The sequence below is a fragment of the Lepidochelys kempii genome, chromosome 5 (genome assembly GCF_965140285.1).
Source record: "Lepidochelys kempii isolate rLepKem1 chromosome 5, rLepKem1.hap1, whole genome shotgun sequence".
Lineage (NCBI taxonomy): Eukaryota > Metazoa > Chordata > Testudines > Cheloniidae > Lepidochelys > Lepidochelys kempii.
The window spans coordinates 136,541,436-136,685,001 of NC_136384.1; the positions used below are offsets into that span (position 1 = coordinate 136,541,436).

The 143,566-nt window shown below is 49.2% G+C and overlaps 2 protein-coding genes across 13 annotated transcripts in view; one reads left to right on the forward strand and one right to left on the reverse strand.

Annotated features, from left to right (window-relative positions):
• LOC140911986 (uncharacterized) overlaps nt 1-6,909 on the forward strand; it is a 17,183-nt gene extending 10,274 nt beyond the window's left edge. For 3 of the 4 annotated variants that reach the window (XM_078852991.1, XM_078852992.1, XM_078852994.1), the window contains exon 2: nt 4,118-6,909. In XM_078852991.1, the coding sequence (XP_078709117.1) occupies nt 4,452-5,408 (957 nt within the window). In that variant the 5' untranslated portion in view covers nt 4,118-4,451 and the 3' untranslated portion in view covers nt 5,409-6,909. Of the gene's footprint in view, nt 1-2,730; nt 2,845-4,117 lie in introns of all 4 variants that reach the window. The other variant, XM_078852993.1, reaches the window with a different exon arrangement.
• A 7,327-nt stretch (nt 6,910-14,236) lies between these two features.
• On the reverse strand, nt 14,237-111,208 carry LOC140911914 (class I histocompatibility antigen, F10 alpha chain). 9 transcript variants are annotated; one of them, XM_073346072.2, is made up of 8 exons: nt 111,071-111,208; nt 96,303-96,566; nt 64,457-64,732; nt 62,324-62,599; nt 57,806-57,907; nt 57,363-57,395; nt 49,293-49,334; nt 46,755-48,747 (listed from the first exon to the last, which is right to left on the reverse strand). In XM_073346072.2, the coding sequence occupies exons 1-8, from the start codon at nt 111,132-111,134 to the stop codon at nt 48,743-48,745; spliced, it is 1,062 nt and encodes a 353-aa protein (XP_073202173.1). In that variant the 5' UTR covers nt 111,135-111,208; the 3' UTR covers nt 46,755-48,742. The 9 variants fall into 9 exon arrangements, with proteins under 9 accessions (XP_073202172.2, XP_073202170.2, XP_073202167.1 ...); XM_073346071.2 differs by lacking the exons at nt 46,755-48,747; nt 49,293-49,334 and adding an exon at nt 14,237-15,382; XM_073346069.2 differs by lacking the exons at nt 46,755-48,747; nt 49,293-49,334 and adding an exon at nt 14,237-15,385.
• Nucleotides 111,209-143,566: the final 32,358 nt, after the last annotated feature.

A 143,566-nucleotide genomic window follows, 5' to 3' on the forward strand; every position in this document is an offset into this window, starting at 1 on the left:
CTGAGGTTGGTGGTGGGATGGAAATTGTTGAAATCATGGTGGAATTCCTCAAGGGCTTCTTTTCCATGGGTCCAGATGATGAAGATGTCATCAATATAGCCCAAGTAGAGTAGGGGCATTAGGGGACGAGAGCTGAGGAAGCGTTGTTCTAAGTCAGCCATAAAAATGTTGGCATACTGTGGGGCCATGCGGGTACCCATAGCAGTGCCGCTGATTTGAAGGTATACATTGTCCCCAAATGTGAAATAGTTATGGGTGAGGACAAAGTCACAAAGTTCAACCACCAGGTTTGCCGTGACATTATTGGGGATAGTGTTCCTGATGGCTTGTAGTCCATCTGTGTGTGGAATGTTGGTGTAGAGGGCTTCTACATCCATAGTGGGCAGGATGGTGTTTTCAGGAAGGTCACCGATGGATTGTAGTTTCCCCAGGAAGTCAGTGGTGTCTCGAAGATAGCTGCGAGTGCTGGTAGCGTAGGGCCTGAGGAGGGAGTCTACATAGCCAGACAATCCTGCTGTCAGGGTGCCAATGTCTGAGATGATGGGGCGCCCAGGATTTCCAGGTTTATGGATCTTGGGTAGCAGATAGAATACCTCTGATCGGGGTTCTAGGAGTGTGTCTGTGCGGATTTGCTCCTGTGTTGCTTCAAGGTGTTTCTTGAGCAGATGGTGTAGTTTCTTTTGGTAACCCTCAGTGGGATCAGAGGGTAATGGCTTGTAGAAAGTGGTGTTGGAGAGCTGCTAAGCAGCCTCTTGTTCATATTCTGACCTATTCATGATGACAACAGCACCTCCTTTGTCAGTCTTTTTGATTATGATGTCAGAGTTGTTTCTGAGGCTGAGGATGGCATTGTGTTCTGCACGGCTGAGGTTATGGGGCAAGTGATGCTGCTTTTCCACAATTTCAGCCCGTACACGTCGGTGGAAGCACTCTTTGTAGAAGTCCAGTCTGCTGTTTCGACCTTCAGTAGGAGTCCACGCAGAATCCTTCTTTTTGTAGTGTTGGTAGGAAGGTCTCTGTGGATTAGTATGTTGTTCAGAGGTGTGTTGGAAATATTCCTTCAGCCCCCAACTAAAACCTCTCCAACGCATTATCAAGGATCTACAACCTATCCTGAAGGACGGTCCATCACTCTCACAAATCTTGGGAGACAGGCCAGTCCTTGCCTACAGACAGCCCCACAACCTGAAGCAAATACTCACCAGCAACCACACACCACACAACAGAACCACTAACCCAGGATCCTATCCTTGGAACAAAGCCTGTTGCCAACTGTGTCCACATATCTATTCAGGGGACACCAGGGCCTAATCACATCAGCCACACTATCAGAGGCTCGTTCACCTGCACATCCACCAATGTGATATATGCCATCATGTGCCAGCAATGCCCCCCTGCCATGTACATTGGACAAACTGGACAGTCTCTACTTAAAAGAATAAATGGACACAAATCAGATGTCAAAAATTATAACATTCATAAACTAGGTTTCAGAGTAGCAGCCGTGTTAGTCTGTATTCGCAAAAAGAAAAGGAGGACTTGTGGCACCTTGGAGACTAACCAATTTATTTGAGCATAAGCTTTCGTGAGCTACAGCTCACTTCATCGGATGCATAAAAGTTGAAAATGCAGTGAGGATGTTTTTATACCCACAGACCATAAAAAATGAGTGTCTATCACTTCAAAAGGTTTTCTCTCCCCCCACCCCACTCTCCTGCTGGTAATAGCTTATCTAAAGTGATCAGTCTCCTTACAATGTGTATGATAATCAAGGTGGGCCATTTCCAGCACAAATCCAGGGTTTAACAAGAACGTCTGAGGAACAAGGGGGGGGGCGGGACGGGACGGGGACGGTGTAGGAAAAAACAGGGGGAAATAGGTTACCTTGCATAATGACTTAGCCACTCCCAGTCTCTCAGAGAACACTTCAATCTCTCTGATCACTCGATTTCTGACCTCAAAGTGACTATCCTTCAACAAAAAAACTTTGAAAACAGACTCCAATGAGAGACTGCTGAATTGGAATTAACTTAGGCTTGAATAGAGACTGGGAGTGGTTGAGTCATTGAGTTCCTCAGATGTTCTTGTTAACTCCTGGAAATGTGCTGGAAATGGCCCACCTTGATTATCACTTCAAAAGGTTTTCTCTCCCTCCACCCCACTCTCCTGCTGGTCATAGCTCATCTTAAGTGATCACTCTCCTTACAATGTATATTTTTTCATGGTCTTTGTGTATATAAAATCTCCTCACTGTACTTTCCACTTTATGCATCCGATGAAGTGAGCTATAGCTTACGAAAGCTTATGCTCAAATAAATTGGTTAGTCTCTAAGGTGCCACAAGTACTCCTTTTCTTTTTGTTGACTTAGGATCTGATTTTGCCAAACACTTCCTTTCTTTAGCCATCTGAGTGGTCTCATTGACTTTATTAAATCAGTGTTTCTGGCCAGGTTCATAAATGTCTCACAGATTTATTCCTGGTGACGGGGCAGAGTCTGTTCTATAATCAAATGACCAAACCCTGGAACTTTAATTACAAGACCCTAAAAGTACATTCCTAAATCCATATTGAAGCAGCGGAATAAGTGGCCTGGTTATCGATAGCTCTGGACACTCGGAACCAAACCCCATTGTTGCAGGCTCAGCATTTTTGAAACTCAGGCCACTTACTGAGATAACTGAATGTTGGGCCCTAACTTGATGCTCATTTGTTTGCTTGACCCCAAGTAGGAGTTCCAATTTCCAGACCTGACATGATCTCCTGGCTCAAGTGAAGGGAGAAGCTGTGGGTCTCCAATCTCCAGGGAGAGGAGGAAACAGAGATACTGACAGATGCCCACAGAAGTAAGGAATTGGCAAAAGTGGCTCAGAAACCTTTTTACATTCTCATGACAAATGCCACTCCTGAGTTTTCACCGGTTCTGTGTGCCTATGTAGAAACAAAAAGAAAAGGAGTACTTGTGGCACCTTAGAGACTAACCAATTTATTTGACCATAAGCTTTTGTGAGCTAGAGCTCACTTCATCGGATGCATTCATTGGAAAATGCATCCGATGAAGTGAGCTGTAGCTCACGAAAGCTTATGCTCAAATAAATTGGTTAGTCTCTAAGATGCCACAAGTACTCCTTTTCTTTTTGCGAATACAGACTAACATGGCTGCTACTCTGAAACCTATGTAGAATCATAGAATATCAGGGTTGGAAGGGACCCCAGAAGGTCATCTAGTCCAACCCCCTGCTCGAAGCAGGACCAATTCCCAGTTAAATCATCCCAGCCAGGGCTTTGTCAAGCCTGACCTTAAAAACCTCTAAGGAAGGAGATTCTACCACCTCCCTAGGTAACGCATTCCAGTGTTTCACCACCCTCTTAGTGAAAAAGTTTCTCCTAATATCCAATCTAAACCTCCCCCACTGCAACTTGAGACCATTACTCCTCGTTCTGTCATCTGCTACCCCTGAGAACAGTCTAGATCCATCCTCTTTGGAACCCCCTTTCAGGTAGTTGAAAGCAGCTATCAAATCCCCCCTCATTCTTCTCTTCTGCAGGCTAAACAATCCCAGTTCCCTCAGCCTCTCCTCATAACTCATGTGTTCCAGTCCCCTAATCATTTTTGTTGCCCTTCACTGGACTCTCTCCAATTTATCCACATCCTTCTTGAAGTGTGGGGCCCAAAACTGGACACAGTATTCCAGATGAGGCCTCACCAATGTCGAATAGAGGGGAACGATCACGTCCCTCGATCTGCTGGCTATGCCCCTACTTATACATCCCAAAATGCCATTGGCCTTCTTGGCAACAAGGGCACACAGCTGACTCATATCCAGCTTCTCATCCACTGTCACCCCTAGGTCCTTTTCCGCAGAACTGCTGCCGAGCCATTCGGTCCCTAGTCTGTAGCGGTGCATTGGGTTCTTTCAAACACAGAAACAAACCCTCTCCTCCATATTCAGATGGGAATGAGGTGGCAGAATTGGTTCCCTTCTTTCTCTCCTCTGGGAAAGGATTTGGGGGCAGTTGTTTGGTTTGTTTCTCCTTTCCTACTCCCCTTTGTGATGTCCCCTTTTTTCTGCATCTCAGTGGGTGACTCCAAACGGGATTCTCTCTCTGTCCCCGCAGGTGATGGGACGGTGAGTGAGACCGAGGAGGAGACCCTCAGCTGGGAGTCCTGAGACGGTGGAACCACACAGGACAGTTTGGGAAGATCCAAGGTGAATATTTCCCAGTGACCACGGATGGGAAAAACATTAAGACTCAGCCCAGGCCACAGAGGCAACAGGGAAAAGAGCCAAGGCCGAGACAGGGTGAACCAGCTCACCGGAGCAGAGGAGTTGGAAAAATCAAAGAAACTGCTCAGCTGACAATCCCCACTGGAGACAGACCCAATAAGTTTGGTGACTCTGGGAAAAGCTTCCCTGGGAGTTCAGCCCATATTACTCCGCAGACAGTCCACATGGGGAAAAAACCCTACAGATGTGCTGAGTGCGGGAAAAGCTTCTCTCAGAGTACTACGCTCATTAACCATCAGAGAATCCACACCGGAGAAACACCCTATACATGTCTGATCTGTGGGAAAAGCTTCCGATACAGTTCAGTCCTTGCTACGCATCAGAGAAAACACACTGGAGAGAAACCTTATAAATGTCCTGAGTGTCAAAAAACATTCAGTGGCAGCGGAAACTTTAACAGGCATCGGAAGATGCACACAGGAGAGAAGCCCTTCAAATGCACCGAGTGCGGGAAAAGCTTCAGAGAGGGCTACCACCTTGTTTCACATCAGAGAATGCACATGGGAGAGAGACCCTATGGATGCCCTGACTGTGGGAAACACTTCTCTGACACTGCTGGACTCATTATCCATCAGAGAATCCACACAGGAGAGAAGCCCTATACATGCCCCAAGTGTGGGATCAGCTTTGTTCAGCCCTCACAACTTGTTAGACACCAGAGAATCCACACAGGAGAAAAGCCCTATAAATGCCTGACCTGTGGGAAAAGCTTCAGTGATAAATCACTTTTAAATCAACACCAGAGAATCCACACAGGAGAAAAACCCTATACATGTCTGACCTGTGGGAAAAGCTTCCGATACAGTTCAGCTTTTACCACACATCAGAGAAAACACACTGGAGAGAAACCTTATAAATGTCCTGAGTGCGGGAAAAGCTTCAGTAACATCACGACCTTTAACGGTCATCGGAAGATACACACAGGAGAGAAGCCCTTCAAATGCTGTGATTGTGGGAAAAGCTTCAGGAGGCGCCCAGACCTTAATACACATCAGAGAACTCACACAGGAGAGAAACCCTATAAATGCCTGACGTGTGGGAAAACATACCGGTGTAGCTCACACCTTTCTAAACATCAGAGAATCCACACAAACAAGAAATCTTTGAAGTGCCCTGACTAGGGAAGGGCCAAGTGAATAACGTCTTTGCCAATTCCCATGAACCTCAGAGCGTCCGGCGAGGCTGGAGTGGCTGTGTAATGGGGATATGCAATGGTTATAAAGCAGAGAATAAAATCACATTCCTGGAACAGAGTCGGCTAGAGCAAGAGGCTGGGATAAAGTTCCCATATTGTGATGGGATTTGATTATGATTTTTCAAGATGCTCTGAACATCGTCTGATCAACTCCTGCATTTAAGTTAATTCCCCACAATTTGTCAGTTCAGGCCATAGTCTAGGAGCAGGTTGGATTCCTCATTGATGCTAAGCTCTCACATAGCAGGATCTGCAATGGTCTCTATCATCTCCCCTTGGCTAGGAGATGCTGTTCCTTCCTGGCAGACAAAAATCCAGTTACTTACAGCTTTGTCACTCCTCAGTAGGGCTGCAGCAATGTGATCTGCCTGGCCATGAAACCATCGGTGTGGGGGGATCTTCAGCTAGTGCAGAATGCTGCAGTGCATCTTCTCTGCAACACAAGCTCCTGTGAGCATATCACGCCTGTCTTCCACTCCCTGCATGGCCTGCCCACCAAATACCAAATTGTGTTCAAGATCTTGGTCCTTATCTTCAAGGTGCTCCATGGCCTGGGCCTGGTTTATTTAAAACACTTCCTAAAGCTCTGTGAAGAAGACCATAGACAGCAACTTTGCATCTCTAGGACATTGAAACTGTCCAAAATAAGGGTAAAGTTTATTTGTGCGGAGACAAAACTGCCTTGATGGAAAGACTCAGACAGTGGAATGAACTCCCCCAGGAGCTAAAGACCATCACCAACCTGACCACCTTCTGCTCCTGATGTAAGCCACATTTCTTTGACTTTGCCTTCTGTAGTATAAATATATATCAACACATATACTTACTGCCACAAACAAAAGCTACCATAACAGAACTCTTCACTGTACAACTTCTCCCCCAGGAAATGATGAGAGAATGAACATATGACAGAAGGCTGCTTACTGCACTACTGAAAGGTGCTCACATACTGTGGGGATGAGCCTGGTGTAAGCATCCACACAGAACAGAATTCTGCTGCCATGCAGCTACAGTCTTATTCTCTGTAATTTAGCATCACACACTCATCGAGGCTTAGGGCTGAAGAGACCTCAGGAGGTATCTAGTCCAAGTTCCAGTGTTCCCTCTAATTTTCCGCACTCATGTGCAGAATGAATCTTGTTTTGTGACACCAACATGGAAGTGATGTGTGACAGATCACCTCCATATTGGTGCACACACAGGCGCCAACTTTCGTTGGCACTGGTGGGTGCTCACGCGCTCTGCCCCCTCCCTGCCCCTATTGGATCCCTCCCCAAATCCCTGTCCTGGCCTTGCCTCTTCCCCAAGCACACCACGTTCCTCCTCCTTCCTCCCAGCGCTTGCGCCGCGAAACAGCTGGTTCCCAGCGCAAGCACTGGGAGGGTGTGGGGAGAAGCAGGATGCGGTGGCCCTCTCAGGGGAGGAGGCGGAGGCTGGGGGGGGGCGGGGGGACTGGAGCTGGGGGAGGGGCAGGTTGGGGAGCTGCAGATGGGTGCTCTGCACCCACTAATTTTTCCCCGTGGGTGCTTCAGCCCCGGATCGCACAGAGAGTCGGCATCTATGGGTGCACTTTTCAAAATTAATGGGGTGGGCCTGAGGGGTTTATTTGGTGTGTGGGAAGGGACTCCAGGCTAGGGCAGAGGGTTGGAGTGTGGGGGTGAGGGCTCTGGCTGGGAGCGAGGGCTCTGGGGTAGGGCTGGGGATGAGGGATTCAGGGTGCAGGAGGGGGGCTCAGGGCTGGGGCAGAGGGTTGATGTGAGGTGAAGGCTCTGGCTATAACAAAAATATATAACTACACCAGCCAAATAAGATTTACCAGAAACTATAAACTGTTCAGCCCCAGTTTCAAAATGTGAGTTAAATTGTCTTGCTTTCAGACCCTATTTGTATAGAAATTGCATTAAAGCACAAGTGTACGTGAATTGAAAATTTATACGTTTTATATAGGATCAAAGAGACTGTTGTATTGGGACCAGTTGGCTTTTACCATTTACTTTCCCAACTTCTCTATCCCTTGCAGTCTGTCTTTCACCTACTCTTTCTGCTCAGGTTGCTTTCAACAAAAGGGAAGAGTAATTTTCTCTTAATTCGGTTGCCTTGAGTGATGTCACTTTCTCGTTTGAAAACACAAGGTAAAGAACAGTTCTTGGTTTTGTTTTGGTGTTTCTCCTACCTGTCCACATTTTCATCAGCACCCTTTGGGAGCTCCTCTTCTTAGGGTGGATAAAAATCACAACTTTAAAATTTTTATTTAAATTATGACATTTAAATGTAGGATTTTTTTGAAAATTTAAATCAAATTTCTTATTTACATATTGCTAGTTCTTCTCTTCCATTTTATGGTCTTAAATTGTCAAAGTGGATGTTTTCTACTTGTTTGTTTTTTTAGTTTCCTAAGTGTTAATAACCCCACCCCAGCCTCCTGCCCTGAGCCCCCTCCTGCATTCCAGCCCCCTCATCGCCAGCCGTATCCCAGCGCCCGCACCCCCAGTCAGCCCCCTCACCACCTGCAGCCCCCTCCTTCACTCTGAACCCTGTATTTTTCACCATACCCTGGAGCCTAGGAGGCCCACAAAATCTAATAGCTCTGGGACCCCAGAAGAGTTAATCTGGCCCTGGGTGCAGACAGGCTGCATTGGGGCTAAGGCCAGAGGACTCCCCCAAGCCCTCTCCCCGCCAGCAGCATGGTGCTCCAGGGGAAGAGGCCTCTCCGTCATCGCTGGCAGCAACGAGGTCTGAGGGAAGGGGCCTGTCTCTCCCTGCCAGGCGCTGGCAACATGGAGCTCTAGGGGAAGGGGCCTCTCTCCCTGCCAGGCGCTGGCAACATGGAGCTCCAGGGGAAGGGGCCTCTCTCCCTGCCAGGCGCTGGCAACATGGATCTCTGGGGGAAGGGGCCTCTCTCCCCCTGCCGGCAGCAGTGAGCTCTGGGGCCGGGAGAGAGGCCTGCAGCAGCCCTTCAAGCCCCAACTGGCTCCCCTCTCACCTCCCTCTCTCCAGGCCCCTGCTGCGTGTCCCTTTATAGCTGCTGCGTGACCATGCGGCTGAGAGGGAACTTAGACTCCAACCCTCTGCTCAAAGCAAGACCAACCCCAACTAAATCATCCCAGCCAGGGCTTTGTCAAGCCGGGCCTTAAGAACCTTAAAGGAAGGAGATTCCACCACCTCCCTAAGGAACCCATTCCAGTGCTTCACCACCCTCATGCTGAAATAGTGTTTCCTGATATCCAACCTAGACCTCCCACCACTGCAACTTGAGACCATTACTCCATGTTCTCTCATGTGCAGCCACTAAAAACAGCTGAGCTCCATCCTCTTCAGGTAGTTGAAGGCTACTATCAAATCCTCCCGCATTCTTCTCTGCAGACTAAATAAGCCCAGATCCCTCAGCCTCTCCTCATAAATCATGTGCCCCAGCCCCCTAATAATTTTTGTTGCCCTCCGTTGGACTCTCTCCAATTTGTCCAAATCCTTTCTGTAGTGGGGGGGACGGACCAAAATTGGACTCAATACTCCAGGTGTGGTCTCACCAGTGCCGAATAGAGAGGAATAATCACTTCCCTCGACCTGCTGGCAGTGCTCCTACTAATTCAGCCCAGTATGCTGGTAGCCTTTGTGGCAACAAGGACACGCTGTTGACTCAATTCCAGCTTCTCGTCCACTGTAATCCCCAGGTCCCTTTGTGCAGAACTGCTGCTTAGCCAGTCGGTCGCCAGCCTGTAGCAGTGCATGGGATTCTTTCGTCCTAAGTACAGGACTCTGCACTTGTTCTTGTTGAACCTCATCAGATTTCTTTTGGCCCAAACCTCCAATTTGTCTAGGTCACTCTGGACCCTATCCCTATCTTCCAGCATAGGGAGAGGGTCCAACTTTTCATTTCTACTTGATAGTACGTTATTTAAAAAAATGGATACATTCAGGAGCAATAATGGTCTCCGTGAGGTTTGAAATGCAATGTCCTGAGCTTGGCCTTGGGATGACTATTTATTTGTGACTTTCCTGCTGTGCAGGAGGAGGAATAACATGGGTCTGAGATTCTCAGATTCATTCATCTGCAAAGGAGAAGAATGTGAGAATGGGCCTTCATGGGGTGAGATAGGACCTTCAGGAAAGTCTCTTTACGTGTTTCTTTTAAACTATAGAGTCTAGCAGGGCTCTCCTGTTTATTCCCTGCAGGTACCATGAATTCACGGATTGAGAAGGTTTAGCTCAGTGGTTCTGAACCCATGGGCCACTTGCAGCCCAATCAGCCCACAGCTGTGACTCATGTGACATCCTGAGGGGCATTCAGGTAGTATAGATGTTGTGTGGATGCAGCCCACATAACACAGAGAAAGCTGCATTGTGGCCCACAATGGTAAATAGGTTGAGAACCACCAGTTTAGCTAGATGACTTTGCTTATGCAATGTTCCCTCTAATTTTTTACATCCATATGCGGAATAAATGTTATGTGCACCAATAAGGAGGTGATGTGTGGTAGGGGTGGGGCCGAGGTGTTCAGAGTATGGGGGGTTGAGGGCTGGGGCAGAGGGTTGGAGTGTTGGGGGTGAGAGCTCTAGCTGGGGGTGCGTTCTCTGGGTTGAGGTCGGGGCTGAAGGGTTTGGGGTGCAGGAGGGGCCTCAGGATTGGGGCAGAGGGTTGGAGTGCAGGGAGCGAGGGCTCCTCCTAGGGGTGCAGGCTTTGAGGTGGGGCCAGGGATGAGGGGGTACAGGCTGAAGCAGGGAGTGAGGAGTCCCCCCAGCCCTCTCTGTGCAGCAGCACGGGGCCAAGGGAGAGGCACCTCTCCCCACCTGCATGGCCTTGATAGCCTGCTGCACAGCTGCGCGGCTTAGAGGGAACTTAGATTGCTGCCAGGCACTATGAAGGAAACACCCCTGAATGGTGCGATCCCCACAATCATTGATACAAACAGGCTGCTCCACGTGTCATGGCAGTCACACAGCCAGACAGCTTTGGACGGGTTGGGAGACACCCACAGTGATGCCCTGCATGTATGGCTGGAGGAGGAGGAGGAAATTGGGCAGTTACCTCTGCATGACATTTTCCCGGAGTGGCTTCCCTGGGTGGAGTGCCATGTCTGGGCTTGGCCAACTAGCATGGGCTGGTGGGGCAGGAGAGTGCTGCAGAGCTGGGAGGAACGGCAGTGGGAACAGAACGTGGGGAGGTTGAAGTGTAGGTTCCTAGAGAACTGTGCAGCGATCACCCCAGAGCTGCAGGGGTGGAGTCGTGACACGAGAGTTCCCCTCGGCATGAAGAAGTATGTGGCCAGGGCCAGTCTTAGGGCAGGGCAGTGTGGTCCCCTGTCTAGAGTGCTGTAGCCAGGGGGCGCCGTGGTGCAGAGGCTGCCTGCGGGCTGCAGCCTGGCGTGCCAAGAGGGTCTGCTTCCCTGCTCCAGAGTAGAGCCCCCCTGCTCCCCACCCACAAGGTGTCCCTCCCAGCCTGGCCCCAAGTTCTGCCCCTGCACTCTGCCACTGCGAGCTGGGTCTCCCTGTGACGTTGCACTCCGTATTCTTTATGGAAATATGCTTCTGAATATGACATAACTGGAATATGCTTTATGCAAACTGTCTCTTGTAACACTGAAAAAGTTATAATCAACTGAATGTGCTCATCCTATTTGTATGCATGTATCATTTCTATGTCTGAAGTTAGAAATATTTGGTATAAACTTGTATTACTAATGTAGTCATAAGAAGGGAGGGCCATTAATGGTATTTCAGGAACTGGATGGCTCCATTTAACTAGAACTAGTTGTGAATGGTTTTGTTTTCCTGTAAGTCTTCCTGCGGATGTGTGGGCTAGCCCATAAAGTATGGAGACTGGGGTCTCACAGGGACATGTGACCATGTCACCTGTTACTGGAATCCATCGTAAACCAGGTACTTTTCCATAAGGAACTGGGACGGTCAAGCTGAAATAAAGGACTCCTGCCTTTTGCCAAATTTATATAAGGGGGTGAAACAGGAGAGAAGCTGCAGCCAGTCAGGAGAAAGTCCCTGCTCACCATTCAGGATGTCTGCTGGAACTAACATAAACTAAACAGGGGGAAGGATTGGGCCCAGACTAGAAATGAGTCTAGTCTGTGAAAAAAAGCTTATTGGAACATCTTTGAGGGTGAGATATGACATGTAACTAGTTTCTTAGTGTATTAAGCTTAGCCTTGCGTTTTGTTTTATTTTACTTAGTAACATACTTTGTTCTGTCTGTTATCTCTTATAATCACTGAAATCCTACCTTTTGTACTTAATAAAATCACTTTTGTTCATTAATAAAACCAGTGTAAGTAATTGTTCCCTGGGGGGAGAATAGTCTGTGCATATCTCTCTTTACAAGGAGAAAGAGGGCGAATGATATGAACTCTCACTATGTACAACTTATACAGGGTGAGACGAGTTTATCTGGGGTTCAGGCTCCCAGGAAGGCTGTGCACTGGGTGCTGGGGCAAGATCCTGTTAACTGAGCTGCCCCAGGGCTGAGGGAATCTCCGTGTGTGTATTCGGCAGAGGGTGTGGCCCTATCTCTGGGTCTGTGCTGGAGGGGGCCTGCAGGGTCTGGCTCAGCAAGGCAGAGTCAAGGGGTGCCCAGGCTGGCAGAAGGGTTAGGCTCCATGGTATCTCAGGACATCAAGTGACAGTCCCAAGGGGGGGCTCTACAAGTGAACCCGCCACACTCTCCTTCCCCTCCCCGCACCACCCCAGATTGTCCCAGCCCTGCTGCTCCTCTTTCCATGGGCCCAATGGAAGATGAATATGGACAGCCAATGGGAGCTGGAATTTGCCAGACTCTTCCAGGGTGGGAGGGGAGGGGAAGGGAAGGGACTGGGAATTAAAACTGCAGGGCAGAGAGCCAAGGAAGTGTTGGGGTCCCGATCCAGTTCCCCAGCTTCTAGTCGCCTCAGCTCCCAGGGGACTTTCCCTGTGCTCCCAGCTCACACACCTTCTGGGGCACTCCCTATGCCCAGAGCTCCCAGCCCCCCTCCATGTCGACACAGTTCCCAGGTGGCCCCCCACATCTGACCGTACAGGTCCCCAAGCCTCCCAGTTCCCAGCCCCCTGCTGCCATTCTCCCCAGCTCTCAGGAGCTCCCCCTTTTTCTTACTCAGCCCAAAGGGACAGGCTAGTGCAGGGGGTTGGGGAGATTTCAGGAGCAACCTTCCACCCTCACCACCCACCCTAGCTCCCTCCATTGCGCTGGAGCGTGTTACCGCCCCCTCCCCCAATCACCCCCTGCTCTGGGCCGGGGGAGGGGCACTTGAAGATTGGTGATGCTCAGTATTGGGGTGGGAGAAATCTGCCCTTCTGGAGCCCGCATGTCATTGCCCCCTCCCGGTATCCCCACACCAGTGTGAGTCTATCCAGCCACGTCCGGTTCCTTCCCCCCTGTTCTGGGGCTCTCAGGTCACCGTGCGCCCCGGCCACCACAGCCCTCTGGTGCCCTCCTGTCACAGCGCCCCCCTTGGGCTGCGACCCTCTGGGCTCTGGCAGAGGAGCTGGATGCGGGGCTGAGTGGGAGAGGTTGGGAGGTGCAGGAGAGGGACGCCAGCCCCAGAGCCCCCTCGCCCTGTCGGAGCGCGGCCGAACACCTGCTCCATCGTCTTGGCTGTCCTGCTCAGCGACCAGACGAGGGGTCCCTGGGGCACTGGCTGGGGGAGTCAACGTGACCGCTGTGGGGTTTCCATGGGGCCCGTCACCGTGGCATCCAGACGTGAGTCACTGCGGGGCAAGACCGGCCCTCCGGGTGGGTGCCATGGTCAGGGAGGTGCTGTGGTTAAGAGGCAAGAAGCAGGGTGGGCCTGGAGTGCGAGGTCATGGAAGGGAGTTGGGGGCAACGGGGGGGGGGGGGGTAGAGGCAGGGTGGGCTGGGGGGAGAAGGGGAGCCTTGGAAGGCATCTACGGACAGGGGTGCCAAAATACAGGTTTGCCCAGGGTGCTGTTTTCCCTAAGGATGGCCCTGCATGTGGCCAGCGCCAGGCGGGAGCTCCCCACATGCGAGAGGCTCAGGCATGTAGCTAACCAGTGCAGTGCAGCTGGATCAACGGCTGGGGACGCATGTGCTGCTCCAGTGGGGTGCTGCTCGGCGGGGGTGTGAAACTTGGCCATGCACAGGAAGTTCCTGATGGCTTTGCATATTTGAGGTTCCTGAGTGGAATTGTGGGACTCATGTGCCTAATCATTGCCCCCCGCACCAGCTCTTACAGCTTATCAAAGGCCTGGGCTATTTCTTCGTGGTGCAGCAAGGCCTGGTTGGTCGCCCTGGCAAGGTCACCGGTATTCATGTGGGCTGGGCTGGACAGGTCAGTGGTGACAGGAGCTTCTGCTTTGTTTTCTGCAATGAAGATGGGAACCTTTGCTCCCAAGGCGAGTGTGGACACTCAGGTGTTTGTGGTTCCTCCTGTGGTTCTGAGAGACCCACCTTACCCTCTGCTTCCCTGGCATAGGAACCTTTCACTGGAGAGGAGACAGCAGCTTTGGACTATATGCTGGGGAGCTGCAGATGGACAGCTCTGTGCTAGGTGCTTTGGGGGAGATCCGCACTGATGGGTGAATGGTGGACAGGGAGCGATTTTCTGGAATGTGTGGAACAGGCAAAGAAGATGCCACCGTGTAACACCCCGAAACAGTAAAGGAAATAGGGGCGTGAAGGTGCAGTGAATCTACCAAGGTGGAAGGGCAGGAAATGAATGTGATGTAAGCAAAGAAATGACTGAACTATGTTGCAGTTTTGATTTTATTAGGAATTGATGCTTGGGGAATGTTACATATTGACGGAAATATTGCAGACTGACTTTTTTTAGTAGAGTTGGACATTTGAAAAAAATAACACCAATTGATTAAAAAACGTTAACAAATAACATAGTGCAGCAAGAGCCAGATTAACTCTCCTGTGGGCTATTAGATTTTGTGGGGCTCCTGGAGGCTTGGAGTACAAGAGTGGCCTCAGGGCCAGGGCAGGGGATTGGGGTGTGGGAGGGGGTGCAGCTCCAGCTGGTGGGGTGGGCTCCGGGGTGGGGCCAGGCATGGGACGGGGGGTGAGGTTCAGCAGGAGATTTGGGGTGTGGTATCTGGGAGGGAGTTTGGGTGCAAGGGGGCTGTGGGCTGGAATGGGGGTTGGGGTGCAGGTTGGGGCTCTGGGCTCAGGTTGGGGTGCAGGAGGGGGTGCGGGGTGCAAGCTCTGGCTGGGAAGTGCTTACAGCTCTTGGTCAGCAGCACAGCAGGGCTAAGACAGGATCCCTGTCTGCACCGGCTCCGTACTTTTCTGCTCCATGATGTGGTTAGCTAATGGGAGCTGCGGAGCCAGTGCTGGGGACGGGGCCAGCATGCAGATATTCCTGAATGTCCCTCGCCTAGAGGCTGCAGGGGCACACTGGCGGGCCGGATGAAAAGAAGCAGTGGGCCCCAGGCCCTGGGCTGCAGCCCCTAAACCCTCTGCATTAATCCAGCCCTGAGTGCAAATGTAGGGCCAATGGAGCGCAGGTTGAACATAGTCAAAGTGCTGAATGAACCTCTGTTTGTGCCGATGGGCTCCCACTCTCGTGAAAGCTGGGTGCTAGGAGCTGGGCATAGAGTCATAGAGCTTAAGGCCAGAAGGGACCATCCGCTCACCCTTTGCTTTTCCTGGGGGTGGAATAGCGGGGGCAAAGCCCTGCTACTTGGGAGGGGGTGGTGTCAATGGAGACTGCACTATCCTGTATTCTCCCCTGGGTGCAGGACATGGCTCGATTGGGCGGCTGGTCATGATTTTGGCAACAGAATGTTCTCCCTCACAGCTGTTTGCATCTGCACCAGATGCATCATCTCACTTTCCTGGGCCAGGCGCTCCCTTTCCATCTCTTTCTGTTCACTTATGAGACTTTCACATCACTTCTGGAAACCTCTTCTCCTCACTTCTGCCTACAGGATCCTCTGCTGGGAGGAAACCACAATTTCAGCTATTAGTACCTGCTGGTAAATAGTAATACCTTTAGTTCTTTCTGCATATTTGATTCATTTATAGATATATGTTAATTATTCTATAGAATCTTTATCTTCAACACTGGTCTTGACCAACCAGTAACCCAGTCAGGAATGTATTCATTCTGCTGTATTTAATAACTCTAGGCTGCCTTCATGTCTGTAAAACTCTAGATATTCTTGATAACCATCTCCTTAACATATATATATAAAATGTTAACATAAGCATGTGTAGACAAGGGAAACTATAGGTTATAGAAGATGTTTTCTGTTCGGGAAATCAACATGGAAGCGTGATTGTGGAGTAAGAAAGACTGAGAGATATTAACTTCAAGAATTGTTAGTCCTCTCAGCTGTAAATAATCATGCCTTCACATAGAAGTCACGTAAACTGAGACTGTTTAAAAATGCCATCACAACATATGTTTCTGGGAGAATATTCTTGGCAACTAGGTTTCCTTTGTCTGAAACCCTGTATAATGATAGTGATATGAAAACTCTGGGAGAATGAAAACTGTGTGTCAGGACAGACACATATCCGACTCTTAGTCTGACAACAAAGGGTGGTAATGTATCTGTTTATTTCTGTATTCTGTATAGTGGTATGGTAATCTCCGATTAATAATCTCAGTTTAAATCATTTCAGTTGAGCCTGTTATTTTGATAATCTCAAATCATTAACTCAGACATGCAACACGTCTTTTCTCATCTTCTTTCCGTTCCCTTCAAGATTTGCCAGACATTCAGTGGCTGATAATGCCTCTCTATGCATGGACTGTTCATTGCAGGAGCTAGGAGAACTCAGAGCTATCAGAAATAGTTCTTGTCCCAGCACTCATCTCCATGGTAACCATGATAACATGTTGCTTTGGTTTCATTTTTTAAATCATAGAATCATAGAATATCAGGGTTGGAAGGGACCTCAGGAGGTCATCTAGTCCAACCCCCTGCTCAAAGCAGGACCAATCCCCAATTAAATCATCCCAGCCAGGGCTTTGTCAAGCCTTGTCCCATCTGCTTTTCCAGACTGGGCTGCTCTTGGAGATGGAAGGACATTTTCTACCTTACTTCACCCTTGAATAGGATGCCTGTACAACGGCTGGGAGGGGGTGGGGGGGGAAAGCAAGGGATAAGTTAATATTTGCAGGTGCACTTCTGCAGCCTGTTCTTATATTGGAGGATTTTACCTTGAGGTGTGTTCCAGAGAGGCAGCGAAGGGTCTTGTTCAAAAAGGCAATGGGTAAACCAGGAAGATTTGTAGCGTTGCTATTTAGTAAGATGGTGCCCCCAGAGCTGGTGCAGGAGTGGAGGGGAAACACCCACTGTCCTGCCAGCCCTTGTAGTGTGTGTCGTGCCAAAATACAGTACTGTCCGCCCCTTAGAGAAGAGAATTTAACACCCAAAGCACAAACAGCAGCGCAAAATTAATGGATTTTTGCAATATTTGGTCTGAACCCAAGAGGTTAACGATGTAGCCACAAATGCCTTATCTCTATGCATCATGAAATGTCTCTGTAGCCTCCCCTGGGCTATTTGCCTCCCATTAGAGTGATTGCTTGAAGCTGTAAAGGGAGCTAAAGGCTCAGGGCATAGATCACCCTGTGAGCCAAAGAACTTTCTCTGTTGCTTTTCCTCTTTCCCTATCTGCTGTTAACGCTATGTGTTGAATGTTTAACCAGCAAGGTGCTGCCCCCTTGCCCAGCGGAAGGATGTCTGTTGTTCATGGGAGACGGCAGATCTGTGTCCAACTTTCTTCTTTGTCAAGCTGATCCAGCTAATTCCTCCATTCAGTCCAGCAACACTGAACACAGTTAATGGCAGCTGGAGGCCCTGCAGATCTTTGTGGACTTGAAATCTATGGCACCCCATCTCTTAGTCCCACCGTGTGTCTGTGTATTATGGCACCCAGTGGCTATTGCCAGACAGGAGATGGACAAAGGTGACGGGCAGTAACTTGTGACAGGCAGACTCCGCTCTGTGAGAATTTGCTATCTGAAGTCCAGGAGCTGGGGACGGGTGGGTGGGATGTAGCAAATGCTGACAGCATAGCAAACGGGAGGATCTAGGTGCCAGTGTCTGCTACTGGCAGCAAATTGTGCCAGGGAGCAGTCTTGGGACGAGCCTCGTAGGAGCCCATCCCTAGTGCTGCTCAGCAGATCAGAGATTGAACTTCCTGGGTCAGACGCCACCCCTGCTGCCTTTATTGCCCTGGTTTTCAACCTATTTGTCATTGTGAGCCGTATACAGTATTACCTGTATGGCCCGGGGATGTCACATGGGTCGCCGTCGTGTGTAGACTGGGCCACAAGCAGCCCACAGGCTGCAGGTTGAGAACTTGTGATCCAGGAACCGGGCTGAGCTGCTGCTGCTCCCCAGTGGGGTGTGTGCGGGGGGCACCCTTCCCTAGCTCTCCTCTGTGCCCAGCTGGGGGGGAGGGGGACGTTCTCCGGGTGGGGGCTGGAACCAGCCCCCCGGGCAGCCCCAGGCTCTGCCAACACCAGCTCCTGAGCTGCAGACTCCAGGTGAGGGGAGAGACGTTTGGGAAAGAGCTGGGGCTGGGCAGGAAAGTGACTCTGCACCAATGGCCCCTCCTCACCTCAGCTCCACTCCCAGGCAGGGGTCTGCCAGTCCCAAAGCTGCTGCCCTCCCTGACACCCCCAGACTCTTACCCAACCCTCCTTCCTGGACAGGAGAGTGACTGCTGCTCCAGATTTTTAATCAGGGATGTGGGGAACCCAGGATATCTGCAGCGTGACAAGGTGAAGGAGAGAGGATGCGGGAGGGATGGCCCTGAGTTGGGGAGCTGTGGGGTTATGGGAGAGCCAGGAAGTAACAAAGGAGGTGATGTCGTCATCATGAAGAGATCGGATTATGAACAGGAGGCCACTAGACAACTCTCCCAACAACACATTTTACAGGCCACTATCCTCTGATCCAGTACCAAAAGAAACTACACCATCTGCTCAAGAAACTCCCTAAAGATACACAGGAACAAATCCGCACAGACACACCCCTAGAGCTCAGACCAGGGGTATACCATCTGCTTCCCAAGATCCATAAACCTGGGAATACTGGATGCCCCATCATCTCAGGCATTGGCACCCTGACAGCAGGATTGTCTGGCTATGTATGTCTGTCCCTCCTCAGGCCCTATGCGACCAGCACTCCTCGCTATCTTCGAGACACCACTGACTTCTTGAGGAAACTACAGTCCATCAGTGATCTTCCTGAAAATACCATCCTGGCCACTATGGATGCAGAAGCCCTCTACACCAACATTCCACACAAAGATCGACTACAAGCTGCCAGGAACAGTATCCCCGATAATGTCACGGCAAACCTGGTGGCTGACCTTTGTAACTTTGTCCTCACTCATAACCATTTCAGATTTGGGGATGATTTATACCTTCAAGTCAGTGGCACTGCTATGGACACCTGCATGGCCCCACAGGATGCCAACATTTTTATGGCTGACTTAGAACAACATTTCCTCAGCTCTTGTACCCACGTGCCCTCCTCTACTTGCGCTACATTGATGACATCATCATATGGACCCACGGGAAGGAGGCCCTTGAAGAATTCCACCGGGACTTCAACAATTTCCATCCCACCATTAACCTCAGCCTGGACCAGTCCACCCAAGAGATCCACTTCCTGGACACAACCAGGCAAATAAGTGATGGACACATAAACACCACTCTTCACCAGAAACCTACTGACTGCTATACTTACCTACGTGCCTCCAGCTTTCATCGAGAACACACCACACGATCCATTGTCTAAAATGAAACCCTAAGATACAACCACATTTGCTCCATTCCCTCAGACAGGGACAGACACCTTCAGGAGCTCTTTCAAGCATTCTTAAAACTACAATACCCACCTGGGGAAGTGAAGAAACAGATTGACAGAGCCAGACAGGTACACAGAAGTCACCTATTACGGGACAGGCCCTACAAGGAAAATAAGAGAATGCCACTGGCCATCACCTATAGCCCCCAGCTAAAACCTCTCCAGTGCATCATCAAGGATCTACAACCTATCCTGGAAGATGATCCCTCACTCTCAAAAACCTTGGGAGACAGGCCAGTCCTCGCTTACAGACAGCCCCCCAACCTGAGACAAATACTCACCAGCAACTACAACCACACCACAGAAACACTAATCCAGGAACCATTCCCTGCAACAAACCCTGTTGCCAACTCTGTCTGCATATCTACTCAAGTGACATCATCACAGGACCTAATCACATCAGCCACACCATCAGGGGCACATTGCACATCCACTAATGTCATATATGTCATCGTGTGCCAGCAATGCCCCTCTGCTATGTACATTGGCCAGACCGGACAGTCTCTATGCAAATGAATAAATGGAGACAAATCTGACATCAAGAATGGGAACATTCACAAACCAGTGGGAGAGCACGTCAACCTCCCTGGGGCCAGATGCGTTGCATCCGAGAGTACTAAAGGAGTTGGTGGATGTGATTACAGAGCCATTGGCCGTTATCTTTGAAAACTCATGGCGATCGGGGGAAATCCCAGACGACTGGAAAAAGGCTAATGTAGCACCCATCTTTAAAAAAGGGAAGGAGGAGGATCCTGGGAACTACAGGCCAGTCAGCCTCACCTCAGTCCCTGGAAAAATCATGGAGCAGGTCCTCAAGGAATCAATTCTGAAGCACTTAGAGGAGAGGAAAGTGATCAGAAACAGTCAGCGTGGATTCACCAAGGGCAAGTCATGCCTGACTAATCTAATTGCCTTCTATGATGCGATAACTGGCTGTGTGGATGAGGGGAAAGCAGAGGACGTGTTTTTCCTTGACTTTAGCAAAGCTTTTGACATGGTCTCCCACAGTATTCTTGCCAGCAAGTTAAAGAAGTATGGGCTGGATGAATGGACTATAAGGTGGATAGGAAGTTGGCTAGATTGTCGGGCTCAACGGGTAGTGATCAATGACTCCATGTCTAGTTGGCAGCCGGTATCAAGTGGAGTGCCCCAAGGGTCGGTCCTGGGGCCGGTTTTGTTCTATCTCTTCATAATTGATCTGGAGGATGGTGTGGATTGCACTCTCAGCAAGTTTGTGGATGACACTAAACTGGGAGGAGAGGTAGATATGCTGGAGGGTAGGGATAGGATACAGAGGGACCGAGACAAATTGGAGGATTGGGCTCAAAGAAATCTGATGAGGTTCAACAAGGACAAGTGCAGAGTCCTGCACTTAGGATGGAAGAATCCCATGCACCGCTACAGACTAGGGACCGAATGGCTCGGCAGCAGTTCTGCAGAAAAGGACGTAGGGGGTTACAGTGGATGAGAAGCTGGATATGAGTCAGCAGTGTGCCCTTGTTGCCAAGAAGGCCAATGGCATTTTGGGATGTATAAGTAGGGGTATTGCCAGCAGATCAAGGGACGTGATCGTTTCCCTCTATTCGACACTGGTGAGGCCTCATCTGGAGTACTGTGTCCCACACTACAAGAAGGATGTGGAAAAATTGGAGAGAGTCCAGCGGAGGGCAACAAAAATGATTAGGGGACTGGAACACATGACTTATGAGGAGAGGCTGAGGGAACTGGGGATGTTTAGTCTACGGAAGAGAAGAATGAGGGGGGATCTGATAGCTGCTTTCAGCTACCTGAAAGGGGGTTCCAAAGAGGATGGATCTAGACTGTTCTTAGTGGTAGCAGATGACAGAACGAGGAGTAATGGTCTCAAGTTGCAGTGGGGGAGATTTAGGTTGGATATTAGGAAAAACTTTTTCACTAGGAGGGTGGTGAAACACTGGACTGCGTTACCTGGGGAGGTGGTGGAATCTCCTTCCTTAGAAGTTTTTAAGGTCAGGCTTGACAAAGCCCTGGCTGGGATGATTTAATTGGGGATTGGTCCTGCTTTGAGCAGGGGGTTGGACTAGATGACCTACTGAGGTCCCTTCCAACCCTGATATTCTATGATTCTATGACACAGTGACAAACTTGAAAGTTGCCATACTTAAAAAAAACCCTTCAAAACCAGACTTCTGTGTGAAACTGCTGAACTGGAATACATTGGCAAGTTTGACTGTATCATACTCAGCCTGAATAAAGACTGGGAATGGCTCGTTCACTGCAAAAGATGTTCTCCCTCCTCTGGTATTCACAACTCCTCATCAACAGTTAGTAATGGGCCACATCCCCCCTGATTGTACTGACCTCATTAGCACTGGTCCTCTGCATAGTAATGCTTCACACCCATTTCTGTGAGCATATATTTATTCACCCGCCAAACTCCAGCTTGCACTTCTGCATCCAAAGAAGTGGGCTGAAGCCCATGAAAGCTTATGCTGTAATAAATGTGTTAGTCTTTAAGGTGCCACAAGAATCCTCGTTGTTTTTCCAGGAAGTAAAGTTATTATTTATATTATATATCTAATATTATATCATTAATATATAGAATCATAGAATCATAGCACTGGAAGGAACCTCGAGAGGTCATCAAGTCCAGCCCCCTGCACTCATGGCAGGTCCAGCGCCATCTATAACATCCCTGACAGGCGTTTGTCTAACCTGCTCTTAAAAATCTCCAATGATGGAGATTCCACAACCTCCCTAGGCAATTTATTCCAGTGCTTAACCACCCTGACAGTTAGGGAGTTTTTCCTAATGTCCAACCTAAACCGCCCTTGCTACAATTTAAGCCCCTGGCTTCTTGTCCTAACATCAGAGGTTAAGGAGAATAATTTTTCTCCCTCCTCCTTGTAACAACCTTTTAAGTACTTGAAAACTGTTATCATGTCCCCTCTCAGTCTTCTCTTTTTCAGACTAAACAAACCCAGTTCTTTCAATCTTCCCTCATAGCTCATGTTTTCTAGACCTTTAATAATTTTTGTCACTGTTCTCTGGACCATTTCCAATTTGTCCACATCTTTCCTGAAATGTGGTGCCCAGAACTGGACACTATGCTGCAGTTGAGGCCTAATCCACACAGAGTAGAGCGGAAGAATTACTTCCCATGTCTTGCTTATGACACTCCAGCTAATACATCCCAGAACGATGCTTACTTTTTGTTGCAACAGTGTCACACTGCTGACTCATATTTAGCTTGTGGTCCACTATGACTCCTAGATCCCTTTCCGCAGCATTCCTTCCTAGGCAGTCATTTCCCATTCTGTATGTGTGTGGCTGATTGTTCCTTCCTAAGTGGAGTACTTTGCATTTGTCCTTATTGAATTTCATCTTATTTACCTCAGACCATTTCTCCAGTTAGTCCAGATCATTTTAAATTTTCATCCTAGCCTCCAAATCATATAAATGATTAATATCACAGAATAAATGCCAACAGCCAGTGTTCCATACTGGGGATATGTGCTAATGTAAACCAGATTGATTGTGTAATGTTACACTCCATATTCTGTATGGAAATATGCTTATGATATGGATATGGCAGAAATGAGATGTACTTTATGCAGGATGGCTCATGGAAGATATAATTGAAAAGGTTACGATTTGTTGAATGTGATTATCCAATTTATGTGACTATATCATTTCTGTATCTGAAGTTAGAAATATTGACCATGTATCTGTATTTCAAATGGGTTACTTTGGGTGTCACTCACAACTAGACCTGCAGGTACAACAGTGACAAGCCAGACAGAAGACGGCCCATTCGCAAAGACAGTGGACTGTGAAAGGGCTTAGTCTTCCTGTGGATGCTCCAGACAGCTTGAGAGTAATGGCTGCCACAGTCCTGCAGAGACCTGGGTCTGAGTCATCTGATACTGGACCCTCCCCCCTTTCGAATGCCAGTGTTTTTCCACTGGAAGACAAAAGGTTCCCACTATACACAAGAGCTATATAAGGCAGGGGAGTGACATCCTTGTGGTTTTCCTCTGCCTCCCCACCCAAAGAGACACTGAAAAGCACCTCGAAGCAAGAACTGAACTGGGGGAAGAAGGGTTGAGCCCAGGCTGGAAGGGCATCTAGCTTGTGAGCAATAATACCGGAAATCTCAGGCTGCAGACAGATGTCACTGGCTTTCAAGACTTTGTATAATCTGCCTGTGACAATATTGACGGTGAAAAAATATTATTTGTAGCCAGTTTCTTTAGTGAATCAAGCTTAGTTAGTAACGTATTTTGTTTTATTTGCTTAGTAATCTGCTTTGTTCTGTTTGCTATCTCTTTAGCCACCAAAATTCTGCCTTTTATAGTTAATGCAATTTATTTTGTTTATTATTAAACCCAGTTTATGTAATTTCTAACTGGGGGGGGGGGCAAGAAATCGTCCACATCTCTCTTCACATTAAGGAATAGGGCGACATTTTATGAGCTTGTGCTATACAGATATTTCTATACAGTGCAAGAAAATATTATTTTGGGTTTATCCCCCAGCAGAGGTGGGCAGGTGAGTGCTGGGTGAATCCTCTCACACGGAGCTGACTTTAGTCTGTGGCTGCAGTGGGGTGTGGCCCTACCTGTGTGTGTTGTAAGAGACCGGAGAGCCGAATTCAGCAAAACAGGGAGACGGAATCTAGGTTGGTGGAACAGGAGGCACTTAGTGAAACCCCCAGTACATGGGGTGGGGGGGTCCAACCCATCACAGATTGATTGTAGACAGATGTTTGAAAAACCTGTGAGATAGCAAAATAATTGTATTTTCTGAGATCAATGCAAAGGAGTCATGAAATCTTTAATTTTTATAAAAGTTTATTGATTTTGCAGAACAAGCAGAACTAACATTGTCAGAATGAAGAACACTAGAATGAAGTAATAGAAGAGTAAAGCATGTGCTACATAACAAAACCAAAACTTATTAACATAGCATTACCATTTGTAGCATATAGCATAGTGTTAACATTCATATGCTACCCCTGAGGGGATTCTGTGCCCCCCAAAATAAAAATTCAGTGCACGATATTGTAAAATTCTGCATCTTTCATTTGTCAAAGCAGCACAATATAATCATACCATTTTTCAGTTGTTTTGGTAATTTATTTCAAAATAGCTGTCAACAATACAGACAACAAAACAGATTCAGGAAATGGGTTTTGATAAACAGATTGCTTACCAGGCACATCTCTAGGGCTCCACAGGGCAGATGGCAATATTAATATATTTCCATATATGTCAAGCACAGAAGGATATGTTTACCCAGCAAAGAAAACCCTGTGGCTGTGTGGTGTTTAGATGTTGCTTGTAATTATTAGAATTTGGAGCTCTGGCTGTTGGGAGTCTGAAAGGATAGGAAACAGGAAGGAGAGGGGAGGAGTTGAGAGGCTGGAAGAAAGCTACCGAGGGTGCAGCAGCAGCTTGGTAAAGAGGTTTCCACTTTGAAAATTAAGTCCTGTTGCTTGTTCGTACCTTGCCTGGTTTATACAACATTTTGGCAACGAGGATGGATCTTCTGCCTCTGAACCCACCTGCAGCCTTTCTGCAACGCTCAGGTGAGCCTCCAATTTATTTTACTACCTGGATCCATAGGTTTGAGATTTACCTGCTTGCAATCAGTGCTACAGAGATTTCTGAAGTAAGAAAGCTTGCTCTGCTAATCCACTGCCTTGGAGCAGAAGGGCAGTGTATATTTTACCCTTTTCCTCTTGCAGATGATAAATATGAGACTACACTCACTGCATTAAAGAATTTTTTTGTGCCAAAAGTGAAAGTAGTAGCTAATCACTACAGATTTCACCAGCATAAGCAGAAACCAGGAGAAACGATAATGCAGTATATTGCTTCCCTGAGGCGTCTGATTGTAATTTCTGACTTTAGGGATATGGCAGATGGGATAATTAGAGACCAGCTCATTGAGAAAACAACCATGCTTCATGTAGGAGAACGCTTACTTCTAGAACCACAACTGACACTAGAAAAAGCAATAACCATTGCTACTCAGATTGAGTCAGCTACAGCTGAAGCCAAAATAATGAGCATGGATACAGGAGGCACAGTCCAGGCTGTGACTCCTTTGCAGAAAAGTTCACTACCATCACAGACACACAATTGCAAAGAGGAAAACTAATGAAAAACCAATGAATCAACAAATTCAAAATAGAGTAAAAGCATGTTTTCGCTGTGAATCCCCAAAACACCTTGCAAGCTACACAGGATGTCTGGCAAAAGTAGCTCAGTGCAATCATTGCAAAAAGATTGGACATTTTGCTAAAGTATGTCACAGTAGCCAGTTCAATCAACAGGTGCATGCAGTTACAATACCAGATGTTACTGTGCTAAGCGTGGACAAAATCACTACTGCACATATTCCAGAACAGATCAAGTGCACTGTAAATGTTTCCGCCATACCCTCAGGCAAACCACACTCTATCCAGCTAATGTTGGACACTGGCTGAGCAGTATCTATACTACCTGATTCCATCTATCTGCATTACTTTAAAGATGTGCCTCTGACTGAACCCAAACTTCGCTTGGTGTGCTATTTGAAAAACCATGTTCCAGTACATGGCTGCCTGCCAGTAATAGTTACTTTTGGTCATTGCTGTGTAACTGCAGAGTTCTACATTCTCCACACAGGCACTCCTATCCTTGGCAGAGATGTATTGGCTGCTTTAAATCTCAGGGTAGTTAATGGATGAATTGATCTTCCTCAGCAAAGCACTCTTGCGGCACACACACCAGTTTCAGCTGGGACCCAGCACCAGGTTGAGGAGAAACTCAGCTGTGCTTATGGGTTTCTGCATAAAGTTAAAATGCAGAATAATGTGATGCCTGTACGACAGAAGTTACGGCACTTACCATTTTCAGTCAGGGAAGCTGTTTCAGAGGAACTTAGAAAACTTGTTCAAAAGGACATTATTGAAGAGATCAACTCCTCAGAATGGGTTTCACCGGTCGTAGTGACGCAGAAGAAGGGTGGAGGCATTTGCCTTTGTGTGGACTTAAGGGAGCCAAATAAAGCTATTGTAATTAACAGCCATCCTCTTCCTCACATAGAAGAAGTATTTGCAGAACTCCGTGGAGCAAAGATGTTTTCTACTCTTGATTTGCAGAGCATATACCACCAGGTTATGTTGCATGAATGTAGCAGAGACCTCACAGCATTTATTACACATGAGGGACTATTTCGTTTTAAACGTGTTCCATACAGTCTCTCATCTGCCCCAAGTGCCTTTCAAAAAATGATGTAATTGATTCTGAAGAATCAACATGGAGTTCAGTGCTATCTGGATGACATTATCGTGTTTGGAAATACTTCTGAGGAGCATGACAATAACCTGCAGTCTGTACTAAACTGTATCAGCAAAGCAGGCCTCCAGATCAGTAGGTCCAAATGCAAATTTAGACAAACTGAACTCTCCTTTCTGGGGCATTCAATTTCACAGGCTGGACTAAAACCTGATCCAGATCATATCCTGGCAATTTCAAATGCTGCTCCTCCAACAGATTTGCAAACCTTACGTTCCTTCTTGGGTCTTACCTCCTGGTATACAAAATTAGTTCCCAGTTATGCTTCTGTCATTGAACCGTTAGGGGAATTACTACGGAGAAGTTCAACCCTTAGTGTGGACGACGGATGCACAAGCTGGTTTCGAAACGGTGAAAGACTTGATTGTACATAGTCCAGTACTTGCACTATTCAGTCCTGTATTACCCACAATTGTAACTGCAGATGCTTCTGATTATGGACTTGGGGCTGTTCTCACACAACTGCATGAGGACAACACAGAGAGGACTGTTGCATTTGCTTCAAGGACACTAAGTAATGGTGAGAGAAATATTCTACAATTGAAAAAGAAGCACTTGCTTGTGTCTGGGCTACTGAAAAATGGAGAACTTACCTGTGGGGCCGCACGTTCAAGTTGCGCACAGACCACAGCCCTTTGACGACGTTGCTCACCACGAAAGGATTGGGAAGAGCAGGATACTGTACTGCTCGATGGTCTGCAGGACTACTCTCTTTCAATTATGAACTGGAATATAAGCCTGGAAACCAAAATGTGGTCGCTGATTGCCTTTCTCGCCTGCCTTTGCCTTCACCAGATGGTCCACCGGAGGATGAGGATGTCGTGGTTGCGCTTATTACAAGCGCTCTCACTGCAGTTACAAGAGAACAATTTCAAGCTGCTTGTTCAGCGTGTCCAATTCAACAAAAACTACGGGAATTTCTGACAAAGAGATGGCCCAGTCACCCTAAAAACCTTGATCCAGTTTTGCTGCCTTATTTTAGAGTTTGGGATGAACTTTCTTTGTTTGATGGCTGTGTGCTACGAGGTACACACCGGCTCCCTGTGCCAGAAGAATTACAGTCAAAACTCATACACTTGGCACACAATACTCATCCAGGAAGTGTCCGAACCAAACAACGACTACGGGATCTGTATTGGAGGCCAGGGATGGACTCTCAAACTGAAGCACTCATAAAATCCTGTGTCACTTGCCAAATGTATGATAAGACAGCAGTGACATGTACCCCTCCATTATAGCCTGTTCCTCTTCCTGCATCTGCATCGGAAAAAGTGGAGATTGACATTGTAGGTCCCTTTGATACTGCTCCAATTGACTGCCATTAAGCCATCACTTTAATAGACTATTTCAGTAAATGGCCTGAGGTAGCATTTACATCACAACTCTCTTCTGCTACAGTAATTAAGTTCCTCTCTTCAGTTTTTAGCAGGGAAGGTAACCCCAAAGAACTGGTTTCAGATAATGGTAGTCAATTTACTTTCAATTTACTTTGAAACTTTTCTAGCAGAGAGGAACATTTTACACAGAAGGTCATCCCTATATTACCCTCAAGCCAATGGGGAAATTGAATGGTTTAACAGAAGTTTGGAAGAGAGTTTGCAAACGGCTAAACTAGAAGGGTGATTGCGGATACCCTTCACTATTGATTTTCTTGCAAGCATAGCAGGCTACATGACATACCACCACGCAAAGATCACCCGCAGAGTTACTGCGTGGGAAACAGATGAATACTAAACTGAACATTGCCGGATTGTTAAAGGCACGACCTGATGCCCCAAAAGAGGATGATGTGAGAAAAACAGTTGAACAGAACCAAACAAAGTCTAAGGCTTTCATAGACAAGCGGCAGGGTGCTAAGGAACCAAAGTTTGAGTGTGGTTCCTTTGTTAGAATACGAAACCCTGGAATTTTACGCAAAGGGGACCATAAATTCACAGCTCCTCTTAAAATCATGGAGAAGAAGGGACCTTGCACCTATCAACTTTCTGATGGGCGGGTATGGAATGCTTCTTATCTGGCACCTGCCTATGCACCAAGAGGAGATTATGCCAACACCCAGTCTGCATGGGATGACTTCACCGTAGTACCAACAGAACAAGACATTGCACTGCACCCGGGGCTTGACGGACGGCCTGTCAGACCCAGACGACCACCTGTCTGGACCAGAGACTAGGTTATGTAGTATCTCCAGCGTTTTCAGTGTCATATTTCTGCCAACAGTATAGTGTCTTGTTTCATACTTGTTCCTGTGGTTAGAACAATAATGTTTATTTTAATTGGGAGAGTTTCTTAACAGAGGAGGGAATGTGGTGTTCAGATGTTGCTTGTGATTATTAGAATTGGGAGCACTGGCTGTTGGGAGTCTGAAAGGACAGGAAACAGGAAGGAGGGGGGAGGAGTTGCGAGGCTGGGAGAGAGCTACAGAGGGTGCAGCAGCAGCTTGGTAAAGAGGTTTCCACTTTGAAAATAAAGTCCAGTTGAAGCTTGTTCGTACCTTGCCTGGTTGATACAACAGGCTGGCCCATGCCAGCTGAGTTGACTTAGGCTTCTGGGGCTTGAGCTATGGGGCTGTTTCATTGCTGTGCAGACTTCTGGGCTCAGACTAGAGCCAGAGCTCTGAGACCCTCGCACCCTGTAAGGTCCTAGAGCCCGGGCTCCAGCCCCAATCCAGCAATCTGCACAGCAGTGAAACAGCACAAGGGCCAGGCCTGCCACAGAATCACCTTTGGACCCTGCCTGCCCCTCCAATGCACAGCTACAGACTAGGGACCGAACGGCTAGGCAGCAGTTCTGCGGAAAAGGACCTAGGAGTGACAGTGGACGAGAAGCTGGATATGAGTCAGCAATGTGCCCTTGTTGCCAAGAAGGCCAATGGCATTTTGGGATGTATAAGTAGGGGCATAGCCAGCAGATCGAGGGAGGTGATCGTTCCCCTCTATTCGACATTGGTGAGGCCTCATCTGGAGTACTGTGTCCAGTTTTGGGCCCCACACTACAAGAAGGATGTGGATAAACTGGAGAGAGTCCAGCTATGGGCAACAAAAATGATTAGGGGTCTGGAACACATGACTTATGAGGAGAGGCTGAGGGAACTGGGATTGTTTAGTCTGCAGAAGAGAAGAATGAGGGGGGATTTGATAGCTGCTTTCAACTACCTGAGAGGTGGTTCCAGAGAGGCTGGTTCTAGACTATTCTCAGTGGTAGAAGAGGACAGGACAAGGAGTAATGGTCTCAAGTGGCAGTGGGGGAGGTTTAGGTTGGATATTAGGAAAAACTTTTTCACTAGGAGGGTGGTGAAACACTGGAATGCGTTACCTAGGGAGGCGGTGGAATCTCCTTCCTTAGAGGTTTTTAAGGTCAGGCTTGACAAAGCCCTGGCTGGGATGATTTAATTGGGGACTGGTCCTGCTTTGAGCAGGGGGTTGGACTAGATGACCTCCTGAGGTCCCTTCCAACCCTGATATTCTATGATTCTATGATTCTATGATTCCATGCTGGGTGCACCGAGCTAGCAAATGAGAAGGACAGAGTCTCGCACACATGCCCAGTCCTGCCCCCAATCCAGGTGCGGGCAGGCAGGCTCAGTCTGGCAGGATCCAAGTGGGGAAGGGCTTAATATGGGGTGATGCAGATGTGCAGGGAGAAGGTTCTGTGTGGGGCACTGTGAGTGCAGTTGCCTCAGTGTGGGTGTGGGGGGCATCTGGGTGCAGGGGGAAGGGGACTCTGCAGGGAGCTCCGGGGAAGATGATTGGGGCTTGGCAGGCATGTCTGGGTACCGGGGACTCAGTGGACGGATCCGGGCACTGGGGGAGCTTGGCGGGGTGGTCCAGGTGCAGGGGGGTGGGTAGAACATTGCATCATGAGATACCTGCTCAGAATGCGGCAAAGTAATTTAACAACATCACAACACCAGACGCACTGGTTCAGAAGGGAAGTTGTTTGCTTGTGCCCTGTCTCTGGACTCATACAGGTGTGGTAGAAAAACATAGACAGGAAAACCTGTCCTGTGCAGACAAGGCCTAAGATCAGAGTTTCTTTCCTATTCTCCTTTAGATGAAACCACCTGGATTCCCTTCCTAGCGCAGGGGCTGTAAGTACACTGTGAAGTTCCTTTCACTCGACATTACCACGAGTTCATAAAAGCAGCCAGTTAACTGTCTAACAGACTCTCTAATTATCATTTTTGTTCCATTCTAGGTTGATCAGGTATTTTGAGATACCAGGGAATTAGATTCAATATCTTTTCTCTGTCATGACTCTGAAGTGAACATTTTGATATTTTTTCTGATAAGTGCCTTTATAAAAAAATGAAGTAGAAAGCTAATCAGAAAAGAAACATATTGTAGTTAATGCATCTGGATTCTAAATGTCTGCGGATTAATCCCCCAACCCTGCGGAGTAGGTACAAGAAATGTGGTCATGGATTTCACATTCTTAGTCCAGGGCTTTGTAGAGGAGACATGTATAATGAAGGAGAACTACAGACCCATGACAGTGGCAGTGTGTAACTCTAAAGGGAACAATCAGCACTTCAGTCATCTAGATAACCCGTCTAGATCTAGGAATGCATGGTACCTGTAGGGAATAAACAGCAGAGCCCTCCTAGGCTCTGTAATTTAAAAGAAACATGTCAAGAGTCTTTCCTGAAGGTCCCGTCTCACCCCATGAAGGCCCATTTTCGCATTATTCTCCTCTGGAGATGAATGATTCTGAGAAACTCAGACCCATGTTATTCCTCCTCGTGCAAAGCAAGAAAATCACAAATAAACCATCATCCCCACTAAGCCTTGGTCACGGCATTGCATTTCACACCTAGTGGACACCATTATTGCTCCTGAATGTATCCATTTTATTAAATAATTTACTGTCAAGCATAAATGAAAAGTCACAGAGAATAAGATAATAAGGTTGTAGCTGAGTGGCAGCAAAAGTCTCTTCTGTTCTCTATTGGTGCTCATACCATGTTCCTCCCCACAGTGTCTGAGCACCTTTCAGTAGTGTGATAAGCAACCTTCTGTCCCATGTTTTTTGTTCTTTCATCCTTTCTGGGGGAGAAGCGTGTGCAGTGGAAGAGTTCTGCTATGTTTGTTGCGATAAGTGAGCGTGTTGATAAGTATTTATACTAGAGAAAGCAAAGTCCAAGCACTAGGAGTAAATGATGGTCAGGTTGGTGACGATCCTTAGTTCCTGTGGGAGTTCATTCCACCACCTGAGACCGGCCACAAAGACAGTTCTCTCTCCCGCACAAATAAACATTACACTTATTGTGGCCTGTTGCATTGTGCTTGAGTAGCAATGAAAGTTGCTGTGTGTGGTCTTCATCACAGAGCTTTAGGAAGTTTTTATATAACCTCGGCTGAGGCCATGGAGCACCCAGAAGACAAGGCCCAAGATCTTGAACACAATTTGATATTCGGTGGGCAGGCCATGTAGGGAGTGGAGGACAGGCGTGATATGTTCACAGGAGCTTGTGTTGCAGAGAAGATGCACTGCAGCATTCTGCACTAGCTGAAGGTCCCCCAGCACTGATGGTTTCATGGCCACGCAGATCACATTGCTGCAGCCCCGCTGAGGGGTGACAAAGCTGTAAGTAACTGAGGCCAGATTTTTGTCTGCCAGGAAGGAACAGCATCTCCTAGCCAAGGGGAGATGATAGAGACCATTACTTGTGGATGCTGCTATGTCAGGGTTAGTGTTAGCAAGTGCTCCTCGACTATGGCCTGAACTGACAAATTGTGTTGATGGAGGAGCTGATCAGAGGACATTCAGAGCTTCTTGAAAAATCATAAACAAATCCCATCACAATGTGGGAATCTTATCTCAGCCTCTTGCCCTACACGACTCTGTTCCAGGAATGTGATTTATTCTCTGCCTTATAACCATTGCATATCCGCATTACATGGCCACTCCAGCCTGGCCTGATGCTCCGACGTTCATGGGAAATGGCAAAGATGATATTCACTTGGCGAATCCCTAGTCAGGGCACTTTTAGGATTTCTTGCCTGTGTGAATTCTCATCCCAATGTGCGGAAAGAATAGCAAATATCTCAGGCAACCCAATTGACTTAACAGGAAGGCCAAAGCAGAATTGGAGTTGCAACTAGCAAGGGATGTGAAGGGTAACAAGAAGGGCTTCTACAGGTATGTTAGCAACAAGAAGAAGGTCAGGGAAAGTGTGGGACCCTTACTGAATGGGGAGGCAACCTAGTGAGAGATGCTGTGGAAAAATCTAAAGCACTCAATGCTTTTTTTGCCTTGGCCTTCACAGACAAGGTCAGCTTCCAGAATGCTGCACTGGGCAGCACAGTGTGGGGAGGAGGTGACCAGCTGTCAGTGGAGAAAGAACAGGTTAAGGACTATTTAGAAAAGCTGGACATGCACAAGTCCATGGTGCCAGTTGCAATGCATCCGAGAGTGCTAAAGGAGTTGGTTGATGTGATTGCAGAGTCATTGGCCATTATCTTTGAAAACTCATGGCGATCGCGGGAGGTCCTGGACGATTGGAAAAAGGCAAATATAGTGCCCATCTTTTTAAAAGGGAAGAAGGTGAATCTGGGGAACTACAGACTGGTCAGCCTCACCTCAGTCCCTGGAAAAATCATGGAGCAGGGCCTCAAGGACTCCATTTTGAAGCACTTGGAGGATAGGAAGCTGATTAGGAATAGTCAACATGGATTTAGCAAGAGCAAATCATGCCTGACCAACCTGATTGTTTTCTAGGATGAGGTAACTGGCTCTGTGGATATGGGGAAAGCGGTGAAAATGATATACCTTGACTTTCGCAAAGCTTTTGATACGGTCTCCCACAGTATTCTTGCCAACAAATTGAAGAAATATGCTTTGGATGAATGGACTATAAGGTGGATAGAAAGCTGGCTAGATTGTCGGGCTCAACGGGTAGTGATCAACGGCTCCATGTCTAGTTGGCAGCTGGTATCAAGCAGAGTTCCCCAAGGGTTGGTCCTGAGGCTGGTTTTGTTCAACATTTTCATTAATGATCTGGATGCTGGGTTGCATTGCACCCTCAGCAAGTTTGTGGATGACACTGAACTGGGGGGAGAGGTAGATATGCTGGAGGGTACAGATAGGGTCCAGAGTGATCTAGGCACATTGGAGGATTGGGCTCAAAGAAATCTGATGAGGTTCAACACGGACAAATGCAGAGTTCTGCACTTAGGACGGAAGAATCCAATGCACCGCTACAGACTAGGGACCAAATGGCTCGGCAGCAGTTCTGCAGAAAAGGACCTAGGGGTGAGAAGTGGACAAGAAGCTGGATATGAGTCAACAGTGTGCCCTTGTTGCCAAGAAGGCCAACAGCATATTAGGCAGGCCTGGCTGTGTGGGGAGCTGGAGGGTCCCAGGCCAGCATGCAGCATTCCCCCGACAACTGGCCTCTAGGGACCTGACAGCAGATCCCTCCGCTGGGCTTTTCCCTCTCTACTGATGACTCCCAGTTTGTAGAATTTTTCTGGGAAACTTCCCCAGCCAGGCTGAGTTCACCCCCAGCTCCCTAGGGGAGACCAGTCACCACATGGCCAGCTCTGCTCTGGCTGCTAGTCCAGGGCTGGCCTGCAGGGAGTGTGTCTGGACGCTCGGCTAGGAGACGACATTTTGGAGTTTAGTCCAGTTCTGTAATCTGCACCTTGAGCCCTGCACCCCTGGGTGGTGAGGGGAAATCCCGGGACAAAGCCGCCTGACTCGGGCCTGAAGAGACCTTGCCAGCAGAGATCAGCCCCTGGGCCGTGACCGAGGAGTCCAGAGTCATCTCTGAATCCGAGGATCATTCATGGAGTTTGTGAATGCACCATCTTTTAGTTAGTCAGTCCGGGAATTTGTTTTGGGGACCCCCTACTCCTTGAACTGTGTCCTCAAGCCAGGGAGTACGGGTTTGGGGATTTTATCACCAGCTGCATATTAAACCTGTGGAGGGACTTACCACCTCCTCCCGCTTGTGAGTCCTTTGGGCTGTACTGAACCCAGTCAGCCACCCTGCTAAACAACTGCAGAGAAGATATCGTGGTCATAGGTCATCAAGGGCCCCAACAAAGTACGCATACCAACGGGACACTATTCTTACATTTCCTTCATCAGGTCACGTGACTGGGGAAAGTCACGGGTATTGTCAGCGTGGGCACGAAGAATAGTGTTTTACCCTGTTATGTTATATTTGTCTCCTGTTTAATATAATTACTGTGTTGAGTATATTCTATGTATTTGTGTTATTTCTTGGAAGTCTCCAACTTTCTGGCAAGTAAGTGGGGGTTACCCTGTGGTTGGCATTTTCCTCCCAAGCCACCTTGGGGACCCTGCCAGGAAGGAGTGAGAGTGCTGGAGCCACCGCCAAATACATTCATAGGGAAACATAAAGAAGATACACCCTGCTGGGTGGGTGGCGGGATCCAGAAGAACCCAGACCTGTCCATCAAAACTGTTCCCAGATTAGCATGAAAGAAGGTAACCGGGTGGAGAGGGGGCACGACACTAATTCAAGAAACAATAGATGGAGACAGACAGAGGAGCACAAGGAAGCAATGGGACAACACTGGTCAGCACGATCAGCTGTGATAACAGGACACCAGCAACTCACCATAGTCAGGTTTTTTGCAGACACCTTGGAGGGATTTGAAGGAGGCTAATAAGGTAGCCGTGCGGGTGTTGATGGGGGCTTCTGCCAAGTGTGGGGGGCAGCATGGGGGATGGGAGTTACAGCTGTCGTGGTGAGCTGAGAATTCTTAAAGACTCAGCAAGATTTCGACAGAACGTCAATGTGAGAACCTACAGAGAGGTCTGAGACCAAAATGACACCCAAGTTATGGGCCTGAGTGACAGGCAAGAGGCTGGTGGTGCCCATAGTGATTGAGAAAGGCGGTAGCAGGGAGAACTGGGGGCGGGAGGTGGGGGTAGATTAGGAGCTCTGTTTTTGCCACATTTATCTTGAGACAATGATGAGACATCCACAAGGAGACAGAGACATAGGCCGAGATTTTCATCTGGAGAGAAGGAGACAGGTCACGAGCAGAGGTAGATCTTTGAGTCATCAGCACAGTTGTGGAGTATATCAAGGGCCTCTGCCTTTTCAAAGAAACTCGGGTCACTGCTGGGACAGAGCTGGGCAATGCCTGGGCAAGGGGAGCAGCCCAGGGTATGATTGTTTTTAAGAACTACTGGGACTAAAGGCATGTCTACACCATTAGCAGCTACAGGTTTACAGGGTCTTTTTCTTTCATCCACCTAGGTGCCTTCAGTGGGGGTTAGGTCAGCCTATCTGTCACACAGGCCATGAATGCTTCAGAAGCTTAGGTTGATCTAAATTTTAGGTGTAGACGCGGTCTCAGAGCAGGTGACTTCCCCCAACTCTGCAGAGAAGCAAAGTGAAAAGGCTGCACCTGGAGCTAAAGGAAGGACAGGTGTGAGGAGACAAGTCTTAATGCGGCTGTTGCAGACACACAAAGAGAGTGAAGATGGAGCTGAGAACTGCCTGGTGTCTTGGGGCCTTGCTCCTACCCATATGGACTCTGCCTTGAGCGTCCCTTTGCCAAACTAACCTACAAACCTTCTCCTACTGGATTCCAGGGGATTAATAAATGCTCCTTTGTTCTCAAAGGCTGTTTTGCAGAATACTGACTGGGTTCCTAAGACAGTGGGGCCAGAACCTCAAAGGGATTTAAGTGCCTCGTTCCCATTGAAATAAACAGGAGCTGGGAGCTGAAACATCACTGCGGATCTGGGTGGTAAAGTCTGCACAAGAAGGTAAACAAAGGTGGATTCTCTGTAGGTGTAAACGGTGGGAAGCAGGAGGTGCTGGAGGCCAAAGGCCCAGTCCCAGAGTCATTCAGGCTACAGGGCCTGTCCTTGTGGGTCAGCATGAATCTTGGGGCCTGGTCACTCCCAGGAGCCTGTTTAAAGGCTGAGCAGAGCACAGAGCCTGTCAATCTGTGACGGACAAGCCGGTCAGCCCCCTCATCCATCCATGCCCCCGTTCATGTTCCCCTTCCCCCCACCCGCCATCAGAGCCTCCAGTGCCCTGTACTGGGGGAGCTCCTGGAGAGCTGTAGCTAGTTCCCTGTCTGGGGGAGCCAAGGGGGGGTGCAGAGCTGTTCACTGCTGCACCCACACAGCGTCAGCTGCATGACTTCCCCTCCCCCGATGTGTGGGGGAGGGGGAGCGTACGGAAACCTACATGGGGAGAGTAATTGCCGGCTGAGAGGTTCCCACAGCTTCCCCGCCAGGAAACCACCCAGATCACGGGTTCCTCTCACTGGCCTCAGACAGCTCCCCCTTCTCCCCATCTCACAGCCCATGGACCCCTGTGTCTCAGTTCCCCCTCCCACGGTGCTGAGCCTGCCTCCCTAGGGCCTTGTCTGTACCAGGAGAAGAGCTGTTTTCCTGCCATGTCTTACACCAAACGCAGTGACTAACAGGAGCTGACATCTGAGTGAAGATGAGGTAGGTGTCAGTTTAACACGAGTTAGCAGGTCAAGTTAAAGACAAGGCTCCCCGCTAGGCTGTCCCTTGACCTGTTAACGTGAGTGGAGATTACACATGGCCTTGTCTTCACTAGGATTTTAGCCCATGTTCCCTGACACACTGTGAGAAACACCTCTTGTCTAGTGTGGACACACCCTACACCAGCAGACTGGCTGTACTGAGCCAGGCTGAGAGCACCAGAAAATGGAAGTAGCCAGCCATGCGATACCTATTGTCTTCCCTTTGTGTAGAATAATGAATTACTGTCTTGGATCAATTTCCCACTAAATCATCCTAATCTTCCCCAAGACAAATCCCACAGGGCTGTAGCCTCCTTGCAGACTGAGCACCAGCCGTATCGATCTTCAGCTCAGTCCTGCAGATGGTTCCACAGGAAGTTCAGTCTATGTTCTTCGCTGGCGATCTTATCAGACCCCTGAAGCCTTTGGCCGCTCTGTGTAGTGCCAGGGGTCCTTTGTAAACATGCTTTGGGAATCATTGGTCCTCTCTCCTCATAGATCCCTACTAGAAAATGGCCGAAACCAAACCAGTGCTGATGGAAGAGATTGCTGGGGTCAGCTCTAAATATTCTCACTGCTGACCTTGATGGCCACTTAGGTGATGAATGCAGGTTGCCCCCTTCACACTATTTAGCGTCATATTAAAATAAATAAATAAATAAATACAGATCAATGTGGCCCAATTAGGGTTAGAATGAAGAAGTGGCTACTAACATTTCAAGTTTGCACCTTCCCCCAATTCCAAGATATTGAGGACAGAAGGCCCCATTCTGATCATCTCATCTGGCCTTTGAGAAAGGCTAGGTTAGGAAAGTGAGACACGAGGGGCCCTTTTAAGAAATGATTGGTTTTTAACCCTATATTTAGCTAATTTTCCCCCAGAAAATACAGCTTCCCTGTGAAGTGTTGTGCCGGAGCTGGAGTTTCTGTGTGAGGATCACACTGTGGTAGAGGCAGGTCAGTCCTGCTCTTTGTGCATTTTCCAGTACACGACTAATGACCCCGGAAATAGGAGCTGGAGTACAGGTCTGTCAGGAGGTTGTTGCTGCCCTCTGCTGGCTCCAGGACGCTTCACACCCCACTCCCAGCATTCAAGATCCCTCTGCCCACAGAACTGTCCTTTATCCTATGTTTACCATAGTGGCCATGGGCATGAACCAGGGTCCCATTGCGCTAGGCGCTGTACAAACAGAGAACAGACTATCCCTGGTTTCTTCATCAGGCTCTATTAAACTGTCTTAATTGCATTATAGTTTGACCAGCATTGGCTGTGATAATGAAAGTGAAAGCCTTGTTATAATGGGGGCTGGGAGGCAGGAATTATGGGGAGAGCTGGTCTAAACCTTGAATTTCTATTTTATGGGGAATTTTAACATGTTGAAATTTGCTTTTGATTCAATTCAGAATGAAAATAAATTTTTTTTAAACTGCCACTGAGAGAATTTTTTAAAAAAGAAAAAAAATCATTTTAGAAAATATAACAATTTTGAAATTTCATTTAGTTATTTTAGTAGATTATTTTTACATGATTTCTTGTATTTCACGGCTACTACTCGCATATCAGAATAGACTATGTAAAACATTCTCTTTTATAAAATCATTAAGGGCAGCTGCTACTTAGGTACCAGGGGCCCTAAAAGGGAGCCAGCCAGCCAGCGGCCCAGACAGCTGCAGCAGTCCAGGAGCCAGCAAGCAGAGCTGTAAACAGGGGAATCTGAGGGGGAGTTTGCAAGGGGAGTTTGTCTTGTGGTGCTTGTTGGGGGTTTGGCTTTGCTGTGGGGGGTGGGGTTTTGGGTGTGGTTTGTGTTTCCCAGATGAACAGGGTTTAGGTGGGAAGGGTATGACAGACACAGAGGCAGCAGTGGGAGTGACCCATGTCGTGGAAGACACAATGGAGATGACTGGATGTGGAAGCTGTGGTATGTCCATGATCCTGGAGGGGGCACCTGGTAAGAGTTTTGTCTGCATGTCCCTAGAGCTGATGTCCCTAGAGCTGATGGAGGAAAAGATCCGAGGTTTGGAGATGCAGGTGGAAAGTCTGGTTGAGTTTAGAAAGGGGTTTGAGCAGATTATGGAGCAAAGACATGAGGTATCTGAAGGGAAAAGCTCAGACTTGCAGATGGAAGCAGGACTGGGGAATTCTGAGGGGAGACTGGGTGAGGGAAGTGGTCAGTGGAAGCATGTGACTAAAAGAACCAGGCAGAGGAAAAGACGGGCTAGTGAAGGAGAAATAGAGCTCAAGTATAGGTTTGCAGAGTTGGAAAATGAAAAAGGGGCTCAGCAGGTAGTCACTGAAGGTGGAAGGGCAAGGAAGAAGAGAAGAGCAGCTAGTCCTATAGGAAAAGGGGAAGAGTCAATGGAGACTACACCAAATCTGAGCCCCAGGAGGATACAGGATGGGTTGAAGAGGATTACAAGGAAGAATAGGAATGGAAAATTCTTGCAGCCAGAGGGAACAGGGGATAGACTGGAGAATAGCACCGTCACCAGGAAAAGGCAGGTCTATGTGATTGGGGACTCTTTACTGAGAAGAATAGACAGGCCTGTAACCAGAGCTGATCCAGAGAACAGGAGGGTGTGCTGTCTTCCAGGTGCTAAGATACAGGATGTAGACCTGAGGTTGAAAAAAGCATCCTAAAGGGAGCGGGAAATAATCCCCTAATTATCCTTCATGTGGGAACAAATGATATGGCTAGATTCTCGCTGGAAAGTATTAAGGGAGACTATGCTAGGCTGGGGAAGACGCTTAAGGAAATTGAGGCTCAAGTGATCTTTAGGGGGATTCTGCCTGTTCCTAGAAAAGGGCAACAAAGGTGTGACAAGATTATGACTATCGAACAGATGGCTTAGGCAGTGGTGCTATAAGGAGGGCTTTGGGATCTATGGCCACTGGGAGGCATTCATGGACAGAGGACAGTTCTCTCGGGATGGACTTCATCTGAGTAGAGAAGGAAATAGACTTCTAAGATGGAGGCTGGCACAACTGATTAAGAGAGCTTTAAACTAGGAATTTGGGGGGAGATGGTTGGGAGATGCCCAGGTAATCTCCACGCCGGATTTTAGCATTGAGAGGGAAGAAAACGAAGTAAGAGAGGATATAGCCATGGGTGGGAGAATGTATATAAGGAGGAAGGGCAGTGTGGATACCCGTCTAATAGGTTCTACTGGCTGTAGAATGACCGTGCCTCATTGGGTACAGAACGTGAGCGAGGCCAAACAGCAAAAATGAAGATGTTTGTACACCAGTGCGAGGAGCCTAGGTAACAAAATGGAGGAACTAGAGCTACTGGTGCAGGACGTGAAACCAGATATTCTAGGGAGAACAGAAACAGGGTGGAATAGTCGTCATGACTGGAGTACGGGTATTGAGGGGTATGTGCTGTTTAGGAAAGACCGAAATAAAGGTAAAGGTGGTGGAGTAGCATTGTCTATCAATGAGGAGGTAGAATGTAAAGAAATAAGAAGCGATGGAATGGATAAGACAGAGTCCAGCTGGGCAAAAATTACATTGGGTAAGAAAACTACTAGAGCCTCCCCTGGGATAGTGCTTGGGGTGTGCTATAGACCGCCGGGATCTAATTTGGATATGGATAGAGCCCTCTTTAATGTTTTTAATGAAGTAAACACTAATGGAAACTGTGTGATCATGGGAGCCTTTAACTTCCCAGATATAGACTGGAGGACGAGTGCTAATAATAATAATAGGGCTCAGATGTTCCTAGATGCGATAGCTGATGGATTCCTTTATCGAGTAGTTGCTGAACCGACTAGAGGGGATGCCATTTTAGATTTGGTTTTGGTGAGTAGTGAGAACCTCATAGAAGAAATGGTTGTAGGGGACAATCTTGGCTCAAGTGATCATGAACTAATTCAGTTCAAACTGAACGGAAGGATTATCTGCAACTAGGGTTTTTGATTTCAAAAGGGCTGATTTTCAAAAATTAAGGAAATTAGTTAGGGAAGTGGATTGGACTGAAGAATTTATGGATCTAAAGGTAGAGGAGGCCTGGGATTATTTTAAATCAAAACTGCAGAAGCTATTGGAAGCCTGCATCCCAAGAAAGGTGAAAAAATTCATAGGCAGGAGTTGTAGACCAAGCTGGATAAGCAAGCATCTCTGAGAGGTGATTAAGAAAAAGCAGAAAGCATACAGTGAGTGGAAGAAGGGAGGGATCAGCAAGGAAAGCTACCTTACTGAAGTCAGAACATGTAGGGATAAAGTGAGACAGGCTAAAAGTCAAGTAGAGTTGGACCTTGCAAAGGGAATTAAAACCAATAGTAAAAGGTTCTATAGCTATATAAATAAGAAGAAAACAAAGAAAGAAAAGTGGGACCGCTAAACACTGAGGATGGAGTGGAGGTCAAGGATAATCTAGGCATGGCCCAATATCTAAACAAATACTTTGCCTCAGTCTTTAATAAGACTAAAGAGGATCTTCGGGATAATGGTAGCATGACAAATGGGAATGAGGATGTGGAGGTAGATATTACCATATCTGAGGTAGAAGCGAAACTCAAACAGCTTAATGGGACTAAATCGGGGGGCCCAGATAATCTTTATCCAAGAATGTTAAAGGAATTGGCACATGAAATTGCAAGCCCATTAGCAAGAATTTTTAATGAATCTAAACTCAGGGGTTCTACCATATGATTGGAGAATTGCTAACATAGTTCCTATTTTTAAGAAAGGGAAAAAAGTGATCCAGGTAACTATAGGCCTGTTAGTTTGACATCTGTAGTATGCTAGGTCTTGGAAAACATTTTGAAGGAGAAGGTAATTAAGGACTTGAAGTCAATGGTAAATGGGACAAAATACAACATGATTTTACAAAAGGTAGATTGTGCCAAACCAACCTGATGTCCTTCTTTGAGAAAGTAACAGAGTTTTTAGACAAAGGAAATGTAGTGGATCTAATTTGCCTAGATTTCAGTAAGGCGTTTGATCCCGTGCCACATGGGGAATTATTAGTTAAATTAGATGGGGATCAATAGGAAAATTGAAAGGTGGATAAGGAATTGGTTAAAGGGGAGACTACAACGGGTCCTACTGAAAGGTGAACTGTCAGGCTGGAGGGAGGTTACCAGTGGAGTTCCTCAAGGATCAGTTTTGGGACCAATCTTATTTAATCTTTTTATTACTGACCTTGGCACAAAAAGTGGGAGTGTGCTAATAAAGTTTGTGGATGATACAAAGCTGGGAGGTATTGCCAATTTAGAGAAGGACAGGGATATCCTACAGGAGGATCTGGATGACCTTGTAAACTGGAGTAATAGTAATAGGATGAAATTTAATAGTGAGAAGTGTAAGGTCATGCATTTAGGGATTAATAACAAGAATTTTAGTTATAAGCTGGGGACACATCAATTAGAAGTAACGGAGGAGGAGAAGGACCTTGGAGTATTGGTTGACCATAGGATGACTATGAGCCGCCAGTGCGATATGGCCATGAACAAAGCTAATGCAGTCTTGGGATGCATCAGGAGAGGTATTTCCAGTAGGGATAAGGAGGTTTTAGACCATTATACAAGGCACTGGTGAGACCTCCCCTGGAATACTGTGTGCAGTTCTGGTCTCCCATGTTTAAGAAGGATGAATTCAAACTGGAACAGGTACAGAGAAGGACTACTAGGATGATCCGAGGAATGGAAAACTTGTCTTATGAAAGGAGACTCAAGGAGCTTGGCTTGTTTAGCCTAACTAAAAGAAGGTTGAGGGGAGATATGATTGCTCTCTATAAATATATCAGAGGGATAAATACTGGAGAGGGAGAGGAATTATTTAAGCTCAGTACCAATGTGGACACAAGAACAAATGGATATAAACTGGCCACCAGGAAGTTTAGACTTGAAATTAGACGAAGGTTTCTAACCATCAGAGGAGTGAAGTTTTGGAATAGCCTTCCAAGGGAAGCAGTGGGGGCAAAAGATCTGTCTGGCTTTAAGATTAAACTCGATAAGTTTATGGAGGAGATGGTATGATGGGATAACATTGTTTTGGTAATTAAATATTCGTGGTAAATAGGCCCAATGGCCTGTGATGGGATATTAGATGTTCGGGTCTGAGTTACCCAGGAAAGAATTTTCTGTAGTATCTGGCTGGTGAATCTTGCCCATATGCTCAGGGTTTAGCTGATCGCCATATTTGAGGTTGGGAAGGAATGTTCCTCCAGGGCAGGTTGGAAGAGGCCCTGGAGGTTTTTCGCCTTCCTCTGTAGCATGGGGCACTGGTCACTTGGCTGGAGGATTGTCTGCTCCTTGAAGTCTTTAAACCACGATTTGAGGACTTCAATAGCTCAGACATAGGTTTTTCGCAGGAGTGGTGGGTGGAATTCTGTGGCCTGCGTTGTGCAGGAGGTCAGACTAAATGATCATAATGGTCCCTTCTGACCTAAATATCTATGAATCTATGAAACATTTTAACTTTCTAGATCAGTTGTTCTCAAACTGTGGGTCAGGACCCCAAAGTGGGCTGCAAACCCATTTTAATGGGGTCACCAGGCTCGCTTAGACTTGCTGAGGGCTTCAGCGCTAGGTAATGGGGCACAGGTTACAGTCCCCCCCCCCCCCCCCCGCCTGGGACTTAAGCCCTGGGGCTTCAACCCCACACCCAGAGCAGTGGGGCTCAGGTGGGCTTGGACTTCAGTCCCCCCTCCTGGGGACATGTAGTAATTTTTGATGTCAGAACGGGGTCATGGTGCAATGAAGTTTTAGAACTCCTGTTCTAGATCAAAACATCCCATGAGCCGCTCCTGCACAGAGCCACTGGGCTGCCTGAAACTGGCACAGTCATCATCACAGCCACAACAGAGTGAAACTACACCAGATCACAGCAGCTGCAACAGCCCTCCATCAAGAAGGGAACTCATCACACAGAGAGGAGGCAGCCCCAGCTCCTGGGAGACCGCAGGGGGGTATGGATGAGCCTGGAGTGAGCTCTGGGATGGGGGATATGCACAGGGAGCTCCACAACACTGAGCCCCCCCATTCCCACACCAACTAGTGCAAATCACTGTCGATGCAGTTTAGACACTATTAATATATTAATGTAAAGGAAGAGTTGAGGGGGATTTTGACTTTTGAACTCTGGAGAAATAGGGGTAGGTAAGGGTACAAGGCCCTGCTCAGAGTGAGCTGTTTGATGCCTGCTCACGCCCTGCAATGGGTCAGGGAATCATCTCCTTTTGGGGTGAAGGTGCTTGGTTTAGAGGCATCTTTAAGCCCAGCCACCCATGAGTGTAGGGGAAGGCTATAAAGTTTGCACTGTGAAGGGCCAAAATCCATGTGCTGTTTACATAAAAACCTGATATAGGCTGTCAGCTCTTTCTACAGGCTCAAAGTCCAGAGTTTGGTCAAGCAGCCGAGAGGCCCAGTAAAAAGTGAACTATATTGGCTAAGAGAAGCAGAACAAACAAAAGACAACCTTGCTTTTACTGAGATATGCATGGTCAGCAAAATGCCAGATGGGGAGCAGTAATTGGCACTCTTATCTGAAGATGCAGACAGACCAGAGGAATGAAAGAGGCCCTGTGTCTGGGTCTGTGTATACTCCTCTGCAATGGAGGTAACCATGCTCTCCCCACACACCAACCTTGAGTTTATGGAAGAGGTTCAAGTATGTCAGTATGAGATATGGCATCCTCCTCCCCTCCCCAGATACCAGTGTCTGCCTTTGGAAACGCAAATGAGCAACTTGAAACACAATTTCTATGGCCATGTACTTTTCAATGTTTTTCTGCTTTAATCTCCAGGTATATACCTGTTGGACAATCAGAGGAGCTACTTCATTCCTATGGACCCCAAATCAGAATTCAAGATATATTATATACTTTATATATTGTTTAAAGAAAAACACCTGTGTACTAATTGTATGTTACTTGTTAACCTGAAACCATGGGCGGAGACATTATGTAATCTTTCAGACTATTGGCTACTGTGCTTATCTTGTCTTGCTGCTAGACCTATCCAGGGGCTTGGGACCACCTACCCCGTCATTTCCCTCTGCCCATGGAAAATCCATATAATTCACGGTAATCAATTGTTTGGCAGTGTCTCTGAGCCTAATAAGCAAAGTGACACTCCGCCAGCACTGTGCGTAATAAACCCACGGGCTTGATTCTACACGGTGTCCATTTTGTTCCTTCACACTAGCTGCTCCAGTACTTTCTACCTCTGGGAAAGATGAACCCTGGGCACCAAGCACCCAAATTCCCCAGGGAGGAGCCACCAGCATGGCCCGGTTACACTGTGGTGTGATACAGAGTCACCCAGGAGGTTAGCGTTAACCCAGCAAGCCCTGCAGGCTCCATGGGACAGGCAGAGGGGCTTGGCTCAGTCTGCGGAAGCTGGTCAGGGAGGGGTCTCCAGACCATCTCTGTCTCTCAGCTGCAGCTTTCACCAGCCTGTGGTGGGTCCATGCAGCCCACCACGGGGGAAGGAATGAGGCAGCTCCCCTGCTGTGCTCCTGAGCACACTGGACAACTAGTGCCAGGTGCAGCTGCAGCATCACTCACAGGGACAGATCCAGGAACGTCACAGATTCACTGGAACAGAAGGGAGTATGGACACGCTAACCTGGAGTATCTGCAAGGTTCTTACTGGGCGCCCGTGTGAGTTTTAGTTAAAAGCTGCTTTTGCTGATAAGCGGAAATTAGAAGGTTTTGCTGTTGCTAGAGAAATTGTTATAGCCCATTAGGGGTTATGATTGGTCTGATGCAGGGTATAGTCATGATTTGAGTAAAACAAGTGGCGAAGGCATTATAAGAAGAATTCTCATTTTAACTATATGAGGATGAGAAAACAAGCTCATTGGAACGTAACTCGGGGATACGGCTCAAGACCAGAACTGCTAGGATTTTTAACTCTTGCATGACCAAACTGTGGAGAAGCCAGAGCCCCAGATGACACAACGCTGACTGGCCATAAGGAGATGTCTGTCTGCTTTAGTGGGAGTGGTGAGTGTTAGTAGTCTGCTGATTAGTTGTTGATTGCTAATAAATACATGTACATGTTTAAGAATATTCACTGTGTGATAAAGGCTCCTTCACTGGAAAAAGGTCCTGTTAACCCGTAGAGGGTCATTGCACCCCGAGGGGGAGGAGAGAGCTGTAAATTGTGAGGGCAAAAGAGGTGGTCTTAGTGGGGTTCCACAGGGATCTGTTCTGGGTCCAGTGTTTAACATCGTTATTAATGACCTGGATGTATGTACGGAGAGCAGACTGATCAGTGCTGCAGATGACACAAAGCTGCGGGGTGGGGGGAAGGAGGTTGCCAACACTTCAGAGGACAGAGCTAAAATTCAGAGGGATTTGGATAAATTGGAGAACTGGGCAATAGGCAACAAAATGAAATTCGACAAAGAAATGTGGGTGCACCACGTAGGGAAAGAAAACCAAATGCACAAATACAGAATGAGGCAAACTGGCTCGGCAGCAGCACTGCTGAGAAGGATCTGGGAGTGGTGGTGGGTGGGTGTTTGTTAGTGGAAAGGCTTGAATCATAAAAGATGAAGAGTTCAGGTGTACTAAGTGTTTCTTTCAAACTCTGATAATTATGGTAAATAAACCACAAAAGGCTGAAAAAGTTCTGAATCTGTTTCTCTCTCTCTATGCAGATATACCTACAATAACCGTATTTGACAAAACCCACACACAACTTAACTGTTGCCTGAAAGTATTTTTAATGCTAATATTTGCATCTATTTGACATTTTTCTAAATACTTTCTCAATGTTTCAGATAAATTGGAGACAAGTATCAGGGGGTAGCCGTGTTAGTCTGTATCCTAAAAAACAGCGAGGAGTCCGGTGGCACCTTAAAGACTAACAGATTTATTTGGGCATAAGCTTTCGTGGGCCCATGAAAGCTTATGCCCAATTAAACCGGTTAGTCTTTAAGGTGCCATGGGACTCCTCGTTATCTTTCCTGGACGTTATTTTCAGGCTATACAGTGGTTTGATTTTATTTTTCATTTAATGCACTAAGAATATAAACAACATAGGCCCTGGGTATATTTCACAGCATTGTTTGTGTTCGTTGAACAGGGGCACTTGTGGTGTGAGAAATGTTTCTCTTGAGTCTGGGCCGTGGATATATCTTGACCAAGAAATTTGGACCTTGAAAAAAATAATTAACTATCCCTGTATTAAGGGCTGCTCTGAAGAGGACGGTGATCAATTGCTCTCCAGTTGATAGTTGGAGAAGGGGGAATTTAGGTTACACATAAGGAAAAACTCTCTAGCTATAAGGACAGTTCACTGTGGAACAGGTTGTCACAGACTCACAGGCCAGTGCTCTCTTGGCTCCATATGCCCTTGGTAGGAACCGGCCTTTAGAGTATTGACCCTACATAAGGTCACGCTTTGCTCGGGGTTTAAGCTGTACGCTTCTCCTCCGCCTACCAGTACCACACATCTGAGCCTCCAGCATGCCTCTCTCTCTCTAGCCTGTAGCAATTCTCAGCCAGCGCAGCACAGAAGGGTTTATTGTATGTCTGGAACAGAGCACAAGATGTTCTCAGGGGTGTCCATCTGGGTCTGTCCCCGTCCAGGTAGGCTTAGACCGCTCTTTGTTCCCAGCCCAGAGGTGATTTTCTTTCTGCGGTCCACCCTATATCACCTCCAAGGCCCCGCCTCCATCTTTGACTTCTTTCACAGGCAAACAGATCTCCAGGTGACTCTCACTTCAGCTCTTTGTTCTCTCTGCTGCCCATAACTGACTGGCTCCAAGTTCGGATGGGCCTTCGGGTCATCAGTCGCTGGGTTAGAAAGTGTCCAGGCCATGGTCTGGGGTCCAGGCTGCTAGACTGGGTCACACCTGGTCCTCTGCAACAATAGCACTCCCCTCCCACCTGGGTTAGACATGCAGCGCATTGGGGAAATGGAGGCACGGTCTACGTATGCAATGTTAGGAAAATATCCCACTTCATCACACAGGTTTCCTAGAGAGGATGTAGAACCCCCGTCATTAGAAGTTTTCAACAACAGGTTGGACAAACACCTGTCCAGGATGGTCTAGGTTTACTTGGTGCTGCCTGAGATCAGGGGCTTGACTTGACGACCTCTTGACATTCCTAGTAGCCCGGCATTTCTATGGCTCTATCAATGGTGAAAAGGACATTTGAGGCACTTATAAATTAAATGCAGACACTTATTCCTGTCCAACAAAATGCCTCAGCCGATGAGAGCAACAGCGCTACCAGCTGAGAGTAGACCAGGCCATTTACCATGTTATAATCATGAAATTCTACAGAAAAGGAAGACGTCCCCCACCATAGACACACAAGCAGTTACTGCTCACAGATCTAGCGCACCGTCCAGGGTATGCAGACAGCACTGCGCAGCCAGAGCACTGAGTGCATCACTGAACACTAGCAAATACTAAACTCTGACTAACAGAGTTTTTATCCATTCAAATTTTGGAAATTATTTTGTGCAAATAAAACATTATTACAGAAAACTATTACATCTGAAAAGCAAAAAGTGGTTCAGTGAGCAGACAGATGAGGCCGGAAATCCCACACAGGACACTCCAAGTGCCAGAGAAAAGCTAGGGAGGGGTTGACTGGTTCTTGCAGGGAGACAGAGCAGAGCTCATCCGTCTTCCTCTCTGGGCTCCCCTCACGTCGTGGCACAGACTCCAACAGGCTCAGTTAAGCTGCAGAAGTTAAACACAGGCAACGTCTATTAAAGGGAACCTGCCAGAATGTTTTGCAATGACAGTGCACGCTGCTGTAGGACGGTCGCCCTAGTGGCTGCAGGGTTCAGTGGACAAAATCTCGAACCCCGCTGACAAAGCTTGTAGCTCCAGGGTCACAGACCCGGGTTCCTGGAGCCCCAAGTGCTGGGCTCTGTCCCTCCTGCTTCCTCCCTGCAGTTTCACTGGAGACTGTTCTCTGAAGCAGCTGGAGTTATCCTTGCAAAAGCTGAGCTCAGCCCACGCTGTGTCAGCAGCCACAGAGAAATCCCTCTCACTAGAGTCTTTCACACCTAAATTCATTGCAGATAAAACAAGGGGGATTTGGCTACAAACCTGTTCCTGCACCCCCATGTGAATAAAAGGGAAATAAGAGATCCAGAACCCCCCCTGTCCCGCTCCTTGGGGCTGGTTTGCTAGAGGGTCCAATGACTTGGACTAGGTGTCTCTCTCCAGAGGCCTCAGTGAGAGCAGTGAACCCCTAGGCTACAGCCTCCATCACTTACCCTTGGCAGATAGGTCAGAGCCACTAGAGCCTTGGTCATTTTCTGTGCAGAGGAGGAGGAGAAGAGAGAGGATATTAGCGTCTCTCACAAGGCAGGGTTTCAGCCGAGTTAGTAGATACGGGGACTCCTATCCAAAGGGAACAGTCATCACCTCACTCTTCCCTAGCAGTGAGCTGGTTGGTGCACAGACCAGTCTACAGGGCAGCTGCCCAGGATTTCCATTATTCCCATGCAAAAAATGTCACCACTGCAAAGGGTCAGCACTGCTCTGTGCTCTTCATGCCTCGTCAGAACGAGAGCCTGGAACACTCAACATTCAACGGCTGGCAAAGTAGGAGATGCTGGGCTAAGGATACTCAGGCCAAACAACCTCAACTCTGCCCCCTTCCATCTGTTCCCAGAGGGGTCCCTCACGCAGACCACAGACGTCACCCTCACCCCCTGCCAATGAACAGCAATTCCCGCCTTAATCAATGGCGCTGCACCGAACAGTGTGGACGGTATGAAAAGGCATGCTGATTTGGGGTGGTGCTGGGCACACAGACAAAGACAAGTTTGGTTTGGCATGGTGCTGTTCTACTTCCTGTTCCTATTCCCAGACCCACTGGGGCAGAGTTCGAGTTGTGTGAGAAGCATCATTCTACCTCTGCATATGCTGGTTTGCCAACCTTTGACTTCTGGGAATTAAACACTCTGTAGGAAAGGGGCGTGGCCTCCCTCAGAGGCTGAGAGCAAGGGAGGGCCAGACCTCGGCTGCCACGCAGGAAGTGGAAGGGCAGGACGGGAACTGGACATATAAGAGGCGAGCCCTGCAGCTCAGTTGAGCAGGAGTTGCTGAGGAAGTCACACGCTTCCAGCCCACTGCTGGAGCCCTTGGAAGACCCCTGGTATCTTGGATGCGTCCTTGGGACAGCAGAACTGCGAGAAGCCCGACGCTGAGGAGCTGCTGGGATTGCCACTGGCAGTGTGCACTGCGGGGAGATGGAGGACAACCCGGGGTTCAGCTCCATCCAGGGGGAGGGGAGGGGAGGAAGTAGCCCAGGGGCAGCTGACTGCTGTCCAGCTACATTGCTGGCTGGCACGAGGTCAGTGTGTTGTGGCTGGATCCCCGCTGAGCCAGTTGCAGATCGCTCTGCCGTTGTTACAGCCCTGAGCTGGGACACGGTGGAGTCGGGTGGGCTCACATTCCCCTGCCACCCTAACCCCAGAGTTGGCAGCCTCCCCACCTTAGGCCAGGAGGCCTGAGCAAGTCGATAGCCCCTGCCTGGGCCCCAGGCTGTTCCCTGATCTACCCTGCCAGAGGGTTAGCGCCTTAGACGGCCAACTGCCCCCTTGCTTCGACTGTTGTTCCAGGAGCGTGTCAGCAAAAGGGTGTGGCCTCCCTCAGAGACGGACACCGAGGGAGAGCCACACCCGCCTACATGCTTACACACACCCATTCTGACAGGACACAGGGAGCCCAGCGCAGGGCTGAGCACCTGCACCCTTAACTCCCCATTAACAAAGTTCCTGCATGTGAATTTCCGTTGTTCTGGAGCAACGAGGAAGAGGAGGGAGGGAGGCACGACTGAGGGCCAGCTGTGGGAGGAAGGGTGGTGCTCTGAGGAGGTTTTGTTGGCACTTCTCAAACCCCCTCAGTTACCTGCCTGGGGCACCCCTGAGAGAGTAAAGAGAGAGATGGACGGCTACACCCTAGCAGGGCCCGGCAGATCTGTTCACTTTATACCAGCTCTTGGTGCCGGGCATTAGATGGCCTCCGAGACAGTCCATAATTTATGTAAATATTTTCCATAGTTTTAGTTTTCGTCCTATTCCTAAAGCTAATTACAGGAGACAACTGAGGAGGGTATTTGAACTCGTGGTCATCGAGGAGACAGAGTGGTGCTGATCTGAAGTCAGTGGAAAGATTCCCATTGGCTTCACAGGCTTTGGATCAGGCCCAGATTTCACGAGCACTGAAACCCAACTTTCAGGTAAGTCAAAAGAAATGTAACATTAAAAGCAGGTCAGACACTTTCGGGGTCACACTCAGCCACACATAGCACAGCTCTAGGGGGATAATAATTCAGCCTAACACCACCGTACGCATTCCTATCGCCTTGTCTACACGAGCAAAATTGGGACCCATACCCATAAGCGATGCAATTCCACCAGAGAGAGCAAAGGTGGAGCTATGGAGGAGATGGGGTTCAGGTGTTTTTAACCCCCATCTAGACTTCCTCTGAGCAAGGTTAGAGAACATGTATCTACAGTCACTCTACACTACTGAAGAAGACCTCTCTTGGGAAAATAACAGAGCACGGCACAGGTTAACCAACAAGTTCTTGGAATGTACTGGAGACAATTTTTCTTTCAGCAGGTGGAGAATGCTACTAGGGAGAGAATCATAGAATATCAGGGTTGGAAGGGACCTCAGGAGGTCATCTCGTCCAACCCCCTGCTCAAAGCAGGACCAATCCGCAACTAATCATCCCAGCCAGGGCTTTGTCAAGCCTGACCTTAAAAACCTCTAAGGAAGGAGATTCCACCACCTCCCTAGGTAACGCATTCCAGTGTTTCACCACCCTCCTCGTGAAAAAGTTTTTTCCTAATATCCAACCTAAATCTCCCCCACTGAACTTGAGACCATTACTCCTTGTTCTGTCATCTGCCACCACTGAGAACAGTCTAGCTCCATCCTCTTTGGAACCACCTCTCAGGTAGTTGAAAGCAGCTATCAAATCCCCCCTCATTCTTCTCTTCTGCAGACTAAATAATCCCAGTTCCCTCAGCCTCTCCTCATAAGTCATGTGCTCCAGCCCCCAATCATTTTTCAGCGTAACAGCCATGTTAGTCTGTATTTGCAAAAAGAAAAGGAGTACTTGTGGCACCTTAGAGACTAACCAATTTATTTGAGCATAAGCTTTCATGAGCTACAGCTCACTTCATCGGATGCATACTGAGCTCACGAAAGCTTATGCTCAAATAAATTGGTTAGTCTCTAAGGTGCCACAAGTACTCTAGTCTGTATTCGCAAAAAGAAAAGGAGTACTTGTGGCACCTTAGAGACTAACCAATTTATTTGAGCATAAGCTTTCGTGAGCTCAGTATGCATCCGATGAAGTGAGCTGTAGCTCATGAAAGCTTATGCTCAAATAAATTGGTTAGTCTCTAAGGTGCCACAAGTACTCCTTTTCTTTTTGCGAATACAGACTAACACGGCTGTTACTCTGAAACCTGTCATTATGCAAGGCACTGCATTTAGCCGTATGGAGTGGAAATCTATCAACTGCATGAAAAAACTTGTACAGATACAGACAGACATCATCTTCCTTTCCAAATGCAAACAGATGGACATCGTACCAAAAGGACTGAAGGTAAAAAATCCATTACAATCTACATACCACACAGACTATGCTGACAGCTTGTGCCACACGCTCTCAAAGAAACTGCGGAACCACCTGATCAACATCCTCTACAGCAAACAGGGAAAGACAAAGAATGAGCTCTCAAAAATGGATACTCTCATAAAAAACCAACCTTCCACACAAACTTCCTCGTGGCTGGACTTTACTAAAACTAGACAAGACATTTACAACACACACTTTGCTTCTCTACAAAAGAAAAAGGACACTAAACTTTCTAAACTACTACATGCCACAAAGGGCCACAGCAATGGTTCCCTCAACCCACCCAGCAATATTGTTAACCTATCCAGTATGCATCCGATGAAGTGAGCTGTAGCTCACAAAAGCTTATGCTCAAATAAATTGGTTAGTCTCTAAGGTGCCACAAGTACTCCTTTTCTTTTTGCTAATCAGTTTTGTTGCCCTCCACTGGACTCTTTCCAATTTTTCCACATCCTTCTTGTAGTGTGGGGCCCAAAACTGGACACAATACTCCAGATGAGGCCTCACCAATGTCGAATAGAGGGGAACGATCATGTCCCTTGATCTGCTGGTAACGCCCCTACTAATGCAGCCCAATATGCCATCGGCCTTCTTGGCAACAAGGGCACACTGCTGACTCATATCCAGCTTCTCATCCACTGTAATCCCCAGGTCCTTTTCTGCAGAACTGCTACTTAGCCAGTCGGTCCCCAGCCTGTAGCGGTGCATGGGATTCTTCCATCCTAAGTTCAGGACTCCACTCTTGCCCTTGTTGAACCTCATCAGATTTCTTTTGGCTCAATCCTCTAATTTGTCTAGGTCCCTCTGGATCCTGTCCCTACCCTCCAGCATATCTACCACTCCTCCCAGTTTAGTGTCATCTACAAACTTGCTGAGGGTGCAATCCACGCTATCCTCCAGATCATTTATGAAGATATTGAACAAAACCGGCCCCAGGACCGACACATGGGGCACTCTGCCTGATACCGGCTGCCAACTAGACATGGAGCCATTGATCACTATCCGTTGAGCTTGATGATCTAGCCAGCTTTCTATCCACCTTATAGTCCATTCATCCTGCCCATACTTCTTTAACTTGCTGGCAAGAATACTGTGAGAGACTGTATCAAAAACTGTGCTAAAGTCAAGGAATAACACGTCCACTGCTTTTCCCTCATCCACAGAGCCAGTTATCTCATCATAGACTTGCCCTTGGTGAATCCATGCAGACTGTTCCTGGTCACTTTCCTCTCCTCCAAGTGCTTCAGAATTGATTCCTTGAGGACCTGCTCCATGATTTGTTCAGGGACTGAGGTGAGGCTGACTGGCTTGTAGTTCCCCGGACCTTCCTCCTTCCCTTTTTTACAGATGGGCACTACATTAGCCTTTTTCCAGTCATGTGGGACCTCCCCCGATCGCCATGAGTTTTCAAAGATAATGGCGAATGGCTCTGCATTTGACTCATTAGATTTGACTTTGACAAATAGGGAGGAACTGGTTGAGAATTTGAAAGTGGAAGGCAGCTTGGGTGAAAGTGATTAGGAAATGATAAGAGTTCATGATTCTAAAGAATGGTAGGAAGGAAAACAACAGAATAAAATAATGGATTTCAAGAAGGCAGACTTTAGCAAATTCAAGGAGTTGGTAGGTAAGACCCCCTGGGAAGCAAGTCTAAGGGGAAAAACAGTTCAGGAGGGTTTGAAAGTTCTCAAGGAGACATTATCAAGACCACAAGTACAAACTATCCCACTGCACAGGAAAGAAATGAAGGATGGCAAGAGACCATGCTGGCTTAACCAGGAGATCTTTAATGATCTAAAAATAAAAAAAAAAAAGAGTCCTACACAAAGTGGAAACTAGGTCTGTCAAGGTTCCTTCCCCACTCTGAACTCTAGGGTACAGATGTGGGGACCTGCATGAAAGACCCCCTAAGCTTATTCTTACCAGCTTAGGTTAAAAACTTCCCCGAGGTACAAACTTTGCCTTGTCCTTGAATCCTATGCTGCCACCACCAAGCGTGTTAAACAAAGAACAAGGAAAGAGCCCACTTGGAGACGTCTTCCCCCAAAATATCCCCCCAAGCCCAACACCCCCTTTCCTGGGGAAGGCTTGATAAAAATCCTCACCAATTTGCATAGGTGAACACAGACCCAAACCCTTGGATCTTAAGAACAATGAAAAAGCAATCAGGTTCTTAAAAGAAGAATTCTAATCGAAGAAAAAGTAAAAGTATCACCTCTGTAAAATCAGGATGGTAAATACCTTACAGGGTAATGAGATTCAAAACATAGAGAATCCCTCTAGGCAAAACCTTAAGGTACAAAAAGACACAAAAGCAGGAATATACATTCCATTCAGCATGTGCTATTTTACCAGTCATTAAACAAAAGAAAATCTAATGCATTTCTAGCTTGATTGCTTACTAACTTTTACAGGAGTTCTGAAGAGCATTCCTGATCTGTTCCCTGCAAAAGTATCACACAGACAGACAGACCCTTTCTCTCCCCCCCCCCAGCTTTGAAAGTATCTTGTCTCCTCATTGGTCATTTTGGTCAGGTGCCAGCGAGGTTATCTTAGCTTCTTAACCCTTTACAGGAGAAAGGGTTTTGCTTCTGGCCAGGAGGGATTTTATAGTTCTGTATACAGAAAGGTGGTTACCCTTCACTTTATATTTATGACAAGGTCAAATTCCAAAGATAACTGTAAACAAATAACACAAGTATGTAGGGACAAAATTAGAAAGACCAAGGCACAAAACGAGATTAAACTAGCTTGAGACATAAAGTGTAACAAAGAAACATTCTAAAAATACATTAAAAGCAAGAGGAAGACCAAGGACAGGGTAGGCCCGTCAGTGAATGGTGAAGAAAAGACAATAACAGAACATGTGAAAATGGGAAAAGGGCTAAATGACTTTTTTGTTTCAGTTTTCACCCAAATGTTTCATAGTGATTGGACATCTAACATAGTGAACACCAGTGAAGTTGAGGTAGACTCTGAGGCTAAAATAGGGAAAGAACGAGTTAAAAATTATTTAGACAAGTTAGATGTCTTCAAGTCACCAGGGCCTGATGAAAAGCATCCTAGAATACTCAAGGAGCTGACTGAGGAGATATCTGAGCCAATATCTCTGAAAAGTCATGGAAGATGGGAGAGAGGACTGGAAGAGGGGAAATATAGCGCCAATCTATGAAAAGGGGATTAGGGACAACCCCAGGAATTACAGACCTGTCAGTTTAACTTCAGTACCCAGAAAGATAATGAGGCAAATAATTAAGCAATCAATTTGCAAACACCTAGAAGATAATAAGGTGATAAGTAACAGTCAGCATGGATTTGTCAAGAACAAATTGTGTCAAACCAACCTGGTAGCTTTCTTTGACAGGGTAACAAGCCTTGTGTATATGGGGGAAATGGTAGATGTGGTATATCTTGACTTTAGTAAGGCTTTTGATACTGTCTCACAGAACCGTCTCATTAACAAACTAGAGAAATACAACCTAGATGGTGCTACTATAAGGTGGGTGCAGAACTGGTTGGAAAACCGTTCCCAGAGAGTAGTTATCAATAGTTCACAGTCATGTTGGAAGGGAATAATGAGTGGGGTCCCTCAGGGATTAATTCTGGGTCTGGTTCTGTTCAATGTCTTCATCAATGGTTTAGATAATGGCATAGAGAGTACACTTACAAAGTTTGCAGACGATACCAAGCTGGGACGGGTCACAAGTGCTTTGGAGGCTGGGATGAAAATTCAAAATGATCTGGGCAAACTGGATAAATGGTCTGAAGTAAATAGGATGAAATTCAATAAGGAAAAATGTAAATTACCCCACTTTGGAAGTTGCACACATAAAGAATTGGGAAATGACTGCCTAGGAAGGAGTACTGCAGAAAGGGATCTAGGGGTCATAGTGGATCACAAGCTAAATATGAATCAGCAGTGAGACACTGTTGCAAAAAAAGCAAACATCATTCTGGGATGTATTAGCTGGAGTGTCGTAAGCAAGACACGAGAAGTAATTCTTCCTCTCTAGTCTGTGCTGATAAAGCCTTAACTGGAGTATTGTGCCCAGGAAGGATGTGGACAAATTGGAGAAAGTCCACAGGAGAGCAACAGAATGATTAAAGATTTAGAAAACATGACCTATGAGGGAAGACTGAAAGAATTGGGTTTGTTTAGTCTGCAGAAGAGAAGACTGAGGGGGAGATGTGATAACCTTTTATGTACTTGAAAACTATTGTTACAAGGAGGAGGGAAAAAACTGTTTTCATCAACTTCTGAGGACAGGAGAAGCAGCAATGGGCTTAAATTGCTGCAAGGGAGGTTTAGGTTGCACATTAGGAAAAAAATCCTGTCAGGGTGGTTAAGCACTGGAATAAAATTGCCTAGAGAGGTTGTGGAATCTCCCTAATTGGAGGTTTTTAAGAGCAGGTTAGTCAGGGATGGTCTAGATAATACCTAGTCCTGCCATGAGTGCAGGGAACCGGACTAGGTGTCCTCTTGGGGTCCCTTCCAGTCCTACGATTCTATGATACTAGAGCAATAGTTGGAGATTTCCCTAAAATCCTCATTGTAGACAAGGCCTATGAGTGGGAGCGAGGATCTCCTGTCAGAGCCTCTAGGCTAAAATCCACAAGCAAATACTGATGCCTGTTCAGGGATGGCCACTTGAAAAGAGGTGATGGGTCTCTTGTCACTTACCTGAAGCTACAGTGTAGCCATCTCTCTTCTTCCCTGCAGAGAGAAGGCAAATTTCAGTGAATGCAGCTCCCAAGGCAGGAACCAACTGCAATCAGTGTCCACAGCGGGCCCCTGGCCCAGCACAGCCCCCTGGTGCTCAGTAATGGACTCATGGTCCCAGGCGCTCATGATGGGCAGGAGAGAAAGACACAATGAGACAGTTTCCAAAGACCTTGGTGCACTGGGTGCTGAGCTCTTCAGAAAACCTAACCGCATATAAACTGTAGCCTGCACCCAGTTTCTGGGTCTGGCAGCTCCCACTGGGGACCATTAGGTCAGTCCCGCAGTACACAGTACTGGGGCAGTTACACCGGACTGACACTGACTCCTGTACTGCTGTTGCCCTTAGGCAGGTGTGCAGGTCCCAGCAAGTCCAGGGAATCCCCCCATCCCAGGCTCTTTACCTGGGCGTTTCTTTTTCCAGATGACTACTCCAATTATAACACCAATCAGGACAACTGCAGTGATAACTCCAGCCACAACGGGAATCAGATTGTTATTTGGTTCTGAAATGGAATGGAGAGAATGATCAATGGGGAAACCCCCCCACTAAGCCCCCCCCTTGCATCCCACTGCAGGGATCCGTCAGTCAGCTCCCCAGTTAGGGCTAAGTCCTGCAACCCTCCACCCCTTCCAGTGAGCTCCACGCAGCCACAATGCACCTACCGTGCATTGCACCCCACCATACAAAGTCCTGGACACAGCCTCTACCCCTTCAAATCATAATACATATGTAGCACTTAAACTAGAAGACTTTTACAACATTAACCAATCCTCATAAACCTAACTGTGGGAGAGCATGGATGTCAGTATCGTCCCTAAACGGGAAAGGGGGAAGACTTGCTGAAGATCACACAGTGAGGCAGTGCAAGAGCCAGGAATAGACCCCAGGTGTCCTGGCTCCCAGACCTCCTGCTCTAACCCACTAGCCTCCACTTACCTCCCAGAACCCAGGAGTCCTGATTCCCAGCCCCTAACCCCCTTTGACCACGCTGACTTCCATGACTAATGGAACAGTCCCATTGTGGGAGTCTGGAGACAAACTGGAAACTGACCTCAAAGCTCTGGATTTCCCTGCCAAGAATGGAGTTACAGACACATGTTTTTTGAGGGGGGCAGGAAGTGAAGAGGGGATGATAGAGATATTTTAATACTGTTCTTTGTTTATATAAACCTTTTGAACCCCGAGTTCTGTATACACTTTCAGTTTCACTAATCAGCTTCTCCTGTTGTCTGAAAGAGCCACATAATAAAACAGCAAAAAGAAAAATATTTCTAAGAGAATAAGGAAATGTGGTTTATGACACAAAAATTGGCAGGGGACGTGGTAGCAGCATTGTGATGTGAAACCATCTGCTGACGAGAGTCCCAGTGCAGGCTGCCCGCTCAGAAATTGTTTGCACTTCCAAATGCTGCATTTTTCCACATCACAATTAACCAAGCAAAAAGATGGCTGGAAGGCAGCTCCATGGGTAAAAAAATTCTTCCTCGACTTTTTTGTACTAGGGACATAGGAAAGTGATCAGGAACAGCCAGCATGGATTCACCAAGGGAAGGTCATGCCTGACTAATCTAATCGCCTTCTATGATGAGATTACTGGTTCTGTGGATGAAGGGAAAGCAGTGGATGTATTGTTTCTTGACTTTAGCAAAGCTTTTGACACGGTCTCCCACAGTATTCTTGTCAGCAAGTTAAGGAAGTATGGGCTGGATGAATGCACTATAAGGTGGGTAGAAAGCTGGCTAGATTGTCGGGCTCAACGGGTAGTGATCAATGGCTCCATGTCTAGCTGGCAGCCGGTATCAAGTGGAGTGCCCCAAGGGTCGGTCCTGGGGCCGGTTTTGTTCAATATCTTCATAAATGATCTGGAGGATGGTGTGGATTGCACTCTCAGCAAATTTGCAGATGATACTAAACTGGGAGGAGTGGTAAATACGCTGGAGGGCAGGGATAGGATACAGAAGGACCTAGACAAATTGGAGGATTGGGCCAAAAGAAATCTGATGAGGTTCAATAAGGATAAGTGCAGGGTCCTGCACTTAGGATGGAAGAATCCAATGCACCGCTACAGACTAGGGACCGAACGGCTAGGCAGCAGTTCTGCGGAAAAGGACCTAGGGGTGACAGTGGACGAGAAGCTGGATATGAGTCAGCAGTGTGCCCTTGTTGCCAAGAAGGCCAATGGCATTTTGGGATGTATAAGTAGGGGCATAGCCAGCAGATCAAGGGACGTGATCGTTCCCCTCTATTCGACATTGGTGAGGCCTCATCTGGAGTACTGTGTCCAGTTTTGGGCCCCACACTACAAGAAGGATGTGGATAAATTGGAGAGAGTCCAGCGAAGGGCAACAAAAATGATTAGGGGTCTAGAACACATGACTTATGAGGAGAGGCTGAGGGAGCTGGGATTGTTTAGCCTGCAGAAGAGAAGAATGAGGGGGGATTTGATAGCTGCTTTCAACTTCCTGAAAGGGGGTTCCAAAGAGGATGGATCTAGACTGTTCTCAGGGGTAGCAGATGACAGAACGAGGAGTAATGGTCTCAAGTTGCAGTGGGGGAGGTTTAGATTGGATATTAGGAGAAACTTTTTCACTAAGAGGGTGGTGAAACACTGGAATGCGTTACCTAGGGAGGTGGTAGAATCTCCTTCCTTAGAGGTTTTTAAGGTCAGGCTTGACAAAGCCCTGGCTGGGATGATTTAACTGGGAATTGGTCCTGCTTCGAGCAGGGGGTTGGACTAGATGACCTACAGGGGTCCCTTCCAACCCTGATATTCTATGATTCTATGACTCTCCCCACTGATGCAGGGCTCTAATCTGCCTTCTTGCTCCATTCCAAGGCCATACCCTCTCTTCCAGCATCACTGCACACAGAAACAAGCTGCTCCTACCATTAAACATCTCTCTCTGGCCACATGGGCAAGAATGAAGGGCACGTAGAGCTATGTTTCTGAGAACCTGCTGAATCATAGGTCTGGAAGGGACCTTGAGAGGTCATCTAGTCCAGTCCCCTGCACTCATGGCAGGACCATGAGTGCCTGAAGTTGAGCCCTGGCTGCAAGCTAAAGCAAGACCAATTCTGTTTGGAAATAAGGGGCAGATTTGAGCTTCCCCTAGGATGTGGTAAATTCTCCATCCCTTGGAGACTTTACATCTGGAATAGGCAATCTCTTTCTGAAGGATCAGATCTTGTTTGCCCACAGATGACCAAACTGGATGCTAGGGTCCCTGGTGTGATTTCCCGCTTCCCTGGGCTATGCAGGAGCTCAGATCAGATGATTAGAATGGTCCCTTCAGGCATTAGTGTCCACTTGTTAATCTTCTCCCTTCAGAGACAGTGTATTTGCTGAGATCATAGAATATCAGGGTTGGAAGGGACCTCAGGAGATCATCTAGTCCAAACCCCTGCTCGAAGCAGGACCAATCCCCAATTAAATCATCCCAGCCAGGGCTTTGTCAAGCCTGACCTTAAAAACTTCTAAGGAAGGAGATTCTACCATCTCCCTAGGAAACGCATTCCAGTGTTTCACCACCCTCTTAGTGAAAAAGTTTTTCCTAATATCCAACCTAAACCTCCCCCACTGCAAGTTGAGACCATTACTCCTTGTCCTGTCCTCTTCTACCACTGAGAATAGTCTAAAACCAGCCTCTCCGGAACCACCTCTCAGGTAGTTGAAAGCAGCTATCAAATCCCCCCTCATTCTTCTCTTCCGCAGACTAAACAATCCCAGTTCCCACAGCCTCTCCTCATAAGTCATGTGTTCCAGACCCCTAATCATTTTTGTTGCTCTTCGCTGGACTCTCTCCAATTTATCCACATCCTTCTTGTAGTGTGGGGCCCAAAACTGGACACAGTACTCCAGATGAGGCCTCACCAATGTCGAATAGAGGGGGACGATCACGTCCCTCGATCTGCTGGCTATGCCCCTACTTATACATCCCAAAATGCCATTGGCCTTCTTGGCAACAAGGGCACACTGCTGACTCATATCCAGCTTCTCGTCCACTGTCACCCCTAGGTCCTTTTCCGCAGAACTGCTGCCTAGCCATTCGGTCCCTAGTCTGTAGCGGTGCATTGGGTTCTTCCGTCCTAAGTGCAGGACCCTGCACTTGTCCTTGTTGAACCTCATCAGATTTCTTTTGGCCCAATTCTCTAATTTGTCTAGGTCCCTCTGTATCCTACCCCTGCCCTCCAGCGTATCTACCACTCCTCCTAGTTTAGTATCATCTGCAAATTTGCTGAGAGTGCAATCCACACCATCCTCCAGATCATTTATGAAGATATTGAACAAAACCGGCCCCAGGACCGACACCTGGGGCACTCCACTTGATACCGGCTGCCAACTAGACATGGAGCCATTGATCACTACCCGTTGAGCCTGACAATCTAGCCAACTTTCTACCCACCTTATAGTGCATTCATCCAGCCCATACTTCTTTAACTTGCTGACAAGAATACTGTGGGAGACCGTGTCAAAAGCTTTGCTAAAGTCAAGAAACAATACATCCACTGCTTTCCCTTCATCCACAGAACCAGTAATCTCATCATAGAAGGCGATTAGATTAGTCAGGCATGACCTTCCCTTGGTGAATCCATGCTGACTGTTCCTGATCACTTTCCTCTCATGTAAGTGCTTCAGGATTGATTCTTTGAGGACCTGCTCCATGATTTATCATGATGTATCAAATAGACCCAGAGGCAGCAAACTGGAGAGCAAGACATGAGCCCCAGGCACTGTGGGTCCCAACTCTAGCACAAGAACTTGACTGCAGAGGGATAGGGCCAAAGAGGACAGGGCCTCACAGACCCTGAGGAAATTCCAGCTTCAGCCTATAAATTCGAATGAGAATTTTTCTGGGTTTGAGAATAATGGATTCCCCCTCTCCCACTCGGAAAACAGACAAACACACAAACTCCTTACCCCAGGAGACAGAGAGTGGCTCTAACAGGCTTTCATGCTCCACGTGACATGAATAACGGGCTTTGATCTTGGGATCAATCTCCATTTTCACCCAGGTCTGGTAAGTCCCGTCCCCACTGGGTAGGATGCCTTCAGAGTAGGTCTCTTGCTGTCTGGTCTCCCCATTTTTCAGCCAGGTCACAGTGATGTCCCGGGGGTAGAACCCTCTGACTGTACAGGAGAGGGTGGTGAGGCCATCATGAGATGACCGGTCGCTCACTCTAGCTGTTGGGCGCACTGGGAAAAAGACAAAATTGAAGTTACTGTAGTTGTTTTCAAGCTCTAAACCAGGCAGCCTTTGCTGGAGCTTTACAGCATGAAATTCTGAGACCCCAACAGTGGGAGAGGATGAGAGTCCATAGAATCATAGAATATCAGGGTTGGAAGGGACCTCAGGAGGTCATCTAGTCCAACCCCCTGCTCAAAAGCAGGACCCATCCCCAATTAAATCATCCCAGCCAAGGCTTTGTCAAGCCTGACCTTAAAAACTTCTAAGGGAGGAGATTCCACCACCTCCCTAGGCAACGCATTCCAGTGTTTCACCACCCTATTAGGAAAAACTTTTTCACTAGGAGGGTGGTGAAACACTGGAATGCATTGCCTAGGGAGGTGGTGGAATCTCCTCCCTTAGAAGTTTTTAAGGTCAGGCTTGACAAAGCCTTGGCTGGGATGATTTAATTGGGGATGGGTCCTGCTTTTGAGCAGGGGGTTGGACTAGATGACCTCCTGAGGTCCCTTCCAACCCTGATATTCTATGATTCTATGATTCCATGAGATGGAATCCCTCTGATGTGAGAGAAATCACCATGTTAGTGGATTCCTGTGCCGAATTCACAGCATCAGCAACAGTGAATCCTGAATCCAGGTCCCTGACCTGGCCTCTGCTCCCAACCACAGTGACACAAGTACCTTGAAAGGCTTCACTAAGCTCTAGTTACAGATGTCAATCATGTGCTAGGTTTGTGCCCATCTCCTCTCAGTCCCTGGATTTGAAAGAGAGAAGAATCTTGCCCTGGCCAAGAAGCAAAAAAATGGGTTGGATAAACTGACCAATTAGAGATGGAAAGGGCCCATTAAACAAAAGTGACAGTGCTAAATTGCCCTCAAACTAGCTAATATTAATTGGCTAATTTCTTGTAGGTTGTTACCAAATCTGTTTACCCCAATATTATGGATTTCAAAAGGATTTACCCTTATGTTGAACAATCAGTTTCCCAGCCCCTTGGCACTGAAATATACATTACACTGCTGTGTATGGCTTTTACTTCTTGGCATTTGTAAAGATAGCAAAGGACAAGATGATGTTCTGCTGAGGTTTGTGAGAGAAATAAGCAACTAGTATGTTGAAAAAAAACGGGTACAAATTTCAAGTAACCTTGAACAGCAAATGCAAACTGTTTGGGAAGGGAAAGATTAGGGTGTGTAATGATGCTAACTAATTTGCATAAAATTAACAAGTAATAAAAGAACAAGTAATAAGTATGGAAGTGTTGCAGCAAAGGTAGGTCTTGAGAGGGAAAACTTTAAGGACAAGGGGACCCTTCTTCCACATTAGTATGGGGAGGGCAATTCCACATGTAGGGGATAGCATAAAAGAAAGCACATAGATGACTGTGGGAGAAGTTTGGACAAAGAGGCAATAAGAACAAAGCTACCGTCATTGGTGGAACACAGGGGCTGGGGGTAACAATGATGGTATAGATAGTGAATGAGGAAGAATTGCATGGTGAATGAAGCTGGTGTACATAGAAGTGGTGGCTTTTCCATAATTAATCAAAGTGCTCTAAAATGCACACACACAGGCATATTGCCTTGATAACTACTGTGTCACACCAGGGGAGGAGGTAGAAATTGTGCTGTAAATTTGGGCTCATTTGGTCAGCTTCTCTACAGTGAGCTGCTTTTAACATTTTCAATTTCTTATCTTTTTTTCCAGCAGAGCTGGGAGCGGGGGAAGGGGTTGTTTCCCCACCCATCCCTGGGGCCAGGTTAGCTCAACTGCCCCCCACCCCTTGCTCCATTTTGGAACTGGAGCTGGGGAATGGAGATGTAACTTGTAGTGACCTCCTGGGTGGGACTTGTCCCCCATCTTACCTTTCCTCTGCAGAGTCTCCTTCCCATACTCTAGAGAACTCCTTAGCCAGGGAATACATTCCTCCTCCAGGTACCGTTTCCACCGCTGGTTGTCACCTATTTCAACATCCCATCTCTTCTTGGTGATCTGAGCCCCAATATCTGCTGCTACCCAAGTCATGGTCTCCTTATCGAAGGTAAGAAAGTCTCGTCCGTCATATGAATCCTGGTAAAACCCCTGAATGACGTTGTCTTCCCGGAGATCACAGCCGTATATCGTCTGGATAATGTGAAACCCTGAAACACAGCTGAGGGTCAGCAGCAGCCTCTCTCTGAAAATCTCACCAAGACCCAACTGTAGGTAGCCCAGTGGGTCCTCCCCTTGCTATTGGGCCTTCCGTCTCCTGAGAAATGGGGTTCCCACTTATGCTGTTGGGTCCTACACCCTCCCAGTTCCTTTCAGGAGGGAACCCAAACCGCAGGGGGCGCTCCCCCCCGCCACACACTGCAGAGAGCTCACAACCTTCAAGGAGTACCTCATTGCTGCTTGTTCTTGTATGTTCCCTGCAGGGGGTGCAGTGTGGCACAACCCCAAAGGGAGTACTCCGGATTTTGCAGGGGTCTATCCCTCTGCACTCTCTCTCTTTCCTAAAATGACCCTCCCTACCAGAACTGGGGGGATGCTCAGAGAGCAGAAGAGAGAGAGTGCAGAGGGTCTATACCCCACTCTCTTCTGCTCTGGTTTTATTCATTTTGCAGGGTCCTCAGGGTCACTTGGTCCCGCACCTCTTCCATTCACAGTACCCCCATGTCCCTGTGGGGAGAGGGTACAGGAGGTCTGTCCCCGACACTAACCTCTGCTCTGGTTTAAGGACCTCACAGAATCCCCAGGATTCCTCTGTTTCCCTGCCCCCTCTTCCCCGTGCCCCCAGCTCAATCTAGGAATGGCAAAGCACCAACTTCGGATGCTTGGCCTCTTTTTCACACGGCTACTGTCCCCAGGTGATTCTCTGTAAGGATCAGGCCACTGACGGCCTTTAGTTCAGCTGGCCAACATTTTCCTACAGCCAGACTAATCTTCACAACGGCCCCCATCTCACACACAGCCAAGATCAGACTCAGTTAATACAGCCACCCCTAGGCTGATAGGAGGCAGGGAGGGAGACTGGGGGGTGAGGGGGGGATGGGAACAGGCAGAAGAATTTAGGGGAGAGGGAGGGAGGCTATGGTGAATAGAGATCACTGTGGGGATCACGAGGAAGACTGAAATGTGTGGGGAACGGATCAGACCCCTCGCTTGGCAAACAGGGCAGAATGTGGGGGCACAAAAATAACCCACACAGGGTGTCATAAAGGGAAGGGGTTAAGACGCTCTGATACAGTACTATAAAATCCTCTTATCTGTAAAGGGTTAAGAAGCTCGGGTAACCTGTCTGGCACCTGACCAAGAAATGACCATGGGGGGGGGGGGGAGGGGGTTTGTCTGTCTGTGTGATGCCTCTGCCCGGGGACCGATCAAGGAAACAAGCAATTCAACTCCTATAGCGTTAGTAAGTAATCTAGCTAGAAAATGCGTTAGATTTTCTTTTTTTTTTGGTTTGTGAAATTCACTGTGCTGGAGGGAATGTGTAGTCCTATTTTTGTGTCTTTTTGGAATTTAAGGTTTTGCCAAGAGCAATTCTCTATGTTTTGAATCTGATTACCCTGTAAGGTATTTACCACCCTGGTTTTACAGAGGGGACTCTTTTACCTTTTCTTTAAATAAAATTCTTCTTTAAGAACCTGATTGATTTTTCATTGTTCTTAAGATCCAAGGGTTTGCGTCTGTGTTCACCTGTAACAATTGGTGAGGATATTATTATCAAGCCTTCCCCAGGAAAGGCAGAGTAGGGCTTGTGGGAATAGGACTCCAAGTGGTCCTTTCCCTGTTCTTGTCTAAATCACTTGGTGGTGGCAGCATACTGTTCAAGAACAAGGCAGAATTTGTGCCTTGGGAAAATTTTTAACCTAAACTGGTAAAAATAAGCTTAGGGGGTCTTTCATGCGGGTCCACACATCTGTACCCTAGAGTTCAGAGTAAGGAGGGAACCCTGACACAGGGTCCCAAATATTTTCACCTCTCCCCCGCCCTGCATTAGATACATCCAGATAAATGCCTAGATTTTCAGCAATGACTAGTGATTTTGGGTGCCCACCTGAGCCCTTTTAAAGGGGCCTGATCAGAAAGTGGGAGCACCCGGCCTCAATCTCAGACACCCAAAAATCACTAATCTCTTCTGGAAAAATGTAGGTCAGGGGATTAAAATACAATTTGGTGTCACAGCCGTAGGTGAGAGCCAAGCCGACTAAGCTGTGTCCCTGAACTATGCCCCAGAGCTGGACAAACACCTGCAACGGTTGTTCTTGGAGATGTGTTGCACATGTCCATTCCACGCTAGGTGTGTGCCCTGCACACAGTCGCCACAAATTTTTCCCTCGGTGATACCCCTCAGGCTTGCTCTAGAGCCCTCTAGTGCGGCGTATTCATGTTGTGGTATAAGGAGACTGGTTGACCCCGCACCGTCTCCGTTCCTTCTTGCCAGCAACTCCAACAGAGGGGTAGGAGGGTGGCTCGGGGAATGGATGTGTGCAACACTTCTCAAAGAACAACAGTTACAGAAAGGTTAGTAACCATTTTTCTTCTTCAAATGCTTGCACACGTCCATTCCACGTTCAGAGACTCCCAAGCAGTACCGTAAGAGGTTCATGGACACGTGGATTACAACACTGCCCAACCAACCCCAGTGTCATCTCTAACTTGCTGGGTGATGGCATAGTTGGAAGAAAAAGTATGTACTGATGCCCAGGTCGCTGCTCTGCAAATGTCCTGGATCAAGCCTGTGTCATCTGCAAACTTGCTGAGGGTGCAATCCACACCATCCTCCAGATCATTTATGAAGATATTGAACAAAACCGGCCCCAGGACCGACCCTTGGGGCACTCCTCTTGATACCGGCTGTCAACTAGACACGGAGCCATTGATCACTACCCGTTGAGCCCGACAATCTAGCCAGCTTTCTATCCACCTTATAGTCCATTCATCCAGCCCATACTACGTTAACTTGCTGGCAAGAATACTGTGGGAGACCGTGTCAAAAGCTTTGCTAAAGTTGAGGAATAACACGTCCACTGCTTTCCCTTCATCCACAGAACCAGTTATCTCATCATAGAAGGCAATTAGATTAGTCAGGCATGACTTTCCCTTGGTGAATCCATGCTGACTGTTCCTGATCACTTTCCTCTCGTCTAAGTGCTTCAGAATTGATTCCTTGAGGACATGCTCCATGATTTTTCCGGGGACTGACGTGAGGCTGACTGGCCTGAAGTTCCCAGGATCATCCTTCTTCCCTTTTTTAAAGATGGGCACTACATTAGCCTTTTTCCAATCTTCCGGGACTTCCCCCGATCGCCATGAGTTTTCAAAGATAATGGCCAATGGCTCTGCAATCACATCCGCCAATTCCTTTAGTTTTAAGCTTTTAAAGTGCTGTGTGGCCTTGTCCTTCCCTCCTCCACCACCCCTCCCGGACTACCTTGGCAGTTATCCCCCTATTTGTGTGATGAATTAATAAAGAATGCATAATGTGAAGCAACAATGACTTTATTGCCTCTGCAAGTGGTGATCGAAGGGAGGAGGGGAGGGTGGTTAGCTTACAGGAAAGTAGAGTGAACCAAGGGGCGGGGGGTTTCATCAAGGAGAAACAAACAGAACTTTCACACCGTAGCCTGGCCACTCATGAAACTGGTTTTCAAAGCTTCTCTGATGCGCACCGTGCCCTCCTGTGCTCTTCTAACCACCCTGGTGTCTGGCTCCACATAACCAGCGGCCAGGTGATTTGCCTCAACCTCTCCCCCCCCACAAAGTCTCCCCCTTACTCTCACAGATATCGTGGAGTGCACAGCAAGCAGTAATAACAGGGGAAATATTGGTTTCGCTGAGGTCTAAACGAATCAGTAAACTGCGCCAGCACGCTTTTAAATGTCCAAATGCACATTCTACCACCATTCTGCACTTGCTCAGCCTATAGTTGAACAGCTCCTGACTACTGTCCAGGCTGCCTCTGTATGGCTTTATGAGCCACGGCATTAAGGGATAGGCTAGGTCCCCAAAGGATAACTAAAGGCATTTCAACATCCCCAATGGTTATTTTCTGGTCTGGGAATAAAATCCCTTCCTGCAGCTTTTGAAACAGACCAGAGTTCCTGAAGATGCGAGCGTCATGTACCTTTCCCGGCCATCCCACATTGATGTTGGTGAAATGTCCCTTGTGATCCACCAGTGCTTGCAGCACTATTGAAAAGTACACCTTGTGGTTTACGTACCCGCTGGCTTGGTGCTCCGGTGCCAAGATAGGGATATGGGTTCCGTCTATGGCCCCACCACAGTTAGGGAATCCCATTGCAAGCAAAGCCATCCACTATGACCTGCACATTTCCCAGGGTCACTACCCTTGATATCAGCAGATCTTTGATTGCATGGGCTACTTGCATCACAGCAGCCCCCATAGTAGATTTGCCCACTCCAAACTGATTCCCAACTGACCGGTAGCTGTCTGGCGTTGCAAGCTTCCACAGGGCTATTGCCACTCGCTTCTCAACTGTGAGGGCTGCTCTCATCTTGGTATTCATGCGCTTCAGGGCAGGGGAAAGCAAGTCCCAAAGTTCCATGAAAGTGCCCTTACTCATGCGAAAGTTTCGCAACCACTGGGAATTGTCCCAGACCTGCAACACTGTGCGGTCCCACCAGTCTGTGCTTGTTTCCCGGGCCCAGAACTGGCATTCCACTGCATGAACCTGCCCCATTAGCACCATAATGCCCGCATTGCCAGGGCCCGTGCTTTGAGAGAAGTCTGTGTCCATGTCCTCATCACTCTCGTCACCGTGGTGACATTGCCTACTCGCCCGGTTTCGCTTTGCCAGGTTCTGGTGCTCCATATACTGCTGGATAATGCGCGTGGTGTTTAATGTGCTCCTAATTGCCAAAGTGATCTGAGCGGGCTCCACACTTGCCGTGGTATGGCGTCTGCACAGAAAAAAGGCGCGGAACAATTGTCTGCCATTGCTCTGACGGAGGGAGGGGCGACTGACGACAGGGCTTACAGGGTTGTCTTACACGGAATTAAAATCAACAAAGGGGGTGGCTTTACATCAAGGAGAAACAAAAGAACTGTCACACAGAATGGCCCCCTCAAGGATTGAACTCAAAACCTTAGGTTTAGCAGGCCAATGCTCAACCCACTAAGCTATCCCTCCCTCTGGTATTTCAGGCAGGACAATCTCCATTAAAGTTTTCAAGGTGCCCCTGACAGACTTCACCAAAACGATTGTCAGCCGTTGATTTCACAGAGGGATGGGGGAGCAAATGAATACAAAACAAATCTGGTCTATTTCTTGTTTTGATCCACTCCATCTATCTTTTACATCTTTGGCTGGCAGCAGACAGTGCAGTAGGACTGCAAGCCATCCTCATCTCCTGCCTGCTCACCATAAGATGGTACAATAGGACTGCCTGCAGTACTAAAGAGAATGACCTGGTCGAGTCACTCCTAATTTAGTCCCTGCACTCATGTGTGCCCAGGCGCTCCTGACCAACCTTACCGAGGCGGCCAGGAGCACCTCGGACATGATGAGGATGGTTTTCAGGCCTTTTGCACCATCTCCTGCCACAAGACAATGGGTTGCTGCTGCTGTGTAGCAGTACTGCATTGCATCTGCTAGCACCCAGGAGACATACGGTTGACAGTGAGCTGAGCGGGCTCCATGCTTGCCGTGGCATGGCATCTGCACAGGTAACTCAAGATAAAAGGTGCGAAACGATTGTCTGCCATTGATTTCACAGAGGGAGGGAGGGCCTGACGACATGTACCCAGAACCACCCGCGACAATGTTTTTTGCCCCATCAGGCATTGGGATCTCAACCCAGAATTCCAATGGGCAGTGGAGACTACAGGAACTGTGGGATAGCTACCCACAGTGCAACACTCCGGAAGTCGACGCTAGCCTCGGTACTGTGGAAGCACTCTGCCAAGTTAATGCACTTAGAGCATTTTGTGTGGGGACACACACAATCGACTATATAAAAACGATTTCTAAAAAACCGACTTCTATGAATTTGACCTAATTTCGTAGTGTAGACATACCCTTAGAAGGCATCCGGAAGTGAGCCTAGGTTGCAGTCACACAGACAGCAGAACTGCTGACATTTCCTGTTCTGAGCTCTCTGATGTTTATCCATAGCAAGAGTTCCTGCTGGGACACTGACCTTGTGTCCTGAAGTGCCCGAGATGGGTAGGCACCGTGAGCACCGAGTCCAAATGATGGCCATCTGGCTGGTACACTGAGGCCAGCCAAGCCTGAAGGGGTCTGAGATGCAACCTCGCATACTGCACCACGTATACGTACAAGGCCTTGTGACCCAACAGCCTGAGCGGGCCTTGACCTGTGACGACACTGACTGGAAATGGGCTTCTGGGATGAAGGCCCTGGCCTGGGTAGAATCGAGCACTGCTCCGATAAACTCTATCCTCTGAACTGGGATGTGTGTTGGCTTCTGCTCGTTTATCAGCAGGCCAAGTGCTCGAAAGCTTACTTGGACGAGGTGGATGCTGGTTTTCACCTGGGACTTGGACTGGCCATTGACCAGCCAGTCATTGAGATCTCAGGAAGGCTGCCATTATTATGGAAGCAGGAGAGATGGTCCAAAAACAAAAAGGGGGCAGGATCTGGTATGGGGACCGGTGTAATGCCCTCGGGCGCCCCGGCAAAAGTTCTGCTTGGAGCCCCCTGAGTGTCCTTAAGGCCCAGGCAGCAAGGCTGAGGCAGATGGGGGCGGCTGTCTGCACCTGTAACTTTTTTGAACAGGTCCTGACAAGGCAGTGGGCCTGGGAAGAGGGCAGGCTGTTGGGGCTTGAAATATTTCCTCGAAGGCACCGGGGCATGGAGATTCAAGGACTTGAGGGAGGTTCTGGCACCTTTCGGGCTGTGCAGTTTGCTGTTTGCTCTGAGAAGAGCGAAGTCCTTTCAAATGGAAGGTCTTGAAGAGACTGCTGGACCTTTGCCTGTAGGCCAGAGGACTGAAGCCAGGGGCCCCTTTGCATGGGCACTGCTGATCCATAACCCCAGCTGTCGCATTCGCTGCATCAAGGGTGTGGCCCTGGCCACAGTCTTCCCTTCCAGCAGAGCAACAATCTCCTGCCTGGACTCTTGGGGAAGCGAGTCTTTACATTTCAACATGGAGTGAAAGTCATATCTGCAAAGCAGTGCCTGTTGGCTGGAACTGTGGAGCTGTAACCACTGGTAAAATAGATTTTCCTACCAAAAAGGTCTTGCTTTTTTGAGTCTTTTGACTTGAGCGTTGCCCCTTACAGTCCTGGCCTTTCCCTCTCATTGGCTGCCGAGGCCACCAAGGATCCGGGAGGGGGATGGGAACATACGTACTCCTACCCTTTGGCGGAGACATAGTACTTCCTATCTGCCTTCTTTGACTTGGGGGACAGTGAGGAAGGGGTCTGCCACAGGGTTTTAACTGGACCCATGATGGTCTCATTGAGAGGCAGAGCTACCTTCAAAAGGGTCACTGCAGCCCAGATGTTGACCAGGCTATTGGAGGACTTTTTAACTACCCCCACTTCCAGCCCTAAGTTCGAGGTCACCTTCTTCAGTAACTCCTGGTGAGCCTTGAAGTCGTCATGGGGAGGCAAAACACCTATCCCTGCCTCTAGAAGTTTTTAAGGTCAGGCTTGACAAAGCCCTGGCTGAGATGATTTAGTTGGGATTGGTCCTGCTTTGAGCATGGGGTTGGACTAGATGACCTCCTGAGGTCCCTTCCAACCCTTATATTCTATGATTCTTTGGGGGGGGGGCAGGAGGAGGAGGCAGCCTGCAGCAACATGGGACCTTCCTTCTCCAGCAACCAGATCCTGTAGCTCCAAGTCCTGAGAGTCAATACCTAGCTCAATATCGTAGTCCGGATCAGCTGCTGTTCGGTGTGACAGAGGAATCCTTCTCTCAGACACCACTGAGTAGGAGCCCCTAGGCAGCAGAGGAAAACCCCACCGGTTCCAAAAAGGCCATTGTAGCTGCATGGACCATTGCTCACTGGACCAGGAGCTCAGAGGAACCCCTGCACCGGGATCCACCATTGCATAGGGCTGATTGGTGAGATGCGGGTACCAGTCCCTTGGCTGGATGCAAGATTCAAACTCCAACTTGGATGATGAGTCATCTTGTGGGGACGAGGGGGGTGTGGTACCCGTCGGCTCCCTGGGATGGTGCTGAGGATCCAGGGATCGGCGCCAAGATGGGGAAGCCTGCTTTGACATAAGCAGAGAGCAAGGGCCTGGTACCAAACAGGAGCTCAGGGCAACATGCTCCCTTCTGCTTGCCCCACTGCTGGCACCAACTGCTGTACTGGAAGTGCCAGCAAGTCCCTGGCCACAACAAACGCCTCTGGGATGGATGGTACTGTGACCCTGCTGGTGCCTCGCGGTCCCTCTGGTGCCAGCAGCTGGTTGGATTCACAGAGCCTGTGAACAGGGCGGAGTCGACGTTATCATCTGCGGAGGAGGGGCAGAGGAGTGGCTAGATGCAGGCTGCACTCCCCATGCTTGTCCATTCTTAGAGATGAGGAACCTCTCAGACAGCTGCTTCTTCGGCCCTGGGCTTGGGGAACGGTGCCGAGAGTCCCATATGGACTCTCTCTGCAGCAGCTCTTTGTACCAACACTGAGGTACACGGTGCCAAGTTTGACTGGCTTGGCTCCGAAGAAGGTTTGAGTGCCGCTTTCATCAGGAGGGACTTCAGCCTGGCCTCCCTGTCCTGTTTCACATGTGGACTGAACTGGTGGTAGAGCTCACAGCGATCCGCAAGAGGAGTCTCATCCATGCACTTTAGACAGCTAGAGTGTAGGTTGCTCAAAGGCATGGACTTGCCGCAGGAGGCCCTGGGTCTGAAGCCCGGAGACTGAGGCATGCCCAGGAGCTATGAGAGTCCAACTAACTATTTACATCCTGGAAGCCTGGGAAAGATGACTGGGGTTTGGAACAGGATCTATATCCCCCCCTGCGTGCTTTGGCAGGAGCAATGGACATCTTTGATTTGCCTGAGGAGTTGGCCGCCACCTTACACACTGATGCCCCAGATAATTTCCCCTCCTGAACACATGGATGATGCTAAGGTCACTGCTGCCTGGCCAGCTGCCTTCCAGGCATACAGCTGCATATTCTGACAGGCAACGGCATTGCAGCTCCTGGCTCTGGCTGAGGACCAAAAGGCTTCCAGATGGGAGTCAGAAGTGACAGATGCTACCAGGGAAATCATTCTGAGAGGCCCCCAGATCAAAATTTTTCCTATATTTGAGAGGGACAGATTCATACAGGCCGGTCAGTCCTGCTGGGCAGAGCAAGGGACGTAGCGGGAGCTCTCATGGTTTCAGAGGCTGCCTCACAGTGTTGTGCCCATCCTCCTGTCTGGGAGGGGATCTTAGATTGAAATCTGCCTCTGAAGGCATTGCTGTGTCCTTAGCTAGGCACGTCCCTGCTGCATCGACCTTAGGAAGGGAAATAAACTCTGATTCGGGACTGGTGCATGCTGTACCATCTCTTAGCCACCTTGCTCCGTCTCTCAGTGTCTCCTGGGGCTGCCCGTTCTTCCCAGACCATGTCTATCAAGGCCACGCTGAGAGAAATACGCGGTTCGGTTTGGGATCCTCAGAGACAATATTGTGGGGGTGGGGGGAGGCGTGCTGCACAGGGTGTTTTTGCCTTTCAGGCTCCTGTAAGCAGTACATACAACATCTGAGGAGGCTCTTAGAAGGAAGACATGGATAGCAAGCAATCAGCTGTTGTGACCTGCACAGGATGTGCCACGTTTGTCTTCTCCCAGAGGACAGAAGCGACTTCGTCTGTACAAAGTGCAAGCTGGTCTCCATATTGGAAGAAAAGGTTAAAGGACTAGAGAACCACGTATCAACGCTGTGTTGCATCAGAGAAAATGAAGAATTTCTGTATAGCTGTCAGAGTTTGGTTTTGGAGGCACAGCATGCTGAAGAATCAGAGAGGGCAGCACAGAACGGGGAAGAATATTGGCAGCATGTGACCTCCAGAAGAAGAAAGAGGAGAACTTATGTACCCCCAATGCAAATAGAGGTAAGAAACTGATTTCAAAAAGAAAAGGAGTACTTGTGGCACCTTAGAGACTAACCAATTTATTTGAGCATAAGCTTTCGTGAGCTACAGCTCACTTCATCGGATGCACACAGTATGCATCCGATGAAGTCAGCTGTAGCTCACGAAAGCTTATGCTCAAATAAATTGGTTAGTCTCTAAGGTGCCACAAGTACTCCTTCTCTTTTTGCGAATACAGACTAACACGGCTGTTACTCTGAAACCGATTTCAGTCTCTCTCCACAGGTACTACTGCAGAGAGGGATTTGGAAGAGCCCTCTGAGGGAAGGGATAGGAAGAAGACCCCATCGACCGGAAGGCATGAAATGCATTGTCCTAGGGATGGGGGTTCCATGACCACCACTCCCAAGAGGTGGAGATGGGAGGTGGAGGTCAGGGACTCCCTCCTCAGGGGGACGGAGTCATCCATCTGCCGACCAGACCGGGAGACTCGAGAAGTGTGCTGCTTGCCTGGAGCTAGAATTCAGGATGTGATGGAGTGTCTGCTGAGACTGATCAAGACCTCGGACTGCTACCCCTTCCTACTTCTCCATGCGGGCACCAATGATACTGCCAAGAATGACCTTGAGCAGGTTACTGCAGAGTACATGGCTCTAGGAAGAAGAATAAATGTGTTTGAGGTGCAAATCAGGTTCTCGTCCATCCTCCTTGTTGAAGGAAAAGGCCCAGGTAGGGATCGTCAAATTATGGAGGTGAATGCGTGGTTACGCAGATGGTGTTGGAGAGAGGGCTTTGGATTCTTCGACCATGGGATGTTGTGCCAGGAAGAATGATTGCTAGGAAGAGATGGGATCCACATAACGAAGACAGGGAAGAGCATCTTCACAGGAAGGCTTGCTAACCTAGTGAGGAGGGCTTTAAACTAGGTTCGCCGGGGGATGGTGACCTAAGCCCAGAGGGAAGTGGGATACTGGGAGGAAACACAAGGAGGAGGGTGCAAAAGAGGAAGCCTCCAGATACATACTGAGAAAGTGGGGCAATCGGCTAGTTAACTTACTAGCAAGAAGCCTGGGAAACAAGCAGGAAGAATTGGAAGTCCTGGGACAGTCAAGGAACTATGACGTGATTGGAACAACAGAAACTTGGTGGGGAAGTTCACATGACTGGAGCACTGTCACGGATGGGTATAAACTGTTCAGGAAGAACAGGCATGGGAGGAAAGGTGGAGGAGCTGCATTGTATGTAAGAGAGCGGTATGATTGCTCAGAGCTCCAGTCTGAAACTGGAGAAAAGCCTATTGAAAGTCTTTGGGTTAAATTTATAGGCGACAGCAACAAGGGTGATGTAATGGAGGCCATGTGCTATAGACCACCAGATCAGAAGGATAAGGTAGACAAGACTTTCTTTGGACAACTGACAAGTTTCCAGATCACAGGCCCTGGTTCTAATAGGGGACTTCAAGCACCCTGACATCTGCTGGGAGAGCAATACAGCAGTGCACAGACAATCCAGGAAGTTTTTGGAGAGTGCTGGGGACAACTTCCTGGAACAAGTCCTGGAGGAACCGACCAGGGGCTGCGCTCCTCTTGACCTGCTGCTCACAAACAGGGAAGAATTGGCAGGGGAAGTAGAAGTAGGTGGCAACCTAGGCAGCAGTGACCACAAGATGGTTGAGTTCAGGATCCTCACAAAAGGAAGAAAGGAGAATAGCAAATTATGTATCCTGGAGTTGAGAAAAGCAGACTTTGACTCCCTCAGGGAACTGATGGGCAGGATCCCCTGGGAGGCTAATATGAGGGGGAAAGGATTCCAGGAGAGCTGGCTGAATTTTAAAGAAGCCTCATTGGGGGTGCAGGAACAAACCATCCTAATGTACAAAAACAATAGCAAATATGGCAGGCGAGCAGCTTGGCTTAACAGTGAAATCTTTGGTGAGTTTAAACACAAAAAGGAACCTTACAAGAAGTGGATACTTGGACAGATGACTAGGGAGGAGTTTAAAAATATTGCTCGGGCATGCAGGGGTGTAATCAGGAAGGCCAAAACACAAGTGGAGTTGCAGCTAACAAGGGATGTGAAGGGTAACAAGATGGGTTTTTACAGGTATGTTAGCAACAAGGAGGTGGTCAGGGAAAGTGTGGGACCCTTACTGAATGGGGGAGGCAACCTAGTGACAGATGATGTGGAAAAGTTGAAGTACTCAATGCTTTTTTTGTCTCGGTCTTCACAGACAAGGTCAGCTCCCAGACTGCTAACCTGGGCAACACAGTATGGGGAGGAGGTGAGCAGCCCTCAGTGGTGAAAGAACAGGTCAGGACTATTTAGAAAACCTAGACATGCACAAATCCATGGGTCCAGATCTAATGCATCCAAGGGTTCTGAGGGAATTGGCTGATGTGATTGCAGAGTCATTTGCCATTATCTTTGAAAACTTGTGGTGATCAGGGGAGGTCCCGGATGATTGGAAAATGGTAAATATAGTGCCCAAATTTTTAAAAGGGAAGGAGGAGAACCCAGGAAACTACAGCCTCACTTCAGTCCCTTGCAAAATCATGGAGCAGGCCCTCAAGCAATCCATTCTGAAGCACTTGGAGGAAAGGAAGTTGATCAGGAACAGTCAACATGGATTCACCAAGGGTAAGTCATGCCTTACCAACCCGACTGCCTTCTATGATGAGATAACTGGCTCTGTGGATATGGGAGTACTTGTGGCATCATAGCCCTGGTCTACACTAGGACTTTAGGTCGAATTTAGCAGCATTAAATCGATGTAAACCTGCACCCGTCCACACAATGAAGCCCTTTATTTCAACTTAAAGGGCTCTTAAAATCGATTTCCTTACTCCACCCCTGACAAGTGGATTAGCGCTTAAATCGGCCTTGCCGGCTCGAATTTGGGGTACTGTGGACACAATTCGACGGTATTGGCCACTGGGAGCTATCCCAGAGTGCTCCATTCTGACCGCTCTGGACAGCGCTCTCAACTCAGGTGCACTGGCCAGGTAGACAGGAAAAGAACTGCGAACTTTTGAATCTCATTTCCTATTTGGCCAGCATGGCAAGCTGCAGGTGACCATGCAGAGCTCATCAGCAGAGGTGACCATGATGGAGTCCCAGAATCGCAAAAGAGCTCCAGCATGGACCGAACGGGAGGTACGGGATCTGATCGCTGTATGGGGAGAGGAATCCGTGCTATCAGAACTCCGTTCCAGTTTTCGAAATGCCAAAACCTTTGTCAAAATTTCCCAGGGCATGAAGGACAGAGGCCATAACAGGGACCCAAAGCTGTGCTGCGTGAAACTGAAGGAGCTGAGGCAAGCCTACCAGAAAACCAGAGAGGCGAACGGCCGCTGCGGGTCAGAGCCCCAAACATGCCACTTCTATGATGAGCTGCATGCCATTTTAGGGGGTTCAGCCACCACTACCCCAGCCGTGTTGTTTGACTCCTTCAATGGAGATGGAGGCAATACGGAAGCAGGTTTTGGGGACGAAGAAGATGATGATGATGATGAGGTTGTAGATAGCTCACAGCAAGCAAGCGGAGAAACCGGATTTCCCGACAGCCAGGAACTGTTTTTCACCCTGGACCTGGAGCCAGTACCCCCCGAACCCACCCTAGGCTGCCTCCTGGACCCAGCAGGCAGAGAAGGGACCTCCGGTGAGTGTACCTTTTAAAATACTATACATGGTTTAAAAGCAAGCATGTGAAAGGATTACTTTGCCCTGGCATTCACGGCTCTCCTGGACGTACTTCCAAAGCCTTTGCAAAAGGTTTCTGGGGAGGGCAGCCTTATTGCGTCCTTCATGGTAGGACACTTTACCACTCCAGGCCAGTAACACGTACTCGGGAATCATTGTACAACAAAGCATTGCAGTGTATGTTTGCTGGCATTCAAACAACATCCGTTCTTTATCTCTCTGTGTTATCCTCAGGAGAGTGAGATATAATTCATGGTCACCTGGTAGAAATAGAGTGCTTTTCTTCAGGGGACACTCAGAGGAGCCCATTCCTGCTGGGCTGTTTGCCTATGGCTAAACAGAAATGTTCCCCGCTGTTAGCCACAGGGAGGGGGGAGTTTTGAAGGGGTAGCCACGCGGTGGGGGGAGGCAAAATGCGACCTTGTAACGAAAGCACATGTGCTATGTATGTAATTGTTGGGAACACTGGGGCATGGCCACTAGGTAACTCGAGGGGATGGAAGACCACAAGTGTCAATGAAGCCCCCTCGCACTAGGCCCCTGTGTCCTTGGCCCCCCCCCTCCTGCCTGGAGGCACTCGCAGCAGCTCTGCGTGCTAGGCCCAAGTGTCCTTGGCCCCCCCGCCTGGAGGCACACACAGCAGTTATGCTAAAAATCTGCAACAGTATGTTGCAGAGTCAAACTGCCTGAAACTAAGCAAAGCCAAACAAAAAAAATATAAAAAAACAATGCTAAATAAAGCAGCTTTATGTATAGTTTAACAAATAATACAGAGAATCAGGGAACTAGCTGGGAACTGGATTGGCTGGCTATATGGATACTTGGGGCAGCTTGCTATTAAATAAGTATGCTAAAAAAAAGAATGTATAAAAGCCTGTGTAACTTCCTGCTCTGTTGTGCAGGATTTGAGATTTTAATCTCCCTGTACCTTTTTGCAGCTGCAAATAAACTTTTCTGCTTCTCCACCCCGTTGTAATTATTGGGTGTAGCACACCAGGTAACGAACCACTCAAGCTGTTGTTCAGCCTCTCGGCACTGGGTGCCGGCAACAGCTTTTGGCGCCCAGCGTGGGGCGACAAGGCTGCAATTTAGCCTTGCCCGGACCCCTCCTGGAGGTCGAGGATTGCGGCGAAAACCGACGCCCAGCGCGCACCGGTGAGTTCATCGGGGGCCTCGGAGAAGACGCGATTTAATCAACCCCAGAGGGCACAACGCACTCATATAGTAAAAAAGCAGTTATGGACCACGGTAAAAAACCGGTCCCTTAAACGTGAAAAAAAAGCAGCTGCAGGGCCACGGTAAAGAACCGGTCCCTTAAATCAGGTAAAATCCTTTTAAAATCCAAATTATATGCTCTGTTAAAACCTGGAAACGCCCAAAGTTACCCTGTAGGTATAAAACAGGAACAAAGCTCAGAGGTTAGGGCACAGTGTACGCCCCTAAAGTGCATTCTAGCAAACTAAAAGGTATTTGGTGCAAATCCAATAACTAAAAGCCAATTAAAACAATTCTGTACAGTTGACTGGCCTCAATATCAACTAAAAAACCAAAAATGGTGGCCACCAAAAAGGTCAATTAATTACAACACAATCCTCCAATTACGTTTTGTTTTGTCAATAAATAGGTAAATAAAATAAACATATATATGCGCATTTGTTTCTAACTTTATGTACTCGACCAAATATTTTACAGCGCTGTAATCTGACTCCAACTGGTTTGGTAGCAGCTAATGTTAGTCCCCAGACCCCCACCCCCACTGTAATGGCAGAGCCGGTGTCCCCTTCGGCCCCCACACTCCCACCGTATAAGGGTAGAATGCCTCGGGTTACAGAGATTGCCCCCTCGGTGGTACTCTATCCTTTGCTTACCAAAACTGTTGTGGCTTGCCCAGGGGCAAACAGACGTCAGGCTACCACTATGCAAGTTTACACCCATGTGCCATTCAATCCAATAGACTTAGCAGCTTTTAAAACACAGGCTGGGAAATTCTCAATGAACGCAAGCAGGTTTATTTCAGTCTTTAAGGGGTGCCTCAGTAGTCACAAGCCAATTAAAACAACTGTAATATCCTCCTAAGAACCCTGTTGTCTGAGGTGGAAAGAAATCAAGTTACAGCTAAGGCAAGGGAAGCGTCAGCATTCAAGCAAAAAAAAAAAAAAAAAAATATCTATCTGTCAAGTTCCTCTCCAAATAATTGTGAGCGGCTCAGGGCATTTCTGGGTATGGCAGGCTTTTGCAAAATATAAATCCCAGAGTTTAAACTATGGGCTAAACCCCTGTACAACTGTGTAAAAGAAGCAAATCATGACCCCTTCTATTGGACCCCAGAGGCTAACAAAACATTTAAAACCCTAAAAAAAAATTAATAAAAGCCCCGGCTCTGGGCCTGCCGGATCTCTCTAAGCCGTTTCAGTTGTATGTACGTAAACAAAGGGGGGTGGCGCTAAAAGTGCTTACACAGCTGTTAAAAGCATAAAAGCGTTCTGTGGCTTATTTTTCTAAGCAATTAAATCAGGTTGCAAAGGGTTGGCCGGCATGTTTACGGGCGGTCGCAGCTACTGCCCTATTGCTTAAGAAAGCCAAAAAGCTAACATTAAAAAGAGTTATGCAAATCTATACTCCCCATATGGTCCGAGCCTTATTGAATGCAAAGGAAGGGCTTTGGCTCACCCAGGCTCGGATTGCTCGGTACCAGGCTAAGCTGTTAAAGAACTCTGAAGTCACCCTACAGCCTTGCCCCTCCCTTAACCCAGCCACTCTCTTGCCAAAAACAAAAAAACAAAAACATAACTGTTTAAAAATCATAAATATCCAGTACTCCAGCCGTCCAAATTTAAAAAATGTACCTCTCCCAAATGCAAATTATAAATGGTACACTAATAATAGCAGTACTGTAATAAATGGGCAAAAAAGGGCGGGTTATGCTGTTATGACCCTCCATGACACTGTGAAAGCTGAAGGTTTGCCTGCGGGGACCTCTGCCCAGCTTGCCGAACTAATAGCCCTAACCCGTGCACTTAAACTGTCAAAAGGAAAGCGGGTCAACATTTTTACTAATTCAAAGTATGCTTTTGGTGTGCTGCATGCTCATGCTGGCCTATAAAAGCAAAGGAAAATGCTAACAGCCCAAGGCTCCCCAGTCAAGTACGGGCCCCAAATCCTCCGGCTCCTAGAAGCCGTACAACTCCCCTCGGAAGTGGCGGTGGTACACTGTAAAGCCCATCAAAAAAAAAAAATCAAAATGTGGCCAAAGGTAACGCCTGGGCAGATAGAGAGGCTAAGCATGCTGCCACCCTGCCATCCCCTCAGACTAAAAACGCCCATATGCATGCCCTTATCCCATCAGTAGGGGAGCTTCCAACCCCTCAGTACTCTAAAAAAAACAAAAACAGCTAACTGACAAACTCAGTCTCCGGAAAAAGGAGGGATGGCTCCATTCCCCAGAAGGGAAGGTCCTCTTACCAAAGGGCCTAATCCAGCCAGTGCTGCAAAAACTACATCAAACCACTCATGCTGGCAGGGAAACACTTATCCAGCTAATAAAAAAATACTTTATCACTTCCGGACTCCGACCCCTGGCTGCCCAGGTACAAGCGGACTACTTAATCTGCCAAAAGAATAACCCCCGACCGGGACATCCTGTGCCACCAGCTGCCCTAGAACCCACTCCGGGCCCCGAACAAATGTGGCAAATAAACTTTACTGAATTTCCCCGGACTCAAGGGTTCAAATATCTCCTTGTTATAGTAAATCGGTTCAGCGGATGGCCAGAAGCCTTCCCATGCCGTAACTGCACTGCCAGGACAGTGGCCCTCAAGTTTGTTAAAAAAATCATTCCTCGCTTTGGACTCCCCCTGTGAATGGAATCTAACAATGGGACACACTTCACGTCAAAAATCATTCAAAGCATCTCACATGCCTTACAGATCCCCTGGAAACTCCATACGCCCTGGAGACCGCAAGCCAGTGGTGTAGTGGAGCGTACCAATCAGACCCTTAAACAGCATCTCTCAAAAGTATGCCAAGAAGCCTCACTGCAATGGCCTGATGCTTTGCCCCTCGTCCTACTCCGTATCTGCGTTCTCCCAAAGGGTAGATTAGGGCGTAGTCCCTTTAAAATTATGTTTAAAAGGGCATGGCCCATGAATGGCACCCCGGTTCTGTCAGGGGAATAAAAATTAGGTAATGTTTTTTTGTCACAGTATATGTGTTCCCTGTCTGCTGTTCTCTTTGTCTCTTCACAGGTATACCAAGAATTCCCAGCCTCTCCCCTTGGACTCTCCCGTTCACTCCTTACAGCCCGGTGACTCTGTGCTTGTTCGCACCTGGAAAGACGAGCCTCTCCAAAAAAAGTAAAAAGAACCCTATACCGTCCTGCTGATCTCCCATACAGCGGCAAAAATCAAGGGACACAAGAACTGGATCCATCACTCTCGTCTGAAGGCAGTACCTGCCCCCTCGTCAGCAGAACAGTGGACCGTCCAACCTGCTAACTCCTCATCTAGTGACAATCTCGGGCTAAAGCTACTGTTTAAAAAACACAAATAGCAGGCACCTTAATGCTAAAATGGGCCCACCCAGGTACTGGAGACCCTGGGTTAAAAAAACTCTGGTAATAATTAATTGGGTAACATTGTTATTCTTTGTATTGGTATTTCCAAATTGTGCATATCAGGAGCATAACTCCTTTGTTTTGCTTGCGCACCATGTTGCTACTTTAACAAACCAAACTGATTGCTGGCTGTGTGCTCCAACTCCACTGTCCCCCAAAACGGGAATGCCCCTTGACATGCTGCCCTTGACCCTAGCAAAATTAGCCACCACCAAAAAGCAAAAAAGAACGGACTCACCGTTCTGGAACAAAACCTCTTTACAGCAGGCCACCTATCAAAACCAGGAGTATTCAGTTGCAGTACTCACTAAGGGAGTGTTATGTTTTACCCGAAACCAATCTGATCCCTATGGGCATCCTGTAAAAAAAAGCTCCTGTGTTATTACACAGTGGGCTAATGGGTATTAAATAAAGACCAACAGGGGAGGCCAACGGTGTGGATGTAATGGTTCCTCCCCTTTTAAAAAAACACTTACAAATAATCTTACCACAAAAAAGGGGTTTAAAAATGTAACTTGCCGTCCAGTTAATATCTCCAATGTAGCAAGCCAATGGTGGGTTTGTAATAGTCCCTATAGCAAGTGTAATTTAAACAGCACAATTAAAAATGCCCCCACTTGTACCCAATCAAAAAAATAAAATGCCCCCCTAGGGGCATATAAACTGTTTAAAAAAGCAGCCTTAAATATCCCAGAAATCCCCTTAAAAAACAGTCCTTACTGGGCCCTACAGGGTCACTATTTTATATGTGGCCAAAAGGCTTACAAAGTGCTGCCAGCCAACTGGACAAATAGCTGTTATATAGCTCATAAAGTTCCTCATCTTGCCATAACTGCCACACTGCCCAAAAAAAAAATTAAAAATGCCCAAAACACCTCTGTTAAGTCACAAAAAAAACCCCTGCGGCAACTAACTAAAGCATTAGCAAGCAATATAAAAAATCCCCTCACAACCAAAAAGCTGGTAGGGTGCTCTGTACTAAAAATAGCACCACTATTTACTGGGCCAGCCATGGCATGCATAGGCCGCTATACTGTAAGGCTGCAAATAGTACTTAAAAAAGTAGCCTTAAAATCAAAAAACTCAGTTAGTAATTTAAAGTCCGCAATAAAAACATTAAATAAAAAAATACAGCAGCTCAAAACGTTTTCCCTCCAAAACAGGCTGGCTTTAAACTATCTCTTGGCATCCCAAGGAGGGGTTTGTGCCCTCATCGGGCCCCAATATTATATATATATAAATAATAGCAGTTATAAAATCTATAAAAAGGTGGTACAGGCTAAGGCCCATGCCCCGAGCCGAAGCACAGGTTGCCTATACTGCCCCAGAAAACAATTGGTTGTAAACCTTGTTTTCAGGCTAAGGTTTGTCGTCTTGGCTTAATGGTTTATTTAGCCTGCTATTAAAATTTCTCTTTCCTATACTGCTTGTATTACTGGTATTATGCTGTGCAGTATCATATGTCAGAGCCCTTTTGCAAAAGTTAATAAGTCATTCTCTTCAGGGCTATCACAAAGTGCTTATGCAAAGTCATATTATAAAAAAATAAGTAGCCCTAGTAAAAAAACTCAAAGCCAAGGCTGTTAAATGTTCTCAAAGGGGGGAGTTGTTAAAAACACTGAAGCATGGCCACTAGGTAACTCAAAAAAATAAAAAAACACAAGTGTCAATAAAGCCCCCTCGCACTAGGCCCCTGTGTCCTTGGCCCACCCCTCCTGCCTGGAGGCACTCGCAGCAGCTCTGCGTGCTAGGCCCAAGTGTCCTTGGCCCCCCCGCCTGGAGGCACACACAGCAGTTATGCTAAAAATCTGCAACAATATGTTGCAGAGTCAAACTGCCTAAAACTAAGCAAAGCCAAACAAAAAAAATATAAAAACACAATGCTAAATAAAGCAGCTTTATATATAGTTTAACAAATAATACAAAAAATAAAAAAACTAGCTAAAAACTAAATTGGCTGGCTATATAAATACTTGGGGCAGCTTGCTATTAAATAAATATGCTAAAAATATATATATATATAAAAGCCTGTGTAACTTCCTGCTCTGTTGTGCAGGATTTGAGATTTTATTCTCCCTGTACCTTTTTGCAGCTGCAAATAAACTTTTCTGCTTCTCCACCCCGTTGTAATTATTAGGTATAGCACACCGGGTAACTAACCACTCAAGCTGTTGTTCAGCCTCTCGGCACTGGGTGCCGGCAACATAATGTTAACAGCAAGGTTTACCCTGAAAGAGTGTAGCCACTGTTTTATAAAATGTGTCTTTTTAAATACCGCTGTCCTTTTTTTTTTCTCTACCAGCTGCATGTGTTTCAATGATCACAGGATCTTCTCCTTCCCAGAGGCTAGTGAAGATTAGAAAGAAAAAAAAACGCACTCGAGATGAAATGTTCTCTGAGCTCATGCTGTCCTCCCACACTGACAGAGCACAGACGAATGCGTGGAGGCAAATAACGTCAGAGTGCAGGAAAGCACAAAATGACAGGGAGGAGAGGTGGCGGGCTGAAGAGAGTAAGTGGCGGGCTGAAGACAGGGCTGAAGCTCAAATGTGGCGGCAGCGTGATGAGAGGAGGCAGGATTCAATGCTGAGGCTGCTGGAGGATCAAACCAGTATGCTCCAGCGTATGGCTGAGCTGCAGCAAAGGCAGCTGGAGCACAGACTGCCACTACAGCCCCTGTGTAACCAACCGCCCTCCTCCCCAAGTTCCATAGCCTCCACACCCAGATGCCCAAGAACGCGGTGGGGGGGCCACTGGCCAACCAGCCACTCCGCCACAGAGGATTGCCCAAAAAAAAGAAGGCTGGCATTCAATAAATTTTAAAGTTGTAAACTTTTAAAGTGCTGTGTGGCATTTTCCTTCCCTCCTCCACCACCCCTCCTGGGCTACCTTGGGAGTCATCCCCCTATTTGTGTGATGAATGAATAAAGAATGCATGAATGTGAAGCAACAATGACTTTATTGCCTCTGCAAGCAGTGATCGAAGGGAGGAGGGGAGGGTGGTTAGCTTACAGGGAAGTAGAGTGAACCAAGGGGCGGGGGGTTTCATCAAGGAGAAACAAACAGAACTTTCACACCGTAGCCTGGCCACTCATGAAACTGGTTTTCAAAGCTTCTCTGATGCGCACCGTGCCCTCCTGTGCTCTTCTAACCGCCCTGGTGTCTGGCTGCGCGTAACCAGCAGCCAGGCGATTTCCCTCAACCTCCCACCCCGCCATAAACGTCTCCCCCTTACTCTCACAGATATTGTGGAGCACACAGCAAGCAGTAATAACAGTGGGAATATTGGTTTCGCTGAGGTCTAAGCGAGTCAGTAAACTGCGCCAGCGCGCCTTTAAATGTCCAAATGCACATTCTACCACCATTCTGCACTTGCTCAGCCTGTAGTTGAACAGCTCCTGACTACTGTCCAGGCTGCCCGTGTACGGCTTCACGAGCCATGGCATTAAGGGGTAGGCTGGGTCCCCAAGGATACATATAGGCATTTCAACATCCCCAACAGTTATTTTCTGGTCTGGGAATAAAGTCCCTTCCTGCAGCTTTTGAAACAGACCAGAGTTCCTGAAGATGCAAGCGTCATGTACCTTTCCCGGCCATCCCACGTTGATGTTGGTGAAACGTCCCTTGTGATCCACCAGAGCTTGCAGCACTATTGAAAAGTACACCTTGCGGTTTATGTACTCGGCGGCTTGGTGCTCCAGTGCCAAGATAGGGATATGGGTTCCGTCTATAGCCCCACCACAGTTAGGGAATCCCATTGCAGCAAAGCCATCCACTATGACCTGCACATTTCCCAGGGTCACTACCCTTGATATCAGCAGATCTTTGATTGCGTGGGCTACTTGCATCACAGCAGCCCCAACAGTAGATTTGCCCACTCCAAATTGATTCCCAACTGACCGGTAGCTGTCTGGCGTTGCAAGCTTCCACAGGGCTATTGCCACTCGCTTCTCAACTGTGAGGGCTGCTCTCATCTTGGTATTCATGCGCCTCAGGGCAGGGGAAAGCAAGTCCCAAAGTTCCATGAAAGTGCCCTTACGCATGCGAAAGTTTCGCAGCCACTGGGAATCGTCCCAGACCTGCAACACTATGCGGTCCCACCAGTCTGTGCTTGTTTCCTGAGCCCAGAATCGGTGTTCCACAGCATGAACCTGCCCCATTAGCACCATGATGCATGCATTGGCAGGGCCCATGCTTTCAGAGAAATCTGTGTCCATGTCCTGATCACTCACGTGACCGCGCTGACGTCGCCTCCTCGCCCGGTATCGCTTTGCCCGGTTCTGGTGCTGCATATACTGCTGGATAATGCGTGTGGTGTTTAATGTGCTCCTAATTGCCAAAGTGAGCTGAGCGGCCTCCATGCTTGCCTTGGTATGGCATCCGCACAGAAAAAAGGGGCGGAACGATTGTCTGCCGTTGCTCTGACGGAGGGAGGGGCGACTGACGACACGGCTTACAGGGTTGGCTTCAGGGAGCTAAAATCAACAAAGGCGTGGCTTTACATCAAGGAGTATTTCAGGCAGGACTTCACGGAGGGTTCCAATAAGAAATGGTGCACCTAAGTTATTGTTCTTATTGGAACAAGGAGGTTAGCCTGGCCTCTGATTGATACATGGCTAGATTTACCTCGCTGCACCTTCTCTGTGAGTGACTGCAGTGTGACCTAGAGGAATGAGTCCCCTAGACGGGGGAGGAGGCAAATGAGTACAAAACAAATCTAATCTATTTCTTGTTTTGATCCACTCCATCTATCTTTTACATCTTTGGCTGGCAGCAAACGGTGCAGAAGGACTGCATACCATCCACATCTCATGGCTGCTCAGCAGAAGATGGTGCAGTAGGACTGCTAGACATCCTCATCTCTTGCCTGCCCGGCAGAAGATGATGCAATAGGACTGCTAGCAATCCGTATCACCTGCCTACTCACCATAAGACAGTTCAATAGGACTGACTGCAGGACTAAAGAGAATGACCTGGTCAAATCACTCCAAATTTAGTCCCTGCGCCCATGTCTGCCAAGGCACTCCCAGCCGACGTGGCCAGGAGCACTTCGGACATGACGAGGACGGCTACCAGTCATACTGTACCGTCTGCTGCCACAAGGCAATGGGTTGCTGCTACTGTGTAGCAATGCCGTACCGCGTCTGCCAGCACCCAGGAGACATACGGTGACGGTTACCTGAGCGGGCTCCATGCTTGCCGTGGTATGGCGTCTGCACAGGTAACTCAGGAAAAAAGGCGCGAAACCATTGTCTGCCCTTGCTTTCACGGAGGGAGGGAGGGAAGGGGGGCCTGACGATATGTACCCAGAACCACCTGTGACAATGTTTTAGCCCCATCAGGCATTGGGATCTCAACCCAGAATTCCAATGGGCAGCGGAGACTGTGGGAACTGTGGGATAGCTATCCACAGTGCAATGCTCCGGAAGTCGACTCTAGCCTCGGTACTGTGGAAGCACTCCGCCGCGTTAATGCGCTTAATGCACTTAGAGCATTTTCTGTGGGGACACACACACTCGAATATATAAAACCGATTTCTAAAAAAACTTCTATAAATTCAACCTTATTCTGTAGTGTAGACATACCCTTAGAGACTAACCAATTTATTTGAGCATAAGCTTTCGTGAGCTACAGCTCACTTCATCGGATGCATACTGTGGAAAATACAGAAGATGTTTGTTTTTATACACACAAATCATGAAAAAATGGGTGTTTATCACTACAAAAGGTTTTCTCTCCCCCCACCCCACTCTCTTGCTGGTAATAGCTTACGTAAAGTGATCACTTTGTCCTTACCCATAACTATTTTACATTTGGGGACAATGTATACCTTCAAATCAGTGGCACTGCTATGGGTACCCGCATGGCCCCACAGTATGCCAACATTTTTATGGCTGACTTAGAACAACGCTTCCTCAGCTCCCGTCCCCTAATGCCCCTACTCTACTTGCGTTATATTGATGACATCTTCATCATCTGGACCCATGGAAAAGAAGCTCTTGAGGAATTCCACCATGATTTCAACAATTTACATCCCACCATCAACCTCAGTCTGGTCCAGTCCACACAAGAGATCCACTTCCTGGACACTACAGTGCTAATAAGTGATGGTCACAAAAACACTACCCTATACCGGAAACCTACTGACCGCTATTCCTACCTACATGCCTCCAGCTTTCACCCTGACCACACCACACGATCCAGTGTCTACAGCCAAGCTCTAAGATACAACCGCATTTGCTCCAACCCCTCAGACAGAGACAAACACCTACAAGATCTCTGTCGAGCTTTCTTACAACTACAATACCCACCTGTGGAAGTGAAGATACAGATTAACAGAGCCAGAAGAGTTCCCAGAAGTCACCTACTACAGGACAGGCCTAACTAAGAAAATAACAGAAAGCCACTAGCCATCACCTTCAGCCCCCAACTAAAACCCCTCCAACGCATTATTAAGGATCTACAACCTATCCTGAAGGATGACCCAACACTCTCACAAATCTTGGGAGACAGGCCAGTCCTTGCCTACAGACAGCTCCCCAACCTGAAGCGAATACTCACCAGCAACCACATACCACACAACAGAACCACTAACCCAGGAACCTATCCTTGCAACAAAGCCCATTGCCAACTGTGCCCACATATCTATTCAGGGGACACCAGGGCCTAATAACATCAGCCACACTATCAGAGGCTCATTCACCTGCACATCCACCAATGTGATATACGCCATCATGTGCCAGCAATGCCCCTCTGCCATGTATATTGGTCAAATTGGACAGTCTCTACGTAAAAGAATAAATGGACACAAATCAGATGTCAAGAATTATAACATTCATAAACCAGTCGGAGAACACTTCAGTCTCTTTGGTCACGTGATTACAGACATGAAAGTTGCGATATTACAACAGAAAAACTTCAAATCCACACTCCAGCGAGAGACTGCTGAATTGGAATTCATTTGCGAACTGGATACAATTAACTTAGGCTTGAATAGAGACTGGGAGTGGCTAAGTCATTATGCAAGGTAACCCATTTCCCCTTGTTTTCCTAAACCCTCCCCCCATCCTCAGACGTTCTTTTTAAACCCTGGATTTGTGCTGGAAATGGCCCACCTTGATTATCATACACACTGTAAGGAGAGTGATCACTTTACATAAGCTGAAAGAAAAGGAGTACTTGTGGCACCTTAGAGACGAACCAATTTATTTGAGCATAAGCTTTCGTGAGCTACAGCTCATTTCATCGGATGCTATTACCAGCAGGAGAGTGGTGTAGGGGGAGAGAAAACCTTTTGTAGTGATAAACACCCATTTTTTCATGATTTGTGTGTATAAAAACAAACATCTTCTGTATTTTCCACAGTATGCATCCGATGAAGTGAGCTGTAGCTCACAAAAGCTTATGCTCAAATAAATTGGTTAGTCTCTAAGGTGCCACAAGTACTCCTTTTCTTTTTGCGAATACAGGCTAACACGGCTGTTACTCTGAAACCTGTGGATATGGGGAAAGTGATGGACGTGATCCATGTTGACTTTAGCAAAGCTTTTCATACGATCACCCATAGTATTCTTGCCAGCAAGTTAAAGAAGTATGGGCTGGATGAATGGACTATACGGTGGACAGAAAGCTGGCTAGATTGTTGGGATCAATGAGTAGTGATCAACGGCTCGATGTCTAGTTGGCAGCCAGTATCAAGCAGAGTGCCCCAGGGGTCGGTCCTGGGGCTGGTTTAGTTCAACATAGAATCATAGAATATCAGGGATGGAAGGGACCTCAAGAGGTCATCTAGTCCAACCCCCTGCTCAAAGTAGGACCAATCCCCAACTAAATCATCTCAGCCAAGGCTTTGTCCAGCCTGACCTTAAAAATATCTAAGGAAGAAGATTCCACCACATCCCTAGGTAACGCATTCCAGTGTTTCACCACCCTGCTAGTGAAAAAGTTTTTCCTAATATCCAACCTAAACCTCCCCCACTGCAACTTGAGACCATTACTCCTTGTTCTGCCATCAGCTACCACTAAGAACAGTCTAGATCCATCCTCTTTGGAATCCCCTTTCAGATAGTTGAAAGCAGCTATCAAATCCCCCCTCATTCTTCTCTTCCGCAGACTAAACAATCTCAGTTTCCTCAGCCTCTCCTCATAACTCATGTGCTCCTGTCCCCTAATCATTTTTGTTGCCCTCCGCTGGACTCTCTCCAACTTTTCCACATTCTTCTTGTAATGTGGGGCCCAAAACTGGACACAGTACTCCAGATGGGGCCTCACCAATGTCAAATAGAGGGGAACAATATGTCCCTCGATCTGCTGGCAATGCCCCTAAATATATATCCCAAAATGCCGTTGGCCTTCTTGGCAACAAGGGCACACTGTTGACTCATATCCAGCTTCTCGTCCACTGTAACCACTAGGTCCTTTTCTTGAGAACTGCTGCCGAGCCATTCGGTCCCTAGTCTGCAGCGGTGCATGGGATTCTTCCGTCCTAAATGCAGGACTCTGCACTTGTCCTTGTTGAACCTCATCAGATTTCTTTTGGCCCAATCCTCTAATTTGTCTAGGGCCCTCTGTATCCTAACCCTACCCTCCAGCGTATCTACCGCTCCTCCCAGTTTAGTGTCATCTGCAAACTTGCTGAGGGTGCAATCCACACCATCCTCCAGATCGTTTATGAAGATATTGAACAAAACTGGCCCCAGGACCGACCCTTGGGGCACTCCACTTGATACCGGCTGCCAACTAGACATGGAGCCATTGATCATTACCCGTTGAGCCCGACAATCTAGCCAACTTTCTATCCACCTTATAGTCCATTCATCCAGCCCATACTACTTTAACTTGCTGGCAAGAATACTGTGGGAGACCATGTCAAAAGCTTTGCTGAAGTCAAGGAACAACACGTCCACCGCTTTCCCCTCATCCACAGAGCCAGTTATCTCGTCATAGAAGGCAATTAGATTAGTCAGGCATGACTTGCCCTTGGTGAATCCATGCTGACTGTTTCTTATCACTTTCCTCTCATCTAAGTGCTTCAGAATTGATTCCTTGAGGACCTGCTCCATGATTTTTCCAGGGACTGAGGTGAGGCTGACTGGCCTGTAGTTCCCAGGATCCTCCTTCTTCCCTTTTTTAAAGATGGGCACTACATTAGCCTTTTTCCAGTCGTCCGGGACTTCCCCGGATCACCATGAGTTTTCAAAGATAATGGCCAATGGCTCTGCAATCACATTCGCCAACTCCTTCAGCACTCTTGGATGCAGCGCATCCGGCCCCATGGACTTGTGCTCGTCCAGCTTTTCTAAATAGTCCCGAACCACTTCTTTCTCCACAGAGGGCTGGTCACCTCCTCCCCATGCTGTGCTGCCCAGTGCAGTAGTCTGGGAGCTGACCTTGTTCGTGAAGACAGAGGCATCTTTATTAATGATCGATGGGATGGACTGCACCCTCAGCAAGTTTGCAGATGACACTAAAATGGGGGGAGAGGTATATATGCTGGAAGGTAGAGATAGGGTCCAGAGTGACCTAGACAAATTGGAGGATTGGGCCAAAAGAAATCTGATGAGGTTCAATAAGGACAAGTGCAGAGTCCTGCATTTAGGACGGAAGAATCCCATGCACTGCTACAGGCTGGAGACTGACTGGCTAAGCAGTTCTGCAGAAAAGGACCTAGGAGTTACAGTGGATGAGAATCTGGATATGAATCAGCAGTGTGCCCTTGTTGCCAAGAAGGCCAACGGCATATTGGGCTGCATTAGTAGGAGCATTGCCAGCAGATCAAGGGATGTGATTATTCCCCTCTATTCGGCACTGGTGAGGCCACACCTGGAGTATTGTGTCCAGTTTTGGTCCCGCCACTACATAAAGGATGTGGACAGATTGAAGAGAGTCCAGCAGAGGGCAATGAAAATGATTAGGGGGTTGGGGCACATGACTTAGGAGGAGAGGCTGAGGGAACTGGGCTCATTTAGTCTGCAGAAGAGAAAACAGTGAGGGGGGATTTGATAGCAGCCTTCCCACAGGGGGGTTCCAAAGAGGATGGAGTTAGGCTGTTCTCAGTGGTTGCAGATGACAGAACAAGGAGCAATGGTCTCAAGTTACAGCAGGGGAGGTCCATGTTGGATATTAGGAAACGATGTTTCACTAGAAGGGTGGTAACGCGCTGAAATGGGTTACCTAGGGAGGTGGTGGAGTCTCCGTCCTTCGAGGTTTTTAAGGCCTGGCTTGACAAAGTTGGGGTTGGTCCTGCTTTGAGCAGGGGGTTGGACTAGATGCCCTCCTGAGGTCTCTTCCGACCCGGACCTTCTATGATTCTATGCTGAGCGGCGTCACTGCTATTCTGATCTGGCTCCTCTTTGTCTGTCTTAGATGTTTCCTTGGGCGGTCGCTCTAAACCGGAAACTGCCCTCTTACACGTGGATTCGAAGGATCCCAGCTGGAATCGGAGAGCTGTCCCTCTCCCAGGGGACACCGAGGGCTCCTGCACCTGCCAGACCTGGATTCGTGCTTCCTTCTCTCAGAGCTGCCCCTCCCTGAAGAATCGGCAGCAGCAGACTCTGACCCATACCACGCTGAAGGATCCTGTACCGGGGCTTAACTCCCCGGAGCTGCTCTGCTTCTCCTTTGGGCTTGGGGAGGAGAAGGAGCCTGATGACTGTGAGGACTGCTCCACCAGCCCCAGTGCCCTCCACACAGACAGCAGGGATCCTGCAGGGGGCCCAGCTGCACCCCGTTGGTGGGGGAAGCCTGATCAGCAGCAGCTCCAGCACACTCAGAAGCCCTAAGTCGTCAGGATGCACGACTCGAGACCAGTGTCCCACAAGCCAACAGCCCTGGGACTGCGAGGGGGAGGGGGTAAATGAGGGGAGGAGGGCAGTCGGGACAGTGATTGGGGAGAGGGCGGGGGGACTGAACAGCAGCTTGCCAGCGCAGGGTTAGGGGCAGGCGAGCGGAGCCCCTCTCTCAGCACTGGGGAGGCCAATGTCCGTGTGAGCAGGTCAGGCTGGACAGGCTCAGCAGCAGGGGACCAATGGGTGAGACTAGTCAGGAGAGGGTTAAACTAGCTACAGAGGGGGTGGGCTAGGGGGGCAGACACTTGGCAACCCTCCGCCCTGTCGCTTAGTCTTGGGGCAGGGCCCCCAGGAACCCAGGTGTCCAGGGCAGGATGGAAATTAGTTCTTATTGCTGCTGTCTCAGTGCTGGGAGCCAGGAGGGATTGGGGGGAGGGCATTAGGAGGGGCTGGGCACACTCCTGGGTGAGGACCAATGTCACAGGCCAGTGGAATCAGGGGAATCAGGGGACTGGTGAGTGAAAATCTTGTCAGGAAGGGCAGAGCAGGGCCGGGGGCAGGAAGTTCATCAGAGAGACCCCCACAAGCCAGGGACAGTTCAGCAGTGCCAGGCACTGAACGTTTATGTATCATCACCATGCTAACTGAGACAGCACAATCAGGGGCCTGGCTACAGCCCCCACACTGGGGGCTGAGCAGGAAGAACAGCTCTTTACACATCTATCGATAGCGTGCAGGAGAACCTGCCTGACCCTGGCAGCTCCAACTGGCAGCAATGGTCTCAAGTTGCGGGGGGGGGGGGGGGGGGGGAAGAGGTCTAGGTTGGATATTAGGAAAAACTATTTCACTAGGAGGGTGCTGAAGCACTGAAATGGGTTACCTAGGGAGGTGGTGGAATCTCCATACCTAGAGGTATTTAAGGCCTGGCTTGACGAAGCCCTGGCTGGGATGATTTAGTGGGTGCTGGTCCTGCCATGAGCAGGGGGTTGGACTAGATGACCTCCTGAGCTCTCTTCCAACCCTCATCGTCTATAACATGTGCTGTGATTTCTGCTGCCAGGAGTGAGGTAGCCCTGGAGCTTCTGCACGTTACAGGGGCTGATTCTCTAACTAACTCTCCAACCCAAGTCAATGTCAGACCCTCCTCCTGAGGAGTGAAGAGGAATCTGACCTTACCTAAACTCACTCTAGAAAAAAGACAAAATGAACAATGAAGGCTCACCAGTGAGCAGCTTCTCCCCAGGGCTGGGTGAATGCAGCGCTGCCTGCTCGTGTGACTTAACTGTGCATCTCATGATAGTGGGTGGTTTTATTAAAGCCCGAGCTCCTGGGATTAGCGGAGTCTTCGCTCTTTTTTAAAAGTAATAAGAGCAGCAGTGAAAACCCTGAAAATTTGTCCCCGAAAGGCTCAAACCAGAAAGCAAATAAAAATAATCTCCAATGCGTAGACTGGTAGACTGTCGGTCCTTCATCAGTTCAGACTGAGCCGATCACAACACATCTTCCAATCTTCTCTCGCTCTGGCCATCCTTCGCCATGCTAGTCCATATCTCCTTAATAGGAAATCCAGTTTCCTTTTGACGACCTGGCACCTGAGATTCTTTGCAGCCTCTCGTCGTTCGAATGCCTCACTGCCTCCGGAGTGGCGATCGAGGAACGTGCAGAGAACCGAGACTTGGTTTTCCATGTTGTTTTAGCCATTGTTTTCAGCCACCCGCTGGCTGGGTTGTCAGTGGCGCGTTAACCTCTCCAATTTAGCTAGTTTACAGCCTCAGAAAGAGGGATTATACGCCCCTCCACAGAGGAAGCAACCCCCTCGCTGGGCTGACAGTCTGACACCTTGACAGCATGGTTAGACCTGCTGGAGAATGCACTCCGCTACCATCGCTGTCGAACAGCCAGGGTTACCGCTGCACCACGCTGAGGCATTGAAGTAGGATTTGCAGCAGAATCTCCAATATTATTCCCAAAATACTCATGACACTTAAGATAAGGCAAACTCAGCATTTTGTGGGCCTGACTTGTGATGTTTGAACACTTGGGGCTATCGATATTGGGATTCCCCATCACTCGGTGTCTGGGCATTGAGCCAAGACATCTCAGAGCCCTGTTCTAGCTCTAGGGTCTGACAGCGTCACTATCGTAGCCGGGAGGAACAAACCCCTCCACGCAGGAATTGCTGGGTACAATTCTCTGGCCTGGGTAACCAGAAGGCCAGACTAGTCGTGTCTGATGGGACCTTCTGGCCTTTGCCCCTCTGATGCTCTGCCTGGGAAATGACCACACATGAAGGGCGGGGGGTCCTCCGAAGCAGCTGCAAGTGGGACTGGTAGCAGAAATCTGGAGTGTTTGGGGAGGGAACAGCATGACAGTCCCATTCTGAAGGGTGTCAAAAAAGTTTTTCACGTGAAAACCTCCATCCTGCAGCCCCTCGCTCCCATGTTCACACTGACTCTTATGAGAAAATGCCCCTCTGAGCCTTCCGTCCCCTCCCCCTGCTCACACTGACACCACCATCCCCGATGTGGATCCCTGTGTCCCTTCCACCTGCTTACATCAACACGCCCCTCTCTGCGTCCGTGGGCCAGGCCTTGCCTTGCACTCACCCTTGTTGTGGTTGTAGAGCTCACGCAAGGCGTTCAGACTCGCATTGAACCAGGCCTGCCAGCGCCGTGCACGCCAGGTCTGCTCATCCCAGTGCTGTGGGTCCACGTTCCGAGCCATCCATTCTGTGTGTGGCTCCACCCTCCGCTTCTCGCTGGTGTAGTCCACGAAGAGCTGATCATCCACGTAGCCGACAGCGCTGTACCAGGGCAGCCCTGGGCCGGGCTCCGACACCACTGTGTTGTATATGCGCGTGGAGTGCAGGCCTAAGGGAGGGGAAAATTCGGGGCGGGGGGGGTAGGGGGGGGTCAGATCGAAGCTCCTGACAATATGAGAAGTAGCACCAGGCCTCAGGAATGCTCCTGTGCGAGGGAGACCTGGGGATGGGCCCACACAACAGCCTGTCCAGGGAGAAAGAGGGGTCAGGGTAGGAGGTGAAAGCAGGGGGGGGTCAGGGCTGGAGAGGGGCAGAGGAAGTACAGGGTGGCTGGAGTGTGTGTGAGGAGTAGGGGAGCAGACAGGGAGAGTGTATTGGGGGTACAGGGACTAAAGGAAATGAGAAGAAGGAAAGTGGGCCCAGGAGAAAGGGCAGGGCTGGAAGTGGGGGTGAGGAGCAGGAGTGGGATGTTATGGGGGAGTGTGGAGTAGGAGAAGGGCTGGGGGGCTGAAGCTGGGGGGAGGGGGGAAGTGTCCAAGCTGCAGGTGGGAACCAGGGCCCCAGCTGTTTACATAATTTACTATAATTTATTAAGAACATAAGAATGGCCATACTGAATCAGATCAAAGGTCTGTCTAGCCCAGCATCCTGCCTTCCAACAGTGGCCAGTGCCAGGTGCTTCAGAGGGAATGAACATCAAATGAACACCCTATCACCCATTCCCAGCCTCTGGCAAAACACAGGCTAGGGACACCATCCCTGCCCATCTTGGCTAATAGCTCGCAGCTCCTGGCCATTGCAGTCTGAAGTCACAGAGACTGCTGGAAGTCATGAATTCCATGACTTCTGTGTCCTCTGTGAAAAAAACATAGCTTTAGTCATGGTTTTATATACTGTTATCATAAACCCCCTTAGTTCTCTCTTTTCTAAGCTGAAAAGTTCCAGTTTTATTAATCTCTCCTCATACGGCAACCGTTCCTTACCCCTAGTCATTTTTGTTGCCCTTTTCTGAACCCTTTCCAATTCCAATATATCTTTTTTGAGATGGGGCTATACGGGGAGACTTTGGCAAACCAGTAAAGTGCCTGAAACCACTATGGCTTATTGCTAAAAGCAGCCAAGTCAGCAGGTTTAGCTTAACCAGGGGGAGGGGCGGAGGGTTGGGTGCCACAGAGAGGGTAGCTTGACCCCGTGTCCTTCCTGATAAGAACTGTGTTGTAGTTGCTGATACATGCAACTTAGAACAGCAGGATGTGCCCCAGGAATGGGCCTCAAGGCTGCAAACTCTGGAAAAACCCGCACCTGGTTAATCGATAATCAGAAGGAGCCTCTTGCTTGCCCACTGGAACTGCTTGCTTTATTTAAGGGACACATCATTCTATTACTAATGTATAAATAAGGGGGAAAAGTTTGAGGTGGTGGGACTCTTCAGGACTGGACTCTCCCTCTGGCTGCATCTTGTGTTCCCCACTAGCAGACGGGCTGCCGCTGTGCCACTCGAGAGCCACACTCAGCTTCGGCTGCCGCTGTGCCACTCGAGAGCCACACTCAGCTTCGGTAATTATCGAGGGTTGGGAGTGTTTTACTAACCTGTTGCGGATGTGTGTAAGTGCATGAGACTAAGTAAAGTTTAGCTTTAAGTGAAAGCACTCTTGTGTTGTCCTGTTTGTGCCGCCATCTATTGGTTGGATGGCCATGTCTCCCCTGATTTATTTCCTGACACCACCTCACACAGAGTAAAAGTTACCAACAGCTTTGGGTTGAAAGAACCCCGGGTAACAGGGCAACCACATCTGTATGCAGTATTCAAGGTGTGGGCATACCATGGATTTATAGAGAGGCCAATATGATATTTTCTGTCTTATTATCTATCCCTTTCCTAATGATTCCCAACATTCTGTTCATTTTTTTGACTGCCGCTGCACGTTGAGTGGATGTTTTCTGAGAACTATCCCCTAAGACTCCAAGATCTCTTTCTTGAATGGTAACGACTAATTTAGATCTCATCATTTGATATGTGTAGTTGGGACTATGTTTTCCAGTGTATTACTTTTCATTTATCCACACTGAATTTCATCTGCGATTGTTTTGTCCAGTCACCCAGTTTTGCAAGATCCATTTGTAACTCTTTGCAGTCTGCTTCGGACTTAACTTATTCATGCTGTGGCTGCACCCTAGGTCCCCTGTTGGGACCAGGCCCCCTGTTGTGCCAGTCACTGCATAGGCCCTGCCCCATGGAGCTCACAGGCTGATCACCTGTCCCTACAGTGGGGTTCACCTCACAGACCCACAGGCAGGATCAGGGCCAAAGCAGGGGGTGGGGAGGGGCTGCAGCCACTGAACCCCTGATCCCTTCACTCCAGTGAGCATCACACTGACATCAGACACGGCTCAGGGGAGTTACACACATATCTGGGGTTTGGGACCTGGGGATCAGGCTGACACAGGCTGGTGCCTTGTTTGGTCCTGTCAATTCCTCAGTGTCTCAGGGGATATTTAGTCTCAGACCTGGCAGACCCTCAGTGTGGACCCTCACTCACTCACACAGCCCCCGTGGAGCCCTCACTCACCCGAGTAAGTGTAAGCGGGGGAATGGTCCCACTATTGTGGGAACTTTCCTAGATTCTGCACTACCCCACTGAAATGGGCTATTGAAAGGATGAGTCCTCGCTCCCACTTCCTTTACCCAGAGGCCTCCCTGCCCTTGAGGACTCCCCTTCCACTGTCCTGTCTGGCAGAGTCCTCGTAACCCCAACAAGGCTGGGCCCAGGATTCCTGGGGAGCTCAACCCCCAACCCTGCTGTGGCCACCTAGGACAGGGGTTAGTACTCTGGGGTACTCTCTCTGCACTGGGCAAGTCCCTGACCCACTGATCATTACAGACAAGTTAAAGCAAATATAAGCTATTTAATCGACAATTAATTTAAAAAAGAATAAGGAAAAATGGGAAAGGTTAAAGGAAACACATCACCCCACTCTGTGGCAGGGAACATCACAAACAGGGCCTCTGGAACGTCAGGGCACTTCACAGTCTGCTCCTTGTAAGTCCCAGGCCCCTTCACAGGCCCTGGCCGTGCTGCAGGGATGCTGAGGGTTGCACACTTGCTCTGGTGGTGGCCACACATCTCCAGACTTTGGGCGGTGGGACCCTTCTTCCCAGCATCAGCCCCCTCCCAGTCTGGCCTGCAAGGATCCTTGGCTGGGGGTGTCTTTCTGTGCTGTGCCCCTTTGCCAGGGTCCCCCCTTGGCTGCCCCCCGTTGCTCACCATACATGGCTCTAGCTCCAGCCCCAGCCCCACTATTCTAGCTCCAGCTCCACTCCGCCTCAGCACGGATGCTGCTGCTCTGCCTCCAGCCCCCTGGGCTGTGTCTCTGGCCCCGCTGGCTCTGCTCCCTTCAGCCCTGCTCCCAGCACAGGGTCTGCTCTCCCTGGGCTGTGTCTCTGGCCCCGCTGGCTCTGCTCCCTTCAGCCCTGCTCCCAGCACAGGGTCTGCTCTCCCTGGGCTGTGCCTCTGGCCCCGCTGGCTCTGCTCCCTTCAGCCCTGCTCCCAGCACAGGGTCTGCTCTCCCTGGGCTGTGTCTCTGGCCCCGCTGGCTCTGCTCCCTTCAGCCCTGCTCCCAGCACAGGGTCTGCTCTCCCTGGGCTGTGTCTCTGGCCCCGCTGGCTCTGCTCCCTTCAGCCCTGCTCCCAGCACAGGGTCTGCTCTCCCTGGGCTGTGTCTCTGGCCCCGCTGGCTCTGCTCCCTTCAGCCCTGCTCCCAGCACAGGGTCTGCTCTCCCTGGGCTGTGCCTCTGGCCCCGCTGGCTCTGCTCCCTTCAGCCCTGCTCCCAGCACAGGGTCTGCTCTCCCTGGGCTGTGCCTCTGGCCCCGCTGGCTCTGCTCCCTTCAGCCCTGCTCCCAGCACAGGGTCTGCTCCCCCTGGGCTGTGCCTCTGGCCCCGCTGGCTCTGCTCCCTTCAGCCCTGCTCCCAGCACAGGGTCTGCTCTCCCTGGGCTGTGCCTCTGGCCCCGCTGGCTCTGCTCCCTTCAGCCCTGCTCCCAGCACAGGGTCTGCTCTCCCTGGGCTGTGTCTCTGGCCCCGCTGGCTCTGCTCCCTTCAGCCCTGCTCCCAGCACAGGGTCTGCTCTCCCTGGGCTGTGTCTCTGGCCCCGCTGGCTCTGCTCCCTTCAGCCCTGCTCCCAGCACAGGGTCTGCTCTCCCTGGGCTGTGCCTCTGGCCCCGCTGGCTCTGCTCCCTTCAGCCCTGCTCCCAGCACAGGGTCTGCTCTCCCTGGGCTGTGCCTCTGGCCCCGCTGGCTCTGCTCCCTTCAGCCCTGCTCCCAGCACAGGGTCTGCTCTCCCTGGGCTGTGCCTCTGGCCCCGCTGGCTCTGCTCCCTTCAGCCCTGCTCCCAGCACAGGGTCTGCTCTCCCTGGGCTGTGCCTCTGGCCCCGCTGGCTCTGCTCCCTTCAGCCCTGCTCCCAGCACAGGGTCTGCTCTCCCTGGGCTGTGTCTCTGGCCCCGCTGGCTCTGCTCCCTTCAGCCCTGCTCCCAGCACAGGGTCTGCTCTCCCTGGGCTGTGCCTCTGGCCCCGCTGGCTCTGCTCCCTTCAGCCCTGCTCCCAGCACAGGGTCTGCTCTCCCTGGGCTGTGCCTCTGGCCCCGCTGGCTCTGCTCCCTTCAGCCCTGCTCCCAGCACAGGGTCTGCTCTCCCTGGGCTGTGTCTCTGGCCCCGCTGGCTCTGCTCCCTTCAGCCCTGCTCCCAGCACAGGGTCTGCTCTCCCTGGGCTGTGTCTCTGGCCCCGCTGGCTCTGCTCCCTTCAGCCCTGCTCCCAGCACAGGGTCTGCTCTCCCTGGGCTGTGTCTCTGGCCCCGCTGGCTCTGCTCCCTTCAGCCCTGCTCCCAGCACAGGGTCTGCTCTCCCTGGGCTGTGTCTCTGGCTCCATGGCTGCAGCTCTCCCCCCAGGACAGATCTGCTCTGAGGGCTGTTTCTGTGACACTGCTCCCAGCTCGGACCTGCTTCCTGGGCTGCTTTTCTGGCCCCTCTGGCTGGCTCTGCTCCCCAGCTCAGCTTGGGCCCCTGCTCTCTCCTTGGCTCAGTCCCACTCCATTGGACCCAGGCAATTCCAGCTCACAGGGAGGATGGGACCCCAGGCCTCCTGACTCCCTGATTAGCCTGCCCGCCCTGTCAATTAGGCTGACCTGGAGCATTAGCCTCTCCCCATTGACCCTGGGGACTGTCAGTTTCAGGGTCTTGATTTCCCATTGACCCTCCCCCTTTTGGTACTGGGAGCTAGCAACGAAAATCCCCCCACTGAATGTTAGTAAGAGGGCTGCTCAAATCCAGTCTCCCCAGCAGGCAGAGGGGGCCTGAAACCAGGAGTTTCTCACACCCTAGGCAATGTCCAAACCACTAGGCTCCTCCTACACTGTTGTGTGAGTTCACGTGTGGGTTCGATCCAGCAAGCAGCCTGAGCACCCTCACCGCATCGGGCCCGCAGACAAGGGCGGAGGACATCTGTCATCTCTGGGCCCATGCATCACTCTGGGGCCCAGGCATCCAGGAGCCTAGCAGGAGGCTGCAGGGCACAGGAACACAGGTCCCGAGGGAACTGTTAATGCACAAATGTAGGTGCCAAGTGAGTTCAGGGACCTACCGTGCTCAGCAGCAGCTGAGTGGGAGATTCTGTGAATCCTAGTGGTCTGATTCTGGGATTTAGGCACCTTAGCCCCTTTGTGGATCTAGCTCAGGAGCAACAGGAACAGCATGGAGCAGAGTCTGATCCCGCTCCTGCCTCTCAGAGGCTAGGCTCCCTCCCTCTGACACTGCCCTGCAGTGGCCTCTCCCCTCCCACTTGCCTGGGGTCAGACCATGGTGGGACAGAGGCTTCTCCTCTCCTGTTGCTGCTGCTTCCAGCCCCTCCCTCTCCCCTCCTCACTCCATCTCTTCTTTTGCCCAGCCCTGCACCTAATTTCTCTGTTCTCCCCTCCACGCTGCTGTCATCTGCCACCCACCCAGCTCCTCCCCTCGTCAGCCCTCTCTGGTCCCCACCACGGCTCTCCCTTCCAGCCTCCCACACTCGTCCTCCATAACTTCAGCTTCTAAGGTGATGGCCCATCTGACCCTCTGTTCCCCATTTCCAGGATCAGCTGGAAAGCAAAAGGCTGAGGAGGAGGCCAGGTGACAATGTTTGCCAGGAACAAGAACAAAAGACTAAGGAGGGGGCCTCTCAGGGCTAAGTGTGGGCTGTTGGAGGGAGGAAAAGCTTCTGGATTGGAACTAAAGAGAGAGCTCTTGGTCCTGGACAGACCCAGATGGACTTTGCTGTCACTTTCTGTTCTCTATGTTAACTAAGGATGTTCTACACCGTGCTCTAGTGACCTAATAAACCCTCCTGTTTTTACAACACTGGCTGAGAGTCACTCCAGAGTCAGGAAGTCAGAGGGAGCCTTTCCCAGGAGTCTTGTTCAGGTGCTCTCCCTGAGGGGAGCTCACGGCATGAAGCAGGGTGTTGAAGGCTCTGAAGTTCAGTTCCAGGAGGCGATGAAGCCAAGCAGCTTACCCCAGTGAGAGTGTGTGACCCTAAGGGGATTGACACACTGAACGGGTCACCCCAGGAACTGTTCCAGAGCTGTGTTAGTTAAACAGAAATTAAAAGAGACAGCTCCAAAAGTGAAATCTCTGCAAGCTGCACAGAAACTTTTTAAAGACACCATAATAGAGGCTCAATTTAAATGTATACTCAAAATTAATTAAAAAACATAGTAAGAGAACCAAATAGTGCCACCATGGCTAAACATAGTAAAAGAAGCAGTGAGAGGCAAAAAGGCATCCTTTAAAAAGTGAAACTTAAATCCTAGTGAGGAGAATAGAAAGGACCATAAACTCTGGCAAATTAAAGTGTAAAATATAATTAGGAAGGCTAAAAGAGAATTTGAACAACAGCTTGTCAAAGACTCCAAAAGTAATAGCGAAAAAAAATTTTTTTAGTACATCAGAAGCAGGAAGCCGGCTAATCAACCAGTGGGGCCACTGGACAATCGAGATGCTAAAGGAGCACTCAATGACGATAAGGCCATTGAGGAGAAACTAAATGAATTCTTTCCATCAGACATCATGGCTGAGGATGTGAGGAAGATTCCCAAACTTGAGCCATTCTTTTTAGGGGATAGATCTGAGGAATTGTCCCAGATTGAGGTATCATTACAGGTAGTTTTGGAACAAATTGATAAACTAAACAGCAATAAGTCACCAGGACCAGATGGTATTCACCCAAGAATTCTGAAGGAACTCAAATGTGAAATTGCAGAACTACTAACTGTAGTCTGTAACCTATCATTTAAATCAGCTTCTGTACCAGATGACTGGAGAATAGCCAACGTAACACCAATTTTAAAAAAGGACTCCAGAGGTGATCACAGTAATTACAGGCCGGTAAACTTGACTTCAGTACCAGGCAAATTGGTTGACTACAGTAAAGAACAGAATTGTCAAACGCACAGATGAACATAATTTGTTGGGGAAGAGTCAGCACGATTTTTGTAAGGGGAAATCATGCCTTACCAACCTACTAGAATTCCTTGAGGGGGTCAGCAAGCATGTGGACAAGGGGGATCCAGTGGTATAGTGTACTTGGATTTTCACAAAGCCTTGACAAGGTCCCTCAGCAAAGGTTCTTAAGCAAAGTAAGCTGTCATGGGATAAGAGGGAAGGTCCTCTCACCAACCAGTAACTGCTTAAAAGATAGGAAACAAAGGGCAGAAATAAATGGCCAGTTTTCAGAATGGAGAGAGGTAAATAGTGGTGTCCACCAGGGATCTGTAGTGGGACCAGTCCAATTCAATGTATTCATAAATGATCTGGAAAAAAGGGTAAACAGTGAGGTGGCAAAATTTTCAGATGATACAAAACTACTCAAGAAAGTTAAGTCCAAGGCAGACTGTGAAGAGCTACAAAAGGATCTCTCAAAACTGGGTGACTGGACAACAAAATGGCAGATCAAATTCCATGTTGAGAATTGCAAAGTAATGCATATTGGAAAATAGAATCCCAACTACACATATCAGATGACGGGGTCTAAATTAGCTGTTACCACTCAAGAAAGATCTTGGAGTCATTGTGGATAGTTCTCTGAAAACATCCACTCAATGTGCAGCAACAGTCAAAAAATCAAATCATTCAGAAAGGGATAGATAAGAGGATAGAAAATATCATATTGCCTCTATATAAATCCACGAGATGCCCACATCTTGAATACTCCATGCAGATGTGGTGACCCCATCTCAAAAAAGATATATTGGAATTGGAAAAGGTTCAGAAAAGGGCAACAAAAATAACAAAGGATATGGAATGGCTTCTGTATGAGAAGAGATTAATAAGACTGGAACTTTTCAGCTTGGAAAAGAGATCACTAAGGGAGAATATGATAGAGGTCTATAAAATCATGACTGGCATGGAGGAAGTAAATAAGGAGTAAATAACACTTCGTTCTCATAACATAGGAACTACGGGTCACCAAATGAAATTAATAGGCATTCGATTTAAAACAAACAAAAGGAAGTATTTCTTCACACAACGCACAGTTAACCTGTGGAACTCTTTGGCAGAAGATGTTCTGAAGGCCAAGGGTTTAAACAGGGTTTAAAGAGTTCAAAAGAGAACTAGATAAATTCATGGAGGATAGGTCCATTGATGGCTATTAGCCAGGGTGGACAGGAATGGTGTCCCTATGGGTGACGGGATGGATCATTTGATGATTACACGGTCTGTTCATTCCCTCTGGGGCACCTGGCATTGGCTACTGTCGGAAGACAGGATACTGGGCTAGACTGACCTTTGGTTTGACGCAGTGTGGCCGTTCTTATGTTTGACAGCACCAGTCATGTGTATCCATGACAATAAAACATGACAGTCCTCCTCCCCTCTCCTTCCCTTCCTTCAATTCCTACCTCCCTCTCCCTTGCAGATGTGGACATTTTTCCATCTGCTCTCCTCCTAACCCCTCCACTCACCCCACAGACCCCATTCCATCTCCTGATCTCCCTCACACCCGCTCTCCTCCCTCCCTTACTCTTCTCTTTAACCTCTCACTCTCCTCTGGCTCTTTCCCCCTCACAATATGAACACACTTCAGCACCTTCCATCGTAAAGACCCTTGACTCGATTTGCCTCTCCAGCTACAGCCCCTTCTCCCTTTCATCTCTCAACTCATTGAATGTGCCTCAGCAATCACTGTCTGGAGTTCCTGTCCTCCATTCCCTCCAAGACCCTCCCCACCCCGGCTTCCACCCCTTGCACTCCAGGGAAATCGCTCCTGCCAAAGTCTCTAATGACTCTTCCTAACTAAGACTCAAAATCAGTGCTCCATCCTCACCTTCCTTGGCTTGCCAGCCGCCTCTGACACCATTTGCCAGGCTCTTCTTGAAATCTTGTCCCCCTTGGCTTCTTTATCTCTGTCCCCTCCTGGGTCTACTCTGACCTCTCTAATCACTCCTTCACCATGTCCGTCAGAGGATCTTCCTTATCCCCCTCCAGCTTTCTATGGGGTTTTGTCATGGTCCCCTTCTCTTCTCCCTCTACACCTTATCTCTGGGCAAAATCATCTGCAAACACAAATTCAACTACCATCTCCATGCTGATGACTCACAGATCTACCTATCCTTTTCCAATCTGTCTCTTTCGGCACAAACTAAAATCTTGGCCTGTCTCTCTGACATCTCCTTGTGGCTTTCTCATCATCAGCTCAAGCTCAATGTGGTTAAAACAGAGTTCTCAATCTTCCTCCCAAGATCTCCCTTCTACCTCCTTTGTCAGTCACTGTGGACAACATCACCACCCTGCCTGCCACTCAGGACCATAACCTGGGTGTCATCTTTGACTTGGAGCTCTCTCTAGGTCCTCACATCCAGGTTATGCCTAAATCTTGCTGATTCTTTCTGCAGAGCCTCTTTAAGACACTGCCTTTCCTATCCACCCCCACAGCTAAACCTCTCGCCCAGGCTCTCAGCATCTCGTGTCTCAACTGCTACAACATCCTTTTCTCTGGCCTTGACAAACGCAGACTTAGCCCACTCAGATCCCTTCAGAAGATGCTGAAAAGATCGTTTCCCAGCTCCTTGATAGGACCATGTCATTTCTCTCTTTGCCTCTCTCCACTGGCTCCTCCTTCTCATCAAATAGAAGCTGCCTATTTTCAGCTGTGAGGCCCTTCATAGCCTATCCCCAACGGACCTGTCATCTCTCATCTGCTGAGGATGAGAATAGCAGGGAGCTTTACTTTTTAAATTGGCTTGCTTTTCCCACTAGAAAGGCCCATCTTGTTGGCCCTGTTTTTTGTGAAAGACTCGACAGTGAGCTGGAGAACTTGAGGGGCGGGCGTGTAACCCAAGAACATGAGAGGGGAAGGAATTATTATTTCATGTCATGGTAGCACAACCCAGCTTTAACCATGCTGGGGCTGGGGCTGTGCAGACAGAGCAAGGGACAGTCCCTGCCCCGAACACATTACACTCATCATAATGGTCAGTTCTGGTTGGACACATTCCTGGAGGTTTCATCACAGGACACGCTCTTTAATTGCAGATTAACCTTTAATTCCTGGAGACACCAGGACATTCCTGGAGGGTTGGCAACCCTATGCCGAGGTCAGCTCCACACTGTTTTTCTTTGGCTTTAATTATTGAATTTGATTGTTTGTTTCTTTTCACCCAAATAGTTAAATCGGTTCAATACCAAAAGAGTTTTAGTTCCTCAAAATAATTAAAATCCCTACGGCAAGTGCAGTGCTATCGGTACAGCCATGCTTTACACCAGTAAATGTAGGGGAATAATCTGTATCTGTATAACCAGGGTTTACATTCAGCAGGAGCGGAGCGCCAGTAAATATTTTCAAACCTTGACTCCAGCCTGATGCTGTTGAATGTGGGGGAGGCCTGGGGGCTCCGGGAAATACTCCTATGACAATTAAAGCCTTGAGTACAACTGTGTCCACACTAAGGCTATGTCCAACTGCACTTTCATCGGTGGGTGTGAAAAAAACCACACCCCAACCCACAAAAGTTTTACCGATGAAAAGCACCGGTAGGGACAGCGCTTTGTAGGAGGGAGATGCTCTCCCAACAACAAAGCTATTGCCCCTCATTGGGGGTGGTTTTATTTTGTCAGCGGGAGAGCTCTTTCCTGCCAACAAAGAGTGGCCACACTGTGTGCCTTGCAGTGGCATGGCCGTAGCGGCACAGCTGGGCCGCTGTAAGGTGTGCACCATAGACACAGCCTAAGTGATTGGTGTAAAAATAGTACAAACACTGCACGTAAAACAGCCCTAAAAAGTTTATTACAACTGTTTAAACTTCATTGTTAAAACCGTAGCCTTCTCTATCCACAAATTCACACCAGTTTAAGTTAAGGTGTGAGTTGCACTGGTTTAGTTAAACCAGTTTAAGAGGCTCTGTGGACCCTCCTTTTCCAGTTTAAGGGCTTGTCTACACTGGCAATTCACAGCGCTCTAACTTGCTGGCTCGGCGGTGTGTGTGTGTGTGTGAAAAATTACTGCCCCCCCCACGGAGCACAGCAAGTTAGAGCACTGTAAAGCGCCAATGTAGACAGGCTCCCAGCGCTCGGAGCTATTCCCCTCGTCAACCTGGTTTACCAGGAGCGCTGAGAGAGCTCTCTCCACAGCGCTCGCGGATCACCACACTGACAGTTCAAAGCGCGGCCGCAGGAGAGCTCCCATGGCAGCACTTTGCGCCATCTAGTGTAGACTTAGCCTAAGAGTGGCTTTTTTTCTGTTTACCTTAAGTCGGTTGGGCCTTGTCCACATGGAGAGTTGCATCAGTGTAACTAAACACAACTGATTCAGCTAAACCAGCACAAAGCCCCACGTGGACACTTGTATTCTGATGTAACAGAAGCTTTTTTCAGTTCAGGTTAAGTTGCTGGGAATCAGTTTAAGCTAAACTAAAAAAGGCCACGGTGATACCAAAATAAGAGGGCCCACAAAGGGGTTGGCACTGATTTATCTGCACCAGTTTAATTAAACCAGAGCAAGTTTGAAGTGTAGAAAAGGCCCTACCCAACCAAACACCTGTCGAGCAGAAGAAAGAAAAGCTGTCCTTGGTAAAGATTCTACACCCAGTGGCCCTCCATTTGAGGGCTGAGAGTTCCCACCCCAGGTCTCTGCTGCTCCAAGCAGACCTCCAGCAAAACAGGGCAGATGATGCTTACAAGAAAACAAGGAGGGGAAAAAACCCTTTCGGGCCTTTGCTATCCCTTAGGCAGCAACAGAAATGGACACCCTATTTCCCCCTTGTCAGGTCACCTCTAATGTAATGGGCACAGAGGATTTTTCTTTCAGCGAAGGCCCAGCCAGGCACCCACGGCAGTTGGTGCTGGATGTAACGCATTAAAAAAGCCAAACCAGCCAGTGAGAATGTCAGCTTGGCCCAGACTCTCTCTGATCCTCATCAACGTCCTCCTCTGCCCACGCACACACACCCAGCCCTGCAGGCCCCAGGCCAAACCTCTGCACCACTGGAGTTACACCAGTTCTGGGTGTGACCTCCTGACACGACGGCCTCCTGCCTCATTGCTGCAGGGATAACCCGACACATACACCCCCACTTCTCTGCTTTCCCTCCTGGTCCCTGACATGACTTGACCCTGTAGGGCCAGGCTGCACTGGGGCCTAATCCAGTTTACGTCAAACCAAGCCTGTTACTGAGGTGACACGAGGGCACCAATGCACTTAAACCACTTCGAACATACCCCAACCCCACCCCACAGCCTCACCCAGCTCAATCGGCCCTGCCCGGCTGATGTCGGGGTCTCTCTGTGAGGTCACCCCCTCCCCACCACCTTTGCCCAATGGGCTGAGTTCCTGCAAAAGGCCTTGGTGATGTCACTGCCCCACCCACCCCTCCCCTCCAAGCTGATGTCCTGCCCCTGCCCAGCCTCTGTGGAGGTTTGAATTGTTGTCCCTGCCTCATGGAGAACAAAGAAGATTCAAATCCATGCCTGGAAAAGCAGGATGTGCCTTCCCCTCTCCTCATCCCACCCTCAATGGGATCCGGAAGCTCTTTATCCGGCAGCTACAGGACATCCTAACGGCACAAACGCAGCACCTGTTCTGTTCTCTGCAACGGGAGCTCACGCTCAAACTAAGACCTGATTAATGCACGTTTCCAGGGGCTCCAAAGTCGTGTCCCCCCCCATGGCACCAACACACAGCCAGAGACAGAAAGGGGGTTAACATCTCTTCCCTAGGATGACACCTCTAAAGATGTGCTTCCAGGACAGATGAGACCCATTGCCATGGGCAGGCGTGGCGGGTAGATCAGGCCAGTGGAGGCCCCGTCTTCCCCTGCCGCTGCCACCAGACCCCCAGTTGCACGATTGTGGAGGGAAGTTTTTGCTTTATTATCCCCCCTGCAATGCCGGGGGGCTGAGGAGGCTGGATGTGCTCTTCAGCTTCCTGGGTTCATCAGTGACCTCCCTGGACTCCCGGAAGCCGAGCAGCAAACCCAGCCTCCTCGGCTGCCCGGGAACCTGCATGGGGCACAGCAAATGCTTCTGCCGGAGGAGAGCGAGGGGCTTCAGCGGTTGGGGTCTGGGGAGGGGAGTTGCTGCTTGGCTGGCCCGGGGCAGCTCCAGGCAGGTGGGGTGGGGGACAAGGCGGACACTCAGGGCGTGGGCTGGCCCCGGACTCCTCCGGCCGAGGGGGACTCGTGGCCCCAGCCGCTGGGAGAGGGACACAAGCAGAAGGGGCAGGCTGGGGGCTCGCCTCCCCTAGAGAGGGGGCCCCACACCCACCCACCCGCTGCCCAGGCCCATGGCTGACTGGGGGTGCGAGGAGAGGGGGGCGGACACAGCTCAGCCCCACGTAGCCGAGGACAAGCCAGGCTCAGGAGTCCAGGCCCCGGGGGTCAAACTGAAGCACCTTCTGGGAGCCGTGAACGGCCCGAGAGTCCCGTCACTGAACCCTGGGCCACGGGGGGTCAATTTACCCCCCTCTGTCAGCCCGGCTCTGCCCACAGGGCTCGGGTCTGAGAGCCCCGCCGGCCCGGAGACGTGGCACAGACCCGGCCTGGGCAGCGCCTGGCCCCGGGGACTCCCCGCAGCCCGGGAGCCTCACGGGGCCGCGAGGGGCTTGTCGGCGGGTGCAGCACCCATGGGTGCCGGTCCGAGCGGGGCCGCACCCCCGGCTGGGGGCGGTCGGTGTTGGATGCCGGGGTCACCGCTCAGGTCAGGGGTGCTCAGCCCCCCACGGCACATTGTCCCCGCAGCCCCCGGCAGCGCCGGGCACAAGGGGGCCAGGACCCCCCCCCCGGTCACTATAGCAACGTCACCGATCCCTGTCAGCGACCGCTCAGTGCCGGGGGGGGGGACGCGGGGGGGTCTCCCAACACCTCTGAACGCAGAGCCCAGAACTGCCCCCCCGGCCCGGCCCGGCTGCCCCCCCCGACACCCAGCTCCCCCATCCCCGAACCCCCCCCCCGGCCCGGCTGCCCCCCCCCGACACCCAGCTCCCCCCTCCCCGAACCCCCCCCCCGACACCCAGCTCCCCCCTCTCCCGGCCCGGCTGCCCCCCCCCGACACCCAGCTCCCCCCTCTCCCGGCCCGGGGTCTCCCCCGACACTCACGGGAGCGGGCCCCCGGCAGGGCAGCGGCCCCCAGCAGCAGCAGCAGGCGCAGCGCCAGGGCCATCCCGGACCCCCCGAGCTGCGCGGCCGGACACGGCGCCGGGCCTCGCCTCGGCCTGTCCAGCCCCGGCCCCGCCCCCGCCCGAGGGAACCGCCCCGCGCTAGGGATTGGCTGGGGGGGAGGGAACATCCTGCCAATAGCGACGCACAGACCCGCTTGCGTCACCGGTCGCTGGGCAGAACGCGGCGGGGCAGGACAGTCTGAGGCGGGGAGTTTGGCGCTGCGGGGACCGGGGCAGCGATTCGCTCCGCCCGGCCCGGCCCCGCCTCCCCGGAGCCCGCTGGTCCCTGTGCGCTGAGGCCGCCGGTCCCCGCCCGGGGCTGGAGCCGGGGGCCGCTGCCCCTGTTGGGGGCGGTCGGCGTGAGGGGGGGGGCACAGCTCGGGCCGGGCGCTCCCAGCCCCCCCCCGTTATCCCCGCCGCCCCCGGCCCCGTCAGCGCCTCCCGTCCGACCCCCGCAGCCCCCGGCCGGAGACCCCCCCGCGGCGCCTTGGCGGGGCCGGGCCCGTGTCTGCCGGGCCCGGGCCTTGAACCCCTGTGTGGACGGAGTGAATGCCCCCCCCCCGCCGCGCTCCGTGCGCGGGCAGTGGCCGCAGGGACCCCGGCCCCGCCACAGCGTCCCTGCCCCGTCTGCGGCCGGGGAGAGAGGCGCAAAGAGAGGCCGCGACTTGCCCTGGAAGCCGCACGTCTAGGGAGAGAACCCAGGAGTCCTGGCTCCAGCCCCCGATCTACCCACTAGACCCCACGTCTCTCCCGGAGCAAGGGAGAGAACCCAGGAGTCCTGGCTCCAGCCCCCGATCTACCCACTAGACCCCACGTCTCTCCCGGAGCAAGGGAGAGAACCCAGGAGTCCTGGCTCCAGCCCCCGATCTACCCACTAGACCCCACGTCTCTCCCGGAGCAAGGGAGAGAACCCAGGAGTCCTGGCTCCAGCCCCCGCTCTACCCACTAGACCCCACTTCCCTCCGGAGCAAGGGAGAGAACCCAGGAGTCCTGGCTCCAGCCCCCGCTCTACCCACTAGACCCCACTTCCCTCCGGAGCAAGGGAGAGAACCCAGGAGTCCTGGCTCCAGCCCCCTGCTCTACCCCGCTAGACCCCACTTCTCTCCGGAGCAAGGGAGAGAACCCAGGAGTCCTGGCTCCAGCCCCCGCTCTACCCACTAGACCCCACTTCCCTCCGGAGCAAGGGAGAGAACCCAGGAGTCCTGGCTCCAGCCCCCGCTCTACCCACTCGACCCCACTTCCCTCCCAGAGTAAGGGAGAGAACCCAGGAGTCCTGGCTCCAGCCCCCGCTCTACCCACTAGACCCCACTTCTCTCCCGAGCAAGGGAGAGAACCCAGGCGTCCTGCCTCCACCCCCTGATCTACCCCGCTAGACCCCACTTCTCTACCGAGCAAGGGAGAGAACCCAGGAGTCCTGGCTCCACCCCCTGATCTACGCACAGGCAGACAATGACCTAACCCCTTTATTTTCTCTGCTTTTGCAAGTCACTTGGCTGTTTACATCATTTCTGGGAACTATTTTTGGTTCGTCTCCTCCTCTTGCGGGGAGAGGAGGTACCAAGGCTCTGGGGCCTGTGAAGTTTGCCCCTTGCTGCAGTACAGTCACTGTGGGCCTTAGACAGGTTTCAGGGTAGCAGCCCTGTTAGTCTGTATACACAAAAAGAAAAGGAGGACTTGTGGCACCTTAGAGACTAACAAATTTATTAGAGCATAAGCTTTCGTGAGCTACAGCTCACTTCATCGGATCCACTGCATTCATCCAATAAAGTGAGCTGTAGCTCACAAAAGCTTATGCTCAAATAAATTTGTTAGTCTCTAAGGTGCCACAAGTCCTCCTTTTCTTCTTGTGGGCGTTAGTATCACTGGGCTTTGGATATTGCCCTGGGCTGATCTCTCCTGGTCTGGGGAGCCAGGCTAATGGGAAACTTGCCCATCTGGGATGCTGTCAAGGCTGATTCCCCACTCAGGCACTTCGAGTGCAGAAGGTGGGGATCCACAAAGTTTCTAAAAAGTAATACTGGCCACTCCAGGCTTGTATTAAACGCCCACGGTTACAGATCCCCCTGGTCTTGGTTGGTAAATGCTGCCACCACCCAGGTGCAGAACCCCCTTGAGAGCCCAGGAAGGCGTACTTGGGAATTCCTTCCTGTGCGGTACCCCCAAGCTCTTTCCCCCCGGCCTCCGGGGAAGAGCTGAGAAAAGAAAAAGAAATCCGCTGTTGCCACCAACTAATTGAAAAAACATGTGCACGGACCTCTTAAGACACAGAAATCCAAGCATGTTCTTTAAAAAGGTAAATTTTATTAAGAAAGAAAGAAAGAAAGAAAGAAAGAAAGAAAGAAAGAAAGAAAGAAAGAAAGAAAGAAAGAAAGAAAGAAAGAAAGAAAGAACATGTGGCAAATCAGGCAGTTGCTAGATATTAAAAGAGCAGCTGCAAGGATTCAGCACCAAGAATGGCGTTCTTGGGGTCCAGCTTAAAGGTTACAAAATCACCTGTGTTTAGCACAGAGGAATCCACAAGCCCAAAATAAAGAGATAAACCTGATCACGTCTAAACTAAACGTTTCCTGTTCTACTTGCATATCTGTGGTTCCAAATGGCTGATTTCTAGCTATGATGCTGATGATTTTTCCTACCTGGTCCAAGCTTTACAGCATACCCTGCTGCTCTCTGTGTCTCTCCAGCTGAGAGAACAACAACAACACAGACAAAAAGAACAGGAGGACTTGTGGCACCTTAGAGACGAACACATTTATTTGAGCATAAGCTTTCATGGGCTACAGCCCACTTCATCGGATGCATGCAGTGGAAAATACAGTAGGATGATTTTATATACACAGAGAATATGAAACAATGGAACATGAAACAAGTGTTACCATACACACTATAATGAGAGTGATCAGTTAAGGTGAGCTATTACCAGCAGGAGAGAAGAGGAAAACAAAACCAAAAAAAACCCTTTTGTAGTGATAATCAAGGTGGACCATTTCCAGCAGTTGAAAAGAACGTGTGAGGAACAGTGTGTGTGTGTGGGCGGGGGGGGGGGGGGGGGGGATAAACAAGGGGAAATAGTTTTACTTTGTATAATGACACATCGACTCTGTCAAGGTTCCTTCCCCACTCTGAACTCTAGGGTACAGATGTGGGGACCTGCATGAAAACCTCCTAAGCTTACTTTTACCAGCTTAGGTTAAAACTTCCCCAAGGTACAAACTATTTTACCTTTTGCCCTTGTACTTTATCACTGCCACCACCAAACGTCTAACAGGTATATAACTGGGAAAGAGCCCGTTTGGAAACGTCTTTCCTCCCAAAATCCTCCCAAACCTTACACCCCCTTTCCTGGGGAAGGTTTGATAAAAATCCTCACCAATTTGCATAGGTGAACACAGACCCAAACCCTTGGATCTTAAGAACAATGAAAATGTATTCAGATTCTTAAAAGAAGAATTTTAATAGAAGAAAAAGTAAAAGAATCACCTCTGTAAAATCAGGATGGTAAATACCTTACAGGATAATTAGATTCAAAACATAGATAATCCCTCTAAGGCAAAAACTTAAGTTACAAAAAGACACAAAAACAGGAATCTACATTCCATTCAGCACAGCTTATTTTATCAGCCATTTAAAGAAATCAGAATCTAACGCATATCTAGCTAGATTACTTACTAAGTTCTAAGACTCCATTCCTGTTCTGTCCCTGGCAAAAGCATCACACACACAGAGAGAGCCTTTGTTTCTCCCCACTCCAGCTTTTGAAAGTATCTTGTCTCCTCATTGGTCATTTTGGTCATTTTTGCCAGCAAGGTTATCCTAGCTTCTTAACCCCCTACAGGTGAAAGGGTTTTTCCTCTGGCCAGGAGCAATTTTAAAGGTGTTTACCCTTCCCTTTATATTTATGACACACTCCCAGTCTTTATACAAGCCTAATTTAATGGTGTCCAGTTTGAAAATTAATTCCAATTCAGCAGTCTCTCGTTGGAGTCTGTTTTTGAAGTTTTTTTGTTGTAATATTGTAACTTTTAGGTCTGTAATCGAGTGACCAGAGAGATTGAAGTATTCTCTGACTGGTTTTTGAATGTTATAATTCTTGACATCTTAATTGTGTCCATTTATTCTTTTATGTAGAGACTGTCCTGTTTGGCCAATGTACATGGCAGAGGGGCATTGCTGGCACATGATGGCATATATCACATTGGTAGATGTGCAGGTAAATGAGCCTCTGATAGTGTGGCTGATGTGATTAGGCCCTATGATGGTGTCCCCTGAATAGATATGTGGACAGAGTTAGCATCGGGCTTTGTTGCAAGGATAGGTTCCTTAGTTAGTGTTTTTGTTGTGTGGTGTGTAGTTACTGGTGAGTATTTGCTTCAGGTTGGGGGCTGTCTGTAAGCAAGGACTGGCCTGTCTCCCAAGATCTGTGAGAGTGATGGGTTGTCCTTCAGGATAGGTTGTAGATCCTTGATGATGTGCTGGAGAGGTTTTAGTTGGGGGCTGAAGGTGACGGCTAGTGGTGTTTTGTTGCTTTCTTTGTTGGGCCTGTCCTGGAGTAGGTGACTTCTGGGTACTCTTCTGGCTCTGTCAATCTGTTTCTTCACTTCAGCAGGTGGGTACTGTAGTTGTAAGAATGCATGATAGAGATCTTGTAGGTGTTTGTCTCTGTCTGAGGGGTTGGAGCAAATGCGGTTATATCGTAGAGCTTGGCTGTAGGCAATGGATCGTGTGGTATGGTCTGGATGAAAGCTAGAGGCATGTAGGTAGGAATAGCGGTCAGTAGGTTTCCGGTATAGGGTGGTGTTTATGTGACCATCGCTCATTAGCACTGTAGTATCCAGGAAGTGGATCTCTTGTGTGGACTGGTCCAGGCTGAGGTTGATGGTGGGATGGAAATTGTTGAAATCATGGTGGAATTCCTCAAGGGCTTCTTTTCCATGGGTCCAGATGATGAAGATGTCATCAATATAGCGCAAGTAGAGTAGGGGCATTAGGGGACGAGAGCTGAGGAAGCGCTGTTCTAAGTCAGCCATAAAAATGTTGGCATACTGTGGGGCCATGCGGGTACCCATAGCAGTGCCGCTGATTTGAAGGTATACATTGTCCCCAAACGTGAACTAGTTATGGGTGAGGACAAAGTCACAAAGTTCAGCTATCAGGTTTGCCGTGACATTATCGAGGATACTGTTCCTGACGGTTTGTAGTCCATCTTTGTGTGGAATGATGGTGTAGAGGGCTTCTACATCCATAGTGGCCAGGATGGTGTTTTCAGGAAGATCACCGATGGATTGTAGTTTCCTCAGGAAGTCAGTGGTGTCTTGAAGATAGCTGGGAGTGCTGATAGCGTAGGGCCTGAGGAGGGAGTCTACATAGCCAGACAATCCTGCTGTCAGGGTGCCAATGCCTGAGATGATGGGGCATCCAGGATTTCCAGGTTTATGGATCTTGGGTAGCAGATAGAATACCCCAGGTCGGGGTTCTAGGAGTGTGTCTGTGCGGATTTGCTCCTGTGTTGCTTCAAGGTGTTTCTTGAGCAGATGGTGTAGTTTCTTTTGGTAACCCTCAGTGGGATCAGAGGGTAATGGCTTGTGGAAAGTGGTGTTGGAGAGCTGCCGAGCAGCCTCTTGTTCATATTCCTACCGATTCATGATGACGACAGCACCTCCTTTACAAGCTTTTTGATTATGATGTCAGAGTTGTTTCTGAGGCTGTGGATGGTGGTGTGTTCTGCACAGCTGAGGTTATGGGGCAAGTGGTGCTGCTTTTCCACAATTTCAGCCTATGCATGTCGGTGGAAACAATCTATTTCGGTCTGGGACTGTCCCACAACAGCATTTCTAATGGGAAGCTGGCTGCAGAACAATTCAACTGCAGAGAGCTCCTATGGAGGTGGGGTGGGAATTCAGTCTCTGTATTCTGTCAGTGTAGCTAGAGCAGTGGGAAATCCCCTCCAGTCACTGTAGCAACTCTCTACTCCAAAGTGCTATAGGAGCTTTTTAAGTGTAGCCAGCCTAAGAGCGAGACCAGATCTACCTCCCGTTGGCACCTGGATGCTCCGGCACGAAGTCTACAGCAATGACAAAAATGTTTCCATAGGTGCCAGGATTCAAATCTACGTAGGAAAGCCCCATGGATTTTCTAGTCCATCCCCTTAACCACTCAGCCACAAGTACCTGATGGACAATTGCCTCACTACACTATGATTCTCTTTTCACTGAATTATGACTTCAAATTGTTTGCTCAGACCAGCCTCCGCGGCACACCCACTGCTGTGCAGGGGTGTAAGTGTGTCCATTGCTGGACAGCAGGAATTCCTGCCCATTTCCCTTCCGTCTGGAGCATGATTAGAGTGTGTTTGTGTTAATGACATTGCTGTAGATCGTTGTTCGTTCCCGACCTTGACAATTCATACAGTCCCTTTCCCATTCAGATCTCCAGCATATCATTCCAATAGCAGGGGTCAGGGTTTCTCTGGGGCACTGACATTTGTCATGGGGTTGGTGAGTGAACTCAGCCTTGCATTCCATCCTTGATGTTTCATGGACTAACAACAGCAGCATAAAGAAAGAGCCGAGCCGATATCTCAGTGTTAGGGCTGCAGGTGGCCACGTCCCCGTTTGCCCTTTGCTATTGCAGGGGAGAAAGTGTCAAAGGAATTGAATGCCCTGGCTCAGACAAGAGACACAGAGAGGTTTTGCTGTTCATGGATCATCCGTGCAAAGGAAATTGTGTCTCTGTGTGAAATTGAGGAGGGAAATGAAACGTCCCCATGGTAGCACAATGCCCGAAGGCATGTGGGTGAAGGCCTCAGGCTGAGAAATGATTTACCCGGGGTCTGTATCGATGTATTGCCCTGTTTAAAAACTATGGCTAAAAGGCAGCCATTGTTGTTCCTACTTGAACCTACGTAGGGACACCCCCTGGGTGTCAACTCCATTGCGTTAACCAGGGGCGGTGATTATTTTCATCAAGATCCAGATTTCTTGGTCAAGGTATAGTCAAGGTCTGGGCTCCAGAGAAAAGAATGCATGAATGATAATGAGATGTGTATAAAAAGATGTTGCAGTCATAATGGGCATAATGATTATGATTGTGTTGTGTTTATTCCTTAGATCTGCTGCCACTGCCTTTCCCTTTAGACTTGTAGTTTCCCAAGGGTAAAAGTAACCATCTGTTGAGATACAAGGGCATGTTTGTGTTCATTCCTGCGAGCTACACAGGGGTTTGATGTTGCTGCTTTCAATCCTCTGGCTCTGCAGGGAGAAGGAGCAATTCAGGCCATCACTGAGCTGAGGGAGGGAGATGATTTTCTGACGGGGAGGGACGCCTCCTCCTAAAGGTGCTTGGCAGGCAGCCCTCCTTCCCAGGTCCGTCCTGACAACACCCAGTTGAAAAGGGACCCTCCCCAGCCCTCCTCAGCGCGGTGACAATGAGCGAGTGAGTGAGCGTGGGGGAGAGAGAGCGACGGAGGGGAGGGAGATGGCGTGAGCGGGCCGGGACCTCGGCGACGGGGCGGGGCAAGGGTGTTCAGTTTTGTAGGGTGTGGAAGTTGGCAACCCTAGATCCAGGGGCAACAACTCCAACCTCCACAGAGGCTGGGCAGGGGCAGGACATCAGCTTGGAGGGGAGGGGTGGGTGGGGCAGTGACATCACCAAGGCCTTTTGCAGGAACTCAGCCCATTGGGCAAAGGTGGTGGGGAGGGGGTGACCTCACAGAGAGACCCCGACATCAGCCGGGCAGGGCCGAGGTGCAGGTGGGCCAGGGCAGTCTCTGAGACCCCCCACCCGGCTTTGCTGCCGCACGTCTCCTTCTCCAGGTCTCCCCTCGAGGACGGGGAGAGAATTAGGATTCACGTCTGTGAGCATGAGGAGGAGCCTCTGTAGAGTTTTCTCCTTTCCCACCATGGATTGTGCCAGAAAACGAACTTCCCTTGGACAAGGTCAGAGGCTCCGAGAGGTTTGGAACCTGTTGGGTCTGATCCACCTGCTGCAGGCAGAATTCTCGGCACAGAAAACACTGGCTTAAGGGGGCAGAATTTGATTTCCTACCTAGGACTTTGAGACTTGGAATCACTGGGGACCTTGGGGTTTATCCTTTTGGTTTCCCTTTTTCTCTTTCCTTCCTCCTTTCTCTTCTTCTCTTGCTTCTTTTTTCCCTTTTCCCAGTTTCCCTCCCTCTACCAAGGAGGGGTGTGTGTGGCGTGTGGGCGAGGGAGGGGGGGTTGCTCTCCTTGCGGGAAGTCCTCACAAAGAGGTGGGTCCGGATCTGAGCGTGATCCCCTCTGATGGTGACCTGGGCCGTCCTTTGAGACATCTGGTGAGACCTCTCAGCCTCCCACCCCTCAGCGTCTCAATGCTGATTGGCTGAGCTGGGGGCTATCGACTGTGAGGAGACTCAGGTCCTTTTGGTCTCCTTTCAAATCAGGCAAATAAGTCACAACCAATCCAATGTATGGGATTAATCTTGCTGCTTCTCTCCATTAATTGTCTCTGAGCAGTTCATGATCTCCTCTCTTGTTCTAGGTCTTCTAAAATACTTGCTGAATAATTCCTATGAACAACTCTTGGTCTGTAGGTCACCTGAGAGCACTTTATTCCCATCGGTCAATGTATGAGATTCAAGATGTGACAGACGGGTTGAAAGTCAGGAGCAGTGTTTCCTCTAATTTGTTACGTCCGTGTAGGGAATGAATTTTGTTATGTGCACCAATAGGGAAGTGAGGTGTGACCCCTCACCTGTCTCTTGGTGCAGATTCCAAAATTCATTCTGCACATGGACAGTGTGTGGGTAGGGGTGAGGCTGAAGGGTTCAGAGTGTGGGAGGGGGCTCAGGTGGGGCAGAGGGTTGGGGTGTGGGCTGTGGGGTGGGGACAGGGACAAGGGGCTGAGGGCTAGGGCAGAGGGTTGGGGTGCAAGAGTGTGAGGGGTCCGGCTGGGGGTGCGGGCTCTGGGGTGGGGCTGGGGATGAGGGGTTTAGGGTGCAGGTTGCCCCAGGGAGAGAGGGCTCCCCCCAGCCCTCTCTCACCACAGCAGCTCAGGGCCAGGTTAGAGGCACCTCTCTCCTGGCCGCAGCAGCTCCGGTGGGGCTGGGTTGGGACTGCGGGAGGGGACAGGATTTATTTTTCCTAAGTCAAAAGGGGGAAGGGAAGGAGTTATGCTTCATTTTTTACCTCATAAACTTAGGTCCCGTGTAATCTCCAAGATGCTATGGTAATAAGACACTGTGTCATGTGGTGAGCTCACAAGAGCAGAGGGTGTGAGGACTACAGCAACTGAGAGGGCAAGGGATGTACAGTCAGATTGTTTCAAATGCTGCATTCGTCGGCTGACATTTAACAGCAACGCTTAGCTAACATAATGGAGAAAGGAATTCTCTGCTAAAGATTCAGCATGCCCCTTTGGTCAACTCCACCCGTTCTCTAAAGGGAGAGTGCTCAGAACAACCCCTCCTCACCCGAACACACACAAGCGCACAGCTGGGCGCCCAGCACAAAGCAAGGGAGGGGCTTGCTTGGTTTCTTTTACTTTTTACTTTACAAAAGTTTTTTTCAAAAGCATTTCCTGCCCCTGTTCCCCAGGGGAAGGAAGCAGATGGTTGTGGGGAAGGGAACCTCAACGTGGTGGAGCTGGGAATTTGGGGAGAGGCAGAGGGAGGGGAGTGGGTGAGGGGGTGAAGGGGCAGTTGCGTGGGAGGGAGGCTAAAGGGGGTCAGATGGGGCAGCTGGGTGAGAGGTTCGGGGGGAGGGCTGAAGGAGGGCAGTTGGTTGTAGGGGGGAAGAGTGAAAGGGCAGCTGGGGAGGAGCCTGGGAGGCAGGGGGAAGGTTGAGGGGGGCGATGACGGGAGGGGGACAGGGGCAGTTGGGAGAGACTGAAGGGAGTGATGGGGGGCTGAAGAGGTGATGGGGGGGAAGGGGACATTTGGAGGGAGGCTGAAGGGGTGATGAGGTGAAGGGGGCCAGGGCCAGAGAGACAGCTGGGGGGCTGCTCATCCCCACGGGAGGGGAGGGGGAACAGCAGCTCCCCTGGTATCAGAAGCTGCTTCTTTATTAGAACTTGCTACTTCACTGTTCCTGAACAGGGTCCTGGGACCAAAAGGTTCAACAGGGAACGAGATAGATTCATGGCAGCTCGGTCCATCAATGGTGATTAGCCAGGATGGGCAGGGATGGTGTCCCTAACCTCTGTTTGTCGGAAGCTGGGAATGGGGCGATAAAGGATAGATCACGGGATGATTCCTGTCAGTTCATTCCCTCTGGGGCACCTGGCACTGGCCACTGTCGGAAGACGGACACTGGGCTAGATGGACCTTTGGTCTGACCCCGTCTGGCCTTTCTTATGTTCTAATGTTCTTATCACATGCTCAGTAACATCTGTAAGTTGCTGCCGTCACTCACCACCAGCATCTGCTCCCTGCAACCAAGGGCAGGGAAACTGGAGGGGAGGGATGGTCAAAGGGACAAAACAGGGACAGGATTAGGGGTTCAGATGGGGGGGGCTGCCCTGCCAGGTAGATGCAGAAGGGGAAACCCCCAGATTGAGGGTGGCAGAGAGGATAACAGTTACCACAGATGGAGTGAGCCATCAGCAGCAGTTCCAAAACAGGGTGTGGTGGATGGTTGAAGGACTTGTGTTCCTCACTGGATGGTCCATCTCAGCACCCCCTTTCCAGGGCTGTGGTGTTAAAGGCCCCAGGTGGCCCAATGCCCAGGGACTGCAACTCTACTCTAGCTGAAATGGTGGACTGAGCTGCCACAGGAAATTTCATTCAGGGAAATAGTTTACACCCTCGCCCCAAACCCCCTCAGCCTAAAGCAAACAGAAACTTTTATAAGTGTTTAGCCAGTTTCAAAGAATTCCTGGCCAGTTTCCCTCTCTATAAATTTGTCATATCTGCTGTTCTGATTGCCTGAATTGGTCTCCCTGTCCTGAACCCCCCTGGATTGCTGTAGTTCCACATCTTTTCATGATTGATTTTTAACAATGTTATTTGGGTGACACTGTCCAGTAGTTCAGGAACCCACCGGAGAGGTCGCAATTAGGAAACCCCGGTGATTCAATCCCCCTGGCCCAAGCTCTTTCATTATTTAGCCTCCAGGGACCAACTTCAAAAGGAGCGCTGGAGAGAGCCCCACCACAGCACCGTGCTTCACACACTGACCTGGAACACGGGGACCCTGGTTCAATCCTTCCTCCCTTGCAGACAGTGGGGGGTGATGCTGGCAGCACCAGCTCATGCTCAGGCCTCACTGAACCACAGATCGAGCCCAAAGGCAGGCTTGCCTAGGTGGCAGGATAGAGCAGAGTGCCCAAGGGGAGTGTCTGGGACTCCCTCTTCAGGCTGTTACCGTGCCTGGGGAGTTGGCTCTTGGTGGGTGAAATCAAAATATCGAGCTCCCAATCCCCATGGGGTGTGTGCCCTGGTGTGTAACACTCTGCCCTGAGGTTAGTACTCACACCCTGAGCTACTCTAGGCAGCTTCAGAATAGCAGCCGTCTTAGTCTGTAATCACAAAAAGAAAAGGAGTACTTGTGTCACCTTAGAGACTAACAAATTTATTTGAGCATAAGCTTTCGTGAGCTACAACACACTTCATCGGATGTAGCTCACGAAAGCTTATGCTCAAATAAATTTGTTAGTCTCTAAGGTGACACAAGTCCTCCTGTTCTTTTTGGTAAAGTTAAACAGGTCAACAAGGTTATTGGCTACAAAATGGAGATTTTCAGTGGTATTAACTGATAGGCAAAACATCCGAGTTAGTTACCAAAAGAAATAAACACCTAAGTTCGCAGTCTGAACTCTCAACCCTCATAGACTGGGCAACAACAAGACTAAGCAGTTTTTATCCCTCTCCTGGATTTTGCAGTCCATATCATCCAGATTTCTCCCTTGAACTCTGGGCCAGTCCCCTCAGTTGGAGTCTCAAGTCTTCAGTGTCCTTCTTACTTGCAGTGTAGGTGGGTGAAGGAGAAAGGCCAAGCATGGGCCCCTGTGTTTGGGTTTGGTTTTTATACCCTCAGTCCATGTGCTTGGGAAGCACCAGTCCAGGCATGTCTGGGGGAGTGGGTGGGGGCATTGCTCAATCTCCCAGCAAGGTGGAGCAATTCCCTTGCTGTGGCCTCATGCAGGTGAATCATTGAATAGGAGCTTCCTTGCTGGACGATGGCTATTGATGGGTTGTTTCACACCCCACCCGGGGGTTGCTGACCTTCCTTGCTGGTACCTCTGGGGAAGCTAATTTTTGGCTGATTCCACAATTTACAGCATGTTTCAGTGAAAACCGTATGATTCTTGTCATTTCATAGGCATTGAGAAGACACATATCTAGACAGAGAGAAGAGTGACTTTTGGCAACTCCTAACCTTTCCGCTGATCCCTTGCATGGCATGGTTTATGTGTAATATCACAATTCAATCCAAGATGAGGAATATGGGGGTTACAGGGCACCTAGAGGAGTAGGATTTTATGTTTGCATTTGGCATAATGAAAGATAAGGGATAATCATGTATTAAATGGATTGATGTATGATAGGATTTGACCATATTCTGCCAGTCACCCTTTCTGAGAGCAGGAAGAAACGGCCTCATGTGCCATTGGTAAAGAGGCATCAGCCAGGTTCTGATGTCTGAAGCTGATTTCAGGCAGCAATAGACCAGAACTGTCCTGGTCACCTTTTGTTTTAGGACAAGGTTTCATTACAGGATTTGCTAGAAGGTCTTGTTCTTATCTGCATTACAAATTAAGTTGTGTTTCTTGTCTGCATTGCAAACTAAGTTGCGTAAGGTTCTTTTGTAATCCCTTTAGTAACCGTATCATCCTTTCTAAAATGTTATCCTGTCTGAAAGTCTCCGTCAAATTGTTTGGTGTGAGTGAGAAATGTGTGCATAGTTCAGAATAAGTGTGAAAAGCCATCACAAATGTCCAGATGGTCAAGAAGAAGTGAGAGACTTGAAAACACCAGGAGACAATTAGAAAACATCCATTGTATCCAACGCTAAACATGGTGGCAGCATTGATGACCTCACAGGCGAGGCAGGCACCCCTGAATGCAAGACAACAAACAAGAGCTTACGATGGGAAGCCAACAAAACCACCAAATGATAACAGCGGAAAACCCGGAGATTAACCCCATTTAAGGACTAACGATTATAGAATGACATTGCAAAACCCATAGAGTAAAGTGGGAATTGACAAGTATAAAGCTGGGGTGTTTTGCCATAAGATTCAGGGTTCAGTCCTGGAACGCCTCTGAGCATCAGATCACAACCTATGGAGCCCAGCTCCTTGCTTGTGTTCCATCTAACTGGCCATTAGATTGACAAGAGCTACAGCAAACTGGTAACTGTAAGACCATCTGCAGGGTGTGTGTGAATAAATGCACACGCTAAGAGTTGTATTTTCAAGAAATGTGGCATATTGCCTTTTCCCCTGAAAAGATCCCGTGTGCTTTTTATAAGTATAATGCTCCCCCAAGGCATAGAGTGTCACAAACACATCCCATGACTCTGCCCCCAACAACTGGAACTAGGACATGAATGTGGAAGAAACAAGAAGAATCGTGTTAATGGTATATTTACAGTAACTGGAAAGCAGGAAAGTAAAAGGAGCTGAAAAGGAGCTTTCATAACCACAGCATATGGCAAGGAGACCCAGAGATTTTGAGAACAGTTTCCATAATGGCACTAAAGTAACACAAATGGCCAGGAAGTAACACAGGGAATTAATGAATTACCATCTCACTTGACAGGTTTCAGAGTAGCAGCCGTGTTAGTCTGTATTCGCAAAAAGAAAAGGAGGACTTGTGGCACCTTAGAGACTAACCAATTTATTAGAGCATAAGCTTTCGTGAGCTACAGCTCACTTCCTCAGATGCATATCGTGGAAACTGCAGCAGGCTTTATATATACACAGAGAAGCCTGCTGCAGTTTCCACGATATGCATCTGAGGAAGTGAGCTGTAGCTCACGAAAGCTTATGCTCTAATAAATTGGTTAGTCTCTAAGGTGCCACAAGTCCTCCTTTTCTTTTTTCATCTCACTTGAATAAATCTCTCTGTCCTGCTCACTGTCCCGTTCCTTCTCCTTTTTCTTTGTTGTTGGTCCAGAAGTAGCTTTTTTCCCCTGCTAGAGAGCATGATTGGCTGTCGGTTGCCCCATCTTCTGGGAGCATGTGCAGAGAACTAAAAAAGCTTTCAAAGACTGGGCTCTTTCCGTTTTGATTTTCCTTCCACGCTCTGCCGGCCTGTGTCCTTGCTGCCTTTTTGCTGCTGCTTCCAGGTGGTTGGTTTGAGGTCCATGGGGTCTGTGGTGTCCCGGTTTGGGTGGGTTATTGGAGGAGGGGGAGGACTAGTCTATGGCAGCAGCCTGCGATTTGCCTTGCCTGCCCAGCTTGTGCTTTTGGCTTCACTTTTGGGTTTTGATTTTTTTCTTCCACTATCATCAGTTCATCACTTCACCACGTAACTGTCCGGAGCCTGGCTCGGAGCTGGAGGCAGGAGGAGAGAGACAAGAGTGAGATTTCAGCGTCTCCAAGAAGGGACCATGGCTCCAGGAGGCCCCAACCAACACTATGGGGTTTTTAATCCATAGCTGTTGGTGGGTCTTGGGGAAACCCTGGTGCACCAGCGGGGGAGGGTGTCTGACGGGAGTGGGTGGGGTGGCGGGTGGGGGGAGGTGGCAGAGCTGGGGGGTGGAGGGGTCTGTGTGGTGGGAGCTGTGGGAGGGTAGGAGATGGATTGGTTCTGTGGGAGGAAGAGAGGGGGGTGGTTGGCAGGGGGCGATTGGGTTGTAGGGATGGGGACTGGGTCTGGGAGGGATCTGCGGGAGGGAGAGGCTATAGGGGACTTGGATCGGGGACTTGGGTCAATGGCATGGCTGTGGCGGTTGGGTTGGGAGGTAGTGAGGGGCAGCACCATGGCCCCAGGGGCACACAGCATGGCTGTGGGGGGCTGTGGAGGGGTGTGTGTGGGCGTCTTGGGGCATCTCAGGTGGTGGGCTCCAGCGAGGGACGGGGGGTCTGGCAGTGCCCCCAGGGAGAGAAGGGGAGACCTGCCCCCCAGAGAGCTGCTCCCGGGGCAGCCTGTGGGGGGCAGGGGGACCCAGGCTGCTCCCAGCAGGGGGCTGCGAGTCCCTGCCCCGGGCAGAGGGAAGCTGCTGCAGCTCCCCGGGGTTGGGGGGCAGCGACATGTGGGGAGTGGGGGGCAGAAGGGGGGCCGGGGGCTCTGAGCCGCTCCGCCCGGCCCCGAGCTCTGGAGAGCCCCCACCCCCCCGCCTCCGCTCCCGGCACCACCGGCCCATGGTCCGGGCAACGGGGCTACGAGCCCGACCGGCCCCGGGGCTCTGTGCAGCGCGGCCCGGCAGCCGGTCCTGGGGCAGCCGCCCCCAGCCCCCGGGGCTCCAGGCAGCGCGGTCAGGGGGCAGGGAGTGGGGGAGGAGGAAGGGGGCTGGGATAGAGGGCAGGGGAGTTCAGGGGGTGGTCAGGGGTGGGGGGTGGATGGGGTCGGGGCGGTCAGAGGGCGGTGAACAGGGGGTTGAATGGGGGCAGGAGTTCCCAGGGCGGTCATGGAGAAGGGGCGGTTGGATGGAGCCAGGGGTCCGGGGGGCAGTCAGGAAGCAGAGGAGGGGGTGGATGGGGCGGTGGGGGGCAGTCAGGGGTGGGAGTTCCAGGGGCGGTCAGAGGAGAGGGAGAAGGGGTGGTTGCATGGGGCAGGGGTGCTAGGGGGCAGTCAGAAAGGAGAGGAGGGGTTGGAAGGGGCAGTGGGGGGCAGTTAGGGCAGGGGTCAGTTAGAGGCGGAGAGTCTGGGGCTGGTCAGGGAGAAGAGGTGGTTGCATGAGGCAGGGTTCCCAGGGGGGCAGTCAGTAAGGAGCTGGAGGGGTTGGATGGGGCAGCAGAGGCAGTTAGGGGCTGAGGGGATCGGGTGCGGTCAGGGGACAGAGAGCAGGGGTGGTGGATGGGGAAAGGATCCTGGAGGACCCTGCAGGGAACAGAGGGGTTGGATGGGGCAGGAGGCCCGGGGCGGCCGTCAGGGGGCAAGAAGCGCTGCGGGGGGCAGATGGGGGTGGGGGCCAAGCCATGCCTTGCTGTTTGGGGAGGCACAGGCCTCCCTTAACTGGCCGTCCATACAATTTCTGAAACCTGATCCGGCCCTCAAGCCAAAAGTTTGCCTTCCCGTGGCTTAGGGCCTGATTTATGCAAAGACCGATTGGGAGTGTGTGAACATTGCCCCATTTCTGAAACTGGAAACAATCCCCTGGACAGGGCTGGGAAAACAGAGCAGAGCACTGGAACCTGAACCCCCTAGTCAGAGACTACGATGAAATTATCTCAGGCATTGGCATCCTGACAGCAGGATTATCTGACTATGTCGACTCTCTCCTCAGGCCCTACATGACCAGCACCCCTAGCCAATGCCTGAGATGATGGGGCATCCAGGATTTCCTGGTTTATGGATCTTGGGTAGCAGATAGAAGACGCTTGCTCGGGGTTCCAGGGGCATGTCTGTGCAGATTTGTTCTTGTGCTTTTTCAGGGAGTTTCTTGAGCAGATGGTGTCGTTTCTCTTGGTAACCCTGAGTGGGATCAGAGGAGAATGGGCTGTAGGATGTGGAGTTGGAGAGCTGCCTAGCCACCTCTTGTTCATATTCCAACCTATTCATGACGACGACAGCACCTCCTTTGTCAACCTTTTTGATTCTGACGTCAGACTTGTTCCTGAGGCTGTGGATGGTGTTGTGTTCTGCACGGCTGAGGTTATGGGCCAAGCGATGCTGCTTTTCTACCACTTCAGCCCATGCTCGTCGGCAGAAGCACTCTATGTAGAAGTCCAGTCTGCTGTTTCGACCTTCAGGAGGAGTCCACGCAGAATCCTTCTTTTTGTAGTGTTGGTAGGAAGGTCTCTGAGGATTTGTGTGTTGTTCAGAGGTGTGTTGGAAATATTCCTTGAGTCAGAGACGTCGAAAGTAGGATTCCAGGTCACCGCAGAACTGTATCATGTTCGTGGGGGTGGAGGGGCAGAAGGAGAGGCCACACAAGAGACCCACTTCCTGGACACTACAGTGCTAATAAGCGATGGTCACATAAACACCACCCTATACCGGACCGTTATACTTACCTACATGCCTCCAGCTTTCATCCAGACCACACCACACGATCCATTGTCTACAGCCAAGCTCTACGATACAACCGCATTTGCTCCAATCCCTCAGACAGAGACAAACACCTACAGGGTCTTTATCAAGTGTTCTTAAAACTACAATACCCACCTGCTGAAGGGAAGAATACCCAGAAGTCACCTTCTCCAGGAGAAGCCCAATAAAGAAAGTAACAGCATGCCACCAGCCGTCACCTTCAGCCCCCAACTAAAACCTCTCCAGTGCATCATCAAGGTTCTACAACATATTCTGAAGGATGATCCCTCACACTCACAGATCTTGGGAGACAGGCCAGTCCTCGCTTACAGACAGCCCCCCAACCTGAAGCAAATACTCACCAACAACCACACAACAAAAACACTAACCCAGGAACATATCCTTGCAACAAAGCCTGTTGCCAGCTCTGTCCACATATCTATTCTAGGGACACCATTATATGACCTAATCACATCAGGCTCGTTCTCCTGAACATCTACCAATGTGATATATGCCATCATGTGCCAGCAATGCCCCTCTGCCATGTGCATTGGCCAAACTGGACCGTCTCTATGCAAAAGAATAAATGGACACAAATCAGACGTCAAGAATTATAACATTAAAAAACCAGTCGGAGAACACTTCAACCTCCCTGGTCACTCAATTTCAGAGCTAAAAGTTGCAATTCTCCAACAAAAAATCTACAAAACCAGACTCCAACGAGAAACTGCAGAATTGGAATTAATTTGCAAACTGGACACTATTAAATTAGGCTTGAGTAAAGACTGGGAGTGGATGGGTTATTACACTAAGTAAAAGCTATTTCCCCATGCTAAGTTCCCCGCTACTGTTACTCACACCTTCCTGTCAACTTTTTGAAATGGGCCATCCTGATTATCACTACAAAAGTTTTTTTCCTCCTGCTGATAACAGCCCACCTTAATTGATTAGTCTGTTCGAGTTGGTATGGCAACACCCATCTTATCATGTTCTCTGTGAATATGTATCTTCCTACTGTATTTTCCACTGGATGCATCCGATGAAGTGGGTTTTAGCCCAGGAAAGATTATTCCCAAATACACTTGCTAGTCTCTAAGGTGCCACAAGTACTCCTTGGGTTTTTTGCTGATATAGACTAACACGGCTACTGCTCTGAAAGAAATGATTGCATCTCTCCCCAAAATAGATCTATAAGCACAAAGAACACCATGGAGACCAGGCCTTTAAACGTTAGGAAACATCAGAGTTAAGATCACGTGTACATACTTCGCGCAGGGCAGGGGTGGGTGTGGCAGTGACATCACAAGGGCCTTTTGCAGCACTCAGCTGATTGGTCAAAGGAGGTGGGAGGCGGTGACCTCACAGAGAGTCCACGACAACGGCCAGGGAGGACAGGCTGCAGGGCAGGGGGATCTCAGAGACCCCCGGGGCTTTGCTGCAGGGAGTCTCCTTCTGGAGGTGTCTCCTTGAGGACTGAGAGAGAATTCAGGGTCTCGTATGTGAGCGCGAGGTGGAGCCTCTCTGGAGTTTTCTCCTTTCCCACTGCTCATTGAGCGAGAAGACAGACGTCCCTGTGGAGAAGGTAAGAGCCCCAGAGAGGTTTGGTACCTAGGCAGCCTGATCCACCCAGTGCTGGCCAAATTCTAGGCACGGAAAACACGAGGTTAAGGTGGGACAATTTTCCTCCAGCTCGGTCTTTGTCCCTTAGAGTCATTGGGGTTTGTCTTTTTTGGTTTCCCTTTTCCTGCTTCCCTCCCCCCACTGGCGAGGAGGGGACTGCTCTCTAGCCCTCATGGTGGAAGGCCTCCCACAGAGATGGGACAGGACGTGTGCTCTGAGAGGGCTCCTCACTGGTGACCTGAGCCATCCCTGGGCCATCTGGGGAACCCTCAGCCCTGGAAATGCTGCTGGAAATGGCCTACCTTGATTATCACTACAAAAGGTCCCCCCCCCCCGCCCCCGCTCTTCTGCTGGTCATAGCTCACCTTACCTGGTCGTTCTTGTTACAGTCTGTATGGTAACACCCATTGTTTCATGTTTTCTGTGTTTATAAAGACAGGTTTCAGAGTAACAGCCGTGTTAGTCTGTATTTGCAAAAAGAAAAGGAGGACTGGTTAATCTCTAAAGTGCCACAAGTACTCCTTTTCTTTTTGTGTATATAAAATCTCCCCTCCGTATTTTCCACTACATGCATCCGATGAAGTGAACTGTAGCTCACGAAAGCTTATGCTCAAATAAATTTGTTAGTCTCTAAGCTTAGTTAGTGTGTTTTGTCTTATTTGCTTAGTAGTCTGCTTTGTTCTGTTTGCTATCTCTTTAGCCACCAAAAATCTGCCTTTTATAGTTAATACAATTTATTTTGTTTATTATTAAACCCAGTTTATGTAATTTCTAACGGGGGCAGAGGGGTCCACATCTCTCTTCACATTGAGGAGGAGGGTGACATTTTATGAGCTTGTGCTGTACAGATATTTCTATACAGTGCTGTCAGGTTCCTCCCCCACTTTGAACTCTAGGGTACAGATGTGGGGACCTGCATGAAAACCTCCTAAGCTTACTTCTACCAGCTTAGGTTAAAACTTCCCCAAGGTACACATTAATTTTATCCTTTCCCCTTGGAATATCCACTGCCACCACCAAACTCTAACTGGGTTTACTGGGAAACGTAGTTTGGACACTTCTTTCCCCCCAAAATCCTCCCAACCCTTGCACCCCACTTCCTGGGAAAGGTTTGGTAAAAATCCTCACCAATTTGCATAGGTGACCACAGACCCAAACCCTTGGATCTGAGAACAATGAAAAAGCATTCAGTTTTCTTACAAGAAGGCTTTTAATAGAAATAGAAGTAAATAGAAGTAAAGGAATCACCTCTGTAAAATCAGGATGGTAGATACCTTACAGGGTAATTAGATTCAAAACATAGAGAATTCCTCTAGGCAAAACCTTAAGTTACAAAAAAGACACACAGACAGGAATAGTCATTCTATTCAGCACAGTTCTTTTCTCAGCCATTTAAAGAAATCATAATCTAACACATACCTAGCTAGATTACTTACTAAAAGTTCTAAAACTCCATTCCTGTTCTATCCCCGGCAAAAGCAGCATACCGACAGACACAGACCCTTTGTTTCTCTCCCTCCTCCCAGCTTTTGAAAGTATCTTGTCTCCTCATTGGTCATTTTGGTCAGGTGCCAGCGAGGTTACATTTAGCTTCTTAACCCTTTACAGGTGAGAGGATTTTTCCTCTGGCCAGGAGGAATTTTAAAGGGGTTTACCCTTCCCTTTATATTTATGACAAGTGCAAGAAAATATTATTTTGGGTTTATCCCCCAGCAGAGGTGTGCAGGTGAGTGCTGGGTGAATCCTCTCACACAGAGCTGACTTCAGTCTGTGGCTGCAGTGTGGTGTGGCCCTACCTGTGTGTGTGTGCTGCAAGAGACCGGAGAGCCGAATTCAGCAAAACAGGGAGAGAGAATGTAGGCTGGTGGAGCAGGAGAACCCCCCAGTACATGGGGGGGTCCAACCCATCACAGATTGATTGTAGACACACGTTTGAAAAACCTGTGAGATAGCAAAATAATTGTATTTTCTGAGATCAGTGCAAAGGAGTCATGAAATCTTTAATTTTTATAAAATTTTCTTGATTTTGCAGAACAAGCAGAACTAACATTGTCAGAATGAAGAACACTAGAATGAAGTAATAGAAGAGTAAAGCATGTGCTACATAACAAAACCAAAACTTATTAACATAGCATTACCATTTGTAGCATATAGCATAGTGTTAACATTCATATGCTACCCCTGAGGGGATTCTGTGCCCCCCAAAATAAAAATTCAGTGCACGACATTGTAAAATTCTGCATCTTTCATTTGTCAAAGCAGCACAATATAATCATACCATTTTCAGTTGTTTTGGTAATTTATTTCAAAATAGCTGTCAACAATACAGACAACAAAACAGATTCAGGAAATGGGTTTTGATAAACAGATTGCTTACCAGGCACATCTCTAGGGCTCCACAGGGCAGATGGCAATATTAATGTAACCCTTCTGCCCGTCAGAGTTGGCAGCAACAAGGGCCGGGTTCAATATCTAGGGGTTCCATTCCAATAACACAATGCAAACCGGCTCGAGCCCCCACCCAGTGACCTGGGACAAATATATACCACGCCCGCTGGGCGCCTCCAAGAGGCAATACGTCCCCTCTCGCAAGCACATAGTCTGAGTGTAGCAAAAAGCCTTTTAATAACAGAGAGAAACAATGTGGCATTATGTTGGGGAAACACCACCAACCGGATTCATAACACAACCCATGAGCAAAAACAACCCCACCCCAGGCAAATTGGGGCATGCCCTTTTCCCTTTGGTTCTTGAGTCCAGCAACCCCAAAAGTCCAATGCCCCAAAAGTCTCTGTCCCTGGTCAGGGCAGCCCCAGAGTTCGAAAGCTTATCGGCGGAGCTTTACCTCCCAACCTGGGTGGAAATGGGACGGGGGTAAGAGGCACCTTACGTGATCTGAAGCTGACCGCCCCATAGCTCCATAGCGGCGCTCCGCTCCGCCAGCCGCCCCACGAACTCCTTCGCTCAGCTGCGCTCCGCTCCGCCAGCCGCCCCACGAACTCCTTCGCTCAGCTGCGCTCCGCTCCGCCAGCCGCCCCACGAACTCCTTCACTCAGCTCCACGGCCCACAAGCAGCTCCTGCCATCCACACACTGCGCCATGTCGAACTGCTTCACCAGCCGTCCCGCAAACTGCTCCACAATATATCTTCAGGCTCCCCCACTGCTTAACACAACACTCAGTGATTTCAGCTCTTAGGTGAATTCAGCTTGTAGTAGGGGAGCCCCAGTGCTGGTGCACTGTCAGCCCAAAGTGAGCTCAGCAGCCTATAACTAGACTTCTAATGAAATCAAAATTAGCTCTGATATTCCACAGTGGAGAGAGGAAGAAGTGCAATCAGCATGTAAGGCCCTCACCAAGGGGCCCATGCCACCAAGTATTAATGCTTGTCCCCAGCCTCTCTCCAGTCACACAGTTTTGGAATCCATGACCCTTGCCTAGCGAGTGCTACTTAGATGATGGTGAATCCCTCCATCATAACAAAAGGCCACGTACAGTTCCAAGCACAGTTCCCATAATCAGGGTAATAACAATTTATTCTTCCTGCCCCAATAACAGAGACACTGGGGATCCCACAGCAGCCAAAGTGACCATTTGGGCAGCTATGGCCTCATTCTAGGCGGGGTGGGTGTGCCTATGCAAATGAGATCGGCCCCTGAAGTTCTTTTCCACAACTTGCCACACCTCACCACCAGATGTCAGGGTGGAGCTCATCCTGACACTGTTTACATCCTCCCCCCAGCCGAGACTTTGTCGTCCCGACAAATCACACTCCCTTTATACCAACTCATTGGTTTCCTCCAAAGGGCCTCAGGAAGCCCACTTTAGCTTCCACAAGCCTGTGTGCTAAATGTATTGGCTCCTCACTAGTCACCCCAGGTGCATCATAAGTTAACCGTTTCACTGGTCTTATCACCCTGTCTCGTCTATTGAGAATCTCTGTTGCCGAAGTAAGGGGAACATCCTCTTGAGTGACGGATGGAGAGGCTTCCCTGGAGGGTCCCTCGGCTACTGGCGTAGGCCCCTGCACTCCTAGTTCTAACGCTGGAGGGTCCAAGGTGCCCAGGACATCCTCTACCTGTCTGTCCCCATTGTCCAATAACCTGTGTGTGTCATCACAGGGGGGTCTCATCAGCAGCACGGGGGTATCAGAAAGGGGCCTAAATAGTTCCGCCATTGGGTTTAGGGCAGAAGAGGGAAAACTCTCGTTTGGTTCAGCTGATCGAGACTGAAATCTTGTCTCCATCCCAGGATACACCAGGGTTGTGTCTTCCTCCTCAGACTCACTCTCAGATGTGCAGAATAGGGGTAAGTTAGCTGCAGGGGGCCCACTGTCTGTGTTGGATGGCGGCTTTGGTCTAGCACCTCTGTTCTGCCCGGCGGCCCTGCCGTGGCCCATCTCACAAGGGGTGCTTACCAATTCCCCCACAGGGAGCAAAAGGTTTCTATGCACCGTCTTTATTTGCCCTGGACCGTCTTCAGGTTTGATCTTGTAGACTGGCAGATCTCCCAGCTTTTTCATCACCAGGTAAGGTATTGCCTTCCATCTGTCAGCTATCTTGTGTTTGCCAGCAATACCCAAATTTCGCAGCAGGACTCTGTCCCCCGGCTGGAGCTCCTGCGAACGCACTCTAGCATCATATCGATGTTTGTTGCGGTCTGCGTTCTTCCGAGCCGCAGCGGTAGCTAAGCGATAAGCATCCCGCAGCTTTTCTCTTAGTCGGGATACATATTGCTGATGAGTTTCATAGCTATCTCCATCCTCTGATACACCAAAGCACAAGTCTATGGGTAATCTTGGTTCTCGCCCAAACATCAAGAGATATGGGGTGACTCCCGTAGCATCGTTCTTTGTGGCATTGTAGGCATGCACCAGAAATGCGACATGCTGGCTCCAGGTTGCCTTCTGCTCTGGTCGCAAAGTTCCCAACATATCTAATAGGGTTCGATTGAACCTCTCTGGCTGAGGATCACCTTGGGGGTGATAAGGCGTTGTCCTAGACTTTTTAATTCCTGCTATCTTCAGCACCTCCTTCAGAAGGTGACTCTCAAAATCCCGCCCCTGATCAGAGTGTATCCGAGCCGGGAATCCATAGACTGAGAAATATTTGTCCCACAATACTCGAGCAACGGTGGTGGCCCTCTGATCACGTGTGGGATATGCTTGTGCATACCGTGTAAAATGGTCAGTCACTACTAGAATGTTTCCAACATTCCTCTTGTCTACCTCTACAGACAAGAAATCAATGCATACCAACTCCAAAGGTTTGTTGCTGGTGATGTTCTTGAGATATGCAGCCCTCGTGGGCAGAGTTTTCCTTTGAACACATCGAGCGCAAGTCTCACATTTCCTGCGAACATCTTCAGCCATTCGGGGCCAATAGAACCTACTACGAATAAGTTCCAGGGTCCTCTCCATCCCTAAATGCCCAAAGTCATCATGCAGGGCCCTCATGGCCAGGGCTCTGTACTTTTTTGGCAGTACTAGTTGTGCTCGTTGTTTTTGTAAAGGGTCAGTGGTCATTCGGTGTAGCACTCCCTGAATCAGTTTTAGTTTGGTCCATTCTCTCAATAGTAGTTTACCCTCCGGGTTAGGTGGGACAACCGCAGTTGGGCTTCGCCCCTCCCTTTTGGCAAGTAGTGTATCACGAATGTCAATATCTTGCCGCTGGGCTTCTTGCCAGTCAGCCGCATTGAGCATGGGCAAAGGAGATTGGTCTAATGCAATATAGTTCACTGAAGCAGAAGGCATGCATTCAGGGGGCAGGCCCAAAGCTTCTGCAACACATCCCTGAAAGTCTTCACGGGCCTCTGGCTCTCGGCGACTCACACTGCAAATAGCTCTCACTCCATCTGTGGGTATCACAGCAACTTCTGGAGCCTGCGGACGCCTGGACAATGCATCTGCATCTACATTGCTTCTCCCTGATCGGTACTGAATGCTGAACTCATAGCTAGCCAAGGCGGCCACCCATCTCTGCCCTGTAGCATCCAGCTTAGCACTTGTTAACACATAAGTCAGTGGATTGTTGTCTGTCCACACCTGGAACTGAGCACCATACAAGTAGTCTCGAAATTTCTCAGTGATGGCCCATTTCAAGGCCAAAAACTCCAGCTTGTGGGTGGGATAGCGAGTTTCACTATCAGACAATCCTCGGCTGGCAAAGGCTACAGGTTTACATTTGCCTTCCACTTCCTGGTACAGGACTGCTCCCAGACCCTCCAAACTGGCATCAGTATGCAGGATAAATGGTTTGCTTGGGTCAGCAAAAACTAGGACTGGAGCATGAGTTAGGCAAGTAATGATTTCTTGAAAAGCCCTTTCACATCTCTCATCCCACCGTGGCCCAAATGGTGCAAAGGGGCCATTGTGTCTCTGCACAGGAGGCTTTGGGGACCTCCCCTTATTCTTGGACTTAGATTTGTTCTTGCTGGACTGATGTCCCCTGGTAAGATCATTCAGAGGCTTTACAATCGTAGCATAGTTTTTCACAAATCTGCGGTAGTAGCCACTAAATCCAAGGAAGGTCTTGAGTTCTCTGTAGTTACTTGGACGTGGCCATGTAGTGAGTGCTTCTATTTTATCAGGATCAGTACTCACACCTTCTTGGGACACAATGTGACCCACATACTTCACTGAGGTTCTGCAGAACTGGCATTTGTCAATTGAAAGCTTCAGACCATAATCCTCCAACCTATCAAGCACTTTAAGAAGTCTTTCTTCATGCTCCTCTAAGGTTCTTCCAAACACAATCAGGTCATCCAAATAAACTAACACTTGCAGTAAATTCATGTCTCCCACAACTTTCTCCATGAGACGTTGAAAGGTGGCAGGTGCTCCAGAAATCCCTTGGGGCATGCGTTCGAACTGATAAAACCCTAATGGGCAGATGAAGGCTGTCTTCTCCTTATCTTCTTCTCCCAGAGGGATCTGGTAGTATCCACTTCGAAGATCCAACACAGAGAACCACTGGCTTCCCAGCAAACAGTCTAAGGCGTCTTGCACTCGAGGCATAGTGTACTGGTTGACCACCGTACGGCTGTTTAGGGTGCGGTAGTCAATACACATCCGGATTTTCCCATTCTTTTTGCGGACTACCACAATGGGTGAGGCGTATGGGCTGCGGGACTCTGTAATGATGCCATTCGCAGCCAGCTCCTGAAGATGATGTCGCACATCTTCCATCTCAGAGAGAGCAATCTTCCTAGATCTCTCCCTGAAAGGTCGAGAGTCATGTAGTCTGATATTGTGCTCTACTCCTTTTGCACATCCCACATCCCACTCATGCAGTGAGAACACCTTGGATCTTTCACAAAGTTTCTTCCTCAGGCGATCTTTCCAGTCCTCGGACACTGGTGAATCTCCAAAGTCAAACTTTGCTGGGTCTATTGCCGGAACTGGAGTTTCATACTGGGGTTTTACAATCGACTCAGGCTCAAAGAGGTCTGCTATCTTTTGTCCTTGCTTCACAAAAATATCACGACTCGTTTCATTAGCAATCAGTATAGTCACCCTTTCCTGGGCTTCAGCAGGTAGGGTTATGACTCCACTGGGGACCAGCACTCCTTCAGGGAGCTCTCCTCCCATCAGCTGCTCTATCATTGCTAACGTCCCTTTACTGCCTTTCAGACAGGTACTCATGACAAGCACTTCTTGCTCCGTCCTTGCAGGCACTACTAAGGGGGTTGTGCCCGCGTACTTCAGTGCCCCAAGCGGTAGCTCAGATGTGTCCCTTTTAGCGCTCTCAATTTTCCTATAGGCTTCAGCACAAAGCGTATGGATCATCAGGGTATTCAGGTACTGGTCCCCAGCCCGCCTTCTGCAGTAATCCGCGAGTACCTTGAAGAGACTGGAGTTGGTCCCTATCAGCACAGACACATCAGAAGTCCCTTTAGGGTCACGGCATATTAAGGCAGCTGTGTCTACCTCTTCTCTTACCCCAGCAACCTCCTCTGGGAATTCCAGGTGCACTATGACATACCCTTGATAGGGGTATTCATCCATGCTGAGGCCACATAGGCCAAGGCCAGTCAGTGGCTGTATAGGCAGGTGCCTAAGCATCTGTTGGTAGAATGACTGAAATATAATAGTCACTTGAGATCCAGTGTCAAGCACTGCTTTACACTCCACCCCTTTGATCCTCACAATGACCTCTGCTCGAGGCCCTATCAGTCCTGCAGGGATCCCAGCTGGACAGTCTTTTCTGGGGGAATCTTCAAATCCTGCAGACCTGGGGGGTCCCCGTCCCCAGACCCTCTGGCAGCTACCGGATCTCTCCCAACTGATCCTCAGCTTTCCATACACTAAGGAGGGGTTTTCTTCATTACGGCACTTGGCAGCACTGTGTCCATCCTGACCACATCGGTAGCAGAAGAATTGACCTTTCCCCCTTCGCCTGGGGGGGATGGTGGCTCTAAGTGCGGGCTTCTCAATCGCCACAGTTTGAGGCTTCTTATTCCTAGAAGTCTTAACTCGGTCAACGGTACTTTGCAGCTCAGCTATCCGTTCCGTCAGGACCTGCATTTGTTGGGCAAGTTCCTCTCTGGTGCTCACCATCAGTACACTGGCCATTTGCAGTGGTGTTGTGCTGGCTGGCTCCGATGTTTGGGCTTCCCAAAGCTCACTGGCAGCCTGCCTTTCTTCCTCCTCTCGGACCTCTTTTATCAGCTGGGAGTAACTTGGGGGATGTTCCCGTCGTTCTCTTAGCCGGAGATGAAGTAGAATCGGGTTCTGATACTGAGTTCCTCTTACAATTTGAGCCAGTCTGGTCTGATCCATCTGCTCAGCAGTCACTGCTCCCCTCATGACAGCTCTCTGAAGCAGTCTCTCCAGTCTCTGTATGTAGGCTGAAACCTTCTCGCCCTTTTGTTGTCGGGAATTAAGGAACTTACAGTAGCTGTCTTCAGGGCCCTCTACGCTCCCAAAGTTGTGTTCAAGGGCCTCTAGGCAGTCCTTCACACTGACCCCAGGGTCAATGAGCTTCAGGGTGCGAATCACATCTAATGCTGGGCCGCCAAGGCTCTCTATAAGGCATCTTCGCTTTTCTGCATCTGGTACGGCCCACTCTTGCAGCATTTCAGTGGTATGCTCTAACCAGGGTTCAAACTCCTCCTCCCCAGCAAATAATCTTAACTTACGACAAGAGTCTGACTCAGCATGGGGCAGCACAACCTTTTCCAATATTTGCCCCAGAGCTTTTGTCCAATCATCAGCCGAGGCTGCAGCCTCCGAGCTAGAAGCTGCTGAGCCAGGGCCCAACAAACCTGACATATTAGCCATTATACAAACAGTAATTTCCTCAAAATATAAGCACACACAAAAAAAAAATATAAATTGTTTCCCAATGTAGTGGATCACTCAACAGGTGCTTGCGAGGGGTACTGACCCAGGCGATCCCGGACGAGCCCCCAAAAATGTAACCCTTCTGCCCGTCAGAGTTGGCAGCAACAAGGGCCGGGTTCAATATCTAGGGGTTCCATTCCAATAACACAATGCAAACCGGCTCGAGCCCCCACCCAGTGACCTGGGACAAATATATACCACGCCCGCTGGGCGCCTCCAAGAGGCAGTACGTCCCCTCTCGCAAGCACATAGTCTGAGTGTAGCAAAAGTCTTTTAATAACAGAGAGAAACAATGTGGCATTATGTTGGGGAAACACCACCAACCGGATTCATAACACAACCCATGAGCAAAAACAACCCCACCCCAGGCAAATTGGGGCATGCCCTTTTCCCTTTGGTTCTTGAGTCCAGCAACCCCAAAAGTCCAATGCCCCAAAAGTCTCTGTCCCTGGTCAGGGCAGCCCCAGAGTTCGAAAGCTTATCGGCGGAGCTTTACCTCCCAACCTGGGTGGAAATGGGACGGGGGTAAGAGGCACCTTACGTGATCTGAAGCTGACCGCCCCATAGCTCCATAGCGGCGCTCCGCTCCGCCAGCCGCCCCACGAACTCCTTCGCTCAGCTGCGCTCCGCTCCGCCAGCCGCCCCACGAACTCCTTCGCTCAGCTGCGCTCCGCTCCGCCAGCCGCCCCACGAACTCCTTCACTCAGCTCCACGGCCCACAAGCAGCTCCTGCCATCCACACACTGCGCCGTGTCGAACTGCTTCACCAGCCGTCCCGCAAACTGCTCCACAATATATCTTCAGGCCCCCCCACTGCTTAACACAACACTCAGTGATTTCAGCTCTTAGGTGAATTCAGCTTGTAGTAGGGGAGCCCCAGTGCTGGTGCACTGTCAGCCCAAAGTGAGCTCAGCAGCCTATAACTAGACTTCTAATGAAATCAAAATTAGCTCTGACAGTCCACAGTGGAGAGAGGAGGAAGTGCAATCAGCATGTAAGGCCCTCACCAAGGGGCCCATGCCACCAAGTATTAATACTTGTCCCCAGCCTCTCTCCATTCACACAGTTTTGGAACCCATGACCCTTGCCTAGCGAGTGCTACTTGGATGATGGTGAATCCCTCCATCGTAACAAAAGGCCACGTACAGTTCCAAGCACAGTTCCCATAATCAGGGTAATAACAATTTATTCTTCCTGCCCCAATAACAGAGACACTGGGGATCCCACAGCAGCCAAAGTGACCATTTGGGCAGCTATGGCCTCATTCTAGGCTGGGTGGGTGTGCCTATGCAAATGAGATCGGCCCCTGAAGTTCTTTTCCACAACTTGCCACACCTCACCACCAGATGTCAGCGTGGAGCTCATCCTGACACTGCTTACATCAATATATTTCCATGTATGTCAAGCACAGAAGGATATGTTTACCCAGCAAAGAAAACCTTGTGGCTGGTGTGCTGTTTACATGTTGCTTATAATTATTAGAATTGGGAGCTCTGGCTGTTGGGAGTCTGAAAGGATAGGAAACAGGAAGGAGAGGGGAGGAGTTGAGAGGCTGGGAGAGAGCTACAGAGGGTCCAGCAGCAGCTTGGTAAAGAGGTTTCCACTTTGAAAATAAAGTCCTATTGAAGCTTGTTCGTACCTGGCCTGGGCTCTGAGACCCTCGCACCCTGTAAGGTCCTAGAGCCCGGGCTCTAGCCCCAATCCAGCAATCTGCACAGCAGTGAAACAGTGCAAGGGCCAGGCCTGCCCCAGAAACACCCTTGGACCCTGCCTGCCCCTCCGTGCTGGGTGCACCGAGATAGCAAATGAGAGGGATAGAGTCTCGCACACATGCCCAGCCCTGCCCCCCAATCCAGGTGTGGGCAGGCAGGCTCAGTCTGGCAGGATCCAAGTGGGGAGGGGCTTCAGACGGGGTGATGCAGATGTACAGGGAGAAGGTTCTGTGTGGGGCACTGTGAGTGCAGTTGCCTCAGTGTGGGTGTGGGGGGCATCTGGGTGCAGGGGGAAGGGGACTCTGCAGGGAGGTCCGGGGAAGATGGTTGGGGCTTGGCAGGCGTGTCTGGGTACGGGGGACTCAGTGGAGGGATCCGGGCACTGGGGGAGCTTGGCGGGGTGGTCCAGGTGGAGGGGGGTGGGTAGAACATTGCATCATGGGATACCTGCTCAGAATGCGGCAAAGTAATTTAACAACATCACAACACCAGAAGCACTGGTTCAGAAGGGAAGTTGTTTGCTTGTGCCCTGTCTCTGGACTCACACAGGTGTGGTAGAAAAACATAGACAGGAAAACCTGTCCTGTGCAGACAAGGCCTAAGATCAGAGTTTCTTTCCTATTCCCCTTTAGATGAAACCACCTGGATTCCCTTCCTAGCCCAGGGGCTGTAAGTACACTGTGAAGTTCCTTTCACTCGACATTAACACGAGTTCATAAAAGCAGCCAGTTAACTGTCTAACAGACTCTCTAATTATCATTTTTATTCCATTCTAGGTTGATCAGGTATTTTGAGATACCAGGGAATTAGATTCAATATCTTTTCTGCGTCATGACTCTGAAGTGAACATTTTGATATTTTTTCTGATAAATGCCTGTATAAAAAAATGAAGTAGAAAGCTAATCAGAAAAGAAACATATTGTAGTTAATGCATCTGGATTCTAAACGTCTGCGGATTAATCCCCCAACCCTGCGGAGTAGGTACAAGAAATGTGGTCATGGATTTCACATTCTTAGTCCAGGGCTTTGTAGAGGAGACATGTATCATGAAGGAGAACTACAGACCCATGACAGTGGCAGTGTGTAATTCTAAAGGGAACAATCAGCACCTCAGTCATCTAGATAACCCGTCTAGATCTAGGAATGCACGGTACCTGTAGGGAATAAACAGCAGAGCCCTCCTAGACTCTGTAATTTAAAAGAAACATGTCAAGAGACTTTCCTGAAGGTCCCGTCTCACCCCATGAAGGCCCATTTTTGCATTCTTCTCCTCTGCAGATGAATGATTCTGAGAAACTCAGACCCATGTTATTCCTCCTCGTGCAAAGCAAGAAAATCACAACTAAACCACCATCCCCACTAAGCCTTGGTCAGGGCATTGCATTTCAAACCTAGTGGAGACCATTATTGCTCCTGAATGTATCCATTTTATTAAATAATCTACTGTCAAGTATAAATGAAAAGTCACAGATAATAAGGTTGTAGCTGAGTGGCAGCAAAAGTCTCTTCTATTCTCTATTGGTGCTCATACCATGTTCCTCCCCACAGTGTCTGAGCACCTTTCAGTAGTGTGATAAGCAACCTTCTATCCCATGTTTTTTGTTCTTTCATCCTTTCTGGGGGAGAAGCGTGTGCAGTGGAAGAGTTCTGCTATGTTTGTTGCGATAAGTGAGCGTGTTGATAAGTATTTATACTAGAGAAAGCAAAGTCCAAGCACTAGGAGTAAATGATGGTCAGGTTGGTGACGATTCTTAGTTCCTGTGGGAGTTCATTCCACCACCTGAGACCGGCCACAAAGACAGTTCTCTCTCCCGCACAAATAAACATTACACTTATTGTGGCCTGTTTCATTGTGCTTGAGTAGCAATGAAAGCTGCTGTGTGTGGTCTTCATCACAGAGCTTTAGGAAGTTTTTATATAACCTCGGCTGAGGCCATGGAGCACCCAGAAGACAAGGCCCAAGATCTTGAACATAATTTGATATTCGGTGGACAGGCCATGCAGGGAGTGGAGGACAGGCGTGATATGTTCACAGGAGCTTGTGTTGCAGAGAAGATGCACTGCAGCATTCTGCACTAGCTGAAGGTCCCCCAGCACTGATGGTTTCATGGCCACGCAGATCACATTGCTGCAGCCCTGCTGAGGGGTGACAAAGCTGTCAGTAACTGAGGCCAGATGTTTGTCTGCCAGGAAGGAACAGCATCTCCTAGCCAAGGGGAGATGATAGAGACCATTACTTGTGGATGCTGCTATGTCAGGGCTTAGTGTTAGCAAGTGCTCCTCAACTATGGCCTGAACTGACAAATTGTGTTGATGGAGGAGCTGATCAGAGGACATTCAGAGCTTCTTGAAAAATCATAAACAAATCCCATCACAATGTGGGAATCTTATCTCAGCCTCTTGCCCTACACGACTCTGTTCCAGGAATGTGATTTATTCTCTGCCTTATAACCATTGCATATCCGCATTACATGGCCACTCCAGCCTGGCCTGATGCTCTGACGTTCATGGGAAATGGCAAAGATGATATTCACTTGGCGAATCCCTAATCAGGGCACTTTTAGGGTTTCTTGCCTGTGTGAATTCTCATCCCAATGTGCAGAAAGAATAGCAAATATGTCAGGCAACCAGATTGACTTAACA

Coding starts and splice junctions, on each gene's coding strand:
- LOC140911914 (XM_073346066.2), bottom strand. CDS start 111,134: ATGGCCCTGGCGCTGCGCCTGCTGCTGCTGCTGGGGGCCGCTGCCCTG. Junction 64,733..96,302: donor GCTCTACAACCACAACAAGG/GTGAGTGCAAGG, acceptor GCTGTGTTTCAG/GGTTTCACATTATCCAGACG. Junction 62,600..64,456: donor GGAGACTCTGCAGAGGAAAG/GTAAGATGGGGG, acceptor TCTTTTTCCCAG/TGCGCCCAACAGCTAGAGTG.